Raw genomic sequence first — 121896 nt, 5'->3', positions numbered from 1 at the left:
GCATTTCCAACTGTATAACTAAACCCTCCAGAGACGGATTTACGCCGCGAAGCATCATGGGAATCGTAGTTTCTTCTCCTCCTTCACACACAGTTCCATAGGAGCACCAGCACTACATCTCCCACAATCCCCCCGCGCGCAAACCGTCCCTTCCACTTCTTCAAGTGAGCAGCAGGTTCCCGCCCGCTTGGCGTCGCCGTTTCCATGTAATGTCTGCCCCTGGTTACTACGCTGGGCCGTATTCTAGAACGCGGCTACTCTAGAATTACAGCGCAACGTGTTACATAATCCCGGGTGTTACGCTACGGTGCCTCCGCCTACTGTCTGTGATTGAGGAGAGTGTATTATTTCACCCCCCAGTGGTTCATGCCATGATTATTTGCCTGATTGCTGATGCTCAATCCCCAGGGGTGCAATAGTCTGCATGCAGATGATCCCTAGTCCTGTATTTAGTGCATTGCTCCCCTCCCTGTCCGATTCTGCTGCAGTGAAGAATCAGTGCTGCTGCAGCAGGAGGTTCAGGCTGGACCCTGCAGCTTAGACACCTACCCTCCTCCTCCTCATCCTGCTGCTGCTGCTGCCCACCTGTTTGTGGCATAAACTTAGCAGCACTGGGCATGTGTGTGGGCAGTGCATCCATTAGCAGCTGTGGTGCCATGAAGGAATGCACACGGATGCAGCAGGGGATTATGGTGGCACTGGATAGCTACTAGAGGCTTCCCTTGTGGAGGAGGAGCAGACACCCTGCCAGGAGAAGACCTTGTGCCACCCTTCCCTCTCCCCCTGTGCACACATCAGTGTCCTTCTCGTATCATGGCGGATAGGACTGCTCCTGGATGCCAGCTGCGCCTGGACTGGGTCTATGGCTACAGGGGGCACCAGTGCCGCAACAACCTGTACTACACCGCCGGCAAGGAAGTGGTCTACTTTGTAGCAGGGGTAGGGGTGGTCTACAACACCCGGGAGCACAGCCAGAAATTCTTCCTTGGCCACAATGATGATATCATCAGGTAAGAAGGTGCTGCAGGTGGTGGGCACAGCAGGCATGCCCTTGGTACCCTGGCACTGATTGTGATCATTCACTAAATCATCACTAACCAGGAGTGCTCTGCTATTACAGCTTATATTATATAGGATGCACAATGTTGAGGAAATTTGGAGAGTCATTGTCACTAGTATTACTTGTGTGGTGGTGTCACAAGTTATCATCAGTTGTCAGGCATTACTTTTGTTACTTGTTGTCGGAACAGGAACTTTGAGACATTGGTTTCCTTATTGAAACATCTGTAGCGAATTGTATAGAATGCAACATCACATAAGTGTGTGTGTTATGTGTATATAGTAAATATATGTGTGTGTGTGTGTGTATATATATATATATATATATATATATATATATCTGTGTGTACATTTTTGTGTACATATATATATAAACGTGCCTTATGTGTGTGTGTGTATATATATATCTCATACATACAAATATGCACATAACACATAACTTACACACTTATATTTTATATACATACACGCAGAAAAATGTACACACATATTTACACACAATATATGTGAGCATAAGTGTGAAGTCCATATACTCAGCGCACCTGATCCTTCCACATCCGGAGTGTGCACAGACCTACGCCTTGAAGCAGGTAGAAGAAAAAGATTGCGATCGAACCCTCCAACGAATAATCAAATGAAGTCCTTTTATTAAGATTAAAATTCCATCGTGCACATATGTAGAAACCTTTACACCCATGCATTTCGACAATAGTGTAGTATAGTGAATGCAATGTGTGCTGATGAAAGTTTTTTGTACATTAATTTACTACTCTCCTACGCTAGTACTGGAGCAGATATATTTACCCAAAGCATATGAGTATATATTTTTCTAATCATGTGATGTTCTATATTTATGTCTTATTGTTCTTCTTCATGTCATAGTCAGAACCGTTTTTTTCACGGATCACTCATAGGCTATAGTTTACAAGGATCTGTAAAAAAATTAAACTATAGCCTATGAGTGATCTGTAAAAAAAAGGACTGAGGCAAATGGGATAAGGGAAAACAAATGTTAATTTCCATTTTTCTTGGCTGTTTTTGGACACCTTCAGGTGCAGGTAGCCTTATTTTCAAAGTAGTTTTTGTTTTTCATAATTTTTCTTACAATAGATTTGTTGAAAAAACGTTAAAACTGCCCATTGAAGTCACTGGGGTTAATTTATCAATGAATTAGTATCTTACTCTAGTTTCATAGAATGTAGTGTTGGAGTGTCTATTGGTGTATTTTGTCTGTCAGATCTATTTTAGTGGTATAGATAGTTTGGTAAATGTGGTTTTAATTTCGCATGTAATAATTCTTATTTAGGCTACATTACCCTTGGCCGGCAGTGACGGGAGAGTAGAGGAGGGGGAGAGCGCCGCTCACCCCCTCCATTGGAATATATGGCGCCAGCGCCGTATTCTGTAGATAGATAGGACATGTCCTATCTTTCTATGGGGTACGGAGCGGTACGGTGCCACACATGAGCGGCACCATACCGCTCCCTTTGGGCGCCATGAGTCCATATCAATGCATGGGGGACGTATATCGGCCATATTTACGTCCCCCATACATTCATATAAATATAGCCTTACCTGTTTTTTTTTATCTCTTGCACCACTATGGGACTGGAGTGGTATTGCTCTGAAACATACACATTGTTATACCATCAGTTCTGACCATACAAAGCTGCAGACAGTGCTAGGTGTTGGTCCTGGAGAGCTGAGTGTTGTTAGAAGCAGAAGGACTATTAAAAAATGGATTTTTATTCCAGAATTGTATCTGGATCACTGGGGGTTGCCCTAACACTGCTGTGTGCTGTGATCTCTATATTCAAACTCCTCTTTAGCCCCTCCCCACGAATAATTTTTTGAGTATTTCAAACAGAAGCCTTCTACAGCAGTGACTCAGAGCATTTGGGGGGGCTGTGCTATGTTCAGTGAAGAGATCTCACACACTCCTCATCAGACATAATGAGGAACCTTTACATATGGAAATAAACGTAAAGGGAACCTGTCATCAGGTTTGATCATGTAAAACTGCAGATGGTGTAAGGTAGTATCCCTGGAGAGGAGTGTATCCATACCTTTGTGTGTCATTAGTGGAAACAGTATCACTTCTCTGAATACAACACATCAGAACTCCGGCCTTAGGGACAGCTACAAGGAGCTGCGCGCTGAAGATGTCTGGGTAGGAGGATCAAAGAGGCTACTGGGGCGTGGAGTAGCCGCGCCTTGTAGCCTCAGCTCCGGCTTCTCCATGCCCCAGTAGCCTCTTTAGAAAATTTGCATATTTCCCTGATTAAAGGTTAGAAAAGATAGAGGGGAGTAAAGGATTAGCCTAAAAAGGGCTATCCTTACATTCGTTAGATGCACCTACCATCGGATCTACCTTAATAGGTAGATCCATAGTGGTAGGTTTCCTTTAAAAAGGCTGATCTGCATTCTCTTCTGTCACGACAGTCCTAATACGGCAGTCCTAATGCTCTCCGCGGGTGCACTTTGTGTCTGATTTATTAAGAGGCTCCGGCCTGGCGTAGGAATCTGCTACAGCAAATGCGCCAGACCGGAATGTTCCTAGCCCAGCATACTCCACGTCCCGATTCCACCATGAGGGTGGCATAGGAAAATAAAAGGTTGCAATTTCAAACTTCTTTTCATCTCTTCTTTTCTATATTTTGTTTTTCCATGTGTCTTATAGCATGGGGTCGCTACCTAGAGGAGGGGACACTTTTGGGCCCTGATATAGACGCCAACAAATCATCAGAGCATTTTGGGAGATGGAGTATTTATTTACTGTCTGTCCGGTGGGAAAGCACTAGTAGACATTTGGATTTTTCTCATGGGCCAAATATAATGACGGTGTGGTCCATATTTGTCCCATGGGGGTGAGTTTGACACCCCAATCTAGATGAAGCCCAAGCTAAAAGATAAAAAAGTTTCTGTATCCCTACACCTATCATCATCATCATCATCTGTTTTCTTGAACAGAGCCACACACTTCATATCAGAAAATAGAAGCAGGTCCCTCCTGGCTGGTTGATGCAATGTTGATGAAGTAAAATATTAGTAGATATGTGGTGTGTACTTTACATGATGATCATGTAGGTTGTATGGTTTATACAGCTTTTTTTCTGTACTTTTTTGGGGATCACAATTGTATAATCCACAAATCCAAAAATTTATTACATTGCCTGTTCACGTTTTAGCATGGTCCCTTGCCAAAAGTATAGGTTTAACTTGTATGGTCTACGTTAAATGGGGGTTTCCACTCAATACTGTTAATCGACTTTTGCTTTTGCCCATCAGTACCTTTTAGCAGCTCACATGCCCAATTGATGAAGGACTAGATAACAGCCTTAAAAAATTACAGGGATGGGCCCAAAATATGTCCCTCACCCAAAAAAAACTATATGTATTTGGGAAACTTAATTATACTTCTATTTTATCATACTTCTTAATTATACTTCTATTTTATCATACTTCTTAATTATACTTCTTTTTTATTAGTTCTGTATAAAGTGGATGGCTATAAAATGGCAGCTTAGATATTTACATACACTGGAGATCAAAATTAGAGAACTGTGAAAAATCACTTGATATTTTTTCAGAAATAATGTAATTCAATGGATCAACATGGATTTTACGTAAGTGTTCACCTTGCCACTAGAACATTGTTTTACAAAAGATGATCATAATTAGAGAACAGCAATGACTGTAGCACTGGGAAAAATTATAACAAAAGTTACTGTAGGTTCCAAAAATCATCAATCAGTAGGCAGTGTACAGGACTTGCTTTGAATGACTTCAGCACATCCATGGCCACATCACTAGTCTCTCACACTGCTCTGCTGGGAATTTGGTTTACTCTTCTTCCAGTCTCTTCCACAGTTCTATGGTTTTTTTGGCCATGACTTTATCACCAAAGATTTTCCAAAAGTTTTTTTTAATTTGATTTACATGAGGAATGGTCATTTCAATGTTTTCTGTTTCATGGAAATGCTTTAGCCGTTTTACCGTGTAACAGGGGTGCTGTGTTAACATTGCTGCCTGATTGATAAGAAGGAATCACTTGTTGTTGAAGAAGGTTCTGATACACACTTGCAGCCATGTCACTGTATGAGAGGTCCAACTCCTGCGGCAGAAAACATTCCCCAAATCATGGCACTTTTTCCACCATCTTGACTTCACTGACTTCTTTACACACTACACACAGGTTCAGTCTTTCCCCAGTTTGTCGATAAACAACCAAAATGCTCTTAATCCCATAGCGCAAAAAGACGTACCTGTAAATCTTGTTGCGTAGGGGGGAGTATGAAGAGGGCTCACTCTTCATACTCACTGGTTGTTTGCTTCACAATGAAGCAAACACCTGTTGCAAAGCTGCCGGTGGCATTTACGAGCCGGCGGCGCGTGGGTGCCGCCATATTGGCTCCGATCGTCGCTCCCCGTGACGTCATCAGCGAGCGGCGATCTGTTGCCATGACAGCCACGGGTCACACAAATATCCGAGGCTATTATGTTTTAGGCTATCTATTACAATGTGCGATTTGCACATTGTAATAGATGATGTGCAAAATCTCCATATACTGCCATACTGTAGTACTACTACATATGTAGTAGTAGTAGTATGTAGAACATTATGCAAATGACTGGAATTTGAAGACAAATAGTAACAATATTATCCAGAAATAACCAGTTTGGTCAACAAATAGTCAATGTTAGCCTCTTGGCAGCAAATGACCTTTATGTAATATTTATTAGCGCCCACCAAGGTATTAAAGTAATTGGCAGTGTAATAAGGTTTAATGGTGGCATACAGTGCTGTCTAGTCTGGAGACCCAGTGTGAGTCCGGCATATACCTCCGCACGCTCCTGTGTCAAGCCGCTTTAATGTTTGCCAATTGACCTTTAATCTGTATGGCTTTTCTTCTTTCCCCATGTCACAATGGCTGCAATGCCTGCGCTCCTATACACTTCATTACATGAGTAAAGATTTTGCACCATGAGAAACACAGCCCATGTATTAAATTTTAATCTTTAATAGGCGATATATACCTTCCTAACACCAAAATGTTCTCTACATATACAGTATTTATCCACAATTTATTCCCAGCTCAAATTTTGTTGGATTTTTCTTTAAAAAAAAAAAAGGGATGGTATAAATCCCCAGAAAATCCTGGTGGCAAGAATGAAAAAAGAAAAGATATAAATTAGAGAATGGGAGAAAGTTGGGCAAAGAAGAATATAAGGTGATTGCAATAGTATTAAGTTAAGATGGGGATTCCTCACAGACTAATCCAGGAGGGGGCTTCTATCACTTACACATAGAGGAGAGAGGACCGATAAATAGGCCACGAAAAAGGGCTGGATAATGTTTTTTATATTACACAAATGAATAGTGCAGGTGATAATAGGTGCTAAAAACTTTGTAATATGCTTCATTAAGTAACCTTTTTTTAACTACTTCTTTCTCCTGTAGTGATCAGTATATCTGAAGTCCCATAAACAACATATAGATATGTAATAGAGGGTTAAGATTTCCCTTGATGATTAAGATTACTGAAGACATTAGACTGTCCAGGGACTGCGTGTAAATAGTTAAGTCATTAGACACTTTATCAGGTTCCTTTATCTCACAGCTGTTGGTGGATACAGGGTGGAAAGTTGATTTACACAAACTGCTTAAAGGGAACCTTTCACCAGGAATGTAATTTTTTGCTGCTGACATGTTCCAATAGCCTATGCTATGCTGATTTTAAAAATGCCTTGGTCAGCATTCTGAAACATTCCAGTACTTTATAAAACTTTTTTTCACATTACCTGGCATCCTGCCAGCGATGTGTGGTGAGTCCCGAGTGGGAAGGGGGTTGTTTGGGATAGGCAACTGCACCAGGCTTTGTGCTGTGGTCTCAGTCTCCTCTTCTCCACACTCATCCAGCTGGGGAGTAATGCATGGTAGCTGTTGTTCTTTTGTTTATTCACAATCAATGGGATCATGTATCCAAAAATTGGATTGGATTGTGAATTAAAGAATAATTTTTAATAAAATCTACCACCAGGATTGTAAACTAAGCACACTGGTATACCGGTGTGTGCCCCCTCTGTCAGGATCTGCTCTTCTCTTAGCTTCTTATGCCCTGTTATTTTTTTAAGTCTTTTAAAATTCTGCAAATGAGCCTGAGGGGTTCCAGGCTCTATAGATGTTATTGGAACCTGGAGCCCCTCAGGCTCATTTGCATAATTTTTAAAGATTTTTTTTTCTTAAAAACAAGGGCATACGAAGCTAAAAAAAGAGAAGATCCTGCCAGAGGGGGACATATTAGTATGTCAGTGTGCTTAGTTTACTATCCTTCATCCTGGTGGTAGATGTCCTTTAAAACAATGGGGCACATTTACTTACCCGGTCCAGTTGCGATCCCGAGGCACGTTGTTGGACGAGGATTGGGGTCTGCCGGGATTCACTAAGGTCATGCGCCCGATATCCAGCCGGTGTCGCTGCTGAGCCGAAGTCTGCCAGAGTTCACCTTCTTCCCGGTGCATGTGACACAAATCGTTTAAATTCAGCGGTTTTTACAAATCCGTCGGGTTGTCTGATGGTCACGCCCCCCCATTTCTGTTGCGTGAAAGCCGATGCGCCAAAAACCCGGGGCAATTGGGCGCAAAATGGAAATATTCGGGAAAACCGATGAAAGTGCTACGTTCGGACCCTTAGTAAATGAGCCCCAATGACTGTAGAGATACTTTAGACTTTTGGTTGTACTCAGTCTGACCACTCTGGAAGCCAAGATGGCTATTTGCTGACAGAAATGGCTTACCTGTACATGTTGAAAAAACAGATTTAATACTAAATCGCTACCAGAATAAAGAGCAAAGTGGAAATCGGTAAATTCAGTGGAGTTCACATTTTGGGAATGCACTGTTCTGCAGGTCCAAAGATTTACAGACAGCAATCCATATATATGTGGGAAGAGCTGCTAGTAGGACTGGGTTACATGTGTCCTTAGAATGAGCAGTATACGTGTGAACGCTGTGTATATTCATGTATACTTGCAATGTACTGATTCCAAGAGCGGGATTCCGGCTCACACCGATAAGAAAGAGAATGGGAGTATAAAGTCCTTAAAGGGGTATCCCCACGAAGACAAGTTTCTTAAATGTACTCAGGATGACAAAATAACATATTCTCCAATTCTATTAACAAAAATACAGCATTTCACTGATATAATTCCAACCTGTCTTTATCAGTCCTTGTGTACACAATTTCAGTTGCCCCTGGTTTCCGACCCTGTATCTTCTTACTTTAGGGTCGGCAGCCATCTTGCTTTTCTGTCTGATGCTGTGGAGCTGAGATATTCTCTGTTCTCTGCCCATAGCCTCTCCCCCCTGCATTCCAGGACGAGCTCACACTGATACACACTGACTTCCTGCCAGCAAACATCAGCAGCAGCGGGAGGATACCTATAGGCAGATAAGTTCTATATCCGGGGAGGAGGAGGGAGGTACATGAGATCTGATAGGGGAGAGATGTAACAGAGCTGAAGTGTGCCAATGTGTGTAATATGCATCTCGTGGATCTCATCATCTCATCTCTGATCTGTCTCATCTCTCTTTCTATGTCAGATACTAGTACAATGTTGAAAAGATAAATGAAAGTGTATATAAACCTGTACCCTGATAATCTAACCACATTTTCAACTCGCAGAAATAAATGGATGATAATGTGTCTGCTTACAGAGTCCCCGCCCACACTCTGGAATTTTGCACCGACCATCATTGAGTAATAGGAGCTAAAACAGCAATAAAACTGGGTAAAATTGTAAAAGTAAAGGGTTAAAAAATTATTTTTATTGTGTCAACATGACTAGGGGAGAATTTTCTTTCAAGGGCAAACCAATTTAAAGGAAATCTACCATCAAAGTCAAGCTTGGATACACCAAGGACACATAACTGTGGTAATCTTCTTATATTTGTGATCCATGGCCTCCTTCCTTCTAAAATCAACTTTTAAAGTTATGCAAATGAGACAGAAGGACTCTCAGGGACGTTACCAAAGCCCCTCCTTGCTGTAACTTCACATGCTGTTACACTGTGAAAGAGTATATCCCTCCACCCACGGTGGGAAACCTGTTATAATCATGTATCATATAATATTACAGACTTGTGTACGTGCACATGTTTTAATTTTACGTGCCATTAGGAAAATCTCTGCAAGCCCATGGACTATGAACGAAGCCTAAACATCTTGTACACGACGCTTCACGCCTTGTTTATCAGGCAGATAATTGACTTTCATTACCGGCATTGCTGCGGATGAGATTTATGTGACAATTTTTCCATCCGTTTTTTGAAATGTCTTTTTGTGTGGAAGATGAATAATTGAGGATAAAAGCAATCGCTTTTATCGGAGCAGCAGAAGAGAACTACGTGTCTATAAATAGCAGCCAGTGATTTCGTCTGACACAGCGCTCATAAATTTTGTGTAGTAAAGTTCTTACTGCTCGAGTCTTTTATGTCTAAGCTTGGAAAATCCAGTTTTTCTGCCATTGTTTGCTTGTCTATCAGGACGATGCCTCTAAATTCTATTTCTGACAGCCGAGAGTCTATTTAGCATCAGAAGCTGTTGTCATGATGACACATAAACACGACATAAACGACAAGCCTGATACCATACACCAACATGATGAGAAAGTACAAGATGGGACGGCAGGGATATATGATTATTTTTACCCTTTAGCTTTTGGAAACACAAACGTTTTTGCGGTCTGTTTTCTCGTGAATGTATTTGCGAATAACTTAGGTCTCTATTTTGTGTAATGAATTCATTCTCACTAAAGTTTCCTTCCTATTGCGGTGTTTGTGCGGCTGTAATCTCAGTCGCTGTCCTATTTTTAGCTGTTGAAGTCACGTTTTTGCATACTGCATTCAGCCTTGTACATTTTTTGGGGGATCCAAAAGACATTTGGATGACACGCACACCACTTTTTTGGACAAGGAAGGAGAAAACAGGCTAATAACGTGTGAAAAAATAAATACGGACCTAATAATAAGTGCTAGTTTGCAGACAAATATTTCCAACATTCCCCAATTTGTCTTGATTTCATGGTTGGATTGCACCGATGCAAAAATTTTAATTGCAATATGATACCCAGGGAAGTATCACAGTACTCGATACCGATATGATATTTTCAAGAATAGAAAAAAGTATTATCTGAATTTTTAGGGTGCGGTCACAGGTGGCATCTACATTGAGGCACATTTACTTACCCGGTCCATTCGGGATCCAGTGGTGCTTTCTCCGACGTGGATTCGGGTGTGCCGGGATACACTAAGGTCCGTGCGCCCAATATCCGCCATGTGTCGCTGCTGCGCCGAGGTCCGCCGGAGTTCACCTGCTTCTTCCCGGTGCATGTAAGCGCTTGATCTTGCAACACAAATTATTTTTTAAATTCTGCGGTTTTTCCGAATCTGTCGGGTTGTCCGACGGCAACGCCCCCTCGATTTCTGTTGCGTGAAACCCGACGAAAGTGCGCGAGTTGGACCCTTAGTAAATGAGCCCCGTTATGTTTAGACACACAATGCAAACATTTAGTGGCGGGGCACAGCCCGATCGCATATGCATTTCGTTGAAATGCATGCATTCAGTAACAATCAACTGGTGTTTTGCAAGGAGAGCTTTAGTTTTTTATAATAGTTATATGTATTGTAAAGGTTGTCCTGGTAACATAAAATGTATAATTCAGGACTCATTTATGTCCGTATGCTATCTGTTTTTTTTTTTTTTTTTTGCGGATGGCATATAGGCTCACCGGCCACTTTAATAGGTACACCATGCTAGTAACGGGTTGGACCCCCTTTTGCCTTCAGAACTGCCTCAATTCTTCGTGGCATAGATTCAACAAGGTGCTGGAAGCATTCCTCAGAGATTTTGGTCCATATTGACATGATGGCATCACACAGTTGCCGCAGATTTGTCGGCTGCACATCCATGATGCGGATCTCCCGTTCCACCACATCCCAAAGATTCTCTATTGGATTGAGATCTGGTGACTGTGGAGGCCATTTGAGTACAGTGAACTCATTGTCATGTTCAAGAAACCAGTCTGAGATGATTCCAGCTTTATGACATGGCGCATTATCCTGCTGAAAGTAGCCATCAGATGTTGGGTACATTGTGGTCATAAAGGGATGGACATGGTCAGTAACAATACTCAGGTAGGCTGTGGCGTTGCAACGATGCTCAATTGGTAGCAAGGGGCCCAAAGAGTGCCAAGAAAATATTCCCCACACCATGACACCACCACCACCAGCCTGAACCGTTGATACAAGGCAGGATGGATCCATGCTTTCATGTTGTTGACGCCAAATTCTGACCCTACCATCCGAATGTCGCAGCAGAAATCGAGACTCATCAGACCAGGCAATGTTTTTCCAATCTTCTACTGTCCAATTTCGATGAGCTTGTGCAAATTGTAGCCTCAGTTTCCTGTTCTTAGCTGAAAGGAGTGGCACCCGGTGTGGTCTTCTGCTGCTGTAGCCCATCTGCCTCAAAGTTCGACGTACTGTGCGTTCAGAGATGCTCTTCTGCCTACCTTGGTTGTAACGGGTGGTGATTTGAGTCACTGTTGGCTTTCTATCAGCTCGAACCAGTCTGCCCATTCTCCTCTGACCTCTGGCATCAACAAGGCATTTCCGCCCACAGAACTGCCGCTCACTGGATGTTTTTTCTTTTTCGGACCATTCTCTGTAAACCCTAGAGATGGTTGTGCGTGAAAATCCCAGTAGATCAGCAGTTTCTGAAATACTCAGACCAGCCCTTCTGGCACCAACAACCATGCCACGTTCAAAGGCACTCAAATCACCTTTCTTCCCCATACTGATGCTCGGTTTGAACTGCAGGAGATTGTCTTGACAATGTCTACATGCCTAAATGCACTGAGTTGCCGCCATGTGATTGGCTGATTAGAAATTAAGTGTTAACGAGCAGTTGGACAGGTGTACCTAATAAAGTGGCCGGTGAGTATACATTGATTCTTATGGGTCTGTTAACAAGTCAGCTGGGCAAAAATTTGATTAGAAACCCATCCGCACCGACCGCGGCTATTAACCCTGTCATTGCCGCCGGCAAAGTCGCCGGCGGCGTTTAAAAGACGGTGGCGCGTGGGCGCCACAATCTTTTTTTTAAGATCACCGCGCCCCCGAACGTCATCGGGGGGCGGTGATCGGTTGCCATGGTAGCCTCGGGTCTTCTTTTGACACGAGGCTACGTCAGGGGAAGCCCGTGAGCCGGGCGATATGCGTGGGGCACCTTCTCCTCCCCAGACTTTACTCCTAATATATGGTAATGTAGCTTCTGCACTTTATTATACTGCACTTTACCTTTACCGGACCTTATGTTTATGCTGTACTTATACTTGTATGTTATTTATTATTAACCTTTGGTCCTGGGTATTTCTATATATTGACTGTGTATTTTTTAGATCACTACTTACCTTGATATCATTCAGTGTGATATTTCCCTGTTATTTATCGTGTTTGTTTGGGGAGTTTTTGTGGTATGTACCCGCATTTGGGTTTTTAAGTGTGTTTTTATGCTTTACTAAATAAAGTTTTCATGTGTCATCCATACACATCTCTTTCTTTATTCCTAATGTATACAATACAGACTGAACATGGACATCACATGAATCGCTATTTCATGTTAGAGGGTGGAGGTTGTGAGTTTAAATCCCCGTCTTGCAACATGAAATAATTTAGAGACCTTGGGGGAGATTTATTATAAGCCTGCGCCCCCATGGTGGCTGCCAGGCAAAACTACACCAGGACTAGCACTGTGCAAGAATTTGCGATGCTTTACTGACGTGTCACCCTCGTGTCAAGAGAAACCCAGGGAGATGTAGAAATACCATATATGGACCGTTTATGATATCTCCCTGATGATGTGGTTCCTGCTCTGCCGATGGCTGGACACATCTATTCAAAGGATTCCCTGCTCGATGTCTCCTCTGAGGATTCCTCTGCAGGTAGATACCAGGAGTCTGTAGAATGGCAGAAGTCATTAAGTACCGAAAATGATTGAAACTCAACGTTTCTAAATGGTCTAAATGTATCGAACATCTAGTGAAGTTTCGATACATCGTACAACCCCATTTCATGGTTTAAGGCAACATTTCACCAAATTTAGACAATGGCTACTAGTGGCTGTCACTGATTTGGGGACCCTGGATGTTCATGTTATAAAAACCTATTTATAGTCATCAGCAGTGGCATGTGTAATAGGTTTATAGTATACACTAAACCGCACATTGGATTGGATCAGATTTGGAACAGCAGGTCCTAAACCTGCTTGAGTTTGTGGCTTGAGTAGACTTATTCTTTTATTATTGGCGCATGAGTAGACCACATCTCCGATGACATTTGGGCCACAACAATGATCCTGTCATATGCGGGAAGGCTTATTCTGCCAACACAGAACTGCAGCTATTATAACATGGCTTTGTTACTGGGTGATGGCTGATGGACAGGACATTCACTGCTTTAATTCCATGTCGGCCGCTTCCTAGCGATAGTGTTTTCTGTGGATGATTAAGTGTAACGCCAGGCGCTGACTCTACGTATAATTCGTCTTTTTTCCCAGAATTGCCCTAGATTCTTTGCATGCCTTCACAACAAGCATCGAGATCCTGACATCCTAAATTAAGGGCCAGACATATGATATCTTTGATTAATTAGAGAACCATAACGCTAACTGCATTCTGCCATTTTAATTATGGAAAAATTAATAAAAACAAGTTGAGGGAATTCCTGAGTAATTAATTACTGGTATAGCTTGGGGAGAATGCCGAAGACTGTGTGGCTACTCAGCTATTCTCAGAAATTGTGTTTCTACTTGACTGGTAAATGATGCCAGAGGCTTCCGTGCCCTCCTTGTTCCTAACAGCAGAGATGACCAGCCCATTCCTGCTGCATTTACAGCCCTGCTACGCCTTAGGATACTGCCTGAAATAGAGTATAACATGCATCTTTTCTCGACAAAGAGTATGATCACATTAATATAAAGCAAGATGATATATATAAAGAAGAAATCTATATGCCTATTGCGTATGTAAAACTACCGGGGTAAGAAAAATAAAGGGCACATACTTGCCACGCTCCAGTTCCCATGTTGCTCCGATACGTTCGGTTTTGGGCTTTGCACCGAACCTGAGGTTCTGATGTGGTCACAGAACCAGCTTTATCAAATGACTGGCCTCCTTGGACATGGTAGGTCACTTCCTGTTTTGTCCCCTGGTCCAAGGAGAACTCTCATTGGCTTAAACAGATCCTGTGACCTCCTGGAACTTCTGGTCGGGCACAAGCCCTAAACTGTAAGTACGAGAGCCATAATGGGGGAAGTATGTGTCCTTTTTCTTTATTAAGTGTAACACCAGTCAAAATTTCTCTTTGTCCTTGTGACAATTTGATTAACAAAATTGTAACGGTCACACAGACAACAGGAACTAAAAGTCTCTATGGGAAGAGTCCGGAGGGAGGAGTCTGTGGATCAGTGGACCCTCTGGACCACTGCGGGAGATGGTATGCGGCCCGCGGTGGCAGCCAAGGTACAGGGTATGCAGGAAACAGTCCAAGCCTGGGATGACAGCAGGAACACTGGTAACACTGGCACGGACTGGAGACACCGCTGGACTGGAACCCTGGTAGGCACAGCAGGAAACACAGAGGCGTCTAGAAACAGGAGACATGGAGGTGTCTGGAAACGCTGGAAGACAGGACACACCAGGAGCATATGGGAACGCTGGAGAAAGGAGACATGGAGGCATCTGGAAATGCTGGAGGATCACGGAGGCGTCTGGAAGCACTGGAAGAACACGGAGGCGTCTGGAAACACTGGAGGAACACGGAGGCGTCTGGAAACGCTGGAGGAACACGGAGGCGTCTGGAAACGCTGGAGGAACACGGAGGCGCCTGGAAACACTGGAAGACAGGAGTGTCTGGAAACGCTGGTGGGCAATCACTTCAACAGGAACCGCTGTGGGAAGCGAGTTGTGAAAACCTTGGAAGTTCCATAGAATGCTGAAGATCCGGCCAGGAAGGAAGCGAGGTGCCGGATTGTAAAAGGGGAGCCGGATAAGCCAGTGCCAATCAGGAAGACGCTGGCCCTTTAAATCTTGAGAATTCAGCGCGCGCGGCCTGCAGGGAAGGAGGCATGCGTCCTACACGCCGCCACCCGGAGCACAGCCAGGAGAGGTAAGTGGGGAGAGGGGGACGGGGACAGGCATACAGCGGAGCATGGGTGCACCTGCGATCCACGACATGATTCGCGGGAGCACCCGTGACAAAAATTTTGGGTTGTCAAGCGAACAAGGACTAAAAATACAGCTTCAGTTGTGATCTCCCCAGAAAGGATTCATTTCTGTAGGACCTGGCGCAATGTCACTGTGGGGTGTTACCTCACGCCTTGGCCTACAGATTATTGCAGCCTGAGGCTAAAGTACAGTTAATTACCAGAATCTTCCAGTGGGCCCCAGAAATCCAGCAGAAGAAAAAACTGTTGTGAAGTGAATGGAGCAATCAGTTCACTATTTCTTATAGGATGATTCTCAATTAATACGGATTATTAGGTTTTATTGATGATCTTACATGAGGATTTTTGGGATTGAGGTGGTGGGCCCAGAAGATTACCACCTCTGGTAGGCCCATGATACTTCGGTCCGACACTCTACTGGGGTCTATTTTTTTTCTTCTCTTAATGGAGTTTTTGATTAGGTTACCCAAAAACCAATTAGATTTTTACCAAAATGACCACCATTTTTGCCAGTAGGACCACCAGTAGAATTTTTTGTACAAATAATTTTTTGTGATGAAATCGTCTAGAGAGATAAGATGTTAAGGTAAGAGGCCAAAACAACAAACACAGCACTGTACAAGGGAACAAATATTGCTGTTAGCAAAGAAAGATCTGTAGGTCCGTGCTGACATAGAAATTAGGACAATTAATGTCACCCTTAAATTGGCTTTATAAGGTGTGTAGGGGTTTAATAAGTAATATAAGCCAATACCAAAGAAAGTTGCTGTACTTTATGACGGAGTTAAAAACTTGGTGGAAACTATTTTTTTCAAAGGTACTTTCCAGCGATGTTCCAGCAATGTGTGATCTTTCTGTAGCTTGAAACAACAAGTCCTGTTCGTTCCCGAAATAATGTTATTCCAATGTTGATTATCCAGCCCACCTTATTCACACATTCAGCGTTCATCCGCCGAGCTGTGAGAATTCCCCAATTTCGCCTTGCTGTGAACTGCATAAATAGACCACAGTCAGACACCTTCTATCTACGAATAATAAGCATCTAATTTCTGGAGAAACCGCAGGTTGTCTGTCACGTTGTCTCTTGCACTAACCTCTCCTGGCTCCAGCGGCAGTCTCTGTGGCTCCTGTGGTTTGACGAGCGTGTCCCCGCCTCCTGGGGCGCGCGTGCGCCGGCTCGCAAAGATTTATAGGGCCAGCATGCCAATAATTGCCGGTAGCCTGCCACCTTCCCACATAAATTCCTGCCCCTTCCTATGACCCTTGCCGGATTTTCAAGCCATCACCTGAAGAGAAAGCCCCCCTGTGTATCCTGATTGGTGTGCCAGTCCGTTGCTATATTCCTGATCTGTGTGCCAGTCCGTTGCTGTGTTCCTGATCTGTGTGCCAGTCTGTTGCTGTGTTCCTGATCCTTGTGTCAGTCCGTTGTTGTGTTCCTGACCTGTGTGCCAGTTCGTTGCTGTGTTCCTGATCTGTGTGCCAGTCCGTTGCTGTGTTCCTGATCCGTGTGCCAGTCCGTTGCTGTGTTCCTCCTCCGTGTGCCAGCTCCTGCGATTCCTGACGAGAGTCCTAGTGTGCCTTCCTGTGCTGTTCTCCCGCTGTCTCCCCGGGTACAGACTGTATCCTGCATTACTACCTTGGCTGCCACTGCGGGCAGCAAGTCCATCCCGCTTTGCGGCGGGCTCTGGTGAAGACCAGGTGCCACTTAGACTCCGGTCCCAGGTGTCGGCTAGTACCACCTCCCGCGGTGGTCCAGAGGGTTCACAGACTCACACCCCTGACATTGTCATTTATTTCTACATAACTCGGATTTTATTGCAAATGTGAACATAACAATTAAAATATTGCCCTAATCCCTAAATGGTTCCTTTTCATGGCTGCAATTTTAAAAAAATGAATTTGTAGACTTATTTGCAACTCACCTGATATGAGTCCATCACACTAAGTGATTCCTGCATATTAAAGTTTACTTGCATTGCCCTGCTTTCTTGTATCTGATTGACATGTTATGATATTCTGCTGTATGGAGAGCTTACTTAAAGTCATGTGACCAGGATGACATCATCAAAGGTCCTGTTACATCCGTAACATCTAACCCATGTATGTATCTGTTCACATGAAATCACAGAAGCCTCCATGAAGGACAGGGAGAAGTAGAAATCCATAAAGGATGGAAAGGAGTAGAAGTCCATGGAGGCTGCCGTGATATCATGCGATCAGATATATGCATGGTTTACAGTTTGCTAATGTTAGTATGCTATAGGACGCATACCGCGTCTCAAACACGTTGGAAATTATGATGTATCCCCATGTCTTTTAAAATGCCTTAAATAAAGAAGAAGTTTTATTCAACGCTGTGCCTGTTTTGGACTGAGCTGGATCGTGCTTGCACAAAATGTAGATATCTCTTTGCTGGAACGAGGATCCGTGCTCTAACTCATTCAGCGTTTTCACGTGGTAGGAGCTGAACACTACGTTTGTTTGTTCACTAGTATGCTATAGGACCTGTAATGATGTCACTCTGGTCACAAGACCTGCTGAGAAGAGGCATGGGACATGGGGAGGAGTAGATAGGTGTGGCTGGTGGAGCTGGGCGAATTTTCACTGATGCCAGGCTATATAATATAAAGTTTATTTATGTGGATGTATGGAAAACAGTTTTTAGCTAAGAAAGGGTGTGAGTTAGTTAATAGGGTTCTATAGGAACCTGACATTAGCTGTATATGTGATTGTGTGGTGACAGGTTCCCTTTAAGATGTTTGTGGATAGATAAGAAAAGACCATAAATGTATATAGGAAATTACTAGTACACACAAAGTCAATAAATGATCAAACTTCTTTAATAAAAAAATAATCACTTGTACAAATCATATTTCTGATACAATCATTATACATGACTCTTGGATTAGAAATTTGTATCCAAATCTTTCTCTGTTCTCTTCTTGCCTGCAGCCTTGCTTTACATCCAGACAGAACCCTTGTTGCCACAGGACAGGTTGGAAAAGACCCTTATATATGTATATGGGATTCATACTCTGTACAGACAGTCTCCATCCTCAAAGATGTGCACACGCATGGAGTAGCGGGCTTGGCATTTGATTCAGAAGGACAGGTTTGTATTGAATTGACTTACATATTTTTACATTTGCTTACGGACTGTTATTGTGGCTAGGAAGGACGTGATCATATAGTCATCTCAATGTATTGTCATAGACAGTGATTTATATTATGTATTGCCTCAATTCTATGTGCACAGTACTTTAGGGATGAGATGTGAGGCAGTTATGGTGCCTAGTGTTCACCTCCCCCATTTTTGGTGTAATAATTCCTATATGTCATTAATATACACTATATATATATATATATACCGTATACGTTTAAATACAACAATCAGGAGCTGTGTGTATTGTAGATTATGTATGAGAACGCTATTTAATAAAATTGCAATGGTGTAGAAGATAATAGTAAACTTTGAATTACACTTTATTAAAGCACATGTACCAGCAGATTTACTGGGGGTACACTGTCACCTCTAGCATGCTCGTTACCTTAGGGGGTCTTAGGCCTCTTTTATTATTCTTTTCAAGCTTCTTTTTTGTAGGGTGGCTGAGTGGGTGCCTTGCTGCACTGGAGTCCTGGGGTCAAGTCCCACCCAGGTCAACATCTGCAAAGATTTTGTATGTTCTCTCTGTGTTTGTGTGGGTTTCCTCTGGTTTCCTCCCACACTCCAAAACATACTGATAGGTTGATTAGATTGTGAGCCCCATATGGACAGGGACCAATTTAGCAAGCTCTGTGCAGGGCTGTGTAATCTGTGTGCGCTATGTAAATAAAGGAATTATTATTATTATTTTTGAGGAGAAATTCACTTTGTAAAAATATGTAAATTAGCCAGAAAGGCTCTGGGCGACGTCACCCGAGTGCCTGCTTGCTCCGTCCGCTCACCTATTATTCACGCCCCCCTAATAAATATTCAATGCTTGTTCTTCCCTATAGCGCTGCAGACGTGACGTCACCGGCTGTCTGCAGCGCTACAGGAGGAACAAGCAGTGAATATTGATTATGAGGCGTGAATAATAGATGAGCGGCCGGAGCCAGCAGGCACTCGGGTGATGTCGCCCAGAGCCTCTCTGGCTTATTTACATATTATTAAAACTTCAATTCAAGAACCTTGAAAAAAATAATAAAAGTTGTGCCCAAGACCCCCTACGGTAACGAGTATGGTAGCGATGACAGTCTACCCCCAGTAAATCTGCTTTAAAGTAACAAGATCCTTTCCTTCTTCCTTAGCAGTTTGTGTAAATAATTTTTCGCTCTTTTATCCACTGACAGACGAAACATAAAGGAAGTTTATCTGTTTTAAGGCATACCTAATAAACATTATAAGTTTTAGCTCACAGCCATGCTGGTAATTACATTACAAAACATAAAGGAACCTGATCATTTACAGGGCTTTAGATACACTGCTCACTGCAGGAGAAAGAGGGAGCAGAAAATACTTAATGAAATATATTACATATTTTACTATTATCTATTGCTCTTTTTATTGCTGAAATAAAAAATGCTTCAAATGTTTAGGTACTTTAAGTAAGAATGAATTGAATTGTTAGTTGTGTGTGGGTTAAAACACTGATATCTTATTGCCTCTCTTTCCACAGCGCCTCGCCTCTGTAGGCCTAGATGCCAAAAACACAGTTTGCATTTGGGATTGGCAGAAAGGAAAAGTTTTGGCTACCGCTACTGGCCACTCAGACAGGGTATTACAATTTTCCTGTATACCTTTTGTTTCCGAATACAGCATATATGTATGTGTATATGTGATCTCTCTAAACTCTTAAGGGTCATTTATCTTTATTTTTCTTCCTTTTTTTCTGTCTTTTTTGAGACTTTTTTTTTGGGCACATTGCAATTTTTGCGACTTTTTGAAATGGGCACTAAAGTCCAGCGGACAGTTTAGTAAGACACATTTATCTTCTATTTCAGATGTTATAAATGTTGCAAATGACATTTATCTTTTCAAATCATCGAAAATTTGCAATATTTTTTGGTGCAAAAAACTCCAGGCTAAACAATACTTAAGGTTGAAAAACATGGCTGCTTTCTTTAAAAAAACAGCACCACACCTGGCCATGGGTATCAGTTGTATTGCAACTGAGCTCTATTCATTTCTGTACAGCTGAGCTGCAATACCTGCCCAAACCATGGTCAGATGTGGCACTGTTTTTGGGAAAAAGCAGCCATGTTTTTAAACCTTGGGAGAATCCCTTTAAGGTAAACTTTGAAAATGGAGAGAAGTGACTTTTGTGCAATATTTGTAACAAATGTTCCAAAAAGAGATCTGAAAAAACAAACCATTTAACACATGTAAAAAGTGAGGTTGATAAATTACCAAAGAAGCCGATAAAACAGACAAAAACAAACAGACCCCCTTAGAGTTGAAAATATGTTAAACATTTTTTACAAAAAGTTTAAGAAGTTGCACATTTTCTTGTTATTTTATGTATCTCCACTCATGTCTATTGCAGTATAATAGAAACCGCAACATAGGTTCATTTGGGGATTTATCAGAGGTTGTACAACAGGAAATTGGCGAACAAGCCCTGAAACAGTTGCATTTCCTGACGCAACTATTTACCCCCTTACACCACCTCCAAGTGGGTGTGGAGGAGCTTGCTCGACCTCGCAGTGGCACTGGCATTCCTGTCCCATGCCTGCGCACTAACTATAACCTGCGCCATAAATCAGGCAGGGCCGGATTGTCCAGCGGTGGCCAGAGCCTTGTGATAAATCCAGCGTGTGGGGGGGTTGAGGATACGATGCTCCAGCGTATGATAAATCCCCCCATTGACTTGCTCTTAGAAGTGTGACATCTAAATGTAAAACTCTTTATTCAAAGGATAAAGTTGAATTCTGAATTTACATGAATTAGACATGAATAGAGAACAGATTATGCAAATTATATATCAGATTGACGCATAAAGTATTTACATTCCTGATCAGCGTTATACTGTATGTAGATATTAGACTCTGTTAACACTTTATTGGAAGATCTGGTCACAGCAGATATGGTTGCAATAATAGCACTCAGGCCCACATTTATTATAGTGCTTCCAGCAGTCTGACTTCGAACTCGAAACAGCTAGCTATGTCCGGCAAGACAGAAATCGTGTGTGTGTGTGTTTGACATGTATTATCAGCTTTCAAACAGAAAACTGGTGGACATTTTTTATGTGTTTTTTTGTTTTTTGGGGGGGGGGTTGCAAAATTGTGTCACCACTTGTGAAACCGACGCTTTTCCGGTGCTTCTATTTTTCAGACTGGTTTTGCAGCGCATTCACACGGCTGTTGGGGGACATATGTACGGCTTCTGTATATACATCGTATATAGATCCCCCATTGGCCGGTAAATGGCACTTCTCACCACTGCCCCTCTTCATAGATATGCTTTGCAAACGGCGCCGTAATACAGGGAAAGTTAGGGCATGTCCTATCTTTTTTCCGGGTACGTAACTGTATCGTTATGTACCCACCATATTTCGGCGCCGTGCGCAAAGTATCTCTGTAGCACTCACCCCCTCCTCCTCTCCCGTGCGCCGACGTGTGCCCGCCATGCTATGGTACAGTGGGCACACGTTCATCTAAATGTAGCCTAAGTTGTAGGAAGACAGGAAGGCAGACATCATCACCGGAATATCCAGTGTCTGTGTTCCTGCATATTTTAATAGAAATATTGCGGATTTCCTTTCAAAGGAAACGGGGGCTTTAGAAATCCGTCTGCCTAATTACCTGCTTGTTGATACAAGTGCTTAGAGGAAACTTTCTCTTGCTGTGCTCCAAATGGAAAGTGGTGCAATTAGAATTCTCTAAAAATAAAGTATTGATCGTGATGGGTGCGTGCATCTGCTAAACACGTGCAATGTAGCATAAACAGCATCGTGAAAGGGAAGTTGCAATATAGAGGATTTAAATCCCTCAATGTTCTTGTCTAGGGGATGCAGAGCACAAGTAATGATCACTCTTTCCAATGCCTTCAATTTCCCAAATTTTTCCTTTAAAGAGTGGTGGCAATATAATAGAAGAGAAAAAAGATTCTTTGCTCCACTATCCTGGCAGTGACAAAATAATATAGCAGCGATTCAGAGTCCTGTTATTCTCTAATGGAGAGTTGAGGGACTGGTGGTGTATATTAAGGTCTTCTCCAATGTTTAATAACAAAACATATGTAGACATTACATATGGTCAGGAATTGTTATGACTACTCTGGAGTAGATACTTATTCCCGGGATAATGAAAAGCAAAAGGTGAAGTTCTTAGAACGTGCCCCCATTAAGAAATTTGCTGATATTGGTGGGCTTTTATTAATTTTGGCGCTGGTTGGTGCTGAAAGTTTGCTATAATTTTAAGTGTGATTTAAAGGAAACCTACCACTTGTAGTGGCAGGTTTCCGATGGAAATACCGGGCACCAGCTCAGGGTGAGCTGGTGCCGGAGCTTATTTTAGTTAGTGTTTTAAACCGCGGTATCGCGGTTTAAAACACTTTTTAAACGCTATAGCCAGCGCAGGCAGGTACGCGCTCGGCGCTTACCGTGCACGCGGCTACATAGGAAGTGAATGAGAGCCGCGTGCACGGTAAGCGCCGAGCGCGTACCTGCCTGCGCCGGCTATAGCGTTTAAAAAGTGTTTTAAACCGCGATACAACACTAACTAAAATAAGCTCCGGCACCAGCTCACCCTGAGCTGGTGCCCGGTATTTCCATCGGAAACCTGCCACTACAAGTGGTAGGTTTCCTTTAAGTTTGTGGCGCAAGGGAATAATGATTTAGCGCACAAACCAAAAGATTAAGGCTACATTCATTTCTATGGGCTCACGGCACCATACGGGAGCAGTAAGGTGCAGCACACGTGCGTGTCCTATCTTTTCTCGTGTTATAGCGCCATGCGCCATATGTCCCTAGTGCATTGTCCGTCTATAATGCACTGTGCTGCGATTCACTAAGATCGTGCACCTGAAATCATGAATGTGTCGCTTCTCCGCTGACTACACCATCTTTTTTGTGGTGCATCTTAAACATAGGGCGTGCGATACAATTTAAAAGTTAAATACGGCGCTTGGTCCGAATCAGTCGGACCGTCTGACGGCACATCCCCTAATTTGTGTTGCATGGAAGTCAGCGCAGCTGCGCCACAAAAAGGGTCACGTGCGATACAATTGAAGCGCAGCCACTTCTTTAATACCTGTGCAAGCTGTTATAGCCCCGAAAAAGGTGCACAGTCCGACAAAAGTGCACAAGTTAGCCCCACTAACTTGAACAATATTTACAACTTCATGACTCTCTGCAAACTCAGTTTTTTTGTAGGATTCCAATACCTATTCTTTCTCCCTGTCACCGAACATGTCGCAGTCTTTTACTCATTTTGGGGCAGAGACTGTCATTAAATTGAACATACAAGGCAGAGGATGGTCACTGTATTGATGCTTAGTGGTCTATTACACTGGGTACACACTATTATGTTTAGTACAACTTAGTACAAATTTAGGACCTTTGCACACAGCCATTCTTTGTGAAATTGGTACAAAGGTTATTATTTGGAGGCCAGAGTGGTGCATCCCAACTAATCTGATGTCCTATGGTTAGGTCATCAATACAGTTTCATTATCCTGGAAAACCAATATAAAAGCAGTTGTACTAACTATTTAAAGGGAACCTGCCAGCAGCAATTGACCTAATAAACCACTACCAATATGTCGTAAAGTAGATTCACACCTTTGAGAACATGTTTTTCCATAGTCCAATCCAAAAAATCTTCATTAGAATGTTCCTTCTGATGTGATTGATATCATACACAGCTGGTTACTTATGATCCAGGGCATAAGGGCTTCAGATATAGCAAATGAGACGTCCTGAGGCATGGAGAGTTTGACTCAAAGGAAATCAACCAGCTCAAAAAGCAAAAAAACCCTACAAATACTTACCTCCTCTCCTGGCACGGTCCTTCACTAGTCTTGACACGCCGGGATCAGCTAGAAAAGAATTTTATGATTTCAGTCCCTTTCTCATGGAACTTGGTCTATCAGGAGAAGCGGAGGTGAGTATTTGAAGGCTTTTTTTGTTTTTTGAGCTGGTTGATTTAATTTAAATGCTGTTGGTGCCACTTTTGTGATTTTATACCAGTTTACATTTCACTTCAACGTTGATTTTCTGGATGGTGCCAACACACTGGGTTGTGAAAGATACATGATCTGGAAGTCCTGAACTTCCTTTACAACTTACTGGTAGTGGTTTATTAGGTCAACTTCTGCTGACTAATTCCCTTAAAGTTATAGACATGTTCAGACACAGATATATACAATTGAATTGAGCTGCTTGTATTGCTGCTTCACCCATTAGTAAGAGCAGGGCCCCGTTCTCTGGATTGCTGGGTGTCATGTTCTTTTGATCGCGGGGCTGTGGTTTGTACAGCACCTTTAATTTTCCCTAGAAAGCCTCATTAACAGTGATGCTCATTATCCATAGGGATCCATCTGAAAATATTATCAGAATTCACACGATACATATTCTTAAGTCACAGATCACTTTTTTAGCTTCCTCCATTTAACTTGGTCTGAAAGCTTTCCCGGAGTTTATTTTGATTGTGTTGGAGGAAAATATTGAAGCGTTATCTTAGGATTGCTCCCATTACATCTCTTCCATTCATCTGTAACTATATAATATAATAGAACTATATATTACAACTGATAATTGGGACGATTTACAGCCAAATTACCTAAATAGGTAGCTCTGAATGAATACTTTCCATAGAGTATAAGGTAGAAGAAGGAATAATACATCTTTGTAACTGCAGAAATTTGATATTTACTCCGAAAAAATATTTTATTTCCTTACAGATCTTTGATATCTCATGGGATCCATATCAGCAAAACAGATTGGTCAGTTGTGGTGTCAAACATATCAAGGTGAGTTATCAGACTATCTTCCTGATACTGTATCACATGAGACATTATATTTCTGGATTTTGATTCTAAAAACATTACACCAGAAATATTATACTGTATAGATGAACACTCTAATGTCTGAAATGAATAACTTGCATGATGTAGAGTAGAAACAAATGTATATAACTTTTACAGTAAGGGACTAAATGACAAGTCCTGGTCTATAACACACTGCCTGCAGATAGGACACTATTTATAATCTGCTCAGCTCCTCCTGCTCTATAACATGCTGCCTGCCTATAGGACACTATGTACAATCTGTTCAGCTCCCCCTGCTCTATAACATGCTGTATGCAGATAGGTGAATATGTACAATCTACTTAGCTCCACCTGCTCTATAACGTGCTGCATGCAGATAGGAGAATGTGTACAATCTACTCTACTCCCCCTGCTCTATAACGTGCTGCCTACAGATAGGTGAATATATACAATCTACTTAACTCCACCTGCTCTATAACGTGCTGCATGCAGATAGGAGAATGTGTACAATCTACTCTGCTCCCCCTGCTCTATAGCGTGCTGCCTACAGATAGGTGAATATGTACAATCTACTTACCTCCACCTGCTCTATAACGTACTGCCTGCAGATAGGACACTGTGTACAATCTGCTAGGCTCCTTCTGCTCTTCATGCTGGGTGGTGGGTCTACATTACCATGATATTTTGTTCCATAGAGTAGGTGTAATTGAAAACTGGATAGAGACCGCATGAAACTAATACAATGAAACCTCATAATATCATAATTATTATATGGTTATAGAACACTATTTGTAGTAACTATTGTAGTATACACTATTTTGTAGTTTATTTTTTGTGATTACTATAATCAGATTTATTTTTATTCTAGTTCTGGACTTTGTGTGGAAATGCCCTCACAGCAAAAAGAGGGATTTTTGGGAAAACTGGAGATTTACAGACCATCCTGTGCTTGTCGTGTGCAAGAGATGACGTTACTTACTCAGGTGCATTGAACGGAGACATCTATGTATGGAAAGGTCTGACGCTGGTCCGAACCATTCAGGGGGCTCACAGTGTAAGTCTTACTATGTTGTTAGGCCCAATACATGAAATGTATATGGTTTGATACTGTGAAATATATATATGTTTATCCTCTCTTCACATGGAAGGCTGGGATATTTAGTATGTACGCATGTGAAGAAGGCTTCTCAACGGGTGGAAGAGATGGATGTATCCGCCTATGGGACAACGACTTCAAACCAATCACTAAAATTGATCTCCGTGAAAGTGATCAAGGTTATAAGGGTAGGTGACATTTATCCAGTATCCACAATTCTACAGAACCTTTATCTCTAGAGTGTTCTCTTACTAAACATATAGCACTCTTCTTATCATATCATATGCTAATAGTAGCAGCTACGTTCACATGATATCTTGTGTCTAAGAGTATCTCAGCCAAAGACATCTAGGTCATATCCCTTTGGATATGCAAAAACTGACAACTGAAGGGGTTCCCTTTTGGGAAAATGTGGATATGCAGGTTCCCAAGACTGACTCACTGACCGACCCAAATCCTCCTGCGTTTGTTCAACTGCGTTTGAGTCATGAGCAATCTATCACTGGCTTTTACAAAACTAAACTACCAACCCCCTCACGTTGGCTATATAATGGAACGGGGATTTTTCAAGGCTTGTGCCCCCTTATGCCACCTCCATGCCAAGTGGACATGGAGTGACATTATCTATAGCCTGCGCTCATTCCTGTTGCAGTTTAAAGTGCAATTTGTAAGGCTGAATGAAGCCTCTTACTTTGTCCAGAGAGACCTATGGGGTAGGGTTAATATCAAGTGCTGGCAAATGATGTATAAATCCCAGACAATGGGGCATATTTACTTACCAGTCCAGGGCGCTTTCCCTGATCCGGAATGTCCGACTCGAATGCATTGTGCCGCGATACACTAAGATCCTGTATGTGTCGCTACCCCGATCAGGTCCGCTGGAGTTCACCTTCTTCTTCCTGGTGTTTGTAAGTGCATTGTATGCAACACAATTTTAAAGTTAAATCCCGCGCTCAGTCTGTATCCGTCGGATCTTCCCCCGATTTCTGTCACACAAAAAAAATCCAATCACGTGTGACACAATCCCCGTTTAAATAGCTGTCACAGCGGCGCAAATCCTAAAAAATTTCTAAAATCCGCCGAAAGTGCGTTCCACAGTCCCTTAGTAAAAAAGCACTCTGTAACCATTTTTGGGTTTTAAAGAGAATGTCATCTTTCAAAATGCACCATGAATATGGTTCTATGAGTTAGAGAACTGGAGATACAGGCAATCATGATGCATTTTGAAAGATGGGGTTCTCATCTTTACAATGACACCAGAATCCAAAGAAAAGCGACTCTTTTCAGTACATTTGCATATGACTTGCATTTGACTAGAGATGCTTTATCATTAAATGGTAAACTTGCAAGTGTTATCATAAAAGATAGAATACTAGATAGGATATTTCACACCCTACCTGAGGGTGCTGGTAGCTTAAGGGTGTAAAAGCTCTTGACAGGTTGTGGCAGGGCAGTGAGTCGGTTGTTGTTGCATTTAGAGCTGAGGTTTCCATTATGGGGGCTCAAGGTTTTACTTTCCTGTATGTCATATTTTAATACCAGTTGATATTTTGTAGCTCTAACACTCTTTCCGTAAAAAGATACATGATAATGAACAACAACTCTCTCCTTTCAGTTTAGAATGTACAAGCCCAGTCCTGCAATTACCATTCTTGTTACCATCTGCTAAGTGATGGAGCAGGTGGCTGGTTAAAAAATAACCCACTAAAAATGATGTATCTCTCTAGTGTTTGTCTAAATGTGCTCCTTTGTTAATATACAGCGCTGAGAACGACCTGGGCGAGCGTGCTTTAGGAAAAATCCATAGCTCTGACATGTGCGTTACATTTTGGTTAATGTTCTCTATTATGACTTTTGACAGATTCTTTCATGCTACGTTCACATAGTTTCTATTATTCATTGCAACCAATGGATTCCCTCCGAATGTGCCTAAACGGTTCGAGAAAATGCAATATTCTTTCAATTCTATGGGTTATGTGACCCTCCCTATACTAAAGCATATCTAATACATGGCTAATACAACAACAAATACAAAACCTTATAGTAAAAAAAAAAAAGTGAAGGTCTTGTCATTAGCTTTAAAATAAAATAGGGAGCAGCGTATCAATATGATAAATAACATCGCAATGAGCTATTGCAGCGTTCCATGTATTCTCAGTCTATTGACTATGCAGTAATTTACTTACAATCATTGGGTTTTATGTTTCTTTCTTCATCGATACAATGGACGTTTTATTCCATTGAGATTTCCAAAGTTTATATTCAGTAACATCAGTCCACAATTTTTTATTTTTACAATTTTATTTCGGAAAAAAATCCAATTGACCGACTAACTATAGAGAGAAAATTAGAATATCCAGAAGGACCATAGTAAAGGAACGTTGTGCTATTTACTGCATCAGTCTTGTCTATGTGTCGGGCCTGGTATCACAGCTTGATCCTAAGCAGCTGTGTGCAGATGAGTCTCTCCGACTTTTTAAGGAGTTTCTGGTTTTACTCTTTTTCTCCATTTAAAAAAAAATCAAATTTTAGGTTTTTACCCATAAACATTGCTTGAAAAGCAAGTCTCCAGGTACCAGCTGAATGTCCTCAATTAGAGATGACCCGGACATCCTATCAGTTTTAGGTGCGCCCTGCACAACCCGGACATTTTGCCGGATTGGCTGCCGAACAGCCAATACGGCATATTATAGCACCTATCAACCAGCCATAGCCAGGGGTGTCTCCTTGGCCAATCACAGCCATGACTAGTATCTAGGGGCATAAGTTTGCTAGATTGGCTGTTTGGCTGGGGGTGCACCCAAACCCTGAAAAGGGAAGTTTGGGTTTGTTCATCTCTATCCTCAATGAGCAGCAGATATCCAAGGATAAGTATAGGATATTTTTTTATTTTTATGTCCTTTTGCAATCTGGCTGGGACAGATGGGGTATTGGGGTATAGATCTTCTGGAGAAGATCTGTAATAGATAGGGTGGTCTGAGGCTTCCACAGTCGTCCAATTCCCACTCCACGTTACAACCAAAGTTGTGTGCGGGCAGAAAACCGTCAAAAATGTTGGGAATTGGCATTTTTTACATGCCTTTTTTCAAACTGACAGACATGGTATGTAAAACACCCTCCAATGTCTTTTATGTTCCATAGCAAGGGAAAGGGTATTTCTGAGTCATTGATGATTAGACATGAGTGAATTATCCAAGATTCGCTTTGTGGAAGCTTCACGGATTTTTATCAAAGGATACAGTACGGGTCCAAACCGATGTAACTCCAATCGTCCTGGAAGTTGGTATATAACCCCCCCCCATTTTAGTCCTTTCTAATAAAAATCGATCTTGATTTTTTAATATTTTTACAATTTGTTGTTAATTTTCCTTCCCCATACCTTCTCCATAAGCCCATGGATGATTGACAGCAGAAGAACTTCATTTTAAAAGGTTCATCCGAAGTGAAATAGAAAATATTCAGGTTTGCTTTGGTGCCTGAATAATTGCAGATTGGTACCAACTCTACGAATCAACAATTTACTCATCTCAATTGATGACCTATTGATGACTCATCAATATCAGATCAATGAGGGTCTGACGACCCCCCCCCCCCCGGGTAGATATCTGATCCCCGCCGATCAGCAATCTTTGGCTGAAGCAGAAAGGTGCATGGATGGACGCGTGGTTTCATAAATTTTTCTACCACTGGCTCCAGGCTGTCTAAAAACAATAAAGCAGTTATACTTACCTCTCACTGGCACACCGCCCCAGGGTGGTTCCTACCTGTGACGGACAATCTCTAGTATATTGCTTCTTCTTGGCTGATGAGGGGGTCAGTGCCTGATCATCCCGTGTATTGCGTGTAGATATGGCATTAGTGAGAAGTCAAAGATATATAGTAAAGACAGAAATCTTCAATGACGCAGTATAATGCATTTATATCTATGCCCGAAGGAGCACAGGAGGACTATATCTGTATTGATTAAGTCATTAGCGTAAGAATTCATTAAGCCTGGACATTGTTAGAAATGATTGTATGGCAGAGATAAATGATTGCACCACAATGAAATAAAGATAATGAAGCTTTTTTCCCCCTTTTTCTACCTCCGCAGGCCTCTCCATCAGGAGTGTGTGCTGGAAAGGAGACAGAATTCTAGCCGGAACGCAGGATAGTGAAATCTTTGAAGTGATGGTGCGGGAACGGGATAAGCCCATGTTGATAATGCAGGGACATTGTGAGGGGGAGCTCTGGGCTCTTGCCATGCATCCGAAGAAACCTTTAGCTGTTACTGGCAGTGATGATCGATCCGTAAGGTATGTGGAAAATGTTATTTTCTTAAACAAATTATATATTAAATTACCGGTAGTCCATTACAAATTAATTTGGATATGGGACATGTTTTTGATGTGCGGGTAAGGGCTAAAATGTTAGGATTTTATTAAAATATTATAGCAACAACTTTCTGTAATTGGGGCTTTGCTACCTACAGACGATCCTCCTGCAGCCAGTTGTGTTACCACCTGTCCAAGGACAGTATTGAGGACAGAAAGGTGGTGCTCACATACTGATGTAAGACCAGATGGCAGGAGATCATGGCTCCAGAATATAGGATAGGTGCATAGTCCAGCTCTCATAACATATTGGGGCTTATTTACTAAGGTCCCGCGGCCGCATTTCCGCTGGGTTTTCTGGTGTTTTCGGGGATTGCGTCGCACGCGATCGGATTGTGTCGCAATCGTGCCGGCTTTCACACAACACAAATCGGGGGGCGGGGCGTCGGATGATCCGACAGATTCGGACCACGCGCAAGATTTAACATTGTGTCGCAAGCCAAGCACTTACATGCACCGGGAAGAAGAAGGTGAACTTCGGCGGACCTGATCGAGGAAGCGACACAAGAATGAAATCGTGCGCATGCTTGTAGTGAATCACGGCAGACTTCATCCTCGTCGGACATTCCGGATCAGGAATCGCGCAGAACCGGGTAAGTAAATGTGCCCCAATGTGCTATTGCATGACCTATTTTGCTACAATGAAACAACCAAACTCCAGTGTATGAGATTAATTTGCACATAGAACCATGGCAGAAACTCCAGAAAACACATGATAACTGAAAAATAACTGAACTGAAATAAATCAGAAGTGATTTATGATGGGTCTTCTTGTTTTTTGTGGCACCAGGCTGTGGAGTCTTGCAGATCATGCTTTGATAGCTCGGTGTAATATGGAAGAAGCTGTGCGGAGCGTGGCCTTTAGTCCGGATGGATCTCAGCTCGCCCTTGGAATGAAGGATGGATCATTTACTGTACTCAGAGTCAGGTAAATATTGTGTATTGATACCTTTCTCTGAATGTTGCTACACGTTACACATGTTTGTCATTTTCAATAATGTGACTTTTCAATTGAGAGCCTCTTTTCCAAAAAAAAAAAAAAGTTTTTTTTTACCAATGACAAATCTGAAAAGTTGGGTGGAGAAGCCATGAAAATCACAATGCCAGGGAAACTGCTGTTTGAAATTGCCCAAAATTAATCATGGACCTATTCATTTGTGTGTACCCTGCAGTATAATTCTTCTGTGGATATGTGTTATCTTTGATCAGGTCCCATCAGCATGGATAAGTGGAAGCCACAATCTTTGCCGATACAGTGCAATTTAATCTGTTTTGTTGTAGGGATATGACAGAAGTTGTTCACATTAAGGACAGGAAAGAAGTAATTCATGAAATGAAGTTTTCACCAGATGGTTCCTATCTCGCTGTGGGTTCTAATGATGGTCTAGTGGATGTGTACGCAGTTGCACAGAGATACAAAAAAATTGGGGAATGCAATAAGTCTTCCAGTTTTATAACCCACCTAGATTGGTCTGTGGACAGCAAGTACCTACAAACTAATGATGGAGCTGGAGAAAGATTATTCTACAAGATGCCATGTGAGTAATCCTGGTATTCCCAGGGGTATGTATTATACATATGACAGAACCAGAGTTAGGGAGACTGTATAATATGGGATGGATTTTTTGGAGCAGCTTTGTGACATAAAATCATAACTTACCTCATGGAAGTTCCAGCTATTCCTCCTGACCTACCATGCACATGCACACTTGGCTTATTCAAGCAAACACAGTAGCAGCTCATTTACCTTGAGAACTATAGCATCAGCTATGGTAAAAGACAACTGCCCCATCGTTCTGGCCCTGATATCTGGTACTGGGGTAAAATCTGAAGGCCCAGATACACTCTCCGGAGTCTGACAGTCAACTATGATGGCTGACATGGGTCTATTTTGTGTTTCAGCTTTAGCATTTCTCAAAACTATATGGTTCAAAAGGCATATGGCAAAACTAGTGCTAAACAGAATACCCAAGAGTAGATTTTAATCCATTATTTGTGTGTTACAGCTGGAAAACACCTCACAAGTAAAGATGAAATAAAAGGTATACATTGGTTTTCTTGGACGTGTGTGGTTGGACCAGAAGTCAATGGAATATGGCCAAAATATACAGACCTTACTGATATCAACTCAGTGGATGCCAATTTTAATAGCACTGCGTTGGTGACTGGAGATGATTTTGGGCTAGTAAAATTATTCAGGTTCCCAAGCCTAAAAAAAGGTGAGCTGTTTCCTTTATTTTATCAATTAGCCATCAAATTTCAAATTAAATCTCTAAGCAGTTCTGCTAAGTAATTTTGGTAATATTAACAATAAAAGTCAAAACTTTTGACCCCTTGCCATAAACGTTCCATAAAATTATGCAAATAGTTGAAATCTTCATCAAACCCTAAGGCCCCTTCTCCACTGGCGTTTTTCACGCGCGAGTTCTGCGCGTGCATTTGACGCTCAGAACTCGCATTGCACTCTGTCCCATTGTATTCAATGGGTCTTTCTCCATTAGCGTTGTTTTTGACGCGCGTGCTTGCGTTCGTTTGCACGCGCGTCAAAATCGCAGCATGCTCTATTTTTGCGAGTCACGCGCAATTTTCACGCCCCATTCAAGTCTATGGAGATGCATCAAGAACGCATTGCACTCGCAATCATTGCAAGTGCAATGCGAGTGCAATGCGTTTTAAACGTAAGGGTTGCTAGGTGACCAGAATAACAGTATTCCCCCTGCTCGCGAACGATCATTTAATTAAAAAAACACAGTGAAGAATAGAATAAAAAGAGTGAACACAGTGAACACAGTGAACACAGGATCATTTAAGATAAAAACACAGTGCAGAACACAGTGCAGAATAGATTACAGATGTTCGGCACATCTGCTTACTTGTCGGGAGATACGCGCGGAACGGCGCGAACAAAATAGCATGTGAAGAACAATATATATGTGTGTGAAGAACACATTGCAGATGTTTAAATACATCTGCAATGTGTTCTTCACACATATATATTGTTCTTCACATGCTATTTTGTTCGCGCCGTTCCGCGCGTATCTCCCGACAAGTAAGCAGATGTGCCGAACATCTGTAATCTATTCTGCACTGTGTTCTGCACTGTGTTTTTATCTTAAATGATCCTGTGTTCACTGTGTTCACTCTTTTTATTCTATTCTTCACTGTTCTTCACATCTGCTAAATTGTCGGGAGATAATATACGCGCGGAACAGTGAAGAATAGATCGCAGATGTTTGCAAATTATCAGAAGACATTATTTTTCAATTAAATAACACATTTTAATCCCAAACCATGGTCCCTTTGAAAAATGCTCGAGTCTCCCATTGAATCGCGCGTCAAAAATGCGCCGAAAACGCAAAAAAAACGCAAATTACTCCAAGGAAAAATGGAACAAAAACGCAGCCAAAACGTCAGTTTTTCACGCATTGCACCCTGACGTGAAACGCAACGCTAGTGTGCAAGAGGCCTAATTGTTATACATTTCTGTGTGTACCATATGTTTGCTGAGGTTCCTGTGCAGATATTTTTGAATCAATGAAAACCCAAAGAAAAATGTGTGGTCTAGACTTACATTTATTCACTTATTCCTTGTCTTTTAGCTAATGATATTAAAGAGCAGCCAAATAGAAGTGTTAAACACGACTTATAAGACCAGACTGCGCACAATTTGTTTGTAGTCATAACCAGGGAGACAACTTTCAATTTAAAGAGGACATGTCACCTCAAATTTCTGCACCAGGAGCTGCTTACTAAAGTAAGCAGCTCCTAGTGCTTGAACAAACGCCGCAGTGTTACAGTGATAGCGTTACAGGAAACCTCCGGTAACGCTATCAAACACTGCGGCGGAGTACAATGTAATCATCGGACAGCTCGCAAAGCTGTCCGATGTATTCATGAGGGGGTGGTCCAAGGCGCTGCCTCTTCCCCGGACCGCCCCGCTCGCTCCATAGGCGGCAGTCACCGCCCCTTGCCTCGCCCCAACACCGCCCCCTCATGAATACGTCGGACAGCTTTGCGAGCTGTCCGACAATTACACTGTACCCCGCCACAGTGTTAGATAGCGTTACCGGAGGTTTCCGGTAACGCTAATCACTCGGTAACACTGTGGCGTTTGATCAAGCACTAGGAGCTGCTTACTTAAGCGTTACAGTGCCGATAAATTGGGTGACAGGTCCTCTTTAAGTCATACACTATAAATGGGAGAATTTTTTGAAACAAAACAATTTGCAACATTGTTTTTTTATTTCAGGCATTGCAACAATACAACATTAGCTGCAAAAGTGTACATACTCATTAATTTGCGCTTACGTTTTTAGCCCTCTGTTGTAAGCATACAATGGGAGGGTTACCACTGTGTCCTTACAACAGAGGATAATAGTAATAATCATTCTTTCATTTATATAGCACACACAGATTACACTGCGCTTGCCAAATCAGTCCCTGTCCCCGTGGGGCTCACAATCTAATCAACCTACCTGGGAGTCTGGGAGGAAACCATAGACCCAGAGAACCCCACGCAAACATGGAAAGAACATGCAAACAATTTCAGATGTTGGCCTGGATGGAACTTGAACCCAGTACCTCAGCACTGCAAGGTTGTAGTGCTAACCACTGAGCCATTGTGCCACCCTGATTAGGGCTTGTTCCATTGTATGCTTATACAGTGGAATCTGTCATCTTATTCAGCTGCTCCTCCCCGGAGTGAACATCGTTGTGAGCCAGGGAATAGCTGCTTCTGGTGTTCAGGGTTTCTCCCAAGTAATGTTACTGTCCTCATACGGATAGTGATATAATTGGGGTACTCCCAGAGTTTACACTTAGCAGAGGCCGGAGGTGGATGCATTACTGTTGCATCCATCCCCTAACGCAGTTATGGAGAACCTTTTCGAGATCAAGTGCCCAAAATGTGACGCACGGGCCACTAAGTTCTCCCAAAGTGTCACATGACAGACGGTAGGGCCCCCTAAATAGGACGATGGGTCACTTTAGAATAGTGCAGACTGCCTGAGACTGCATAAAGATGCCATGTCTGGCAAACTCTATGCCTGGGAGACAGCCCGTGTGCCCACAGGGAGGTCTCGGTGTGCCACTCCTGGCACGCTTGCCATAGGTTCGCCACCACTGCTCTAAAGGCTATTATTGCCTCCGCTGAGTGTTTACGTCTCTCAGCAGGATGTGGCAAGCTAGACAGAGGGAGCTTGCTGTGTCTTTCCATCCACTGTTTTCTGCAGGATTGGACATATACTGTACAGATGGAGGCAACAAGGATGCCCGTACCTGCTGGTATCTGTCAATGGATATATTCAGTTTATACGTGATGAGCTTTCCTGGCGTATCCGCTGAATATATCCATAAAACGTGATGTGAATTTAGCCTAAGCAATATTCCATTTCTTCATAACATAGTTATACTTTACATTTGCAAGTTATTAATAGCTACGAAATCATCTTATTGTGTTTTGTATCTATTTAGAGAATTTCAGGCTATATAGAGCATTTGCAAATGGAAATATCAAACGGAAATGTTCTATATTAATTCAGCTATATCCAAGAATATTTTTCAGCATGAATTTTTTAAAACCGTAATTGCAAATTTCCCGTTCACTTCCCTAAGGCATGTGAGAGAATTATGTAAGATCAATGGATTTCTGTACGCACTGATATGGATTATACTGAATTAGAAAGCGTGGGCTGTATCCTCCTCCACCTTAAGGGTGATGTATAATAGATGGTGTTCACGGAGTACTTACTACTTATTAGCTGAGGCAGTCAGTGTATTCTACCATTAGATCAGGGAGATCCGAGTATATAACAATTCTTACAACCAACGTGAGATGGGATCATTTTGCCACCTGGGTAAAGATTCCTTGATTTCAATTTAGAATCTAAGTTTTAAAAATGTATGATATGGATGAAGGGAAATATGTGCTTTTCTAGAGCAAAGTCCTGAATAAAACAGCCGTCAATGAATAAAATAGCAGTTGTGTTTTGGGTCTGATAAATAATGCAATAGATCTTTTGCATCCAATATATGAACGTTGACACACGTTGCGCTGGCGTTGTATGCCGTGAGTGCTGAACAACCAATCCTGTGTACAAATTTAAAACACTCATGTGTTGCCACTTGATACTAATATATAACACACGGAGCCTTGCAGGATAACTAGATCAAGTATTATATTGTCCCCGGAGCAGCCAATCGGATGCCATTACTGATTTTGTCCAGCACAAGTTGGAAAATAAAATAAGCAGCCCCATGAGTTGATACAGGCCCATTATTTATACGTATAGGAATAAGTAGGCAAACCTTACAGCCTAATGATGAACCACTGACCCAAAATACTGAAAGGTTTTTCAATCCACTTCATACTGTCCTTGATAATTCAAGGAAAATGTAGGAACGCGATGGAACAGAACGTGTGGGGTCCAGCTCATGGTTGACTATTTTATAATAAATCGACTCATCGGCTTATATTTCAGGAGCCAAATTTCGGAAATACGTTGGTCATTCTGCACATGTCACTAATGTACGCTGGTCACATGACTTCCAGTGGGTTTTGAGCACCGGCGGAGCTGATCACTCTGTTTTTCAGTGGAGATTTATTCCCGAAGGAATGGCAAATGGGATCATTGAAACTCCGCCTCAAGGTATGTGCAATTTTTTAAATTTTTTTTTGCATTGACAGCCCAGGAGAAGATAAGTTAAAGAGATGTACCAACTATTTAAACAGATTGTTGAGAGTCCAACTGCTAGACCCTATCACGAGAACCGGACCCCTAGCAATCCAGAGTCCTGACTAATAGGTGGCAGCATTCGTCCTGTCACTCCATTCAATTGTTGGGTAGTGTTGGAAATTGTTGCTATCTTCAGCACTCAACTAGACATTGAATAGCTGCTGCTCTATCAGATAGTGAGAGAGGACCAACATACTCTGGATTTTTGGGTGTTCCCTGCTACTGATCGTGGTGGTCCTGGCAGTTGGGGATAAGGGAATAAAATAAAGAAATCTACCATCAACATCAAGCGTGATAAACCAGGGACACTCACTCATAGATCCAGGCACCGTAACTGTGTTAATCTTCTTATATTTCTTCTAAAAATCAACATTTAAAATTGATGTTATTGAGCCATAAGGGGTACCATAGCCCCTCTGTGTTCTGGCTTTACTAACTGTTATGACACTGTGCAGAAGCATGTCTCAGTCTCCCCCTCTCCATGTACTTCCTGTTACCTCAGCAGCAGTGAGCACACCGTGGGAGGGGGGAAGTGCTTCTTAACACTAATAGCCTGTGTAGCTAGAACACAGAGAGGCCAGAGTAGCACTTCTGGGTCATTATCAGAATTTTAAAAGTTGATTTTAGAAGGGTTTAGGCCATGAGTAACAAATAAAGGAATATTACCACGGTCACGGTGCCTGGCTCTATGAGTAAGTGTCCCTAGTTTATCATGCTGGGTTTTGATGGTAGATTTCCTCTAAATACTTGCTGCAACCCTTTTATTAAGAGAAAAGAAGTACATAAATCAGATGTCTATTTGGCTCAATATATGCACCACCCTACTTGTTAAAAAGTAGAGTGGGTAGCAGTAAGCAAAAAAAAAAATTGTGCAAATTTCCCCCCTAGTTGCAAAGGTTTAAAGAAGAAATTCACTTCAAATGAAATATTTGATGTGACGTAAATGAGAAGATAAGATTAATAAAACATGTGATCTTTGATAACTCACGATTTTTTTATGTAAATAGGAACGCGGGATGTTCTCTCATTCACTTCTATTTTTGTAATTTGTTAATTTTGAAATCTCGGTTCATCTGTTTGCAGCAGAAAAAAAAAAAAATTTCTGCTGACAAGTTAAAAAAGCGGATCCATGGAGACAGCGGGATAATAATGTAGTTACAGAGAGACATGACGTATAGATTGGTTCCAGTTAATGACAAATTTAGAATATGACTAGAAGGGTCTGCTTGTCCTTGGAGGGTCAACTACAAATATTTAGAAACTAGTGCATATAAAATCACACATACACCATGCGATTTTAATAAAAGAAGACCTTTCCCCCTCATTCATACATTTAATTTTGATCCATTGTATAGAATATGTTTATTTTTTCCACATATAACTTTCCACACTATAACACACTTCATCTTCGCATTAAAATGTTGACCGCACAGGCACGGGATTGTTGGTCGCGAGAATAGGAGTCAAAGGCCGGGCGGATGGTTGTGCCCTAGAGGGTGGAGAAGTGAGGGGGGAAGGGCGGAGCAGTTTCCCGAGGGCGGGGTGAACTGCTTTTCACTGGACACACCCCTGGGGAAAGGGTTAGAGAGACAGGTAAACTTTATCTAACTTTTTTATCTAAAAAATCCTGTTTTGTTATAAAAACTGTTTGAGGATGTGCCTAGAATTGTCTATGGGGGCATGGGGGAGACCTAGTGACAGGTTCCCTTTTATACACTTCTAAGGTCAGCTCTGCAGATTTACAGTGCATTTTCTGCAAATTCTCAGTGAATTATTGTTACATATTTATTTATTCATTCATTCATTTGCACTTTAGGCCTTAAGTGTATCAGATACATAGAGGGGGATCTATCATACGCAGGCGCTCCGGATACCGCACGAGGCTTAGACCTTAGACCGTGTTGTGCTGACAGCAATACTACGCAGGGTTGAGTAAAAACCTGATAACATTCGGTGGTGAATGTTCACAGATTTTTAAAAAGTGCACAGACATGAGTAGGAATTCCTGTGCCAGCTTAATCCATCGGTGGCTGTGCCCCTTCTTCCCGCCCACGTGCCAGAAAACTGGCATTGAAGCACTGATAAATCTCCCCTATTGTGTTCTTTACTAACATTTCATCACAGTTGTTATAAGTATGTGATTGCAATTAAGTCTTAGGATTAACTTTATAATGTCTCATGAAATTTCTCACGTATATGTTATAGTTCTTTATATAGAGGATATCAGGGGCGTTACAACAACTGTAGTGGCTGCTATAGGGCCTACGTTGTCCAGAGGCCCGTGATGTACTGCTGTCCATCTGCTGTATGAAGTGTAGAAGTGATGAAATAATGCACACTGCAAGAAATTGCAATTATATTTGCAACTATGCCAACTCCACGCTATGTGGGCATGGAGGGGTGCGGCTGCCAGCTGATTGGATAGGCACGGGGCATTCTCACACCATTCCTGCATACTTTCTGAAAACCTGTGAACGTTCATTTATGGGGTCACGGTCTCCTAAGCCTCTTGATGTATCCGGTGGGTGTAGCATGCTCAGACTGATGATAAATTTGCCCCTATTTGTATATATGGTGAGTGTATACTGTATGTATAAGTATATTATGTATATACAGGCAGTCCCCGGGTTACGTACAAGATAGGGTCTGGAGGTTTGTTCTTAAGTTGAATTTGTATGTAAGTCGAAACTGTATATTTTATAATTGTAGATCCAGACAAAAAAAATTTGGCCCCAGTGACAATTGGAGTTGAAACATTTTTTGCTGTAATGGGACCAAGGGTTATCAATAAAGCTTCATTACAGACACCTTACAGCTGATTATTGCAATCTGGGACTATGATAAAGCATTGAGCAAGCTTAACCAGAGGTCAGAGGGGTCTGTCTGTAACTATGGGTTGTCTGTAAGTCGGGTGTCCTTAAGTAGGGGACCGCCTGTATAGCATATGTATGCATATAATGTGTATGTACTATACAGTATGTGTGAAAATTTGATGTGTGTATTGTGGGGATTTGGCCCAGTAGAGACCGTGGTAGCGGGGTGCTGGGATGCAGTTCAAGACAGGGACACCAGGGTACAGTCCAAACAGGTCTCGCCTGCGTTTATTGCAGCAAAATAAAACCAGCCTTTACATTCAGGTATTTGAATAAACAAAAGAAAACCTACCCGTCAGGGTGCTAACTATACAAATAGTCCACTAGCTCACACTAAACAAAGATCACGTGGCTGCTCCAGACACACAGGTCAGAGCTGTGTCCTCTCAGCCTCCTTCCACAGAGAGACAACACACTCAACTCTGCTGAGTCATTTTATCCAGGCTAATTAGGCTGTTCCCATCACCTGTGTCCAAGGTGCTGGACAAACCCACCTCAGCACTAAGGCCTTGCATAGAAGCAAAACCTAGGGGAAACATACCGCCCATCCACAGTTAACCCCTTCAGTGTCTCACATACCCTCCCCCTCTGTTTGACCCTGTGGGGACGAACACTTTTGGCCATCAGACAGTGGGTACGGGATAGGGCATCGGCATTCCCATGCAATTTTCCTGCTCGATGTTCCACCGTGAATTTAAAATTCTGGAGCATTAGGAACCACCTTGTGACCCTAGCGTTCCTCTCCTTGGCCTGACTCATCCAGGTTAGGGGAGAGTGATCGGTCACCAGTGTAAACTGCCGCCCTACCAAATAATACCTCAGGGATTCCAGAGCCCATTTGATCGCCAAGCACTCCCTCTCAACTATACTATAGTTCTTTTCAGGAGGTGTGAGCTTGCGGCTCAGGAATGTTACAGGATGTTCCTCACCCTCCACTACTTGGGACAGGACAGCCCCCAAGCCCACGTCAGAAGCGTCAGTCTGCACAATAAAGGTCTTGGTGAAGTTAGGGGTGATCAGTATCGGTCCCTCACACAAAACCGTCTTAAGTCGCTGAAACGCCCCCTCAGCCTCTTCACTCCACTTTACCATCACCGCCCTGCTACCCTTAGTCAGGTCAGTCAGAGGTGCCGCTATTGTCGCAAAATCGGGGATAAATCGGCGATAATAGCCCACTATGCCCAGAAAAGCCCTCACTTGCTTCTTGCTGAAAGGTCGTGGCCACTGCTGGATCGCCTCTACTTTATTTACTTGGGGTTTGATGACCCCTCGCCCAATACGGTACCCCAGGTAACGGGCCTCTTCCAGACCCAGTGCACACTTTTGGGGGTTCGCTGTCAGCCCTGCTGCCCTCAGGGAGTCTACCACTGCTTGTACTTTGGCTAGATGACTCTCCCAGTCATTACTATAGACTATGATGTCATCTATGTAGGCCGAGGCATAACTCCGGTGAGGTTTTAGCACGAGATCCATTAACCTCTGGAATGTGGCGGGAGCCCCATGTAGCCCAAAGGGGAGTACCACGTACTGAAAGAGCCCATCAGGGGTAACAAAAGCGGTCTTCTCTTTAGCCCTGTCAGTCAGGGGTACCTGCCAATACCCTTTCGTCAGGTCAAGGGTGGAGAAGAACCTAGCCTGTCCAAGTCGTTCTATCAACTCGTCAACCCTGGGCATGGGATAGGAATCAAATTTGGACACCTCGTTCAACTTCCTAAAATCATTGCAGAACCGTAGGGAACCATCAGGTTTGGGAATCAACACAATAGGACTCGACCAGTCACTTTTAGATTCCTCGATAACCCCCAGGTCTAACATCTGCCTGACTTCTTCGGATATGGCAAGCCGGCGCGCTTCAGGGACCCGGTAAGGTTTTTGGTGTACCCGGATGTGGGGTTCGGTTATGATGTCATGCTTGATGACTGAAGTACGTCCCGGTAACTTAGAGAACACATCCATATTTCGGAGCACAAACTCCTTCGCTTCCTGAATCTGGGCCCTGGAGAGGGACTCCGAGATCCGTACTTCAGGCACCTTGGCATCGGGTACACCTACCTCCGGTGTCCCCTTCTTGGAGACAGATGCCTTCTCTACTCCCATGGCCATCAGGGACTCTCTTTCCCTCCATGACTTTAGGAGGTTCACGTGGTATATCTGTTCGGGTTTCCTCCTCCCCGGCTGAGATACCCTGTAGGTTACCTTCCCCACTCTCTCCATGACCTCATATGGTCCTTGCCATTTGGCCAAGAACTTGCTTTCCACGGTGGGCACCAGAACTAGCACTCTGTCGCCTGGGTTAAAGGTCCTGAGTCTGGCTGACCTATTGTAGACCCTAGACTGGGCCTCTTGTGCCCTTGTCATGTGCTCCTTTACAAGGGGCATTACCGCCGCTATGCGGTCCTGCATAAGGGAGACGTGTTCTATCACACTATGGTGGGGGGCCTCTCCTGTTCCCAGGTCTCCTTGGCTACATCCAAAAGCCCACGTGGGGAACGGCCATATAACAGCTCAAAGGGTGAGAAACCCGTGGAGGACTGGGGAACTTCCCGTATGGCAAACATCAAATAGGGCAACAAACAATCCCAGTCCTTCCCATCTTTGCTGACCACCCTCTTAAGCATCCCCTTCAAGGTCTTATTAAACCTCTCGACCAGGCCATCTGTCTGAGGATGATACACAGAGGTGCGGAGCTGTTTTACCTGTAGTAACTTGCACATCTCCTTCATTACCCTAGACATGAATGGGGTACCCTGGTCAGTCAAGATTTCCTTGGGGAGGCCTGTGCGTGAGAACACCTAGAACAGCTCCCTAGCAATATTTTTGGAGGAGGTGTTCCTTAATGGAATCGCCTCGGGATACCGCGTAGCGTAGTCCAGGATAACTAGGATGTATTGGTGCCCCCTGGAGGATTTGACTATGGGGCCAACCAGATCCATTGCAATCCGTTCAAAGGGCACTTCTATGATTGGTAGCGGGACCAAAGGACTCCTGAAGTGGGAGACCGGGGCAGTAAGTTGACACTCAGGGCAGGAGCTACAATACCGGTTTACCTCCTCCCACACCCCGGGCCAGAAAAATCGCTGCAGGATCCTCTCTCGGGTCTTCTCAGCACCTAAGTGCCCTCCCAGCACATGTTTGTGTGCCAACTCTAGCACCAGCCTACGGTGAGATTGGGGTACTACAAGTTGCTCAACCTCCTCACCCCGTATCTGGTCGACCCTGTACAACAGTTCCCCAATAATCACCATTCGGGGGTATATTTTATCAGCCCCTGGTATTTGGAGTACCCCATTTACCACCTTAACATTCTCCCGTGCTTTAACCAAGGTAGGGTCCTGTAGCTGTGCAGCCCCAAAATTTTCACGGGAAATCTCAAGGTCCAGCATGTCGGCCATCTCCTCGTGGCCCTCGACCTCACCAGCTAGGACCTCTAGGGGAGAGAATTCATCACATGGGGTCACCCCTACTGCTGGTGTGGGTACATCAGCCTCAAAGGGTTCAGGGGCCAAGGCCGGACATACCTGATGTCCATTATCTGCAACAGCACCTGAGGTGGGTCTTCGTCTCCAGAGGTCCCAAAACACCGGTAAGTCTCTGCCGATAATAGCCTCATGAAAAAGGGTCCCCACCACCCCCACTTCATGGGTAACAGTACCACAAGGGGTATGTAGGTTGATGACAGCAGTGGGATATTCGCGAGTGTCCCCATGTATACACAACACTCCCACTCTCCGCCCACTGTATAGTCCAGGATCAACCAAAGTTCCCCGCACCAGGGTGACCAGACTCCCTGAGTCTAGCAAGGCTTCCACTGTGTGACCACCGATTGTGACCATGCATACTTGGGGTTCTGCATCCGTGACTGACTCAGCCGCCAGAACTGGCCGGGCAAACAGTGACACTCGCCGGGTCTGGTTGCAGTCCATTGGCTCCACTGACAGTGGACAGTTGGCAGCAATATGGCCCATTTCATGGCACCGCCAGCACTGGATACGGCCATGACCTCTGTCACGAGCCTCACTGGGTTTCTGGGTATCCACGCCCCCCAATGAACCCCCTCCCAACCTGACATGTCTCCCCTTTTCCGCAGTAGCAGTCTTACCAGCTGGTTTGGTGACCCTGTCACTGGCACTGCTTCGTGTGGGAGAGGTAAGTAGAAGGTCCTCCGTAGCCCGATACCTCTCTACAAGGGACACAAGCTCCTCAGCTTTTGTGGGACCGGCCTGTCCAACCCACCGCTGGAGCCGAGAGGGCAGAGAACGGGTGAACTTGTCGAGGACCACTCTCTCTACCATCTGTGCTGGGGTGCAGTCCTCTGGTTGTAGCCACTTCCGGACAAGATGGATCAGGTCATGCATTTGGGAGCGTGGGGGTAATTTTTCTGAGTAAGCCCACTGGTGGACCCGGCTGGAGCGAACTTGAACGGTGACCCCAAGACGAGCCAGAATCTCCGCCTTTAGCTGGGGGTACTTACGGGCCTCCGTTTCACTCAGGTCGTAGTAAGCCTTCTGCGACTCGCCGGTCAGGAACGGTGCCAGGACATCTGCCCACTGTTCAGCCGGTAACTCCTCTCGCTCAGCTACTCGCTCGAACACAGTGAGATACGCCTCCACGTCGTCGGTCGTTGCCATTTTTTGTAAAGCCTTTTGTACTGCAGCCCGTGCGGAATGCTGGACAACCGGGTACCCTTGCAGACCAGTATGGGACCCCTCAGTAGTCGTCGCTTGCGGTGCTGCCATCATGCCAGAAAACTTCTCCATCATCAGCTGGAACATGGCTCGGGATTCTTCCTGCTGCTGGCGGGACCTCTCCTCCTGCAGCTGAAACATGGCTTGCTGCTGGCGGGACCTCTCCTCCTGCTGCTGGCGGAACCTCTCCTCCTGCAGCTGGAACATGGCTTGCTGCTGACGGGACCTCTCCTCCTGCTGCTGGAGCATGGCTTGCTGCAGCTGCCGATTAGCCTGGGACTCTTCCTGCTGCTGCTGCCGATTAGCTCTGGCCTCCTCTTGCAGGTATTTAATAAAGTCCTCCATCTTGGCTGTATCCTGCAATTTGCCTGCTGCTTTCACCCAGGCCATGCAATGTTGCAGGATGTATCAAGCCTTTCAGGTGTATGTCTTTTTGAACTGCCCGCATCCTCCACCATATGTGGGGATTTGGCCCAGTAGAGACCGTGGTAGCGGGGTGCTGGGATGCAGTTCAAGACAGGGACACCAGGGTACAGTCCAAACAGGTCTCGCCTGCGTTTATTGCAGCAAAATAAAACCAGCCTTTACATTCAGGTATTTGAATAAACAAAAGAAAACCTACCCGTCAGGGTGCTAACTATACAAATAGTCCACTAGCTCACACTAAACAAAGATCACGTGGCTGCTCCAGACACACAGGTCAGAGCTGTGTCCTCTCAGCCTCCTTCCACAGAGAGACAACCCATTCAACTCTGCTGAGTCATTTTATCCAGGCTAATTAGGCTGTTCCCATCACCTGTGTCCAAGGTGCTGGACAAACCCACCTCAGCACTAAGGCCTTGCATAGAAGCAAAACCTAGGGGAAACATACCGCCCATCCACAGTTAACCCCTTCAGTGTCTCACAGTATATAATGTACACTCACCGGCCACTTTATTAGGTACACCATGCTAGTAACGGGTTGGACCCCCTTTTGCCTTCAGAACTGCCTCAATTCTTCGTGGCATAGATTCAACAAGGTACCAGAAGCATTCCTCAGAGATTTTGGTCCATATTGACATGATGACATCACACAGTTGCCGCAGATTTGTCGGCTGCACATCCATGATGCGAATCTCCCGTTCCACCACATCCCAAAGATGCTCTATTGGATTGAGATCTGGTGACAGTGGAGGCCATTTGAGTACAGTGAACTCATTGTCATGTTCAAGAAACCAGTCTGAGATGATTCCAGCTTTATGACATGGCGCATTATCCTGCTGAAAGTAGCCATCAGATGTTAGGTACATTGTGGTCATAAAGGGATGGACATGGTCAGCAACAATACTCAGGTAGGCTTTGGCGTTGCAATGGTGCTCAATTGGTACCAAGGGGCCCAAAGAGTGCCAAGAAAATATTCCCCACACCATGACACCACCACCACCAGCCTAAACCGTTGATACAAGGCAGGATGGATCCATGCTTTCATGTTGTTGATGCCAAATTCTGACCCTACCATCTGAATGTCGCAGCAGAAATCGAAACTCATCAGACCAGGCAACGTTTTTCCAATCTTCTACTGTCCAATTTCGATGAGCTTGTGCAAATTGTAGCCTCAGTTTCCTGTTCTTAGCTGAAAGGAGTGGCACCCGGTGTGGTCTTCTGCTGCTGTAGCCCATCTGCCTCAAAGTTCGACGTACTGTGCGTTCAGAGATGCTCTTCTGCCTACCTTGGTTGTAACGGGTGGCGATTTGAGTCACTGTTGCCTTTCCATCAGCTCGAACCAGTCTGCCCATTCTCTTCTGACCTCTGGCATCAACAAGGCATTTCCGCCCACAGAACTGCCGCTCACTGGATGTTTTTTCTTTTTCGGACCATTCTCTGTAAACCCTAGAGATGGTTGTGCGTAAAAATCCCAGTAGATCAGCAGTTTCTGAAATACTCAGACCAGCCCTTCTGGCACCAACAACCATGCCACGTTCAAAGGCACTCAAATCACCTTTCTTCCCCATACTGATGCTCGGTTTGAACTGCAGGAGATTGTCTTGACCATGTCTACATGCCTAAATGCACTGAGTTGCCGCCATGTGATTGGCTGATTAGAAATTAAGTGTTAACGAGCAGTTGGACAGGTGTACCTAATAAAGTGGCCGGTGAGTGTATGTGTATGTATGTGTGTATATACTATATGAGTTTGGATATACTATATGTATTAGTGTATAAATGTATATATGAGTTTATAAATGTGTGTGTATGTACCCTGTTTCCAAGAAAATAAGACAGTGTCTTACAATAATTTTTGCTCCTAAAGAGGCACTAGGTGTTATTTTCAGGGGATGTCTTATTTTTCCATGAAAAAGAATTTACATTTATCATTGAACAAAAAATCTACTTCTCTAACATCCTTATGACACTCCAAACTCTGAATTTCGTGCTGTATTTCTTGTGACTCCATTTGTATTAGAATCATTGGCCCCAATCTCTCATGTTTAGTAAAAGTACTTTCCATAAATGACCCTTCTTATCCTGGAAGCTGCTGGGATCACATTTTCAGCACAACAGTCAGTGATTTAATACCATGAATTCTTCCCCATGTCACAACCTTCTTCAGCATCTAAAAGATTTCCTAATACTAATGTATGTCTTGGGGGGAGCTGCTGCAATGACGACCACTAGGTCTTATTTTCCGGGGAGGCCTTATATTTCTAAGGCTGAACAAAATTGTACTAGGTCTTACATTCGGGGGATGTCTTATTTTAGGGGAAACAGGGTATATATATATGTATGTATGTGTGTGTGTAATGGCATATAAAAGTGAGTGTATGAGTGAATAGTAATAATATCTGTCCTTTGCTTTTTAGAAGGGATTATTGATTCCTGCAGTGAAGAGTCAGATTCAGATGTTTCAGATGTTCCCGAACTAGACTCTGATATCGAGCAGGAGACGCAAATCAATTACGATCGCCAGGTCAGTTCATAAGTATAAGGAATAATTATTGTTAGTAATTATTCCACTACAGGTCAAACTGTTCCCACCTACTTCCAAATTTGCACATATGTGGGGACATTTATCAGGGCTTTTATGCCACTTTTCTCCCGTACAAGTTCTGGGGTAATCACAGTTCCTTGTGATCTGCCAGGAATTGCTATTATTTTGCCCTTTTATGCCACCTCCACATCAAGTGGCCGTGGAGGGGAGTGAAGGCGGCATGTCTGGCAACGGCGTGTCATACGTAAAGTGACACCTATCTTATCTTTTTCCTCATCCTCCAGAGATTCTTATCCTGAAAATGAAGCGTCATGTGATCTCTAACTGTCCATTAACAATCACCCTGCCAGGACCTTTAATATATTAAAATCATGAATAGAACATAAGCTCCTGCCAGGGCAATTGTTCATTGCCAGATAGATATCACTTGACCCTCCATCTGTGGCCATATTATGGACAGGAATCTCTGGCCAATGGAGTAAAAGGCAACAGGTGTCACTTTACATATCAAGAAAGCGGAACAGAACTTTTAGCGGATGTATATTGGTAATTGACCTAATATCCTGGCCCCTGCACATTTATACACATTACATAAAACATTTTGAATTGTGATTTGGTTCTATTACAGTGCATGCCTTGTACTTTATTAAAAAATTATACTGCGCCTATAATAACTACTATAAAAATCTAAACAATTTGTTTTCTCAATGGCTTTGTAATTCTTTAACTCAAACTGATTTGTGTGAAGGACAAAAGAACGACGGCATCCAGAATAACAGTGACTTTGGATAATGGCATTTATTTCCCTCCCCTGCCAGCACATCTTTCTTTATATCTTCCAAGCCGGCATCTGTATTCCTGGCAATAACTGATGGAAACATTCAGCATTTTAATTAGAGTGAAAGCTTCGTTTTCTTTTACACTGCAGAAAGCAGTCATTCATAAGCCATTAATGTATCCTGGGCCGTATACTGACAACAAGATTGTACAGTGCACACTAATGGTGGAGGTGACTGCATCCGAGAAGATACTCACCTGGACTCAACCGACTCACTCCTCTACATGTTATACCACAACAAGCAATGGAATCTGCCAATAGATGGCTCAGCAAGTTACAGATAGCAAAAAAAGATTTAATTAACTTAGCTTAGTTGTGGCAATGTCCTATGCCACATCTTATAGTGCCTGGGCAATGATATTTGGTCGATGAGGATGATGCCCCGCATAGCAAAATCCAGCTAGGAGCTATTGTCAAAATAAAATATTAATGGCCTACCAGCAGTTTTGTACCAAAACTTTAAGGGGTTGGCCAGGGCAGTTGCAGGTTTCAGTAGGACCTTGGGCGACAGAGCCTCAGTGGGCCCCTTTGCAGTAAACTTATGTAGCGGCATGGATTCATTATATACAGCCCCCTCACCTCCCCATGGATTATATGCAGCCACCTGCCCCTCCATGGATTAATTATATACAGCCTGGGCCCCCCTCACCGCCCATAGATTAATTATATGAAGCCTCCATGCGCCCCATTGATTATATGCACCCCCCCTCACCCCCATGGATTAATTATTTACAACCTGGGCCCCACTCACTGCCTATAAAGCCTCTTTGCACCCCCATGGATTAATTATATAAGGCCCGGGCACTTCTCACCACCCATAGATTGATAATATGCAGCCCCTCCTCACCCCTATGGATTAATTATATACAACCTGGGCCCCCCTCAGTGTCCACATATATATTATATGCAGCCCCCCTCCACTGTCAGGGATTATTTATATACAACCCCTCACTGCACATAGATTAATAATATGCAGCCCCCTTCCTCCCCCATGAATTATATATATACAACCTGGGCCCCCTCAGTGCCCACAGATTCATTATATGCAGCCCCTCCTCACCTCCATGGATTATAATCATCCCCCTCACCCCCCATGGACTAGTAGATTTGATCAACAGTCGCATAAAAAATATCCTATCGGAATAGTCCTTGAGCGTTTATTTGGGTCTCCACGCCCTGAGTAATCCTTAAAGTATGAATGAAACGCTCACCACGCTGTTATTTGCTATTTAGCAATTTTACTTTATCCAAAATATATCCATTGTAACAAGCATTTAAGGCAAAACATAATCACTCAAGTGTGAAAGTCCATATAATCCAGCGTGACCTTCAGGGAAACGGGCTGAGTACACCATGAAGTTACTCCATTAAGGAGGACGGCATCCAATAGTTGGCCGGGTAGTGTGGCTGGCGCGAGAATGCCTGATGCGGTCAACGAGAATTCAGGACAGTGGGCGGGATGTGGGTAGGTGATGTGTGCAGGGGGGGCCACCCAGGGGGTGTAAGAATGAAGGAAAAGGGCAGGATTAGTCTTTAGTAAATCACACACGGAAGAGGAGCGGTTTCCCAAGGGGGGGGGGACTACTCCTCTTCAGCCCCCGCCCAGGGGGCAACTTGACGCACGTTATTCTAAGGTAATATATGAGTTATCTTTTGTTTTGTAAAACCGATTTTTTCCTACATAAAATTTTTAGCAGTGTATGTGCAATGCTCTATGGGGACGTAGGGGTTGCTAAAAAGGGGTCTCCTGGTGACAGGTTCCCTTTAATGAGATTTAATTGGAGGGGAACAACCCCCAGCTTTCATTGGCATACAGTGGCCAGGCGTCTTCACTGCATCTGTAGCTCTCATTGATATTCAATGTTGGCCACTACAGGGACACATAGCCAACTGCTACAAGCCCCCCATACCACAGATCTGATTGGTATGGGGGCTGGGTATGTAACCCCACCCCCCAATAAACATTTTGTGATGGCCCATCCTGAGGAAATGCAATAAAAAGTTATTTCTTAACAACCTAATGTGAGTGTTATTTCTTTCTTTCTCATTTGCAGGTTTACAAAGAAGATCTACCTCAGCTCAAGCAGCAAAATAAAGAAAAGCAAAATTCATTGCCTTCCCTTAAAAGAGAAAAAGCTCCAGACGAAAGTTTAAAGTTAAAATTTGTACATGGGTAAGATTGTGACTGATTTGCATTGTATTGTTCATATGATAACATTGGGTGGAGTTGACAAAAGTTCTTTCATTGTAGGGAGAATGGAGGCAGCATCTTCTTTATATTTGCTAATATTAGTGCATCATTTACTCCAGTAATGTGACATTTCATCTTTGTATTCCCTTTTTAAGAATCGAAGCACTGAGCACTAACACACCCCTTTAGGCGCACATTTTTTCTGTCTTGTTGGCGCGGTGCAGCCATTACACAAAGCTTGATAAATACATGTGCAAGTTCCAAAGTAGGACAGAAAACTGGCACCTGCAGTTTAATAGATGTAGCCCATTGGGGGGGGGGATTTATCAATGTGTCCCAGGTTCCACTGTGTTAATGAATCTGGCGCAGGATAAGACTGTCGGTTTCCAGTTTAGACCTACTTTAAAGTGGTCTAAACTCTGCGCCACAATTTTTGGCGCACAGAACATTAGAATAGGCCACTCCCCTTTTAGACCAAGCCATGCCCCTTTTCTGGAGGCCACGCCCCCTCAGTCGGACAAGTCGGAAAATGGCTAAAAACAGGTCTCAAAAGCCTTGCTAACTGTGCTGTAAGGCTTTTCACACTGTTTTTTTTTTTTGCCGCAAAACCACCAGAATTGTGGCACAAGTGCATTAATACACCCCCCCCATTATGTCACTGTAGACAGATATGAGCAATAAACTGAGCAGTTTAGCAGGCAGGAAAAGGCTCTGTTGGGTCATGGTAATTTTCCCCTGATCCGATATCTAAAAGAACATTTATTAAAACAACTGTTACTCTTTAAAGCAGTTTTCCCGGATCAAAATGGTGATCGCTTATCCTTAGAATAGGTTATTAGTATTAAATCAGTGTGGGCTTGATACTCAGCTCCTGCACCATTTACCTGCTTGAATTGGTCACATTGCTCCAGCAGGTGGCACTTCCACTGTCCTGGCCTTTGACCCTGTGTCCATCAGTCACATCCTATAATGATGTAGCACGTTTCAAATAAGCAATAATCTGGTCCGGTTATTTTTGTAGCTTGGGCAGTGGTTGCTAAGTTTTAGAATAACAATAAATTCAACTTAATTGCTAGGATATATCTGTGTTTTAGGTGTTATGTAATATCCAGATTTTTTTTCTGCTCCAGCTACAGAGGCTATGATTGTAGAAACAACCTATTCTACACTCAGACTGGCGAGGTGGTGTACCATGTGGCAGCGGTGGCAGTAGTGTATAACAGGCTGCAGCATTCTCAAAGACTGTACCTGGGTCACGATGATGACATCCTCAGTCTGGCCATTCACCCAGTAAAAGATTATGTAGCCACTGGACAGGTAAGAAAATAGTTTTTAGTTTTTAAAATGTATTTATAATGTATCAGTTCTCTTGCAGTTCTAGTGCACATCCCTAGAATCAAACATTGGTGTTATAGAGCAGGAGGAGCTAAGCAGATGTCCTTATGAATCTGGGGTTACAGACTCCAAACCTAATGATTTCAGGCCACAATTACCTCCTGCTCTATAACATGCTGCCTGCACATGGGACTCTATGTGCAATCTTCTTAGCTCCTTCTGCTCTATAACATGCTACAGGCATATGGGACTGTATGTGCAATCTCCTCAGCTCCTCCTGCCCTATAAGATTCTGTTTGCAAGTGACACAGTGTGCAATCTGGTTAGCTCCTCCTGCTCTGTAACATGCTGCCTATAGATAGGACACAATGTACAATTTGCTTAACTCCTCCTGCTCTATAACATGCTGCCTGCAGATAGTACACTATTTACAGTCAACTCAGTTCCCCCAGGTATATAGCAACCTTCCTTCAGCTAGGACACTATGTACAATATGCTCAGATCCTGCTGCTCCATAGCATGCTATCTGCAGATAGGACACTATGTACAATTTGCTTAGCTCCTCCTGCTCTATAACATGCTTCCTGATTATAGGAAAAGTATACAAGTTGCTAAGCTCCTCCTGCTCTATAACATGCTGCCCGCAGACAGTAAACTATGCACAGTCAACTCAGCTCTATCTGCTCTTCAGCCTTCAACCTTCCTTCAGCTAGGGCACTATGTACAATGTGCTCAGCTCTTGCTGCTCTATAACATGTTGCCTGGATATAGGGCACTATCTACAATCTGTTGAGCTCCTTCTGCTCTATAACATGATGCCTGCAGATAGGACACTATGTACAATCTGTTGAGCTCCTTCTGCTCTATAACATGCTGCCTGGGTATAGGGCACTATGTACGATTATCTTATGCCCTTCTGCTTTTATTGCATGCTACCTACAAAAAGTACACAATGTACAATCTGATCAGTTCCTCCTGCTCTATAACATGCGGCCTGCAGAGCAAACACCGTGTTCAATGTGACAGATTTGGTTTAATAGCAAAAATCTTTTCATACATATTAGTCTATTTCAGATGGGAAACTGCTAATGGAAAATAGGAGGATTGAGTAGTACATACACATAGTATTGAATTATGTGTGAATATAACCAATGTAAAAATAGTCCCCAACCTTGAAAAGCCTTGGATACAATAATCTATTGTGTGAAGGGGCTGTGGAGATCGGGACACCTGCCCTAGATGTATAAATAATTCAGTATAACTATGGTGGTAATGACAGGAGAACAAAGATGAAAAATCTCTTACATGTAGGTAAAAATGGAAAACCGTCACATCCTTACGACTTAAGTCGTAGCCCCGGGCAGAGTTACTGTACTGTACAACAATGGACGTGAGAGCAGACTGTCACTGACGTGTCACATCTTCTAGGATAAACTATAGTACATGTTTGTACAATGTAGAAACTTCAATAAAAAACGTACATTTCCGATTTTGTTAGCTTTATCCTAACTCAACAAAATGGCCCAATTTCAAAAATAGCTTTAAAGCAGGAGGCATCACTATTCACACAATATTTGGTATTTAGTGTTGTGTAATAACTAACATGATGAAGATGTCTAATTTCCATTTGATTTAATAAATTATTATGTAATAGTCATCAGATTTATGGTATCCACGGCATCCTGGACATTTAACAAAGTCTCCTGTGTAGTGCAGCATCTTTTGCTAGGAAATTGTCCATTTTGGTCCTTGTTCTAAAAGTAGAAGATTTTACACTATAAAGTCTGCTAAAATGTTCTACTGCTCTTACTCCTGCAATAGATAATAAAATCCAGATAAGGAATGAATGAAAACTGAAAAAATTGCACCCTTTAAAAATATCACCATCAGATTAGGGGAACTATTTAACCTTTTACTGTAGTGTCAATTTCTAAATATAAAAATATACATTCAGTGAAATTAAATATTTGTTTATGTGCAACATGCTCAATTTCCTCCTTCTCTATAACATGCTGCCTGCAGATAGGACACTATGTACAATCTGCTCAGCTCCTCCTGCTCTAGAACATGCTGCCAGCAGATAGGACACTATGTACTATCTGCTCAGCTCGTCCTGCTCTATAGCATGCTGCCTGCAGATAGGACACTATGTACAATCTGCTCAGCTCCTCCTGCTCCATAACATGCTGCCTGCAGATAGAACGCTATGTACAATCTGCTCAGTTCCTCCTGCTCTATGGCATGCTACCTGCAGATCGGACACAATGTAAAATCTACTCAGCTCTTCCTACTGTATGGCATGCTGCCTGCAGATAGGGCATTATCTATAATTTGCTCTACTCCTCCTGCTATATAACATGTTGCTTGCAGATAGGACACTATGTACACTCTGCTCAGCTCCTCCTGCTCTATAACTTGCTGCCAGCCGATAGGACACTATGTACAATCTGCTCTGCTCCTCCTGCTCTATAACACGCTGCCTGCCGATAGGACACTATGTACAATTTGCTAAGCTCCTCCTGCTCTATAACAGGACACTATATATGCCGCTACCTGTAGATAGGACACCATGTACAATGCTTAGTAAAAATGACTTTGATAATGCATTTTTTTGTGATTTAGATTGGACGAGATGCAGCAATTCATTTATGGGATACACAGACACTGAAGTGTTTATCACTGTTGAAAGGACAACATCAGAGAGGGGTCTGTGCGCTGGACTTCTCAGGTATTGTGTGACCTTCTATATGTTAGATACCTCCAGCACTTCACCTACCTGCATTGATCTATATCCTTTGCAACAAATGTAATCCTGACATATTGGGGCATATTTACTTACCCGGTCCAGTCGCAATCCCGCGGCGTGTTGTCCAACGAGGATTCGGATCTGCCTGGATTCACTAAGATCATGCGCCCCGATATCCAGCAGGTGTCGCTGCTGCGCCGAGGTCCACCGGGGTTCACCTTCTTTTTCCCGGTGCATGTAAGTGCATGTCTTGCAACACAAATTGTTTATTAAATTCCACGTTTTTTCAGAATCCGTTGGGTTGTCCGACAGCCACGCCCCCCGATTTCTGTCGCGTGAAAGCCGGCGCCGATGCGCCACAATCCGATCGTGTGCGCTAAAAACACGGGGCAATTCCGCACAAAACGCAAATATTCGGGAAACCCGACAAAAGTGCGGCCTTCAGACCCTTAGTAAATGAGCCCCATTGTGGTAGGTGCGGCACGGACAGCAGGGCAGCTACTTTTATCCGCCATGTGGCACTGCTAGGCTGCAGGCATTAATTTTGTAACCCTAGCATTATTATGTATGATACTTTTTGTAGTCTGGGGGTCCCAGATGCGTACATACATGATTAACCCCTGCAGATATTTATAGTGAGCAGATTACACATCAGTGATTATTGTCATGTACAGCCATTCCCTTAATGATAAGTCATCTCAAAGAAAGTAGAATACTATAATTATGTGAATTATACAGTCCTGGTACGTGAGGGCCTACAGCTGCATGTTGTGAGTCAATGGGTATTTGAGATCTAAATCTGGTGAAGTAGGAGCATTCTTGTGCTGACTCATTTTGCAGTCTATAAATGCGAGGTTAGGGCGTTTATTCATATTCAGTTTTTTTTTCCTGCAGTTTTTGAGGTCAAAACCAGTAGCCTTTATAGGTTATGTCCTTTTATGATCCACACCTGGAGTTGTCTGCATCAGAAAACCTGAACATAATACTTCAAGTTTTCCAGTTTAATGATCGTTATGTTAAGATACGTCATTAATATCAGAGAAGCGGGGGGTCCACCAATTGGCACCCTCTACACATCATCTGTTCATAAAATTGGGCTGAAATAAGGGCCATATGTTACCCATATTTCTGACTGAACACTGCTCGGAGCTTTCATCAGGGTCACATACAGGCAGATTTTGTGGGCCCACCCCAGTTCCAGGTAGCACATTACAGTTTACTTTGGTGCACCATATAACATTCATACCAATGACACGCACACTAGACACAGTGACACAGTCAGAATTTTCCACTTCGGGATACAGAACTTTATGAAGACTTCTACAAAACCTGACATATCAGTGAAAAATTTATTTTTTAGTTCCTTGCAGCAAATCTCCACATTGTACTCCTAAAAATACCAAAGTCACTATATAGCAGTGGTGGCGAACCTATGGCACTGGTGCCAGAGATGGCACTCGGAGGCCTCTCTGTGGGCACCCGGGCTGTCTCCCAGGCATAGAGTTTGCCAGACATGGCATCTTCCTGCAGTGTCAGGCAGTCCAAGTAGTGCCCTGGTATTTTAAAGTGACCCATCCTGTGCTGCTTGGGCCTGTCCGAAGAGTGAAAAGTTGAGGACAGGGTTGGATTGGAGCTCCAAAATTCTGGTAGCAATAAGTACTGCCTAAATTGCTGTGTTGGCACTTTGGGAAAAGCTAGTGTTTTTTGGGTCTCATTTTGGGCACTCGATCTCTAAAAGGTTCGCCATCACTGCTATATAGTGTCACATAGATAATGTACTGTGCTCCTAAATAATATATACCTCTCACTGCAGAATTGGCCACACTTTGCTCTCCATATATATATAAATATATACCTTACACCACAAACAATCATGATGTGCACCCCGCAGATGTCAAATAATCCACTGTAACCCCCACCATAAGGGTAGATATTAATTAATAGTAGATATTAATTCATAGTTGATAGTATGCCCCTTGAATAAATTATATAGAAAATAATGTGATATATTAAGCCTTATTCTGTAATATTTTATGAACTAATTAAATGGTATATAACATCCTCCGCATGAATAAATATATATATATATATGTAGTTTCCACTAACAAATGTGCCCCCGAATAATTTACAGTGGTCAAAATTTATTATGTGGGAGGTGGGTATAAATTATTGTTCACATTTTCCCTTCTGCCCAAGACCTTAAATCCCAGCATCCTAGTCTTCCCTATAAGTGGTGACTCTGATCCTTATATCTGACCCCTAGGTGAGTCCACTGCTCAGGACCATTGCAGTGATCCTTTCCGGGAATTGCTTTTCTATTGACTGTTATCAGTGGAGGACGTCCTCTCGTGCTTTCTAGCTATCTTCTTGGTGATTTCTAGAATGAGATCTGTCTTGTTGAGGGATTCTGAGCCCCATGTATTCTGTACTGATAAGAGTTTGTTCCTTACAGCTGATGGGAAATGCTTGGTGTCTGTCGGCTTGGATGATAATCACACAATTGTGTTCTGGGACTGGAAAAAAGGAGAGAAAATTGCTACAACACGGTATGTTAGCCATCCTCTTGTTGGCTGCTGTCTTGTATAATGCTGGATTTTGTCTTATGTTTTGCTGTGGAATCGCTCTACATTATTGCTCTTCCGAAAGTTAGTTTACATGCTAAATATTATTCGGCAGGTATGATGGAATACGTAAGACTTCACAATGTGATGTTTTCACTCATTGCAGGGGTCACAAAGACAAAATATTTGTTGTGAAATGTAACCCACATCATGCTGATAAGATGGTCACCGTTGGCATAAAGCACATCAAGTTCTGGCAACAAACAGGTAATGGTTACTAAAGAAATCCTAAAGCATATACCCTATCACTGACAACTAATACACATAAAGGGGCTAAATCTTTATTAGCTGTCCTATCCTTCCAGTAGATATATGTGTCATGAGCAATATGGCTTTTCAATATTTTATATTTTATCTTTGTATTTGTCAATGGAAAGCAAATGAGGTTTAGAAGATGATTATGTAATGGTCACCTCCGCACTACATTAGGTTTGTAAGTGAATAATAGAAGCACCTCCACTATTACTATGTAATACAGACTATTCAGTTTAAAGGGGAACCTGTCACCAGGGGGGCATTTTTAGCTGATGACAGATTCCCACAGATACAGTACTGTATTTCTCATAAATGTTTGTAAAACAGTTGTGCGTTACATCGTTATTGGAATAATCGATCTCAAACTTTACCTGGCTCCTTGCCTGATTGAGCAGCTGAGTACCGTGGTGGTGGTGGTGGTTCGGTGCATTTCAAATGATAACGTCTGCACCTGCATGCCTCACCCACAGCGTTTCTCCTTCAGCCCTTCCCATATCCTTTCTCACTTTCTATCCAGGAGCAGACCCCCACCCACCCTGGGACTCAGGTGCTCAATCTGGCAGGGAGCCAGGTAAAGTTTGAATTTGATTATTTCAATAACAGTAAAACTTAGCAGAGCTATTTTAAAAAAAAAGTGTGAGAAATACAGTATGTAAATTCGGTGGACCCATCTGCCCACAGTATGTGTGATCTAAGTCTAAGGCCCGTTGCACCGCGGGAGTGAACTGACATGCTGAGTTCACTCCCACGGTGCAGCGTTCAGGCCGTGCGTTCCTGGCAGAATGCGTTACGAGTGTGATGCGAGTTCATCGCATCACACTCGCAAGTGTGGAACGGGCCTAAGATTTATAAAATGAAACAGTAAGTGAATAATATATCAGCAACAGAAACAGCTATACTAAACTGAATAGGGGAATTTGTGATTGGCTCTGTCAGATATCCCATACAACAGAAATGATATGTTGGTAGCAAACTACAATTTATTTTAAAAACCAAAAAGACAATATCAACGAATATCCACAAATGAAAATACAATTTAAAAACATTACATCCTTTGGTGCCCCTCTCCCCAAGAGGCCTCCCTTCCAAGTACTCTGCAGGCCCTACCCTGCTTTGCTTCTGAGATCAGAAGAGAATGGATTCAGGGTGGTCTTGGCCGATAAAGTATCTTGGAGTTTCATGTAGATGAAAATTAGGGTCTGATCTCAGATGCAAAGTAAGGTTGAGCCTGGACAGTACTTGGAAGGGAGATTTGCTGGCAGTGGCGTAACTTGAAGCTGATTGGCCCCAGTGCAAATACTGTGCCAGGCCCCCTGACTATAATGTATGGTTCATAGTACTAGTCTTCTCATATTGGAAAGTGACACCTTATGGGCCCCCTAAACCTCCTGGGCCCGGTTGCAATCGCAACCTCTGCACCCCCTCAAGTTATGCCCCTGTTTGCTGGGATGAGGGGCACCTCATGTTTTAAATTGTATTTTCATGTGTGGATATTCTTGATATAAGTAATATTGGGGGTCAATTACTAAGGGTCCGATTCGCGTTTTCCCGACGTGTTACCCGAATATTTCCGATTTGCGCCGATTGTACCTGAATTGCCCCGGGATTGTGGCGCATCGGCGCTGGCATGCACACGACGGAAATTGGGGGGCGTGGCCGAACGAAAACCCGACGTATTCGGAAAAACCACCGCATTCAAAAACCGAAAATGTGTCGCTTGGGAAGTGCTTACCTTCACCTGGTCCAGCTCGGTGTATTCCGGCCCGTTCAGATGATATTCAGCGCCGCAGCGCCACCTGGTGGACGACGGAGGAACTACCTTCATAAATCCCGTCCGGACCCGAATCCTGTTCCGAGAACGTGCCGCTGGATCGCGAATGGGCCGGGTAAGTAAATCTCCCCCATTGTCTTTTTAGTTTTTTAAATAAATTATAGTGTGGTACCAGCATATCAATACTATTGTATGTAATATCTGATGGAGCTATTCATTATTCACATATTGTTTAATATATTTTTATCCTATTATACCTAGGACGGTATTTTAGCACAAATTCAGCTTTTTGCTTTCACTATGACGCCCCTCCCCCCTAGTCTTTTTAATTAGAAGATTGATATTTCTAGAATTATGGAGAAACTAAGATCACAAAAACCATTTCCGGAGCCCATTCAGTATCTATCCAGCATGCAGGGAGAAAAGCGTCAACCATTCAATTCAATGGGGATTTCAATACCTTTTAGTTTCCTTTCACATTTCCTGGCAGTTGCAAATAAGATTTGTGCTAAATGGAGGAGGAATGTCGGGCCGTTCCTTGCTGAAAAAACGTTTATGATTAAATCTGGGATGTCTTGCATACTCACGGCATCTTGATTCTGTTCTTTTAAAGTCTCAAATATTTTTTGACAGGAGGGGGATTTACCGCAAAACGGGGAACTTTTGGAAATGTCGGAAAGCTAGAGACAATGATGTGTGTGTCCTATGGACGGTCAGAAGACTTGGTGTTCTCTGGAGCAGCGACAGGCGACATTTATGTCTGGAAAGACGTCCTCCTCCTTAAAACCATTAAGGCCCATGACGGACCTGTATTTGCCATGTACGCATTGGATAAGGTGAAAACATCTTTATACGTACAGTGTCATCTGGTTATAGTTCTGGGCAAGGGAGTGGAAATTAAGGTTCTTAACTGAAATAAACATAGATAAATAATTTTATTTAATTGACTATTGATTTGCTTGAGACTTGTGATTTATGTGGATGTTTCCCTTATCCACTTATATAGTTAGTGTCAAACGCAAATGAACATCAAAGTGATTTATCGAACAGTTTTGCACTAAGTCTCACACATCGAAACGTTATTGGCTCATGGAGGTTCCAAACTGTGTGCGCAGACCCTGTAAGCAGATGTAAGCAGGGCTGTCTTCAGGGGGGTTTAGCGTGACTGTGCTCAGGGGGCCCCAAGGAGGAGAAGGGGCCCCAAGTCAAGAAAACCTTCCTCCTTTTCCAGGTGCGGGGACCTCACTGTGTACACAGGGGTGGATGATCATTCTGTAGGGGGGGCCACAAAATTTGGCAGTGGCCCTGAATTTCTTAATGGCGTTCCTGGATGTAAGAATTCTCTTATGATTTCTGTATGAACCAGTCGGCAAAAAACACATGTGTTTCAGATCTCTGTATGTATTTAAAATAAATTTGGTAGAATTTTTGGCTACATTCACATCTTATGTTTTTGATACGCTCAGGGAAGCTGTATACGGCATATCCATAGACTCATACTGGCAGATGGAGGCATCCTTTTTGACTGTGTCTGCTCAGTGTACCTCACATACAGAAATACAGGATGTAAAGATGCAGCATGCAATGTATATGCTCAGCGGAGGCCTTAATAGTCAATGGAATAGAAACACAAAGTATTACATCCAGCCCTGGCCTCCGCTGAGAGTTGTTACCTCACTAAGGAGACATCCAGAACATCAGCAGCCAATCACTGGCTGATGCCTATGGTCACTTTCAGGGCAAAGGAGATGAACAGAACGATATATAAACGTGTATGAGCATATAGTTGGAGACGCCCTAGCCCTCTATTTAAAGGATATCCCTTATCCATCCTTACAATGGAGGGCGCAGGAATGTAACCTTGCAGATGTATATTTGATAAATACTAATTATGGCTACTGGTCATACTTTTACATGACAGGGTTTTGTAACCGGAGGAAAGGACGGAGTGGTGGAGCTCTGGGATGATACATTCGAAAGGTGCCTAAAGACATACGCCATTAAAAGATCTGCAATATCTTCTACTTCGAAAGGTAAAAGATTGGAATACAATTACATGAATTGAGTTGAGACGTTATCCTCACATCTTTAGGATTATGTGGACTGAATATATTTATAATTCGCTCATATAACAATTCCATCATATGTTCCCATAAAAATGTGAGGATGCAGTCCGGTTGATACCGTACTTTATGACTAATGCATCACCTGAGAGGGCAGTACATGACAGAAAACCCATAAACAAGAGCCCCATTCTACAGTGGGTACAAACATTGTACAATTTTTTTTATAAAATACTTTATAAGGGAGTATTTTGTAAGTGGAATGAAAGTTACTGTTACATATAAATATAACAAATCACAGGCTAAGGCTTCACGCACACGTCTGTATAGGGCCCCGTCATCAGGACGCACAATTTGTGGCCAGCCGCCGTAGAGGTTTATGGGAACCGGTCACCGTGTGGTGAGCATAGTGTCATAGAGTCAGTCGGCTTTCCTTTCTACATCTGGCGATACTCCCAGGATCTGGTCTGTGTGAATGTGTCCTAAGGGTTGTCACACATTAGAAGATTTTACTCACATTTGGACTCATCTGACACAGGCTAAAGTGGCATCTGGTACCTCACAGGTGACAAGTCTTCTCCTTTGGGTCAAGTAGTTCATGATGACTTTAGCTCCAGAAGTGCCATGACTGGATGCAGAATTTTACCCCAGATATCTTCAGCTCCACTCAGCACATCTCCACACTGCGCAAGTAAAAATACCACAGTCACTTACAGCATGGTGTCACCTGTATAACAGAAATGCCCCACAACATAAATAACATTACCCCCTACAACTGAACACGCTACGCCCCACACATATATAAAATATACACACCCATAAGCAAAAAAATTACATTGCCACCCTCAGTATTGTCAGGTTTGCGGGTAGTGGATCCACTGGACCACTGCAGACGATGACTCAAGTCACTACCTGGGACCGGAGTCTAAGTGGTACCCGGTTTTCACCAGAGCCCGCCGCAAAGCGGGTTAGACAAGCTGCGGCGTGGTACCACCAGGTCGTTCCTCAGGCGTGACTTGTCTGCAGTGGCGGCTAAGGTTGAGGTACAAGAACGGCAGTCAATCTCGTGGTCAAAGTCCAGGCACAGAGTCAGGGCAGGCGGCAGAGATGCAACGTCAGGGTTCAATCCGGGGTCAGCAACAGGAGGTCCAAGCAGAGGGGTACGGGAACACAGAACAGCAGCACGGAGGAACACAGGAACACGGAAACACAGAGGAGCTCAGGTAACACAGGAACACGGAGGGACACAGGAGACACAGGAACGCAGGATACACAGGAACGCAGGCAAATCGCAGTAAAGCTTTCTCTCAGGCTGTGAGGCACAAAGATCCGGCAAGAGATACAGGAAGAGGCAGGCTTAAGTAGATTTGGTGAAAATGGCCAGCGCCAATTAGTGGCGCACTGGCCCTTTAAATTTGCTAAAGGTGGCGCGCGCACGCCCTAGGAGGCGGGGACGCGCGCGCCGTGCTGCCGGAGTCGGCGTGGGAACGGGACGGGGTAAGTAAGATGCCGGGGGACCGGGGCAGCCATGGACCGCGGCACGGGTGCCCCTGCGACCCGGGAGGGGGGTCACAGAGGCACCCGTGACAAGTATATTGCAATATACGGTATTCTCCCAATAATTACAGAATATATGTAAATGAATTAATGTATCTATATGAAGTTCCCTCTAATGATTTATGTTTTATATAAGGGTCCATTCTTTTTTTACAGATATTGCACTTCTGATCAATAATTTTATGTAAAATGCATGCAATCCTTTAGATATTTTGTCCCCCATTACTGTATATACTCGAGTATAAGCCGACCCAAGTATAAGCCGAGACCCCTTATTTTACCACCAAAAACTATGAAAAACTATTGACTCGAGTATAAGCCGAGGGTGGGAAATGCATTGGTCACAGACCCCCCCCCCAGTATATAGCCAACCAGCCCCCTATAGTATACAGCCAGCCCAGCCTGCCCCCAGTAGTATACAGCCTGCCCTTAGTAGTATACAGCCTGCCCTTAGTAGTGTACAGCCTGCCCCCAGTAGTATACAGCCTGCCCCCAGTAGTATACAGCTTGCCCCCAGTAGTATACAGCTTGCCCCCAGCCTGCCCCCAGTAGTATAACGTTTGCCCCCAGTAGTATAACGTTTGCCCCCAGTAGTATACAGTTTGCCCCCAGTAGTATACAGCCTGCCCCCAGTGGTATACAGCCTGCCCCCAGTGGTATACAGCCTGCCCCCAGTGGTATACAGCTTGCCCCCAGTAGTATACAGCTTGCCCCCAGCATTAAAAAAAAATATACTTATATACTCACCCTCCGGTGGCCCCGATGTGCAGCGCTGCTCCCCCGATGTCCGCGCCGCTTGTCTTCAGGCGTCCGCGAGGCTTGTCTTCAGGCTTACGCGCCCGTCTTCTTTCTTCTGCTGGGCTCCGCCATTGCTCTCTCCCGGCCGGCGCCTAGTGTGACGCGCTGCTGCTGACGTCATACTAGGCGCCGCCCGGGGGAAAGACATGGCGGCGCCCAGCAGAAGAAAGAAGACGGGCGCGGAAGCCTGAAGATAAGCGGCGCGGACGCCTGAAGACAAGCCGCGCGGACATCGGGGGTGCAGCACTGCACATCGGGGCCACCGGAGGGTGAGTATATAAGTTTATTATTTTTTTTACTCTTTATAGCTGGATATTGGGTCATGTATAAGCCGAGGGGACGTTTTTCAGCACATTTTTTGTGCGGAAAAACTCGGCTTATACACAAGTATATACGGTAATTACTATTCTGTATAATCTCCTAAAAATCGCCACTCTCAACACCACTTGCCATTTGTATACAGAGGTGACCACACAAATATAGTTCCCCCAAAAATATTAATTCACTCCCCCCCCCCCAAATCAATACTATACATATAGCCCCCTTTAAATTAGTACATTACATCTAGGCCCTTCCAAATTTGTATATTATATATGGGGCCCCAAATTAGTACATTATATATGCCCACCCCCAATTAGTACATTACATACAGCCCTGCAAAATCAGTGTATTGCATATATTAATACAATAAATATAGTCTAACCCCAAATAAGTGCATTGCATATAAGCCCCAATTAGTGCATTGCAATATAAGTCATTACATCTAGGCCCCCCATAACCGTTACATTACATATAGCCCCCCCCCCATTTGTTACATTACATATAGCGACTCCATCGTTACATTACATATAGCCCCTCCCCAATGGTTACATTACATACAGGCCCGCCATCGTTACATTACATATAGCCCCCCATTTGTTACATTACATATAGTGACTCCATTGTTACTTTACGTATAGCCTCCCCTCAATGGTTACATTACTTACAGGCCCGCCATTGTTACATTACATATAGCCCCCCAATGATTACATTACATACAGGCCTGTCATTGTTTATCAGTTCCTTAATACTTGTTTTGTAGGCTTGCTCTTAGAAGATAATCCTTCAATTCGTGCCATCACTTTGGGACATGGACACATACTAGTTGGGACCAAGAATGGAGAAGTTTTAGAAATCGACAAAAGTGGTCCGATAACATTACTTGTTCAGGTAAAGTATTTTCACTGTTTCACTGTTTATTATTGTATGTTTTCACTAAATCTTGTAACATTTTATATATACTATGGGCATTACATACATAGAGCAGTTTACAGCGTGTATTATAGTTTAGAGCTCAATTTGCAGTTCTGATGGTTGTTGTTGGAAACAGTCCATAAGCGTGACAAAAGATTCTGAACATAATATTTTTAGGATGAACTTAAACGACATCTACCATGAGGAACAAGGATTGCAAATCAAGCACACTGACATACTGGTGTGCGCCCCCTCTGGAAGGATCTGCTCTTCTTTTAGCTTCTTATGCCCTAGTTTTCACAAAAAAAGGCTTTTAAAATTATGCTAATTATAGGTTCCAGCATTTATGGAGCCTGGAGCCCCCCAGGATCATTTGCATAATTGTTAAAGCCTTTTTTTCATAAAGTCAAAGGCATAGAAAGTTTTAAAGAAGAGCAGATCCTACCAGAGGTAGCGCACACCATTATGTCCGTGTGCTTGGTTTACAATCCTTCATCCTGTTGGTAGATGTCCTTTAAAGTGGCAACACCTGGAAAACCTGGGCAGAAATACTTATTAAAACCACTGCTTAGAACCCTATCACACTTAGTTTTTCTACAATTGCTATTAGACTCATTTTCTGCAAGTTTGTTTGCCACCCATTGAATTGCGATGGTCACTTCTAATCTGGTCCGTAGCTTCCGTCTTCCCATACAAGTTTTAGGATTCCATCCCAAAATATTAAGACATCACTTACATGGCAATAGTATGACAGCCAGAGAACTTGCACAACAGAACAGAGGGAAGACCAACAGGATCCGAAGAGTCAGGACAAACATTTATGCAAACGGAGACAACAGGAGCTCAGACCCAGACCAAGAGGCGACCCAGAAATGGAGCCAAAGTGATATGTAAAGACACAATCTATATCTTGCCTTATATAAAGTGGCATTTCTCTTTGTACATTTCAGAGCGGTGTTCATGGCCCGAAGCCTTGCAATGTTCATTCATATTTATATAGGTATTTCTATATCCCAGACTACAGCGCTGGACTGTTTTGTATTAGCAAGTATACTTGTATCTGCAGAGATCACAAAAAATTTCCTTATACATAAAGACAGCAAGGAGTTTGATGTGAGCGCAGACACACTCATGAGACAGAGCTTCCCTAGGATTTGACACTGAAGAGACCGAGCGTGACAACGTGTTATACAGTACTGCATGAACCTGCCAGAATGAGGCCGCTCCATGATAAATCAGCATCTCAGAGACAATCGGGGAACACAAAACACGTAACACATGCATGCAGTCGTCTTTTTCATGCATTCAGTCACCCGCGCCTCTGGAGTCCAGTATATGGCATGTTTTATGGACGCTGCGGATGCTCGGGTAGGACTCTCATAATGTAATTGCCTATCTGCTTAGTGAGCAAAAACAAGCCCAATGTAGATGAAGCAATAATACAATTAGCGGAGGGGAAATAGAATTATTTTGTAGATTGATTACATCAATGAGGACATGTATTGACTTCCGCATAAAATGAAGAAGCTATTAGATGTAATTACGGTGTTCTGGAAAGCCGTGGAAATACTCATCATTACAAAACACAGGGTTACATCATTACTGATAAAACAGCAGCTCATTCCTATCCTAAACAGGATTTTTTTGCCCACACATATGGGGCATCAGTGTACTCGGGAGAAATTGGGTAGGTATCTTTGTGGAGCCTTTTTTCATTTAATCCATTTCAAATGTTTAATTTTCCATCCAAAATTAATGTATAGTCAAAAAATATTACAATTTGTAGACCGCAGCTCCGTTTTGTTTTAACTAAATTACGAGTCTCGCTATTATTTAGGCCTCTTACAGTCAATTAAAAGTTGAGCAGGTCCATCTAAAAATTTTCCTGATTTTCCAATAAATTTTAAAAATGGCACCCAAATTCTGAGCCTTATAACATTCTAGTAAAATATGTGGAATCTTAAAAAACCATGACAACATAAAGCAGACATTTGGGAAATGAAAGTTTTGAATTTATTTGGGTGCTATGACTATCCGCCTCAAAAGTAGAGAATTTAGAACTTTGAAAATAAAGAATTTTTCAAAATTTTTGCCAAATTTAGTTTGTTTTCATAACTAAACACAAAAGATATCATCCAAATTTTTAAACAAATTTGAAGTACAATGTGTCACAAGAAAACAGTCTCAAAATCCCCTGGATATCTCGTAGCGTTCCAAAGCTATAAGCACTTATAGTGACACAGGGGGGATTTGAAAAATGGGACCGCGTCCAAAAGGCCAAAATAGTCTGAGCTCCGTCGAGGTTAAAGCTTCTATGTTTTCTACCAGTGGACCGAAATCTGACCATGGTCACAAAGGTGCACGGCTCGTTATATCACACATCTCTAGTTACTCTCTGTGACTGTAAGAAGCCGTGCACCTGTATAATTGTTGTATAATTTTTCATCATACAAACAATAACATTCATTTGCCGAAAAAAAGGAATACCCCTTTAATACATAAATAGAGCAACAGAATAGAGCTCTTTATGGAAATACAGAATCAAAAGCGGACTGTATAGAAATGTAGCATCAGAACCAGGCATGGTATAGAATTACATCATCAGAACTGTGCTCTGTACAGAAAATACAGCACCAGAAGCAAGCTTAATATATACACTTATACTTTGCCCCTAATGAATGTCTCATACATACAAAGTCTCTGATTGAATTTGCTTATACACATTGAACCAAATACTTTTTCATATAGAAAAAGGATTATTTCAGATTTGGCGCAAATTACCAGAAATTTTTATGAGTATTAGTAGTGTCGCTAGTATCTATGGATGGTGACCTGCACCCAAACAGCTGAATGGATCACAATAAAGGAAACCACTATAAATAACTAAAATACAAATACAATACCTGTGCCAACAGAGTATATCCCGTTATTCTCTGTTGGCGCAGGTATCGTATTTGCATTTTCATATATATGTAAATCATTGTTGACCAATCCATATAAAAAATAAATGCTGATGAATCTGTTCTTCTGGCAGGATGATCTGATCTATGTGGCTTGATTTTTTTGTTGTTGTCATTATTATCAATGACAGGGTCATATGGAAGGAGAAGTCTGGGGCCTGGCAACCCATCCACAGCTACCAATAAGTGCCACAGTGAGTGATGACAAAACACTCCGAATCTGGGAACTCTCCTCCCAACACCGCATGCTGGCTGTGCGGAAGCTGAAAAAGGGTAAGCATAGGGTTACCAATTAAATATTAAAGGGCATCTACCACCAGGATGAAGGACTGTATGCAAATGAGCCTGAGGGGCTCCAGACTCTATAGGTGTTATTGGAGCCTGGAGCCCCTCAGGCTCATTTGCAAATGGTCTTTTATCCTGGTTGCAGATATCCTTTAATGTCTGGTTCTGCTGCCTTTTATTTAAAAGACATCGGTCCACATTTACTAATTCAGATGTACCTGTGTCCAATTAGGAGATAGTTGAATCTCATAAGTAGAAAGCCAGACCTACAGTTGCTATGAGATGGTGTGCAGTTACCTTTGACAACTTCCAAGGCTTTAGTTGGTCCTCCGTTTTTTTGTGCATCTCCTGGACTTTCCAGAACATTATTAACTAATTTATGGATATCATTGACGAGGACTTCTCTTAATCTGCGGGAATAGAGAAAGGAGAGAGTTCATACATTGTTCTTGCGCAGGGCCTTAAAGAGGACCTGTCACCGCGGAAAACCCACAGAGCAAATGTGCCCCCCATAATCCTCCCCTCAGCCCCTTTCTCCTGGATTTAACACGATCCGACCTCTTACCAAATAAGAGGTCGGATCGTGTATCTGGCAGTCGGCGTTATTCATTAGTGCTGGGGGTGTGTCGGCACGCCCCTGCCAGCGGACACATTGTACCGTGCAGCGGTAAAGAAGCCCGGCTCGGCCACAGCCGCTGATAGTACGCGATGCTGCCGGCTACTCGTACAATGTGTTCGCTGGCGGGGGCGTACTGGGGGTGTGTCGGCACGCCCCCTAATGAATAACGCCATCTGTCAGCGCGCCAGATACACAATCCGACCTCTTATTTGGTAAGAGGTCGGATCGTGTTAAATCAATTTACTGCACATAAATTAAAAACAACACGGCTAGGGAGAAAGGGACTGGGGGGAGGATTATGGGGGGCACATTTGTTCTGTGGGTTTTCCGCGGTGACAGGTCCTCTTTAAGGCTACTTTTTTCCAAGATTACAATTGATGGCCTATGCTCAGGTTATGTAATCAATGTCATGTTGTAAATGTTTACAACTGTCCATACACCAGAACACCATATATCATTAGTAAATGCATGTCTTTAAAGAGAGCAGTTAAACTAACACATAGTAACTAAAAATATAATTGAAAACTGCTATTAAACAGCAGCACAACTATCCATATATTGTTCCTCCCCATGCCTGTTAAATTTTAAATTCCACAACTTTGCAAAGTTGACTCACCATATGTGCAAATGACCCCATGTCAGTCTGATCATTGTCTTTTCTTTGAGCTGCGTTTGGCATAATCATGTCCTGCTCTGCAGTGCCTCCCGCTCATTCCCCACTCCCAGACATTGGGGCATATTTATCAAGGCGTGGCGCAGAGGCCTTGAAATAATCACAAATGCTAGCTTATCGCTAGCACTTGCGCTTATTTGGCCCAATCCGCCATCTTCGTGAAGGGAAAACATGTCCGGCTGGGCGGAGGGTGCAGTCCTCAGGGAGTGTGCCGGCGCGGGCGTTACTGCCCCCCACCCAGCGCACTCGATGCCACCGGCGACTTTTCACATGTGAAAAGTCGTCGACTGAGTTTGTTTCTACGGCAGACCCTGCCTGGCGTAGAGTAAACGCTGCATTCAGCCTGTCCGATACATTAAGAGGCGGAAGCCTCTTGATGTATCCTGCTACGAATATGCAGCGGCAGGCATATCATACTCCAGCGCACGAGCAGCTCACTGAAGAGAATTTCTGAGGGTGGGGTAAATGAGGGAGCTGATTTCTCTTCAGTGAGTCACACACAGCCAGCGTCTTTCCTTCAACCCCCTCAGGAATTCACTTCAGTGAGTCACACACAGTCAAAGTCTGGCTTAGCTAGAAGAACATGAATATGCATAGATGGGAATTCAACTTTATGAACAGTTTGTGGAACTTTACAGGCGTAGGGAGGAACAATATAAGGATAGGTATACTGCTGTATAATTGCAGTGTTCAAAGACTTGTTTAGTTAGTGTGGGTTAGATTATCTTATAGGTTCCCTTTACGTAGTTCATGTTCTATTTTTTACCACTAGTATTGATTCTGAAACAAATGGTTTGGGCACATTGAAATTCAACATGCCCCACTTGTCTTACTCCAATGAGGCCCTCATGCTTGTTAGATTTTTAGCCAGCTCAGGATCAGGGGGCTTAATATGTATGGTCATCCTCAGTGTCAGTATGTAGGAACAAAGTGTATGATTTTAATTGTACCATTTCTAAAATTAGTTCAATTATGATGGTACTATAAAGAGATTGCAGTTCTTCCTCCAAAATATTGTAAAAGTTACCCGTTACTTTTTAGGCGGACGATGCTGTGCCTTCTCTCCAGATGGGAAAGCCTTAGCTGTAGGCCTGAACGATGGCAGCTTCATAGTGGTAAATGCTGACACTCTTGAAGACATGGTTTCCTTTCACCACAGGAAGGAGATGATATCGGATATAAAATTTTCTCCAGGTATTAATTACTCTTGCATCATATTTTTATTTTTTTTTGCTTTTACTTATTGGATATTTTTCTTGTATTTACTAATTTGTTTTGTTGTTAAATACTTTTTAATATATAATGATGTTCCCTCCGAGCCTGTGTTTCTTAAATTATTAAATCATAGTTTTAAAGTGAAAAGCAGAGGTGTTAATCTAAAATTCTACGCAGACACGTTTAAGGGGTATTTCCACAAAGTCAAGGCTCTTAAATATACTCAGGATAATAAAATAACACATTGGGGCAGATTTATCAAGCTGTCAGAATATTTCTAGTTGCCCATGGCAACCAATCACAGCTACACTTTCATTTTACCAGTGCTCATGAATATTTTAAAGGGGAGCTGTGATTGGTTGCCATGGGCAACTAGAAATATTCTGACTTCCAGACAGCTTGATAAATCTGCCCCATTATTCTCTAATTCACTGTTATAAACAAAAATACAGCATTCCAGAGATATAAGTACAACCTGTCTCTATCAGTCCTGCTGTACACAATATTGGTTGCCCCTGGATCCTACTGTAAATCTTCTGACTATGGTCGGATTTTTCTCATAAATACTCTGTCTCTTGTTTGCGCGATGAAGTGATTTTTGCTGAAATCAGCTCAGACACGGGCACCTCTTGCCAGCAAGCAGCAGCCGCAGTGTGCTAGCTACAGATAAGGTCTTTACAGCAGAGCTGACATTGGGGCAGATTTATCAAGCTGTCTGAAAGTCAGAATTTTTCTAGTTGCCCATGGCAACCAATCACAGCTCCCGTTTGAAATATTCATGAGCACTGGTAAGATGAAAGCTGAGCTGTGATTGGTTTCCATGGGCAACTAGAAATATTCTGACTTTCAGACAGCTTGATAAATCTGCCCCATTGTGTTATATATAAATTTCATGGATTTCATCCACTCATCTCTGATATCTCTCATCTCTCTTTCTATGTGTCAGATACTAGTAGAATGTTCAGAAGCTAAATGGAAGTGTAAATAAACCCTGTACCCTGATAATCTAAGCACACAGCATCTCATAGCACAGAGGGATTATGAAATGTCTGCTTAGAGATTCCCCGCCCACACTGACCATCCCTCAGTTATAGGAGTTAAAATAGCAAACTGAGTAAAATTGTAAAATTAAGGCATTTAAAATTATCTTTATTGTGTAAACATCACTAGGAGATTAAAATTTTAGAACTTTTTTCATGGGCAAACCCATTTAATGGGTGGGGAAAGAATGACATAGTTGACCTCCAGGGAATGTATAGAAGATTCTTTATAAAGTTCTTATAGTTTTCATATCATTTAGACAGTCAATGATAAAAGGGGCTGGAATTTGATCTATTGTTGAAATAGAGTGAAGTTAAAAATATTTTTATAAGTCTTTTTTAAATTTCATGATGAGCTAATTATTTTTAAATTGTTAGGTTTCCTCCAATATAATCCAAATAAAGTAAAACACATTAAAATACAAGACATTGGCCATGAAATCTGATAATGGACTGATGCTTCCTATTCTGCATAGATAACTTTTCAGTATTCATCTCATTATCACCCCAGCTCAGCATCCACCATTCACAATAGGTGATGGTCATAATTCATTGGCTCCCCCTTACCTGCACAATATTCTCTATACAGGTGACCAAGCATTTTCTAGAAACCTCTCCTATAGACAGTGTGGGACTAAGGTTCCTTGGGCCCTCCATCAACTCCTAAGAAGATAAATCTAGTAGCCTCCAAATTGTGTTGTATCTCGACAATCCTCAGCGGTCCAGTATTGAGTGACAGCCTGCACCCACCATAGGATCCTCTGATTCTCTGGTGGGTCAGTCCCACACTGCCTATAGACATTAATGGACATCATCATACAATTGATGTCCATCATCATGTATAGAAAACAGAATAAAAAATTAGAAATAAAACAATTATTGTATTTTTTATGAAAGGCTGATTTGCGTTGCCAAAGAATTCACTGATAATTGACTATACAGGCGGTCCCCTACTTAAGGACACCCGACTTACAGACAACCCATAGTTACAGACGGACCCCTCTGCCCACTGTGACCTCTGGTGAAGCTCTCTGGATGCTTTACTATAGTCCCAGACTGCAATGATCAGCTGTAAGGTGTCTGTAATGAAGCTTTATTGATAATCCTTGGTCCAATTACACCAAAAATTTTGAAACTCCAATTGTCACTCGGGCAAAAGAAAAAAAATTGTCTAGAACTTCCATTATAAAATATACAGTTTTGACTTACATACAAATTCAACTTAAGAACAAACCTCCAGACCCTATCTTGTATGTAACCCGGGGACTGCCTGTAAATGAGAAAGCTGTGTAGCTTTTATGTACTTATGGTGCCGTTACCATTTATTGTGATCGTAAAGTAAATTACAAGGTGATGAGATGACATTACATGTACATACAGAATACATGAACTGCATGGGCCATATTGTTATTTACATACAGCACTATTAGCTAAATTGGATTTCTCATTAAACAGAGTTCTGCTCCCGACTGAAAAATCTGTATTTTCTGCATAATTTTCTATTAGGTTGTAAATGTGGGGAAGGTTTAACAAGCGGGCAGTTACTGATTTATAGGTTTTCAATGGTTTTTGTGGTTTGTTCTTTATATGCCTGGTGTAGCGATACTTTGTAACAACTGGTTACACTTCTATCATGGATACATTTAGTCAAAGCCTCCTATCATTGCATGAATATGAGGTCTATGTGAGTATTGCAATATTTTTGTCTTTTTTAGATGCTGGAAAATATCTGGGCGTAGCCTCTCATGATAATTTTGTTGACATCTATAATGTGCTGACAAGTAAGAGAGTTGGTATCTGCAAAGGAGCATCCAGCTATATAACCCACATTGACTGGGACTCTAGAGGTAAATTTGCATCTCTACATGATGTGGTTTGCATGATGTGATCATATGATGTATTGTTGTAGTGGTTTAACCGATCATTACAGGTGAGATCCCACTTAAATGAATGTAAATTTATCTGCAGTACCCTGGTCTGACCACTATGAGGAGATCAGGGATGTCTGCTTTCTTTTCTGTTCTATGTGTCTCAGCTGATGAGAAATGTAGATATGTAGGAGCTCCACTATTCTGATATTATGGACCTATCAATATTTTTAGCCAAATTAACCACTTTACAGTGGTTGTTCCAACTTTTCAATTTATCCTATATCCACAAGATGGGGGATAACTGGCTGATTGGTGAGGTTCTAAGTGGTGAAATCCTCTTGAGAACGAGACCCCCTAGCAATCCTGAGAAAGGGGGTCCAGTTCTCATTGATTGGTGGAGCGGCAGGATGAAAGTGCTTGTTGCCACTCTGTACAATAGTATTGGGAGTGTTGAAAATTGCCAAGCACAGCACTCACCTATCTCTGGCAATCACCTTTACTCTCTATGAGAGTAACGGAGGTAGCTGAGCGCTGTGCTCTGAAATTTCCGAGACTTGCATACTGTTGAAAAGAGAGGTAGTAGGATCCATGCTTGTCCTGTTGCTTCACCCATTAAAGAGAGCAGGATTCCCTATGTTGTGACGAGAATAGGTGCACGGAGCGATACGGTGCCGCACACGTGTAACACCGTACTGCTCCATACACGGGGAAAAGATTGAACATGTCCTATCTTTCCCAAATGCACAGCTGTACGATGTGCATCTCTACGGAGAGGGGAGGGGTCACCCCCCTTAGTCCCAGCAGTAGGACCCTCACAGATCAGCTCTTTAACCATACCCGCAGGATATGGGAGAACATGGCTACGACCCCTTTAAGGAAATCTTTATTTTCCCCCTCCATTCCAGCTCCAGCACTTGCCCCATTTTTAACTAACACCCTCCACATTTAACAAATCATCGTTAATGATCCTAATTTCTAACTTTGTTGCTTTCCATAACAATCTAGTGTTTCCCCTCTCTTTTTGTAAAGGTAAATTGCTGCAAGTTAATACCGGTGCCAAAGAACAATTATTTTTTGAAGCTCCAAGGGGGAAAAGATATGCCATAAAATCTGCAGAGGTAATAACTCTGAATATGTAAAAATAATTTTTGTAGGAGCGTTTATTTTGGTGATTCCTCAATCATTCTCCATATTGAGAAATTTTTTGTCATCTCCTGTTCTTGTGTTTGATAACATTTGATGGTTTGTGTTGTTACCGGTGAGTTACTTGGTTGCAGATGGAGAGGATAGAATGGCACTCCTGGACCTGCGTCCTTGGCCCCACATGTGAAGGAATCTGGCCTGCACATAGTGACGTGACCGATGTAAATGCTGCCTCTCTTACCAAAGACAGAAAATCCTTAGCCACAGGAGATGACTTTGGCTTTGTGAAGCTCTTTTCCTATCCAGTAAAGGTAAATGTATAAATATAAAAGGTAATGTATGTATATACGGTAATAATGACAGTGGCCAAATATGAAGCTTCACCCTTCTGACAAACCTTAGTGAATTGACATATCTGTGCCTGCCAAGAAAAAAAGGATTGTTATTTAAGGTTCTGTTTGGGACCCGAACTGATAGTTATACTCAATAGAGAAAGGTTCAAATTCAGCATCTGTCGAGCACCTGTACTGCCTCGCTATGTAAAGTCTATGATGGATTGATGGAGATAGCAAGCATCTTCACCAGTCTCTTAGACATTGAATGGCAAGTTCACCCTCCCTGCAAACCTTTGTGTGAATGGGCATATCCTTGCCTGCTAAATAATTTGTATAATGATTGAATGGATTGTATTTGATCTCTATCCTGTGCAATGAGGATGGTTCAAAATGCAGCAGCTCTCGAGCATCTGTACTGTCAACCTATACAAAGTCTATGGGATTGATGAAGACAGCACCCAGCCGTCTTCATCAGTTCCTTAAAGGGAATCTGTCATCAGAAATTGACCTAATAATACACTACCTGTATGTTGCCAAGCAGCTGAACACCATCAACATCATGTTTATTTCAGGATTTAGTGTGGTGGCATCAACCAGAAAATAAACTTTGAAGTGAGATGTAAATTGGTTGTATAAAGTCAAGGAGGCAGAGACCTTAGCACTGAAGTCAAGCTCTCTCTTCCTCATAAAGCCCCCCTCACTGTAATTGATGGTCCTGCATCCAGAGACATCACTAACCAGATCTCCTGAAGTCCAATGCACAATGTCAATCACAGAGGAGGAAGCGTTCAGAGCTCCCCACCTTGACTTCAATGTCTCCGCCTCCTTGACTTTATACAACCAACTTGCATCTCACTTCAGAGTTGATTTTCTGAATGATGCCACCACACTGGGCCATGAAAGAAACAAAAACTAGAAGATGTAATTGCTTGGCAATATACTGGAAGTGGTTTATCAGGCCAATTGCTGATGACATGTTCCCTTTAAGCAATGAATGAAGAAGCAAGTTATATGTACGACCATCACGCTACTTGAATTCCTACGTCTTACAGTTTTGCTGTGAGAATCATTCTGTGACTGAAGACCCCTGATCATTTGACTTTTGAGGGTCCCTGCAATAAGATCTTTATTTCAAAACATTATTACATTTATCCATAGGCTTTGTCTGGAATTGTAGCTAAGTCATATTCCGGGTAATAAGGCTTAGCTACAGTATCTGGAACACCAAGTAAAAAGCAGTTTCTATCTATAGGAACTATTTATTAAAAAAATATATACATTGAGTCTTGTTGTTTTTGTTAGTCGATACTGGAGAAATATATATATATATAAGTTTTATTTGTCTCACACTACAGGGTCGTGATGCGAAATTCAAAAAATATGTTGGCCATAGCGCTCATGTGACCAATGTTAGATGGTTATATGATGATTCAACACTGCTGACCGTAGGTGGAGCAGATACAGCGCTGATGATCTGGATACGAGAGGCCTTCGGCAACTTGGAGAGCAAACCTGTGGACAGCGAAGAGTCAGATACAGATGCAGAGGAAGATGGAGGTAGGAATGTAGACATGCTTATTTATATAGAGAGGACCTCCCCATTCTGGCTCTTATCTTTAAGAGAACCTGTCATCAGAAATTAGCCTAATAAATCCCTAACAGTATGTTGTCAAGCAGCTAAGCAGCTTGTAGATGATGTTTCTTTCATGGCCTAGTGTGGTGCTATCATCTAGAAAATCAGCTTTGAAGTGTGATGTAAACTGGAAAGTCAAACTTTCCCTGACTTAAAATGCCCCCTTTACTGTAATTGATGGTCCTGCGTCCAGGGACATACATCATTGATCAGATCTCCTGAAGTCCGGTGCATGATGTCAATCACATGGAAGGAGGTGTTCAAAGTCAGGGAGAGCTGGACTTCAATGATAAACTTTCCGCCTCCCTAACTTTATATATCTAACTTCAAAGTTGATTTTCTGGATGATGCCACTAGGCTGGGTCATGAAAGAAACATGATCTAGAAGCTGTTCAACTGCTTGACAACATACTGGTAGTGGTTTATTAGGCCAATTTCTGATGACAGGTTCCCTTTTCAGCAGCAGGAAAGAAGTCACACAGAGATTGTCCTCCTATAGACGTGTGTTACAGGCCAGTGATTGGTTGCAATAGTTATGTGAATTATGTACATGACATCCTCACTGCTGGATCGGCACCAGTGAAGTTGTGGCAATAGAAATGTTGGCGGATTTAACAAGTAAAAAATGATTATTTTTTATTTTATGTCAAGTTTTACTCTTAGTTATTTTAAAATTTCTACTACCTTTTAACTTCCTACATTTTTAATATTGTACGTTTTTTCTTCTTCATTTACAAAATCAGATGAAAATGTCTTCATTTTATTCTAGGTTATGACAGTGATGTCGCAAGAGAGAAATCAATCGATTACACCACTAAAATCTATGCAGTGAGCATACGAGAGATGGAAGGAACCAAACCTCATCAGCAGATAAAGGAAGTGTCTGTGGAGGAAAGGTACATTCACGTGTGGACACCAGGTGTGGGTGACCTCTGGATCACATAGGTGTAGCTCACACTTCAGTCATTAGGATATTCTAGAATCTGCGTTTGCTGCCGATGTCAGTTGTTACCATGACCATTATATTTTATATATTCATTTCCCCTTCATGTTGTATTTCCAGACAGAGCAAGCCAAACCTATTACAGATCTATAGGTCACATTTTCAATAACTTCCTATTAAAGATGATGCACATTTTTTGCAAATAATTCATATGGTTGGAGTAATGAAAATGACAATTTTCCAATACACTTTCTGTATCAATTCCTCGTGGTTTTCTAGATCTCTGCTTGCTGTCATTCTGTAGGACACTTCATTGTTTACTTCCTGTGTATAAAAACTGGTCCCTGGTCATGTGATGTCACACAGTTGCACGACTGAATTAAGCAAGTGATCAGAGCTTTGCGTTACAATCAGCCATGCACCCGTGTGACATCACATGACCAGGAATCGATTTTTATCCACAGGAAGTAAACAATGAAGCTTAAAGGGAATCTGTCACCGCCTTTTTCATCAAAACAGATATTGACAAGTTCCCATAGAACCCTAAAAGCCCAAAGGCACCCTGCTTTAAACTAAAAAAAACTCAACTCAGAAGCTGGTAAAATGAACTTTGATTCTCTACCTGGCATCCAAGCCGAGAAGCCAGCGTGTCAGGCGGGGCTTGGCCTCCATATGAGGGTTAACGAATGGTGCCCTTAAAGGTTCCCTTTAATACAGGATGAAAGCAAACAGAGATATAGAAAACCATGAGGAATTTATACAGAAAGTCTATTGGAAAATTGTATATCCATTCATTGCACAAACAATATCAATTATTTGCTAAAAGTGGACAAGCCCTTTAATATGTGGATGCAAATTATAAGCCTTGTCTTGCAAAATGATACATTTCTGGTAGAAGATTTCGAGAACCATAATCAAGAAATCTGACATCATGTTATCATCACAGCCGTAGTGAATAAAAAAAATCTTCATTGTATTCAAGAGCTCTCTGTGTATGTAGCAGAGTTTGATGTGTTTAGAACAGTGAATATAGATGTCTTCTGCACACAATAGTGAGGTACAATAGTGAACAGATCCTCAGGAATCTGAATCATTTCATGCTTGCTTCATATCGATTAGGAAGCAGATGTCTTACAAAAAGATTGCAAATACCTTGCCATGCCTATATTTGGCGCAAGTTCCTTGGCATATAAATTGTACCAACAGAGTTTTCCCAAGCAAAGGTCATGTGGAAAACCTTGAAGCAAAGGGCCAAGCAACAGGTGCTAAATATTGTGACATGTCTGGGGGTTCACTGTCCCTTTAATGTTTCATTTCGCATTAGAACAAATTTTTTTTTTTAGAATTTTTAGTCTAAATTTCATCCCTTTGTTATTGAAATGAATTTAAAAAAAGTACAGAAGAAAAGTCGTGTTCTCCTTTCTTCTGTCTCCCTCTATATCTTGTCTTCTTTTCTCTTTTTCTGTCTTCTTCCCCTCTATTTTTCTGTCCTTTCTATGGGCATTAGGTTCAGATACCAATGTAACCTGCCAAAATCAGGTGATAATTTTGGTGTTTGCGAGTATTTTGACCCCTGCTCATCTCTAATCTCTATGATCATGCAATTTCTGAGAAGGTAAGTATTCTGCATGGATTCGCTCTGGTGAATCATGTGCCTTCCTTTGCACGTGGCATCCGACAAGATGCAGAGCTTTGACTTCCAGAATGCAATATGACTGCAAGATGTTGCATTTCACCAATACATGCATATCCACCTCCCCCTGAGCTAACCACCAACTCCTCCTTTCTTCATGTCGTTTCACCTGTGGCTTTCCTATGCAACACACAGGAATATGTGCAATAACCAATATACCTTCAGCATAATTCCTGATTTCTCCTTTGTCGAGATTAGTGAACTGATAAAACTGATCTGTACAATATACTTGACAGTAAAACATGTTTTATATTCCTATAGAAGTGACCTGGATTGGAATGTTATTCATTGATTACGTTTTCTAAAACTTAACGGGACTAATAATTAATAGGCAGAGTAGTCATAGTGCATTCTACATATTGAAACTGTTTGTAAATGAAGAAGTTAGAAACTGCTACTTTGTCAGGACGGTTGTCAAAACCACCCACAGGTCATTATGGACTGATGATTAAAGAGTAACTGTAAAGCACAAGCACTGTTCCCCCACAAATCAATAGCTCTTGGGATGTAAAACAACTTTGCCTATTATCTTTGTTACCTATATGCAGCAGTTTCCTTGCTGTACCTCTCAAATCTGTCAGTGCTGCAATGGTTGCTTCCTCTGCCTGTGCTGATAAGCCCTGGAGTCTGTACTTTGTTTATTGTTTGTTTATCTGTCAGTTTTATGGTAGGGAGGGGCTGCCGCTTCCTGCTCACAGAGGAGGATGTCATGTAACAGAGCTCTCTGTGTATGTAGCAGAGCTTGATGTGTTTAGAACAGTGAATATAGATGTCTCATGCACAGAATAGTGAGGTACACAATCTCCTCTGTTCCCTATCAGTTCCTCCATCCCAGTCTGTGATTCTACAGAACTTTCTCTGTCTCTCTGCACCTTATGTTGCAGCCCTGCCCCCACCTTGTACTCGGCAGCATCAGCTATGATGAGAGAAGACATTAACCCTGAGCCATTAACCCTCGGTGCTCATACAGGCTTTGACCTCCGTGTAACTGGTTTACTTGGAATTCTTCATCTTATTACATGTTCCCTGCTCCTCCATGTGATGGATGCTTCCAGGCTGTGTTCAGTGGCAAACTAAATGGAAGTAATGCTAAATTACTTTGAGAGAGAACACAAGGCATCATGGGATCTGTGGGCAAGCTAACTGGCCTCAGCTTGAGGGAAAAGACAGACAGACATTAGTCTCCGCCCACTTAGCTTCCGGTGAGAGATTTTTGTCAAACACTTTCAGAACAGAAAATGCTATAACACTTATAAGCAGGAATCACATATAATAATTTGATAAAATCACTATGCTTTAAGTGTCCCAAATCATCTTATAATATTTCTTTATGTATCTACATTTAATAGAAAACAAATGTTTATACTTACCTCTGTCCGGAGCTCCCACTGCAGATACGTTCAATGAAGCTGGTGCAGTAGTACTATGGCTTCAATGAAGCATCGTATCTGCTTCAAGCGCTCTGGACACAGGTAAGTATAAAGTTTCGCTTGGTTCCTATAGCGCACACAGACAGCAATGTTACAGACCGTTTTATGACACTAAATACAGGTCCATAGTTGAGAGGTTCCCTTTAAAATATGTGTAAACTTCTGTGTTGAACATGGTATGTACTGTAGAGCAACCCCTTATATGTGTAACACAGTAAACCTTGCACTTCTTAGTGTTTTACTCAATATACTTAATTTATTTTATGAGCTAATACAGGGAGTCCCCGGGTTGCATACAAGATATTGATTCTGTAGGTTTGTTCTTAAGTTGACTTCGTATGTAAGTCGAACCAGGATTGACACTAAAGCTGTGATAGCTGTTATAGATGTTTATTGTAGCCTAAGGCAAAATTACATGAAATTACCATTTGTAACTAGGAGTCGTATGTAAGTTGGGTGTTCTTAAGTATGGGACCACCTGTACTTACTAATGGGTCATTAACTCCTCAGCTGCTGCATTACTCACCCCCCCCCCAAATATAATCTATCACAATAGGAGATGATAAGTGCTCCTGCACAGTGTAACAGTCTTTGCAGCTACAGCACGGAGGTACTCAAGTAACACCTCCCAGAGCCCTTCAGAGGTTAACTTACTCATAGTTCCAGGCACTGTGACTGCAGTTATCTCCTTATATTTGTTATCCATGACCTCTTTCCTTCCAAAATCAACTTTTAAAATTATGCTAAAGAGCCTGAGGGGCTACCCTACCATCTGGCTTTACAGACTGTTACACTCTCACCTTCAGCCCATCAGACAGATAAGCATCATTTAGAAATTCATTTTGAAAGAAAGGAGACCATGGATAACAATATAAGAATATTACCTCAGTCACAGTGCCTGGATCTATGAGTAATGTCCCTGGTTTATCATGATGGATTTTGGTGGTAGATTTTCTTAAAAGAGAAGCCGTTGTGATCATAGATTTTTTACTTGCAGATACAGGTTGAAAAGTCAATGTAGAATGCAAAACTTTATAGTAACTCTTAATCCCCTAGTGATTTTAGTACAATAAAGATAGCCTTTAACCCCTTACTTTTCAATTTTAATCAGTTTTATTGCTGCTTTTGCTCCTATTATTGCATCAGAAGTGTGGGCAGACCCTTCATAATTTTTCTCTGAGCTATGCTCCTGCATAGCTTATGAAAGATTCTACTTATATCTTACACATATGAGACAGATCAGAGTCATGGGATGGATATAAGATTCCAAATGACACAAACAGCGCTGCTATTCCACCCATCCAACCCACACACTGCTCGGCCCCTTCCCCTCAGATCGAGAGCTTATCTTGTATTATAGCAGCTCTCCTCTGCACAGTACACTAGACGCCTGCTCATGTGAGAGGAATCTTAGCAGACAGGAAGACCTTAGTTTATGGTTGTATCCAATGCCAACCAAAACACACAATAGGTGTAGTGATAGACAGGTTAGAATGATATCTGTGAAATGCTGTATTTTTGTTAATAACATTGAATGATTTTGCCATCTTAAGAACATTAAGATAGATTTGAGACCGACAGATAGATTTGAGACCCTAAACTAACTACAGGTTCTTAGGGACCTGTGGTTTGGGGGTCCTAAATTGATCTGCATGAGGGCTGTTGGTGGGCAAAATTTATTAATAATAAACTTGTGCTCACCTAGATGGGAGTCCGATGAGGCACATCTCCAGATCCCTCACTGGCACCTCCCCTTGCGTTGCGTGAAGCCGAGATAATAACACATTTGCACAGTGAAGCTGGGGTGTACAACGCCAGCTTAACTTGTAGGACCACGCAGGCGCCAAACGAAATCAGAAACAAGGGGTGTATAACTTTTTGTATGGGCCCACATAAAAATTCCTCAGGGCGATTTTGGACAGTAAACCAAGGGCCTGTGGGTGGTCTAGTGTCCCAAATTACCCGGACAGGTTCCCTTTTAAGAATTTTGTCTTTGTGAGAATTCCCCATTAAGTTGAATGGACGTGAATCTGAACAGTTATTTTTTGGAAGTGTAACTCTTCAGTATGCTACGCCAGGGTCCCAGCCCGGGCATTTGTGACAAATCACTATAGAATAACATTTGTAGGTTTACATTATATCAGACTTAATATTTTCAGCAACATAAAATAAACCATAGAGTGGCTCGGGAGGTCCTGTACAACAATAAATCATTACTTATGACATCCCATTCCCCATCCTCTTCATTATTAACTAGTCCCACTGCACTTCATTCATTGGATATTTCCCAACACCAAAGGAGTTAGCTGGGGAACGGTGATTAGGACTTTATTATATAGCGTCCCCCTGTAGAGCCCTTAAAATAATAAAATATAATTATTTAGGGAAATAAATTCAACTTTATCTTACTTAGAAACCCTTTAAAAGTCCTCCATAAAGTGAAGTTATTAACTGTTTTCTGATTCTAAAGGCCTGTGTATTGTAACTCCCAACAAGAAAAATTGTCAGGTTTCATTTTTCTGCCGTTTTTTCTGGATTCTTTTAAGGATTTGTTTTTTATGGTAATAATTGTATTTTCCATTTTATTTCTAGTTTCATTTTTAGGGTAAAAATAACATAAAACAATTATAAAATCTTTCATGTGGGGAAGCGGGAAAAAAACAGTTATGGCACCACTTGTTTTTTTTTAAATTAAATCAGAGTACTAGCCCAATGATCAGAACAAGAACACTCGTCCTAATGTGGCAACGGCCACTGCTTAGGACAAGCATTGTCCTCCATTATCGGAAACCTGTTAAAGATATGAATCTCATCTTTCAAATCACATCAAGCTTGTGGTTCTTTGAGCTACAGAACCGTATATAAGGGCAGCTAAAGAAAAAGGTTGGAAATGTTATTTGAAAGATGACATTCTTATCTTTAATATGATATTAAAAGCATGGTTCTAGATGACATTCTTATCTTTAATATGATATTAAAAGCATGGTTCTAGATGACATTCTTATCTTTAATATGATATTAAAAGCATGGTTCTAGATGACATTCTTATCTTTAATATGATATTAAAAGCATGGTTCTAGGTACTATAGAGCCTAGGGTTTGGACATCTGAAGTGACTTCCCTCTAAAAGTGACTCATCTCAAGCTAAAAGTTATACTTCTCAGCTTATTTGCATATGAATTGGAGGAGGCTAGTTTATGGTAAATGGGTGACAACTGATAGAAAAGAGGCAATTCTAGGAAGGATATTGAATACCCTACCTGAGGGGAATTCTAGTTTAGTGGGGTAAAAACTGGAGACAGTGTCCTAATAAGTGTCATCAGCTTCTGCTCTTGTTTCCTTGTGTTATAAGGACAAGACAGCTCTCCCAGCAAAAGTAGCTTACAGGGGACAACTAACAAGGGATTACCTAGACCCATTATTGTCAGGCTGACTCCAATTAACAATATACACTAATTGTAATGTTAGAAGACCAGAAAAGAACGCAGGAGTGAGAAACTTTTATAAAAGTCCCCCTACCCAGATCTCTGGTGGTTCTTACAACTGGTGAAATGTGCAGTAATATAATGATCATGGTAGCCAGACAAATTTTACTCATGGACTCTCAGATGCTTTTTTAGTGGTTAGAGGGTCAATTTCTACGAGAAACTGAACATGATAGATCTATTTTTGTCTGCTTCCAGCTGTCGAAAAATTCTTGACCACACTTTTAGGACATCTTTAGTCATCCATGCCAAAAACGACAGATGTGGGTGATGCTAATTGTAATGCTAATCTGATTGTATATATATTTGGTATAGACGTAGTCTCCCTGGCCCAAAATGTCTGCTCCCCTACACCACAAGATATTGGCCAACCATAGATAGAAAATGTGGATTGATCACTTGTCCTATGAGCTGAATGGTCATATCACCCAAATCTCCATGCATGGACTGAAATCTAATTGATGGGGCATTGTATACATAGAATATGAAATGAGCAGTGCTTCCACATATTGTGTAACACAGTGTTATTACAAATGTGTGGGCCCGTAGCATATTAAAATATACAAAATAGTGGTTAATTCTGACTCTTAAAGTGAACCTGTCATCAGAAATTGGTCTAATAAACCACTACCAATATGTTGTCAAGCAGCTTAACAGCTTCTAGATCATGCTTCTTTCATGACTCCAGAGAACTTGCTTTGAAGTAAAGTAATCTGTGTATAAAGTCAAGGAGGCGGAGACTTTAACACAGAAATCAAGCTTTGCATGCCTTAGAACAGTGGTGGCGAACCTATGGCACTGGTGCCAGAGGTGGCACTCGGAGCCCTGTCTGTGGGCACCCAGGCCATCACCAAAGAGGACACAAGCGATCTTCATGGATTCCCAGACAGCCCAGGGCGATCAGTGCTCAGTGCTATCTGTGACTACAGGAGGAATGGAAAGGTGTGGATAGATCTGGAATATTATTGTAGCTTCTCTCCAGGCCTGAAAATTCTTCCTATTCAGGGGAACCTGAATTTGTCACCCCTTCTGTCTACTGTATTGGTGTTCTTAGGATTCTGATACAATTTTAAGCTATAACAGAGAAGGGAGCAAGAAGTTACTGCATAAATTGTACTTAAATGTTGACACTTTGGGATAAATAAGCGGGTTTTGGTTGTAGTCTGGGCACTCCGTGTCTAAAAGGTTCGCCATCACTGCCTTAGAACAACCCCTTTACTGTAATTGAATCTCCTCAATCAGGCTTCAGAGGTGAGGAGAGCTTTACTTCAGTGTTGAAGTTTCCACCTCTCTGACTTTCTGACTTTGATTTTCTGGATGATGCCACCACGATTGGCCATGAAAAATAGTAAGCTGTTGAGCTGCTTGGCTGCATACTGATAATAGTTTATTATGCCATTTTCTGATGACAGGTTCCCTTTAAAATGACATATTTTGGTAAAATGAGTTCTGATTTCATCTGCTCATGTCTGGCCAGCTTCTGTATGAATGGAAATGTACGGCCCTTTTGTGTTGTGCGGACAAAAGAGAAAACGGTTAATATTTGTATTGTGTTTTAATCTGCTTTCCTTTGGAGGCAGGGCATTGTCAAGTAAGTATCCACACAGAAATCGCTCTTTTACATACATATACACTAGAGATGTGCCGACATGATCATACATCACACTGCGGTCTGATGTCATATTATTGTCATGAACTATTTACCAATACTAATGCCATCGGTTGTGTGTAGTCCACCGGCATCTCGGATAGTGTCAGAATAAAGCCATGCAGCCATATAGATGTATATTCATTGTATCATTATCAGTAACACCGTCCATAGTGCAAGAAACATTTCCCATTGAACTGTCCCAAGTTACTGTAAGTCTGGGCGTCCACGTGAGAGGAAACCCTTGGGGTACAATGTGGCACACGCACACCGCTATATTATATTATCAGTTTTGTACAGATTTGTAATACATTGCTGTAATGGGTATATACTGCACCTCTATAGGCACCCAAAGTCCTATGATAAAATTGCTGCATGTTCCTACAGTAGAGTTAGTGACTATGGGAGGCATCATATTTCAGTGTAAGGAGATATTTTTTCACATCTGAGGCCAAACTTTTTCTTTCATGCCAAATAAAATTGTTTACATGCCTTACTATAAAGCCATTGGAGTCATCCTAGGCCAGACTATATTCATATATAGCTAGTACATATAATGGCCCTGTTAAAGGGGTGTAATAAGAAGAGACTGGCTCCCATAGCAGACTTCTAAATGGGCCCCCTCCCCCATAAAAAATATACATATACAATCACACACACATAATACACACATTAAAACCCATGGGCACACATCTATGCATTGACATATACATTTACATATCCACACATAAACGCATATAGTAAATACTGTATAAATCATATTATTACACAGGCAGCATATACACACATACACTGTAAATAGTCGTGCTCCTCCCACACAGATCGGGTGGCTGGGTTCCTTGACGCTCTGGGCCCCGTAGCAGCTGCTATGGCTGCCACCCCTGTAGTTACACCGCTGCCCTGTCATGTGCCTAATATTGAGAATATTGTCTGATATGACATAATATAAGTTATACAGTGATAGATTAGAAGATAAAAAATCCCAGCATGTCCAACCTATAATCTGTCCAATATACTGTATGGACAATGATATAGTCCAATGGATAAAGTCAGCAGGGTGGACAGAGTGCCACCAAATACTTGCAAAACCCAAACTGAGCTTACACTCTAGCTGTGGCTTCCATTTATAACTAAAGCAACAACCAAGAATTGGATCCATTCTACTATGGATTCCACTGATGACTGATGGACAGCATTGACTTTATGATGGAGCTCGTTGTGCTCTGTATGTTGTGAAATTCTTTCCATCAATTCTGCCAAAATGGTGCCGAACCAAACCTCACATGTTTTATCCTTCTTATAGTGTCAGAAACAATCCATTGTGATCAGCACAGGTCGAACATTTTGGTCATTGATTATTTCCAATCTGTTTATAGTAATTTACTATTATGTATACTAGACATTTGTTGAGATATTGTATCATCTATATATGTTGATAATTGACACTGTGGCCCACATTTACTAAAAACAGTGTGCAGTGTGCACTATGAGTAGTTTGCCTGTATGATATGCCGAGGGCGCTAGATTCAGGATTTCTTGTGCACGTTCTTCTGCCCGACAGAGAGCTTTTTTTTATGCTGCCCCTTTAACATGGGCCGTGCGACACAATTCTGTGGGACTTTGCATGATAAATCTGGCACATGCTCCAACTGAGCACCAGAACGCCCCCTTCGGTGAAGGAATTTGTGTTGCGTGAAGAATAGTACAAGTGCGCCACAAAAACACAATTGTGGTGCAGGCACTTCTTAAATACGTGTGCAAGCAGTTTACACTAGAAAGAACTTGCAAAGTCCGACAGAAAACTGGTGCAAGGGTCTTCGTAAATGTGGGCCTGTGGGTTTTCTCAATGGCTGAAGTTCACAAAATAGTACATTTTTAGTACATTATAAAAGTTTATTTTACATGACCTACCTCCCTGTCAGCAGTGTGGTAAGTCCCCTTCAGCTGCAGCAGCCTGTGTGCCTGTGTCAGTCTCCTTTCCTTCACACTCATCCAGCTCCCTCCCCAATTCCTGTTAGGTGCATTAAGTAGGGAAAGGGATTGTGTGTAGTAGGAGGAAGAATGCATGAAGAGAAACACAGGCATATAGGCAGCTGCAACACCCACATCCCCACTGGCACTCACCACACACTTGTGGCAGGGAGCTAGGTAATGGTACATAAACTTTTCTACTACTGAAATGATTCAGAATGCTGACAAAGGCATTTTTAGAATCAGGATAACATAGGCTATTGGAACCGGTCATCAGCTTAAAATGATATTCCTGGTGACAGGTTCACTTTCATTTTTTAAATTTTCTCTGAGGTTGTGTCTCTATGCGCTGTATGAAAAGTTTAGGTTACTGCCCCCTTTGGCTAGTGTTGGATGGATTTATTTATTTTTTTATTAAACATTTTCAGAAAAATAAGAAACACAGTAGCAGATGGACCTGCAATGTTAAGAGAGCCACAGGTCAAAGCAGTTACCCCTAATTGATCAGTAGCACCTTATTTCATGATAGCTTCTGTTGAGTTAACTCTTAATTTTTGCATTAGATTTTTAAATAACAGTATAGTAATCCAGGGTATAACATGGCAGGACGATAACATATCAAAGTTACATACGATATACAATAACTTTAGTTACAAAAACCGAATAACTAAAAGAAAGGAGGATGGGGAACACAGGAGACCTACTGTTGGTACTTCCTTTCTAAAAATACTTTAATATTATATGGATTATGTGTTTCTTGGAGGTTTAGATTTTTAGATTATAGAATGTTGCTGTAGTTTGAAGACTTCATTTGTAAGAAGGAAGTAAAAAATTAGTATTCTGATGATGACATCCCTTGTCACTTACTCTATAAGCTAGAGCTGAGAGCTGTTATATAATATATATATTATATTACATGAAATGGACTCCATCTAATGCTATATATTTCCTGAACTAGGCCACTGAACTGCTTGATCAGATTTCAGACTATTCTCATAATCCCATAATAGAAACACCTTTAATAATCCCTAGCATCAGTGACCATGTAATAATCATGTCACACAAGCGACTACGGCAGTTATCAGTAATCCAAAAATTTCCTGGATTTTATTGTGTTTATATAATGAATAGACATTATTGCCATTGGTTTTCAATAGTTTAGGACTTGTACATGTAGCCAGCTCCCCTATGCTGAACATTATGGGGCACATGTACTTACCCGTCCTGTCGCCATCCCTGATCCGCACTGTCCGCCCAATATCCTGCATGTGTCGCTTCCCGGCTGAGGTCGGCCGGAGTTTACCATCTTCTTCCCGGTGTATGTGAGTGCATGTCTTACGACACAATTAGAATTTTAAATCCCGAGCTTAGTCCAAATCAGTCAGGTTGTCCGACGGCCTAGCCCCCCGATTTGTGTCGCATGAAAGTCGGCACGTTTTGGCCAAAAACCTCTGTTAAATGCGACGCAAATCGGAAATAGTCTGGAAACCCGGCGGAAATGTGGTCCGCAGACTCTTAGTAAATCTGCCCCTATATGTGCAACTTCAAAGCTGAAGCAAGATTTTGGACAGTGAGAAGAAAAACTACACTCAATACTAATAAAAACCTAAATTAGTTGTGGCAGTTGATCCTTTATTGTATACTGTGTGCTACTTTACTGTTTATGTGTTGAAAACCTTGTGCACTTTGTGACATAATTCTGGATTTAGGAATTTAGTGGAAGCTCATGTATGAGTATCTATACATAGGTAGTTATCAGTCACTGAGTAAGGCTGGGTTCACATTGTGTCTTTTGGATACGCTCCTCGTGTACGTTAAGAAAGCTCCCAGCGTATATGCTTAATGCTTAATTTCCTGCTGAAAATTGCAGTATATGTTATACATTAGAGGCTACAGGGGATGGATGCAACTGTATGGCATCCATCCTCTGCCTCTGCTGAGTGAACGTTGTTAGTGTTTCCCAAGTGATAAGACTCCCGTAACACTGGTAACAGCAAATCACTGCCTGCTCCAGATGTTCAGGGGGCAGGGTCTGAAACAGAGAACGTATCCCATTGCACAGTTGGAAAAGTTGTAGCCTTCCATAGTAAGGATCCTCCCGATATATCCTAACAATAGAGAAAAAAAGTGAGATTTGAATCTAGCCTAAGAGCACCTATATTCCTAAAAATGCTTTCCTCAAAAACTATGGTCATATTAAAATATTTGTATGTAACCTGGACAATTTGTGTAAAAATATTTGCATAGCCTAGTGTATAGGGACGTAGCATTGTATGGGCGTAATAATATGCAAATGCGATCCATTTGAAAAAAACACTTTTATCAAAGTATTCAGCTCCATAAAATTCTGCCTACTGACAGGGCACTATACTATATACTCACCCCCCTCTCATAAAGGACAATATGATCTCATCTGTTATATGTTACCTATAGGTAGGACACTATATGCAGGCTGCTCAGCTCACCCTGCTCCATAACATGCTGACTGCAGACAGGACACTATATAAAATCTACTCAACTACTGCTGCAGATTTCACTCTTTTAGATGTTAAATCCTTCCTGCTATATAACACACTTCCTGCATATAAAACACTTAGTACATTTTACCCGCTCCTTCTCCTCTATAACATGCTGCCTGCAGATAAGATGCTATGTTCAATCTGCTTAGCTCTGCCTGCTCTATAACATGCTGCCTGCAGATAAGATGCTGTGTTCAATCTGCTTAGCTCTCCCTACTATATAAAATCCTGTTTGCAGATAGGGCACTTTGTACAATCTGCTCAGCTCTTCCTGCTGTATAACATCCTGCTTGCAGACAAGGCACTGCTGTATGTATGTAATATGCTCAGCTTAATATACTGCTCAGATCTGCCTACAGTGAAGGCAATAATCAACCTAATCTAATCAACCTACCAGTATGTTTTGGAGTGTGGGAGGAAACCGGAGGACCCAGAGGAAACCCATACAAACACAGAGAGAAAATACAAGCTCTTTGCAGATGTTGACCCTGGGACAAATTGTACAATGTATGACTATGGAGGAAGGATGGGATAGGTGAGCCAACTAAGCGAGACACTGACTATTGGACATATTGCATCAGGGAGCCGTAAGTGTTGTAGCAGTTTTGTAATAAGATTTCAGCAGGTTTAAGTAGTACTGGGCACTATGAGGATGCGTCCACATGTGGCAGTAACGCATGCGTTTTCAAGCGTCATCAGAACAGCTGAGAAGAGGAGATTTGCCTGATTTCATTGCTATTAACATTGCGCTTACAGAACACGTTAACGCATGCAGTTGTTAAACACAATGGGGCTCATTTACTAAGGGTCCGCTGACCAAATTTTTTTCGGGTTTCCCGATGATTTCCGTGTTGCGCCGTATTTAACTGGGGTTTTTGCCACACGCGATTGGATTTTGGCGCCGGCTTTCACGCGACACAAATCGGGGGTGCGGGCCGTCGGACGATCTGACAGATTCGGACAACGCATGGGATTTAACATCGCAAATTGTGTCGCAAGACATGCACTCACATACACCGGAAAGAAGAAGGTGAACCCCAGCGGACCTGAGCGGGGAAGAGACGCACGGTCTTAGTGAATCGTGCCGGACTTCATCCTCGTCGGACAACTCACCTCGAGGATCGCGACAGGGCCGGGTAAGTAAATGTGCCCCAATGTTCTAATGATCTCATGCGTACTGCCACTTGTGAACGCACTCCAAGGGTGCGACCACACTTTCAGCTTTTCAGATGCAGTGTTTGATGTCCAAACCAGGAATGAAGTAAGAGTAGGGGGCAGAGGAGCAGCACCTTTTAATTATTTGTCTCAACCCATTATCATCCACACCTGCTTTTGGCTTCAAAAACTGTATCTGAAAAACTGAACGTCTGAACGCACCCTCAGGAATAAAGTTCTGGTGAAATAAGAGGCCTGATTCTGTTTCTTTCTCTCCTCTCACACATCTGCTGCTTGCTGGAGATAGATCTGAGCAGTGAACTGAGCAGTTTAGCAGGCAGGTGAGGACTGATAAGAGCAGATAGAGGCATTTTCTTCTGATAAGATATATTAGATGATATATAAAGCTTCGTAAATAGGCTGCATTGTATGAATGCTCTCCTTGTTCCTCTGGGCTTCTATCCCATAGACTATGATTTCTATCATAGGTTTTCTTGGCTAGTGTGAGCATCCCTACCCTCCCAGCCCAGTGCACTCTGTCATATGTTCCCTTACAGTCGCTGGCATGCGTTCATTTGATTTGTTCAGCAAATCAAAGCTCATCTGACCCTCGCTTGTGCATGTAACGCATGCTCGGGTATCCTCAGCAAAGTTTTACTAAGTTTTTCACTTGGTTTTATTTGCTGCTTGCAAGGGGATCAAGGTAAAGTTGAATTTTGTGATTGTTGTAGACGTTACATAGACAACACTTTACAGCAAAAATTGATTTATTTATTGCACTTTTAGGAGTCTTAGTAAACTGGAATTATTGTTTTTACCAGTTCCTTACTAGTAAATGTACAATACAGACTGAGGCCATGTCCATTGAAATGACCCAAAGTAAAACTTTTAATGGATTTTTTTTCTGGGTATATTTGTAACACTGGATTTACGAATACTATAATATTTTAACATTTAGTTCCCTTTATCAATTTAGTTAATGGAAACCTACCATCAAAATCAAGCATGATAAATAGGCACTGTGACTCCTCCCTTCTAAAATCAACTTTTATAATTATTCTTATGAGTCTGAAGAGCCCTAGGGCATGTTTGTAGAACCCCTTAAAGCTGTAGCTTCACAAGCTTTTATAATGAGCAGAGCAGGTCTCCCCTTCCCCTGCACTTCCTGTTGCTGCTAGGTTACACGGGCAGAGAGAGAAGGTAGAGAACAGGGGGTTGTGTGTCTGTTCTGCTCATTGTAACAGCCTGTGAATCTGCAGCACGGAGGGGCTCTTTATAGCTCCCAAAGAGCTTCATGCATTAGCATACTTTTAAAAGTCAGTTTTAGAAGAAAGGAGGCTAGCAAATATAAGAAGATTACCGCAGTCACAGAGCCTGGATCTATGAGTAAGTGTCCCTGGTTTACCATTCTTCATTTTGAAGCTAGATTTTCTTTAAAAAGGTTGGATTTAGATGAATGTTAAAACTGTGGAAATCTGCTGTGTGAGAAGTCACCCTTATTGTACCTTGGACATCTAAACATGGTTTATAAAGTGCTAAAGTAGTGGGCAAGGGCAGGAATTACCGTAGCAGTAGGAAGTACCTCATGAGCCCCTTTCTACCCATTTGCACATTCAATCTCCCTCATATTTTTTAAGAAATTCTGATTCTCCTACTTTTTTTTAGCAACCCTCATGTTGGATCATAACATATTGAAAGTACCTGGTGAACCTGCCACAATACGTGCGATAATCTGCAGCATGTTATAGAGCAAGAGGAACTGAGAAAATTGATTTACAAATATTATATGAGTATATATTAATTATATTTCTGCTCTTTCTAGACAGGTAGATGGTTCTGTGTCTGACAACCTTCATGTATAAATGTTCTAATAGAAATACCTAACAATACCACTGCTCAGCTCTACCTGCTCTATATTTTGCTGCAAGCAGATCATGATGATAAGTTCCCTTCAAGTGATAAATTGCTTGTTAGCGGTAGTCACAACATTGGGAAGCCCTAAGCACATAGCAAATCATTGATTTATTGTACAGATCCATACTTCTGTTAAGTTTTTTACACCATTTAAGTTAAATAATATGGAATTTTTGAACACTTAAAGCCGATAGTGGACGCCCAAGTCTACACCGCCCCATGTAGCACCTAACTTTCTAAGGCTACGGCTTCATGGCCACTTTGGTGACACACAACATATCATGACCATGCTGGATTATTATTAGCATATACTACACTAGATCTATATTGCTGGATCTCTCTGTAACCTTGTCTGAAATGTTGCCGTTTTGAACAAACAAATCATATTGCTAAAATAGTCACATGACAGGAAGTTGGTTCTGTGACTTGCATAAGACTTAATGTCGGGCAACCAACGTGCCATGTAGCTTTCACCTCAGTGTTATGGGCAGTATCACAGCAGCCATTGTGCATCTCTAACAATGAAAGGCTGTAGTACAGATATCCCAGTAACTGCAGAAAGACGGGAATTATCCCAGACTATATTACCATCCAGCTACGCCCACTACTTTACCACTTTACCATCAATCCCTTACTAAAAGTATTAGCTATGCTACTTTTTTGACCCATCTGAACCAAGAACAATGGGGGTTATTTATGAAAAGTATCTGAGAGCAGAACTGATCTAGTCACTCGTGGCAACCAGTCAGAGCTCAGCTTTCATTTTCCCACAGCTGTTTATAAAATGAAAGCTGAACTCCGATTGGATGCCATAAGAAACTAGAAGAGTTTTGCTCTGAGACACTCATATAGCAAAGGTTAGACATATATGGGGACAAAAGTATCTAAACTGTCTGTGCTACCAATAGCAGCCAATCACAATGCAGCTTCCATTTTAGCAGTTTCAGAAATGACAACTGAACTGTGACTTGTTGCTATGGACAATAGGACAAGTTTTATTTAGGACTGTTTTAAATATGAGACCATATGTTCCAAGGTTTTTCTTGATCCACAGTGTAATGATATTTCATATATGAAGGTTTGGAATTTCCTGTTTTGATTTTACCTGCACCCTTAGGCTGCCTTGCCATGGGATGCAGCCACAGATATAGCAGTGGCTTATCTGCTTTAATATACAGTAACAGGAGAAACTATGAAACTTATTTAAATCTCATGACCTACGCTGCAGGTTTTTAACCCCTAGTATGCCTATTTATGCTTGAGGCCTTCATGTAGCATTCAACATACTCAATGCCAAAGTGAAGAAAAAACATAAAATATACTGTTACACCCCATTTTGGTCAGATTTTGCAGAGATGAGTTTTAGAGAAATCCACTTCTTACTTTTTGACAGAAATCCTGCAGCAGGGGTTTTTATAGGTCTTAAAGGGAACCTGTCATCACCATGCTGACAGGTTCTGATAAATTACTGCACACAGAAACCAGTTTGTTTTTTTTATAAAACTCCCCTGTGCTTTTGAGTACTGAAAATGTACCTGGCTGCCTCCCAACAAAGAACCTGAGTCAGGGGAGCATCAGAGTCCTAAAGTCCTCCTCTCACCGCCTTTTTCGAGTCACATAGTTGGCCGCAATGTTAAAAATCCAGCGCTGGATATGCGCCCTGAGCAGTGGATTGTACAACTTCAGCTTCACTTTCTCCATGCGTTTAAGTGTAGGTTCAACTCCTCAGTTTGTATGTCCAACCCCGGATTTGAACAGCATAGCCAACTACGTCACTAAAAGGGAGGGGGAGAGGAGGGAGATGCCAGAAAGGATTCGCAGGATGACTCCATGACCCTTCATTGGCAGTGAGACAGGCACAGAGGACTTTTCTTGATAAAAAACAATGTGTTTCCTTGTAAGCTATAGGAACCTGTCATCAGTCTGATATGTCAAAAGTTGATGACAGATTCCCTTTAAAATCACCTTTTTGATTATTTGGGGGTGGTCTGCAGTGCAGTGAGTGCTGTACCCCCTCCATTATTTACATTTTGAAATGAATAGGATAAGTCTCATGACAAAGTACAGCTTCTGTGCCTATTGTAAACCTGACAAGGATAAAGAGTGGCCTGGTGGTTGCACTCAGAGAATATAATATGAATATCAGGATTAAGTCAGGATTATGTTTGCTGTCAGTCTTCTGATGGGCTTCTCTTTACATGTTTTTAGGCCATCAGTTAGCCGAGCAGCTCCCCAGCCGGAAAAGTTGCTGAAGAATAACATCACTAAGAAAAAGAAAATCATTGAGGTAAATATAAACGTATAGAATGTATTTGTTCTGCTAAATATTGACTGAGCCCGGCTCGCTATGGAGATAGGAAGGGTGAGGAACGCTCACCCCTCCCATCTCCACCCGACCCATGTGCTTTGGCCCGTTGAAGAACACAGTTGTGTGCATGGAGCTTCAAAGGGGTCTTTGCAAAAGAAAAACTGTTCTAGCTACTCTACCTCACCGTTGTACTATCTTTCAGGAGCTCTCATTGGAGCACGTATTTGGATACAGAGGCTTTGATTGTCGTAACAACCTCCATTACCTCAATGATGGTGCTGATATCATCTTTCACACAGCTGCCGCTGCTGTTGTCCAGAGCCTTTCCGCAGGTATGGTTATTAATAACTGTGCCAGGGGTGCCCCGTCATAAGTAGAGTTGAGCCTTTTGCCTCGGGCAGCAAGATGGGGGGTCAACATCAGGTGCACAGTTACCTGCTACAAAACAGGACTTGAAACTTAAAAATATTGCCTCATCCGATGTTAGTACGGGCATGAGAAACTGCATGGAGAAACCACTTGCTAAAAAAATTAACCTGTTATATTACTACTGATTTGGGAAGAGGGGGTGCCATTCTATAGCTTATCTCTGGTAGCAGAGAGTTTAGGTTCCCCCCTGAGTGCTGCCATAGTATCACTTTATTGCTGGGCCTCATAGCAGTTTCGAAAGTTGCTATCCTATTTTGGGTTATTTTTGCAGTGACATTCTGAGAACACCATTTCTGATTTTTCAATGTGTGGAACCCATCTAAGGAAACAAAGGGCATCCATTCTTTTAATATTAGATATTTAGCAATTACCTTTCTTTGGTGATATTTTGATAAATGAACATTTTACTTCTATATAGGAGGCCAGAGCTTTTATCTGGAGCACACGGATGATATACTTTGCCTGACTGTCAATCAACACCCAAAATACAAGAATGTTGTAGCTACTGGACAAATCGGTAAGAAATACCATTATGACAGCCGCATGTGTCTATGGCACCAACATACTCGATTTATGTTGCTGGCTTATGATATCCCCACCGACCCTCTGGGCGCAGCCGAATTAATACACGAAGAGGCTCTGGCCTCTTGATATATCCAGTGGGCGGCTGCACATCATTTATTTCTATACACCAGTGTATCTCACTGGCCTTGCCCACTCCCTGGCTGCCCACGCCACCTTCACGCCCCCCTGGCATGGAAGTGGTGGAAAGGAGAAAATAATTGCAGAAACCCTGATAAATGTATCTCATAGTTACAGTACATTTGTGGTCACAATGACCTTTTTTTAATCTGATATCATTTATGTCCTTACTGACAACAGAATAAAAAGTAGAGTAAAAAATGAAAAACAAAACTAAGATATGTTGTACCACATACTTTCATCTAGTGGTATAGCAGAATGATTGACGACTACACCATTTAGATTCAAGCTTAAGAAGAGTACATACTTTTGATCTTACTATGGGAATCCAGCTAAAAACTATATTTGGGAAATCTTTTGACAATTGATAATTTGCTAGATGGTATGTACCCTAACTACCATTTCCATAATTAGATGGCCGTAGATACCCTGCAAGTCAATATCTGACCCGTTAATGTTCATAAAATCCTTATAGATTGGTCATGACTAGCGAAAGTAGGCAAACCTGTTCAAAGCTCTTGAATTGGTTGAACATAGAAGCTATTGTACATATACTAGAATGAGTCTTCTTCCTTGTTGAGTAAAGCTTATCAGCATACATTTCCCCTGTAAGATTAGCTGCCTTTTGTACAAGTGTAACAAGTTCTTCCCAATAACAACTGTCTAAGGCCACATGCCCACGAATGTGTGCTCTTTGCCGCAAATCAGAGTACTTGATCCCTTGTTTGTGGCCCGCCTGTGATCAGCATGTGGAGAAACACTACATGGGTGACAAAGATGGTCAGAAATAGGACCCGCTCTATCTTTTGCAGCCAGTCAAGCTTATATAAAGTAATGGTGCCATGAAACACAGCCAAAACCGTGGTTGAGTGCACGAGGCCTAAGACATATTGATGGTCCTTTGTTGAAGAGTGTTGTGCCCAAAATTTCCACTGATGCTACTGATTGGAACTCTCAGCCCCAAGTGTTTTTCTTTTTCCTTTATATGTTTCTATCCTTAGTGGATATATTGTTTGGGAATTTACTTTCTCATTAGGGAAGTGTAGCCATATGCCATCGGTACCTAGCTGCTTACATCACATTGACTATGTTGTTGCCTCTTGCATCATCCTCCCATGACCCACTACACATCTCTACCAGATGCAAGAGCAACAAAGTTGGGTTCCACTCTCATCCAAAGTAATGCATGACTTCTTCCCAAAACAGCGCCACACCTGCCAGTGGGTTGTACTTGGTATTACAGCTTTTGAAGTGAATGGGTACAAGTTGCAATACCACAGGTTTTTAGGAAAAAGCAGCCATATTTTACTCATTCTGTACAAAAACTTAAGCATGCAAATTGCTGTAAATTCAGTCTCTTAAAGGGAACCTGTGAGCAGAAATTGACCTAATAAGCCTCTACCAGTATGTTGTCAAGCATCTGAATAACTTCTAGATTGTGTTTCTCTCATGGTCCAGAAAACCATTCAGAAAAACAACTTTGAAGAGAGTATAAATTGGTTGTTTGAAGTCAAGGAGGCGGAGATTTTAACACTGAATTCAAGCTCTCTCTTTCTCAGAAAGCCACCTTCATTGTAATTGATGGTCCTGCACCCAAAAAAAAATCACTAACCCGATCTCCAGAACTCCTGTGCATGATGTCAATCGCAGGGGAGGAGGCGTTCTGGGGCTGTTAGAGCTTGACTTCTGTGTTAATCTCTCCGCCTCCTTGACTTTATACAACCAATTTACATCTCACTTCAAAGTTGATTTTGTGGATGATGGAACTAAGCTGCGCCATGAAAGAAACATAATCTGGTAGGTGTAAAGCTGCATACTGGTAATCATTTATTAGGCCAATTTCTGATGACAGGTTCCCTTTATTACAGTTAAACGGTTTCAGACAATCGATCATCACATGACTACTTGATGCAGCCCAATGCCACTAAATACTAAACAATAGTTCTATATTTTATTTCTTTTCCAATCATTTCCATACTTTAAACATTTTGTTTTTGCATGACCCTAATGCTGATAGATCTTGCCTCAGCATTAGCAATATTACTACTTTAAGTTGTTGGTAGCCCTGACGCTTCCCCATTTGCCATTGCTCTCACAACGCAGGTGAAATTGCTGAATATACAGGTAAGGCTTACCCACGACTTTCATGTGTGTAGCTCCAGGTCCTTTCTAGTCCAGTCATTATGTCTGGCTCAGATACATATCAGCCATGATCCAGTTTTTGCACGGCTTCCTCCATCCCGCTCATAACTTTTAGTCATTCTCCATAAATCACAGTACTCCTGTTACCACAAGCTTCTAGTATGTACAACTAGCATTGCATAGTACATATTGAATTGTAGATGTTGTACTAGTATATGTTTATATGTTGTATATGAATTGTATATGTCTGTGCAGGTGTGAATTCATGCTATCAGCCCAAAATTCCTTTAGAAATGTTTATCTGCCTTCCTTCCGATACCCTGTCCCCAGAATAAGAAAAGTAAAAATATGTTTTATTGTCTTCTCTAAGATCCTTTTTTCGTAAGGGGGAGGGTTTTGGGTGGTAACCAATATGGCTTTTCACTTTTGTTAAATCTCTCTTTCAAGGTAAATCAGCCCAGTTTTACATTGATTTAGAAATCTAGGGGGGTAAGTTGTGTATTGGGAGTCTTGGAATGCACGGGGCAACAATACTGTCCCAAATATGTTATCACTCCTAAAAAAAAGATACCAAAGTAAGAAACCCATCAATAGACCCAACAAAAGTGGACAATTAAATCATTTAAATAAATAATAGGGGCTATATACCATGATGGGTTGTTTGGTAAGATAAACTAGGGAATATTTAACACTTTCTGAATTTTAATACCGCCACATAAATTCACTGCAAAGGGGTCCACTAAGGCTCTGTTGCACAGGGGCCAACTGAAACCTGGAACTGACCCTTATTTTTATTATGTGCTGGAACAGCACAATTTTCAAGAAAAATAAATGTAAAAATATGCAGATTAGCTAAAGTGTCCCGCCTTGTCCTGCTTGAAGAGCTTACAGAAAGCTCACAGCCTGCACTCTCTGATGTCACCGGCTTCCTCCATGCTCTTCCTCCAACTCCAGATAATCTGCATATTGGCACAAAATCTTTTTCTTGAAAATTGTGCCATTCCAGCACATAATTAAGAAAATTTGAACTACCTGCTAAAAACTGAGCATGTGAGTTCTACACATCTGCCATCAGTCAAAGTGATGGTAGATGTTTTTTAAAAAAAATGCTACCACTGGAGGGAGCATAAGAGCTGATTGCATACTGTGCAGCAGAGTATAATATGCATACAACTTCTCACTTACTTTAATGATGGTTACAGACAGCCAACATGTTATATTTAATATAATATTAAATAATATTAAACAATAATCATAATAATCATAATAATATGAATACTATTGTTTTCTATAAGAAAAAGAAACTTAACCTTATAGCAACTAATTATTGGGTTTTTCGGGCTAAATATAGTGGTGACCTTTACTAACAATAGATCTACAGTATCATACAGGTAGTGGTCCAACACCCAGTATCCCCACACACCAGCTGTCCTAGACAGTTGATACAGTAGATCAGGTTCCTGCAGATCATCTCATATTCATAAGGGAGTTAAGCTGCAATTACTTAGTTCAGCCACAACACAGGATATAGAGCTGTTTGCTTCCTGTTCCTTGTTAATCAGATGAAACAGAAAGCAGACAGCTCCATATTCTGTGTGGTGGCCAAACTGAGTCACTGTAGCTTCATTGATGGATGGAGGTGCTGGGTGTCAATCCCCACCAATCTCATATTGATAACCTATACGTAGGATAGGTCACCAAATATTTTTTATAAAAGAAAACCCTTTAAGAAATTACCCGGCACAGAGTTGTGAACCTATATAGACAATATAGATAAAATTGTGTTCAAGGGGGAAATTTTCACTTTAAAGCAGATACTGCCTGCATGAGGTACTTATCACAGTAATGTATAGATAGTGAAACTTGATCTTAAACACTTTATTATGGATTCTTTATTCTTGATGCAGGCGCTACTCCCTCCATTCATATCTGGGATGCCATGAGCAAACAGACACTGTCCATACTGCGATGCTTCCATGCCAAGGGAGTTGGATACATTAATTTTAGTGCAACAGGGAAATTATTGGTGTCTGTAGGCGTTGATCCAGAACATACCATAACCGTATGGCGATGGCAGGAAGGTAAGTTCTGTCTGTTCTATTGTACAACCTCACTTTTATCGGTGTCATGAGAAGCAGGTTTTGTCGCCACATGGACTGCAGTTTGTTTCCGTATAAATAAGAATTGCAGTCCTTTAAGTGAACCTGTCACCAGGAATGTAATTTTTAGCTGTTGACAGGTTCTAATAGCCTTTGCTATTCTAATTTTCAAAAATGCTATATAAGCATTCTGAATCATTTCAGTACTTTATAACACTTTATTTCACATTACCTGGCTTCAGCCATGTGCAATGAGCAGGCAGAAGAGGGAGGGGGATGGTGTGGAGCAGAGGAAGAATGCATGAGAAGACTAAGGCTACATTCACACTAACGTATGGGGGACGTATATATACGGCCGACGTATATACGGCCGATATACGTCCCCCATAGGCAGCAATGGGCGCACGGCACCCTACGGGAGCGGTACGGTGCAGCACACGTGCGGCACCGTACCGTTCCGTTCCCGGGAAAAAGATAGGACCTGTCCTATCTTTTCCCGTAATACGGCACCGTGCGCCATAGGTTGCTATGGAGAGGGGCGGGGGTGAGCTGCGCTCACCTCCTCCTCCTCTCCCCGTACACTGCCGTTGCCCGCTACGGTATGGTACGGGCGGGCAACGGCAGTGTGAATATAGCCTAAGACGCAGGCTGCTGCAGCTGACCACCCACCCCTACATGGGACTCACCACCTGCTGCTGGCAGCGAGACAGGTAATGTGAGATAAAGTTTTATAAGCTACTGAAACTATGTATAAAGTAAAGAAAGTAAAAAAATACAAGTGTCATACTGGCCAGAAAAAGTGTTACTCTTTATGTGTATTATATATACAGGACAAGTATATGTTACCCCACTTTCTACACCAATCCCTAACAGAGTAAGACTGCAAGAATTGTTGAGAGTTTAAAAAAGTGTTTTTTGTGTCTTCTATATATCACAATTAACTATAGGAAATAACTTGGATGTGACCACATTATGTGATTGTTAATGCTGCCAAATACATACATGTTTCTGGACTGGTACAAAGCGCAGTAATGTCTTATATGTCTTATGTTTCCTTTCCAGGTGCCAAAGTTGCGAGTAAAGGAAATCACGTGGAGCGGATAATGGTGGCAGAGTTTCGTCCAGACTCCGATACACAGTTTGTATCTGTGGGAGTAAAACACATAAAATTCTGGACTCTGGCTGGGAGCGCTTTACTCTATAAGAAAGGCATTGTCGGATCTGTAGACAATGCCAAAATGCAAACAATGCTTTCCGTGGCCTTTGGTGCTGTAAGTTTCACACTAATGTGTATTATGGATTTTTTCCTGGTATGTGTTAAATTAGTTTTTATTCATATTCTTTGTTCTTTTGATTGGGAAATCCTTCAAATCTTTTTAGAATTTGAACTTAATACCTGACTATACATATTAGGCCTCTTTGACAGTGCTGTTTACCCGCTTGGCCATAGCCCAGGAAAGTATACAGCTGCCCTCCCCTATTCATAGCGACCAGTGGCACAGGTGTGCGCACCGTATCGCAGCTGGGCGCCACAGGCGTCTTCTGGACGCATATCCGTTCCCACAAAGGCAGTGTGAAAGGGGCCTTTGACGTATATTGGCAGTCCGTGTGTATGGGGCTCTCCCGAATCTCTGTCACAATGAAGATGTTGGATTTTGGCTGACAAATCTTTCTGCTCTTGAAGTTTACTAAGCACACCGACAGTCATCACTGGGAATTTCAGGGTCCCTGACTGGCAAATTTTGTGGTCCCTTCCCTTACATACGTTAGTTTCCCAACTTCTGAATGCTATATGGTATGATAGTAGTTTAATGCTACCAATGTTCCTCGGCTGTAAATAGAGTGTGGCCTTACCAATGGTCTAGATTTTTTAAAAGATTTGATGTTTATTGCAAAAGCGTATGGCCTGTGAGAGGGATATAGAGAATCAGAGTACAGAGCTGAAGGTTTTACTCCTTAAACTACACTAGTCCCCTCAGTTAAGGTATGAAACGCCCTTTCTTTAATTCCCTCTTTTATGTGAAATCTCGCTCATGTGAAAACGAACTGGGAAGAATTATGTAGTTTCAGCAGAGATAAGTCAAGTTAAGAGGCTTGAATTCAATCAACCCTATCTTTGGTTCTATAGTACCTACAAAAATGTAGCTGATGTCATATTAAAGATAAGATCCCATCTTTCAGATCACATCAGGCTTGTGGTTTTGTGAGCTACAGCTCTAGATATACAGACAGCTACATAAAAGTCAGGAATTGGATTTTTATCTGCAGCTCACATTATCTGTCTGTATCTCCGGTTCATAATAGATCACAGAACCACAAGATAACATGATTAGCATAATTTTTTTAACTCTCTATCACGACGTGTAGTGATATAATAAAAGACGTCCTGAGGAGCACAATTCTTCAGGAACTGCTTATTAGGACGTGTCTACCCAAAACATGTTTCTAAGTACTTTAGAACCAAAGACTCACCAAAGTGACTCACTCCTTACAGCCTCTAAACCTGACTCATCTTGTCAACTATATGACTGTTCTTTGCCCATTTTGACCTGACTTGGGGGGAGATTTTTTTATTTGTAAACAACTCCCATATGCACATAATAGGATTTTTAGGATTTTTTTTCTTTAAAATTTTGATGCAATACTTTGAAGCAATACCTGTTAGATCCCTAGTATGATAAATTAAGTCTAGTAGCAATATACAGATATTAAAAACCATGTTCTTTTGTAATTTTTACAGAATAGCCTCACTTTCACTGGTGCCATAAATGGAGACGTCTATGTCTGGAAAGATCACTTTCTAATCCGACTAGTGGCTAAAGCACATACAGGCCCTGTCTTCACAATGTATACAACGCTACGGGATGGGCTCATTGTGACTGGGGGAAAGGAACGTCCGTGAGTGTTTTATTCATTTAAAAAACATTATGAATAGGAATTATAATTTCTCTATATGAAGTAGATGCATCTATTCAGGACCTACAGCATGAAGAACAATGGTGTTCATAACACACAGGACATAAAAACTGCAGTAGGTGTCATTGTTCCCATTCTTGTTTATATGGCATCAAAATGTATTAATACACCATGATGAAAAAGGGGAGGTTAGTGGAGTGACCCCCACCGATCATGAAGATGGGGGACCATTGTACCCCAAATGAATAGAGCAGCCGCTTACACATGTGCCAGGATGCTTTTTTCATCTCATTGGTGCTAAGATACCTGAGAGCCATACTCAGTTATCTCCATCAGCTCCACAGACATAGCAGTTCTAATGTCCGACCTGACACAGGGTACAATGGACCCCCGTTCTTGTGATCTGTGGGGGTCCCACCACTGAGACTACCACCAATCAGCAAGTTATCTCCTATCCTATGAATAGGGGGCTAATTGTTGTGACTTGACAACCCCTTTAAGTATTAATGAAATTTCAGGCTTACAGGGGTGGCTGCAATACCAAACACTGCCACTATACAATATTCACTGCAGTCTGATCAGTGGCTGTCCCTGATATTAGACCACAATGATCTTACATTGAGCAGGTATCCCAAGTGATGGTCATCACTAGTGATGTACAAGAAAACCCCTTGAGTGATGTATTAATAATAATTGACACCCATCATATGTAATAGCTCTGAATCACCATGCATGTTTGAAACGCCGTCCCACTCTGTGAATATTTTCAATTTTCAGGACAAAAGAAGGGGGCGCTGTTAAGCTCTGGGACCAGGAAATGAAACGTTGCCGGGCCTTTCAGCTGGAGACGGGCCAAACCCTGGACTGTGTGCGATCAGTGTGCAGAGGCAAGGTACGACCACCGGACTGCACAAAGTCTTGTTTCTTTGATACTTGTATCGTATGTTAAACCCAAAGCATTTTTTTCTGTAGGGCAAAATATTAGTGGGGACCAAAGATGGAGAAATTATTGAAGTCGGGGAAAAAAATGCTGCTTCTAATATCCTAATAAATGGTCATGTGGAAGGAGAGATCTGGGGCCTTGCTGCACATCCATCCAAAGACATGTTCGTGACGGCAAGTAATGATGGCACCGCAAGGATATGGGACCTTGCCGATAAAGTGAGTGTACAGGGAGCATATTATATTAAAATAAAAATGGAGAATCCCCTGGTCATGGCATTGACTGGTCTGAACTCTTATGTTTCACAGAAACTACTGAATAAAGTGAGTTTGGGTTATGCCGCATGTTGTGCCGCCTACAGCCCCAACGGAGAAATGGTAACAATAGGAATGAGGAACGGAGAGTTTGTGATTCTACTTGTAAATTCTCTCAAAGTGTGGGGCAAAAAGAGAGACCGCAAAGGAGCCATTCAAGACATCAGGTACCCAGCCGGAGGACTTATAGTGGCTAATAATGTCAGCCTTCATTATATTATCACCTTTTCAAAAAATTAAAGGAAATATATCATTAAAGGGCACCTACCACCACAAATCTACCTATAAAGGTAGATTGGGTGGTAGGTGGATCAATGGGACGTGAGGAGAGCCCTTTTAAGGGCTAATCCTCACGTCCCCGCACTTTTTTAATAACTTTAATTTGGTATTTATTCAAATTTACTTATGCGGCTACCGGGGCGTGGAGTAGCCGCATATGAGATTACACGAGGCGGCTACTCCACGCCCCGGTAGCCATTTTACCCCTCCTACTCACCCATCTTCGTCGCGCAGCTCCGCGTAGCTGCGCGCCCTCGTCCGGCGATCCTGCCGTCTGCGCATGCGCAGAAGAGCAGGCCCGCGCCTGCGCGGTCACAACTCCGAAACAGGCGCGGGCCTGCTCTTCTGCGCATGCGCAGACGGCAGGATCGTCGGACGAGGGCGCGCAGCTACACGGAGCTGCGCGCCGAAGATGGGTGAGTAGGAGGGGTAAAATGGCTACCGGGGCGTGGAGTAGCCGCCTCGTGTAATCTCATATGCGGCTACTCCACGCCCCGGTAGCCGCATAAGTAAATTTGAATAAATACCAAATTAAAGTTATTAAAAAAGTGCAGGGACGTGAGGATTAGCCCTTAAAAGGGCTCTCCTCACGTCCCATTGATCCACCTACCACCCAATCTACCTTTATAGGTAGATTTGTGGTGGTAGGTTCCCTTTAAAATCAATAATGATAAACCAGAGATACAGGCAGTCCCCGGGTTACGTTCAGGATAGGGCCTTTAGGTTTGTTCTTAAGTTGAATTTGTATGTAAGTCGGAACTGTATATTTTATCATTGTAATCCCAGACAGAATTTTTTTAGTCTCTGTGACAATTGAATTTAAAAAATGTTGGATTGTCATAAGAACCAGGATTAATAATGAAGCTTAATTGAAGACACCTGTGATAACTGTTAGAGCATTTTATTGTAGCCTAAGGATAAAGTAAAGTAATTTAACAATTTCCAGAGGACCGTTTGTAACTAGGGGTCGTCTGTAAGTCGAGTGTTCTTAAGTAGGGGACCGCCTGTACTTTCTCATAGATCACAGGGACTGTGGCAATCTTTTTATATTTTTTATTCATTGCCTCCTTCTTTGTAAAATCGACTTTTAAAATTATTCTAATGAGCCTGGGGGACTGACCTTTAGAGGCTTTTACACTGTCTCACCCTCCCCCTGCTTCCTCAGCACTTGTGCAGTGAGCACTACTTGATATATTTTCAGCGCTGAAGGAGTGTGGGAGGGTGAGACAGTGTAACAGCCTGTAAAGCCACATCAGAGAGGTTAGACCCTCAGGCTTATTATCATAATATTAAAAGTCGATTTTAGAAGGACGGAGGCCATGATAACAAATATAAGAAGACTACCACAGTCACTGTGCTGGGATTTATAAGCTAGTGTCCCTGGTTTATCATTGCTTGATTTTGATGGTATATTTCTCTTTGAAGTTAACCTACTATAAGGAGTCTACCCTCAGAAGTAGATGTGATGGTAGATTCCCCCTGCCTCCCTCTGCCCTAATCTGTAATTTAATAATCCTGTGACCTAACATTACTTTATTTTAGTAATATGTAAATTACCTGCAGAGGCTAAAGGGGTGTGGAGTAGCCTTAGTTTCCAGTGTCCGGCCAGGTGGCTAGTACACATCCCAGTAGCCTCTGCAGTTAATTTACATATTACAATTTCCTTTAAGGCCATTCATTGTCACAAATAACCCCTTTAAAGGGGTTTTTCTGTGTCAACAAGTTGCTGATCAGTGGGGGTCTAAGTGATGGGACCACTACAGAATCCATTAGGGTCCATTGCACTGCAAAAGAATGGATTGGCTTCCGGCTATCTCCATCATTGAGATGAATAAAGCAGCCAGGCATGCGCAACTGGCTGGTCTGTGCATCGGTGGTACTTCTCATGATCTGTGGGTTCCCATTATCCCTTGGATAGGAGCTAACTTGCTGTCACTGGACAATAATTTAACTACAGCCAGAAGTGTCTGGGATCATTTTAGCATTACAGTAGACATGCACCCTCAGCCAGATGTGAATTCTGGAGATGATAGTTAGCTGCCAAATAAGAGTTTGACCAACATGGATGTGTATGGCTCGCCTAAGAGTTCTGCACATCTCCAATAGTTTTGTCATATGTTGCTATTGTTTTATTTTCGCTGTCATAACCTCCGAATATGCAATTGGACGAAACTATGATTCCATTTTTTTCTTAGGATCAGTCCTGATAACAAATACCTGGCTGTCGGCTCTGCTGAAAACACAGTGGATTTCTATGATATCACTCAAGGGTCTTCACTGAACAGGATCGGATACTGCAAAGACATCCCAAGTTTTGTGATACAAATGGACTTTTCTGCTGATAGTAAATACATTCAGGTACAAGTCCATAGACCTTAATCTGTGACACAGGGATAATCCATGGGATGAAGATTAGAGGTTTAGCAAGTGATTAGTAAACACTCCTTAATATATATATAAGAACTTAGAATCCGCTGTATTCCTAGTTGTAGGCACATTTCCAACCACATCCACCTGTGACATAGGATGTGCAGGGGCATGCATTATACTTAGACTTTTGTGCTCTGCCCCCTAGTGGTGACATTAACTCAGTGCATGTTTAATACTATGCACATACCAGGAGTTTTCATTCGGAAAAAAAAATCTTACTTTGCTACTATATATTCCCATTAACACTATCTTTTTGTAGGTAGCAACCGGTGCCTATAAGCGGCAAGTACACGAAGTGCCATCTGGAAAGCAAATTATAGATGGTGCCTTTATAGAGAAGATTACATGGGCTACATGGACAAGGTGAGCAATATCTAATGCTAAAGGTACAGTGCCACACAATGTCTAGTAGTATTGTACAGTATTATACAAGTCTTGTTTATAATTATAATGTGTCTGTATTAATCAGCATCCTGGGAGATGAAGTCATCGGGATCTGGCCGCGTAACGCCGATAAAGCGGACGTGAACTGCGCCTGTGTCTCCCACGCTGGCCTCAACATTGTGACAGGAGATGACTTCGGCCTAGTTAAGCTCTTTGACTTTCCTTGCACTGAGAAATTTGTAAGTGTAAATGCAGTAAAACGAGACTGTAGTGCTGCAAAACTACATGTATTTTTCTATCGATTTACATAGTGTATTTAACAAGCTAAATCATATTAAGGCATTTATTACTTTTTTAAAGCTAATTACCGAATAATTACTAATGTGACTGATTGCTGTAGTAATAAATATATATATATTTTTTGGAGGATAGTGTTAGGGCACTCTGCACTTTTTTGGATATATTCAATGAAATCCAAAAACACCGCTAATCTGCCTCCCATTATGTTATTGAGTGTCCACAGGCCCACTATCAATAATCTACCACCCAAATCGAGCATGATAAACCAGGGAAACTTACTCAGAGATCCAGGCTCTGTGACTGTGGTAATCTTCTTATATTTGTTATCCATGGCCTCCTTCCTTCTAATATAAACTTTAAAAATTGTCTCCTCCCTCTGCCTGTAATCTCACTGCATCAGATAAAGTTTTAGCAAACAGTGGGAGGGAGCAAGTGCTCCTGAACAGTGTAACAGCCTGGAAATCTGCAGCACAAAGGCTCTGCTTACATGTCAGGCTCATTAGCATAATTTTAAAAGTAGATTTAAGAAGGAAGGAGACCTTGGATAACAAATATAAGAAGATTACCTCAGTCACGGTGCCTGGATCTATGCATAAGTGTCCTTGGTTTATCATGATGGATTTTGATGGTAGATTTCCTTTAAAGGACATTTATAACCAGGATGAAGGATTGTAAACCATACAGGTGTCTGCCCCCTCTGGTCTGCTCTTCTTTAAGCTTCCTATGTCCTGGTTTTTAAGATAAGGGGCTATAAATATTATGCAAATTATCCATTAACAAATATGGAGCCTGGAGCCCAAGGCAAGTGCCAGGGCCCAGAGCTGCTGTGGGGGGGGGGCACATAAGGGGTACATAAGGAATCCATCAAGGTGAGGGCTGTATCTTATGAATCTTTAAGGGGTGATGAGGGCTTCATATAAAATAACCATGAGAGAGCTGTTTGGGATGATGAAATAGGGAATATTTAAGGGGACTATATTAGCTTCTGAATTTTGAATGCCGCCATGTGAGTTCACTGCAAAGGGATCCACTGAGGCGCTGTCGCTGAGAGCAGTACTGAAACCTGGAGCCGACCATGCCAGAGCCCCTGAGGCTAATTTGTATCATTTTAAAAGCCTTTTTTGTAAAAGACCAGGGCATAAGAAGCTAAGAGAAGAGCAGATCCTGCCAGAGGGGACACACACCAGTATATCAGTGTGCCATTTAATGAAGCTAATCTCTATGCAAACGGCAGCTGCCATCAATCCAAGAGTTGTATGTGGCAAAATCTCAAAATTTAATACAAAATCTAATATTTCCAGGAATGTGATGTAGCATGCATCATAATTATCAGATTTATAGGGTCAATATCCAGAAAACTTACTATAAGAACATTACATTTGGCAGAGTACACTGATCATGTATTCCCCCACTCATGGATTCTGCAGTATGCTGTTTCATAGACCAACCACAGTGCTGGGGATGGACTCAGAGTATCATAGGGATATATGATGGAAGGAGTCCTGCTTCCCCATGGTGAACTGTAATCACGATGCAGCAGTGTGTGGTTGGTCCGTGAAATGGGACACTGCACAATCAGTGATTCTCGGACTTGCCATAGATGTGTCAAACTGTCCTAAGAGAAAGAGCGATATAACCCAGCAGGAAATTATACAGTGGGTACAGAAAGTATTCAGACCCCTTTACATTTTTCAGTCTTTGTTTCATTGCTGCCAATTGTTAAGATCAAAAAAGTTATTATTTTTGCTCATTAATGTGAACTCTGAACCCCATCTTGACAGAAAACAGAAATGTAGATATTTTTGGTAATTTTTTAAACATCATAGTTAACTCATGCTGTGTTAACTCATAACACTGATGCTCCTTGCGTGGTTCTACTACTTCATTGGAGTCCAGTAGTGTTTAATTAAACTGATTATACTTGATTGGGAAAGGCGCACACCTGTCTATATAAGACCTCACAGCTCACAGTGCATGTCACAGCACATGAGAATTATGAGGTCCAAAGAACTGCCCAAGGAGTTCAGAGACAGAATTGTGGCAAGGCACATCTTACAAAATAATTTTTGGAGCACGCAAGGTTCCTAATAGCACAGTGGCCTGCATAATCCTTAAATGGAAGAAGTTTGGGACAACCACAACTCTATCTGGACCTGGCTGTCCAGCCAAACTAGGTAATTGTGGGTAAAGTAGCACCACAAGATCACTGTGGCTGAGCTCCCGAGATGTAGTAAGGAAATGGGAGAAAGTTCTACAAAGTAAACTATCACTGCAGCCTCCACCAGTCAGGGCTTTATGGAAGAGTGTGCTGATTGAAGCCTCTCTTCACTGCAAGACATATGAAAGCTGCATACAGTTTGCAAAGAAAATGCACAAAGGACTCCCAGACTATGAGAAATAAGATTCTCTGGTCTGATGAGACAAAGATTAAACTTTTTGGTGCTTATTCTAAGCGGTATGTGTGGAGAAAACCAGGCGCTGCTCATCACCTGCCAAATACAATCCCACACATGGTGGTGGCAGCATCATGCTATGGGGGAAGGGGCAGGACCACTGGTTGTAATTGGAGGAAAGATGAATGCGGCCAAGTACAGAGATAATCCTGGATGAAAACCTCTTCCACAGTGCTCTGGACCTCAGACTGGATTTACCTTCCAACAAGACAATGACACTAGGAACACAGCTAAAATAACAAAGAAGAAGCTTCTGAACAACTCTGTGACCATTCCTGACCGTCCTAACCAGAGCTCGGACCTAAACCCAATTGAAAATGGCTTCCACCAGCGTTCACCATCCAACCTGAAGGAACTGGAGAGGATCTGCAAGGAAGAGGCAGAGGATCCCCAAATCCAGGTGTGATAAACTTGAAGCATCTTCCCAAGAAGACTCCTGGCTGCACCAGCTTCAACGCTGCTTTTACTCAGTACTGAGCAAAGGGGCTGAATACTTATCACCATGTGATATTTAAGATTTTCTTGTTTAATAAATTAGAAAAAAAAACTACATTTCTGTTTATTTCTGTCAAATGGGGTGCAGAGTGTACATTAATGAGCAAGAAAAATAACTTTTTTTGATCTTGCCAATTGGCTGCAAAGAGTGAAAAATTTAAAGGGGTCTGAATACTTTCCGTGACCACTTTACCTTTTATTCCCCTGGTTGACAAATTAGGTGTCTTGTAATGGCTTAAAGGGCATCTCACCAGATCAAGGATTGTAAACCAAGCACACTGACATACTGGTGTGTGCCCCCTATGGCAGTATCTGCTCATCTTTTAGCTTCTTATGCCCTAGTTTTTAAGAAAAAAAAGGGCTTTTAAAATTATGCAAATAAGCCTGAGGGGCTCCAGGCTCCATAGGATATCATTTGCATAATTTTGAAAGTCCCTTTTTCTTAAAAACTAGGGCATAAGAAGCTAAAAGAAGACCAGATCCTGCCTGAGAGGGCAGACACCAGTATGTCTGTATGTTTGGTTTACAATCCTTGATCTGGTGATAGATGTCCTTTAATTACCTTCCCCATATCAATACATATAAACATTCAGCTTAGCCGAGTGTGCATGTGTATGGGGGAGTAGGGAAAAATAGTTGTTGGTTGAATGAAGTGTCCTACTGAGCGTAATCTAGTCTGGACACAATTGTACTGTACAGTGTGAGAACAGGACTACCGGTGGCTATGTTGGAGTTTGCATCATCTGAATGTACACAAGAGCGCCCACACATACTGTAGAGCAGAATGCAACAGCTTCAAGTCTGCATTGGAGACACTTTCACCTAATATTCTGCTTTTAACATTCTGTTTCTTTCAGGCCAAACACAAACGTTACTTTGGTCATTCGGCACATGTGACTAATGTACGTTTTTCGCACGATGACAAGTACGTCATAAGCACTGGAGGGGATGACTGCAGGTAAGGTCAACAGCAGAGAATTCAGGGTCATACACTCTGAAAACATGGACAGCAATAAGTGTACACAGTGCGGCACATTTACTCACCCGGTCCTGTCGCGATCCCCGATCCGCACGGTCCGACAAAGATGAAGTCCGGTGCAATTCACCAACATCGCGCGCCTGAGTTCCTGCATGTGTTGCTTCCCCGCTGAGGTCCGCCAGAGTTCACCTTCTTCTTCCCGGTGTATATGAGTGCATGTCTTGCGACACAATTTACGATGTTAAATCATGCCCATTGTCCGAATACGTTGGATCGTCCGACGGCCAATCCCCCCCCCCCCCCCCCCGATTTGTGTTGCGTGAAAGCCTGCAGAGATGCGCAAAAATCCAATCGTGTGTGCCAAAACCCCTGTTCAATGCGGCCCTATTCGGAAATCGTCCGGAAACCCAACAAAAATGCACTCCGCAGACCCTTAGTAAATGAGCCCCAGTGTATCACACCATGTAGCCTGGGTTTCGGATGAGTGTGTGGCGGTCGAATTTCACAGACTACAAGCAAAATAGTTATATATGTGTCGTAAAGTCCCTGTAACTACACAGCACAATACTATAATCATGTCCTGCACAGGGAGTGGTTGTCCTGCATGGAACTACGATGCTTGGTGTCCTTTCTTTACATAACGCAAGCTTTAGAGAAAATCTAATATCAAAATCGATCATGATAAACCCGGGGCACTTACACATAGATCCAAGCACCGTCATCTTCTTATACTTATTAGCCATGGCCTTCTTCCTTCCAAAATCACCTTTTAAAAATTATGCTAATGAGCCTGAGGGGCTGCTGCTTGAGTGTTTCCAGAGACCCTCAGTGCTGCAGATTCATATGGCGTTACAATGAGTAGAGTAGGTACTCTCCTTCTGCTGCTGCTAGATTACACAGGCAGAGGGAGGAGGGAGACAGCAGGGTGTTGGCTGAGACATCTTCTGCTAATGAGTCTGAAGGGCTTCGGGCGATACCAGAACCTCTCACTGCTGCTGATTCACAGGCTGTTACAATAAGCAGAACACATCTTACAAAAATTCCCTGCTCTCTCCCTCTGTCTGTGTAATCTAGCAGCAGCAGGAAGTGCAGGGGGAGGGGAGACATGACCTGCTCATTGTAACAGCCTCTGAAACTACAGCACTGAGGTGCTCTAGCAACACCCAGCAGAGCCACTTTCCTGAATTGTAACTTTCCTGCACAGAAATGCCATCTATGGGGACATATTTGTGGCTAAATATTTGCGGCCGTATATACTTCCCCCCCAGAAGGCCATGTGAATGAGGCCCTAAGTATGTAAACTTCACTTATGGTTTGTGCTATTTATAGCTCTCTTTTTGTTGCAGCGTGTTTGTATGGAGATGCGTTTAGGAATGGTGGAAGTCCTTGTAAAATGCTGCGGCGGTCCCTGATGTCCTGCGGATCTGTGATTATTTTTTTTAGTACAATTGCAGCATTTTACTTCCAACAAGACTGGAAAAGTGAGCGTCCAGAGGATCCCATCCGTCCACACATGATTTCTTTAGCCTTTCACTATATTTTAGATATTGATTGAATCAATGTACGACTTCCAGGCCCCTGATATCTGAAATGTGAATTTCTTTTCTTGATGGATTTCATAGAGCCGCGTTTGTCGTGATTGTGATAATTGCACATTTTGTATATAACTATTCGGAGAATATTCATTGCTATTTTTACATTTTCTATTTGACATAAGCCATGTTTAAAGCACTTGGACTTTTTGGTTGCTTTATGGTTCGTCTGTTTTCTTTTTTTAACTCATGAAGTGCCTTGAACTATTTGTTGGCAGCAGCGCGTGGCATCGGTGCTATGACATCCCCCGCCATGGTGGCTTTATATGGAGCGACGCTCCGTCACTTGTTCTTAATTGTGACTTTCTATATCAATCTATTCAGTAATATAATACAATGGCGTAAGCGATCACTGTGTAAAAGTAGGGTGTGTATATGTGTTGAGAGTAGCCAAAGTGAAGTCTTCCACTTGTGTGACTTAATGTATTAGATCATTTCCAGTGTCACATTGTATACTGTACAAGGTCATAGGTTGGTCCGTAGTGTGATAGTATATAATTATAGTGTCACTTACTAAAATTCCTCTAGATTACTAATCCGAACAATCAAATGTATGTTCAGGCTCATGAATCAAACACCTAATAGAAAGAACAGCCCCATCCGCACACAGAATGTGGGATCTTGTGACATGGAGGCCCTGTACACTAGATTACTATAAGCTACAGACTTCATATATAATGTCCTTCATCTTAATGGCCATTACATTTTAGATGGCTTACATATATGTGGAGAATAAACCAGTGCGGAGTCAGACTACACAGTCGTATTCTGCGCCAGATACCGTATTTTTCGGACTATAAGGCGCACAGGATTATAAGGATGAATGACCAGCAGGTGGCAGACCTGTGCACAGTTCAAGGCAGCTGTTGTCTGTAAGTGCGGTTCATATATAAGGCGCACTGGACTATAAGGCGCATCTTTGATTTCTGAGAAAATCAAAGGATTTTTTGTGCACCTTATAGTCCAAAGAATACGGTAATTCATGCTGCATGATGTGTATGGAGTAGCTTACGACAGTGGAGTCTACTTACCAGCAGATATTAGTTTCCAACAGAATTTGTAAGCCACACCGCTTTTCCTGAGGCCAAGCTCCGTCAGAAAAGTGCCCAGAATGGTCTAAAACCCTTAAAGACCTGTAACACCCCCCCCCCCCAAAAAAAAAAACGCACTAAAGTAAGCAGCTCCTAGCACTACCCCATTTTTAGCAGTGATAAAATGTTAGCTTTATCAGAACCCTCCGATAAAACTAACAGACATTGGCACGAAGTACAATAGGAACGTATTCATGGGGGGGCAGGACTATGAGGTGTGACTGCCGTATGAAGCCCAGCAGTCACCGCCGGTCTATGGAGTGGGATTGGCGGTCCAGGGAAGAAGCAGCGCCTTGGATCGCCCCCTTCTGAATACGCCGGACCACTTTGAGCTATGTCTGGCGTTCCTATTGTCTACTAGCGTTATGGGAGGGTCTGATAAAGCTTCACTGCTAAAAATGTGGTAGCACTAGGAGCTGCTTGCTCTAGTAAGCAGTTCCTTGAGCGTTTTTTTGGGGTGATAATTCCTCTTTAATAAATGTGGTGCAACACATTTCCGGTACAAATGACTCCAGAATTGTGGCTTGGACACATTGATACATCTCTTGTATTGTGGAGCCGGCACCACCTGCTGGGATGAAGTCTCCCCATCAACGCTTGTTATGGGTCTTCGGTATGTGCCCAATGCTAAGAAGCACCAGCATCAATACTCCTGAACTAGAGTAACATTGATACACACAGGGACAATTTAATGGTTTCACAAAAGCGTTTTTATGTTCAGTTTTTCCTACCCACCCCGTTGCTGTATGGGGAAAGGTGGCGGTCACTGGCATAAGAAATTTAGCCTAAAATTCTTCTAAAAACAAATAACTATTTGTATCCCCAAGTGTCATGTTATTACCCAGAATATGATATACTGTATGATATGTGATGCATCAGTGACCAGGGCTATCTGAACGCTAATCAGGAGGTTTCTATTGCAGTGCAGATTGTTTATTTGGTATGTGACTGTGTATAAGGTTTTTTGTACTATGCGGTATAAAGGTTTACAGTTTACATCCCTCCATAACATCACACTTAAGGTGGAGTTTAATATACAGTGGGTACGGAAAGTATTCAGACCCCTTTCAATTTTTCACTCTTGGTTTAAGTGCTGCCGATTGGTAAGATCAAAAAAGTTGTCCTGCCCCTGCCCCCATAGCATGATGCTGCCACCACCATGGAAGAGGTTTTCATCCAGGATTATCTCTGTAGTTGGCCGCATTCATCTTTCCTCCAATTACAACCAGTGGTCCTGTCCCTGTCCCATAGCATGATGCTGCCACCCCCATGTGTGGGATTGTATTTGGCAGGTGATGAGCAGCGCCTGGTTTTCTCCACACATACCGCTTAGAATTAGCACCAAAAAGCTCAATCTTCATCTCATCAGACCAGAGAATCTTATTTCTCATAGTCTGCGAGTCCTTCATGTGTTTTTTTGCAAACTGTATGCGTCTTTCATATATCTTGCACAGGAGAGGCTTCTGTCGCACACTCTGCCATAAAGCCCCGACTGGTGGAGGCTGCAGTGATAGGTGACTTTGTGTAACTTTCTCCCATCTCCCTGCTGCATCTCAGGAGTTCAGCCACAGTGATCTTGGCGTTTTTCTTTACCTCTCTCACCAAGGCTCTTCTTCCACGATTACTCAGTTTGGTTGGACAGTTGGATCCAGGAAGAGTTGTGGTTGTGCCAAAGATTTTCCATTTAAGGATTATGGAGGCCACTGTGCTCTTAGGAACCTTGAGTGCTGCAGAAATTCTTTTGTAACCTTGGCCAGATTTGTCTCTGAGCTCCTTGGGCGGTTCCATGATTCTCTTGTTCTCTGACATACACTGTGAGCTGTGAGGTCTTATATAGACAGGTGTGCGCCTTTGCTAATCAAGTCTAATCAGTTTAATAAAACACAACTGGACTCCAATGAAGGAGTAGAACCATCTCAAGAAGGATCTGAAGGAAATGGACATCATGTGAGTTAAATATGAGTCACAGCAAAGGGGCTACTTATGACCATGTGATATTTCAGTTTTTCTTGTTTAATAAATTATTAGCATAAATATCTACATTTCAGTTTTTTTCTGTCAAGATGGAGATAGAGTGTCCATTAATGAGCAGAAAAATGACTGCAATGAAACAAAGAGTGAAATATTTAAAGGGGTCTGAATACTTTCTATGCCCACTGTTTGCACCATGTGTCCCAAAGAGCATTGCGTATGTATAATGCTCATGTATACTGTGTCTGATCAATGCCTTACATTCATCACAAAATATCTGAGCGCAGAACATAGTATGGTTCATAGTGTGAAGCTGATATATTGGGCTATGACTAATGAAGGGCTAGTACTAAGGCGTCTCTCCCCTGGTCTGTAGCTGCTGCCCATTGGTGCGTGTGGGCTCTGGAAAATATCCAGGAGCAGACGTCCATTTCATCTTGAACCCCTGCCCCCGGGACTCAGCATGGGAGCTTGACAGGGAGCCAGGCAATATACACTGTATGATTATAGCAAACCTTTACTCTACTCACAAACATGACAGAAGCAACTATACAATTGTCATGTTATGGGCTTTTGGAACGTGCCTGGTGAAAAAATCCCTTTAAAGAAAAAATGTCACCTGTTTTGCTGTCTGCAATATCTTTAGTTGTATAATGTATCTAAAAACTCTTCTCTTATGCGTCATATCTGCAGGCAGCATGTTATAGAGCAGGAGGAACTATGCAGATTGTACATGGTGTCCTATCTGCACACAGCATGTTATAGAGCAGCAGGAGCTGAGCAGATTGCAAATAGTGTCCTTTCAGCAGGCAACATGTTATAGATCAGGAGCTGAGCGGATTGTACAGACAGCATGTTATAGAGTAAAAGGAACTGAGCCGATTGTACATAGTGTAATATTTGCATGCGTGTATTATAGAGCAGGAGGAGTTGAAATGATTATATGTAGTGCCTGCAGGTAGCATGTTATAAAGCAGGAGGTCCTGAGCAGATTGTACCTGGTGTCCTGTCTGCAGGCACTATGTACAATCTTCCCAGCTCCTCCTGCTCTATAGAGGCTGCATGAAGATCAGAAACTATATACAATTTCCTCAGCTCCTCTTGCTCTATAACATGCTGCCTACAGAACAAACAGTACAGAGGAAAGCTAAAACAGGTAACATATGCTATGACGGAGCTCACAATACAATGGCCTATACCAGTGGTGGCGAACCTATGGCACGGGTGCCAGAGGTGGCACTCAGAGCCCTCTATATGGGCACCCTTGCCATCACCCCAGGGTAGAGTTTGCCAGACAGTACTTAAGGCCTCTTGCAGTCCCAGGCAGCCCAGGACCCTACCAGGAAGCTACAATGATGATCCAAACTTCTTCTCCTTCTTTCTACTGTATTTGTGTCCTCAGATGCCTATACAATTTAAACCAGTGAAAGAGCAGGGAGTAATAAGTTACTGCTTAAATTGTCGCATTGGCACTTTGCGAAAAATATATGGGTTTTGGTTGTAGTTTGGGCACGCCGCGTCTAAAAGGTTTGCCATCACTGGCCTATACCATTGATCTGGCGCAAACACCTCCTTTAGCGCCTCATAATGATTGCATGACGTACGATGGTTATGTGAAACCTAAAGGTAACCATAAACCTACAGATCCTTTATTTAATAACCTTACCAGGAAAAGGTTACATAATATGATCAGTATAAACTTCTGTCCCTATTAAATGGGTTTTTGGTGGTGGTGACCTCTCATTTAAGACACTGATCAGTTGAGTTGTATAGTGTACAAAGCTATAAGTGAATAAGAGCTGCAGTAACCCTACGTGACCACCACACAGTACACGGAGCTTAGTCCAGGGATGTTCTGGCACCAGAGGTTTCCAAAAAAGGACAGGTGATCAGTGGAGGTTGTAGAAGTCATATCCCGACCAATTTTATGTTAAAGACCCAACAGTAATCTCAAGAGTCATTGTCCAATGTGTATTTTGGATCCCACCACTGTTCTTCTCTATGGCCATATTCACACTACGCATAACACCTAGTGCCATACATCTACATGGGCTGATTGCAGACAGTCAGTATCCACGCCGCTCACCATGTTTGCCTATGTCTTGATGTAAACCATACTGATTGTATCCTAAAATCGGCAGATGTGATTATATATATATGTAGAGGGAGATCTATATAGATGGAGTTATATATAAATGTGTGTCTGGCAGTGATCAGCCATTGCGGGGGCCACATTCTCTGGATCTCACCCACGGTGCTGTTCAGTGAATTCCCCCATCCTATATATAAAGAGGCTTTATTCCTAAGATCTGTACAATAATGTAAATTGATATATTAATGTATAAAATTATTTTTGATTCATTATTTGTGCAAGTTTAAAGATAATCTAATTTTATGTTGAATAAATCCATGTTGCATTTTTTATGGAGTGATTTTTTTTGTTCTGTGTAGATTTCAGGTGAAGTGTAAAATCACTGACAAAATACCGGTATATCACAGGGTATTTTATAAAAAGATCTTACCTGCAGCCACCACTAGAGGGAGCACTGCTACTTGTGTTATTCTTGGCTTTCGTACCAATATGACAGATTATATGTTTAGATGTAGATTTCACAATAACAAGAAACTCTTACCCCTCCTTACTGTCTGCGATCCAGGGAACACTATGGATATGTAATATAGCAGAAGCAAGTAACAGGGCGGCAGTGGGTTTAACTATTTGTTCTCTGCCTGTGTCAGAGGGATTCGGGAATAAAGGTCCAACTGTTATACACTGCTCACAAAAATAAAGGGAACACTAAAATAACACGTCCTAGATCTGAATGAATGAAATATTCCCATTGAATTCTTTGTTGTGTACAAAGTTGAATGTGCCAACATTCATCAATGGAAATCATGTTTATTAACCAAAGGAGGCCTGGATGTGGAGTCACCCACAAAATGAAAGTGAAAAAACACACCACAGGCTGATCCAACCTTGATGAAATTTCCTTAAAACAAGACAAAATGAGGCTCAGTATTGTGTGTGGCCTCCACGTGCCTGTATGACCTCCGTACAATGCCTCAGCATGCTCCTGATGTGGTTGTGGAGTCCTGAGGGATCTCCTACTAGAACTGGACTAAAGCATCCACCAACTCCTGGACAGTCTGTGGTGGAACGTGACATTGGTGGTTGGAGCAAGACATGATTTCCCAGATGTGCTCAATCAGATTCCGGTCTGGGGAGCAAGTGGGCCAGTCCATAGCTTCAATGCCTTCATCTTACAGAAACTGCTGACACACTCCAGACACATGAGGTCTAGCATTGTCCTGCATTAGTAGGGACCCAGGGCCAACCGCACCAGCATATGGTCTCACCAGGGGTCTGAGAATCTCAACTCGGTACCTAATGGCAGACATGCTACCTTCGGCGAGCACAAGGAGTGCTGTGTGGCCCTCCAAAGAAATGTCACCCCCACATTGTCACTCACACCCCCACCACTGACCCACTGCCAAACCAGTCATGCTAAAGGATGTTGCAGGCAGCAGATTGCTCTCCATGGTTTCTCCAGACACACGTCTGCCACATGTGCTCAGTGTGAGCTTGCTTTCATCTGTTAAGAGCACAGATGAAAAAATTGGTAAATTTACCAATCCTGGTGTTCTCTGACAAATGGCAAGCGTTCCTGCACGGTGTTGGGCGGTGTACTGGACTGTCTCCAGACACAGCAAACCTTCTGGCCACGGCTCGCATTGCTGTGCCTTCCTCAATAAGATGCACTACCGGAGAGCTACATGCTACGAGTGCAACCACCAATATTCAAACTTGACCAAAACATCAGCCATCAGTACTGAGACGTGGTCTGTGGTCCTCACCTGCAGAACCACTCACTGCCAATCATTTCCACCTGTTGTTTATTCCATTTGCACTACAGCATGTGAAAACGATTGTCAATCAGCGTTGCTTCCTAAGTGGATAGTTTAAAGTTTGATGTACTTGGAGTTATATTGTGTTGCTTAAATGTTCCCTTTATTTCTTTAGAGCAGTATATATAAGTATATAAACCCATGCAGAACGTAGGACATGATAAAAGGGAAACATTAA

General features: G+C 42.3%; 1 protein-coding gene across 5 annotated transcripts; it reads left to right on the top strand.

Moving 5' to 3' along the window:
- The first annotated feature begins 378 nt into the window (after positions 1-378).
- EML6 (EMAP like 6) lies at positions 379-120234 on the top strand. 5 transcript variants are annotated; one of them, XM_072140547.1, is made up of 45 exons: positions 379-1010; positions 18296-18455; positions 20002-20100; positions 25230-25298; positions 26185-26370; positions 26465-26600; positions 30506-30707; positions 31576-31713; positions 32067-32323; positions 32792-33004; positions 37265-37432; positions 47918-48024; positions 50938-51056; positions 52205-52391; positions 55032-55137; positions 57608-57701; positions 57883-57983; positions 60436-60638; positions 61724-61835; positions 65302-65429; positions 68545-68686; positions 71032-71184; positions 73961-74092; positions 75146-75234; positions 75394-75570; positions 76950-77151; positions 77997-78123; positions 79678-79785; positions 86355-86369; positions 92766-92774; positions 96194-96272; positions 96496-96625; positions 97141-97239; positions 99528-99548; positions 101474-101647; positions 102728-102936; positions 104406-104563; positions 105359-105473; positions 105554-105742; positions 105833-106005; positions 108313-108475; positions 108807-108910; positions 109017-109170; positions 113037-113137; positions 114505-120234. In XM_072140547.1, exons 1-45 carry the CDS (start codon positions 814-816, stop codon positions 114527-114529), a joined length of 6030 nt encoding a protein of 2009 aa, XP_071996648.1. In that variant the 5' UTR covers positions 379-813; the 3' UTR covers positions 114530-120234. The 5 variants fall into 5 exon arrangements, 4 of the variants coding, with proteins under 4 accessions (XP_071996648.1, XP_071996644.1, XP_071996646.1 ...); XR_011854043.1 differs by lacking the exons at positions 79678-79785; positions 86355-86369; positions 92766-92774 and having other exon boundaries at positions 114505-118869; positions 119119-120234; XM_072140543.1 differs by lacking the exons at positions 79678-79785; positions 86355-86369; positions 92766-92774.
- The last annotated feature ends 1662 nt before the right edge of the window (positions 120235-121896 follow it).

This window comes from Engystomops pustulosus, chromosome 3, assembly GCF_040894005.1.
Source record: "Engystomops pustulosus chromosome 3, aEngPut4.maternal, whole genome shotgun sequence".
Classification (NCBI taxonomy): Eukaryota; Metazoa; Chordata; class Amphibia; order Anura; family Leptodactylidae; genus Engystomops; species Engystomops pustulosus.
Note: the sequence above shows the minus strand (reverse complement) of the source record. Positions and strands in the feature narration are given on the sequence as shown.

Bases quoted from the DNA above. Each gene is read 5' to 3' on its own strand.
- EML6 (XM_072140547.1), top strand. From the start codon at position 814: ATGGCGGATAGGACTGCTCCTGGATGCCAGCTGCGCCTGGACTGGGTC. The intron at 26,371-26,464 runs GTAAGTCTTACT...TTCACATGGAAG, and splicing joins CCATTCAGGGGGCTCACAGT to GCTGGGATATTTAGTATGTA. The intron at 113,138-114,504 runs GTAAGGTCAACA...TTTTTGTTGCAG, and splicing joins ACTGGAGGGGATGACTGCAG to CGTGTTTGTATGGAGATGCG.